The 144,179-nt window shown below is 43.3% G+C and overlaps 3 protein-coding genes and 1 pseudogene across 4 annotated transcripts in view; 3 read left to right on the forward strand and 1 right to left on the reverse strand.

The window, feature by feature from the left end:
• Positions 1 to 12,260: 12,260 nt before the first annotated feature.
• LOC119775004 (complement component C1q receptor-like) lies at positions 12,261 to 14,995 on the forward strand. The gene has a single exon (XM_038272847.1). The coding sequence runs from the start codon at positions 12,390 to 12,392 to the stop codon at positions 14,511 to 14,513; it is 2,124 nt and encodes a 707-aa protein (XP_038128775.1). The 5' UTR covers positions 12,261 to 12,389; the 3' UTR covers positions 14,514 to 14,995.
• A 7,015-nt stretch (positions 14,996 to 22,010) lies between these two features.
• LOC119775006 lies at positions 22,011 to 83,447 on the forward strand (annotated as a pseudogene).
• Positions 83,448 to 123,741: 40,294 nt separating this feature from the next.
• On the forward strand, positions 123,742 to 134,538 carry cd99l2 (CD99 molecule-like 2). Its single transcript, XM_038272849.1, has 12 exons — positions 123,742 to 123,902; positions 126,961 to 127,017; positions 127,253 to 127,276; positions 129,863 to 129,923; positions 130,004 to 130,084; positions 130,140 to 130,321; positions 130,843 to 130,896; positions 132,300 to 132,368; positions 132,441 to 132,488; positions 132,558 to 132,677; positions 132,815 to 132,877; positions 133,252 to 134,538. Exons 1-12 carry the CDS (start codon positions 123,845 to 123,847, stop codon positions 133,311 to 133,313), a joined length of 879 nt encoding a protein of 292 aa, XP_038128777.1. The 5' UTR covers positions 123,742 to 123,844; the 3' UTR covers positions 133,314 to 134,538.
• A 5,731-nt stretch (positions 134,539 to 140,269) lies between these two features.
• mtmr1a (myotubularin related protein 1a) overlaps positions 140,270 to 144,179 on the reverse strand; it is a 20,259-nt gene continuing 16,349 nt past the window's right edge. For both annotated transcript variants that reach the window (XM_038272856.1, XM_038272855.1), the window contains 10 exons: positions 143,305 to 143,454; positions 142,997 to 143,185; positions 142,312 to 142,497; positions 142,085 to 142,243; positions 141,970 to 142,017; positions 141,809 to 141,901; positions 141,383 to 141,496; positions 141,043 to 141,086; positions 140,837 to 140,969; positions 140,270 to 140,739 (listed from right to left, as the gene is read on the reverse strand). In XM_038272856.1, coding sequence (XP_038128784.1) covers positions 140,596 to 140,739; positions 140,837 to 140,969; positions 141,043 to 141,086; positions 141,383 to 141,496; positions 141,809 to 141,901; positions 141,970 to 142,017; positions 142,085 to 142,243; positions 142,312 to 142,497; positions 142,997 to 143,185; positions 143,305 to 143,454 — 1,260 coding nt within the window. In that variant the 3' untranslated portion in view covers positions 140,270 to 140,595. The remainder of the gene's footprint in view (positions 140,740 to 140,836; positions 140,970 to 141,042; positions 141,087 to 141,382; positions 141,497 to 141,808; positions 141,902 to 141,969; positions 142,018 to 142,084; positions 142,244 to 142,311; positions 142,498 to 142,996; positions 143,186 to 143,304; positions 143,455 to 144,179) is intronic.

Consider the following 144,179-nt stretch of genomic DNA (forward strand, 5'->3'; position numbering starts at 1 on the left):
TTTAGAGATTCTAGGAACCACTAGTAAACCTGCAGATTCAGAGCAAACAGAAAATGTTGCTAAATAATAAAATGTCCTAAATAAATCCCAGCATTGACTGAATTCCCAGATTACTTCTGTTTGGAAGTGAATGACTTCCAAACAGACACCAACTTCCTTGGAAATCAGGCCTCCTGTTCTGACAGGAAGTCGCTTCATTTTCCCTCAGACTGTCTGGAAACGTTGATGTATTTTCAAAGAGGACTTTGTTTTGTAATCAGATCTATTTTGCTGATGGAGTTTAGAGACGCGCGGCTTTTATGCTGCCTGAATTGTTTTTGCACAGTTCTAGTTTTGGGACTGCTGACCAGCATTTCGATAGGACAATCTTTTGTGGGACATTTGTAAATAAATCTTTTTATATATCTGGCTGTGGTGCTTTTTCTGTGGTTTTCTCAATATTTGTGTTTCACACCACACAGGTACCGTAATAATATTGATAATAATACATTTCTTTTATAAAGCACCCTTAAAGTGCTTAGAGTTAAAACATGACATACGGTAGCAGTCGATGTTCCAACCAGAAGAGCTTCTGTTTTCAGCTGTTCGGTTGAAGGAAGCTGTCGGCCGTCGATGAGTTTATTTCTCCAAGAAGAGAGAAGAGAAAGATCTCCTGGATGATGAAGCAGATGATGGATTAGACTGAAATGTAAACATAAGACTGAGATATGATTTAATTTGAAACATTCAGCGCTTTTTTTTTTTTTAAACCCCATTTTTACTACATTCATCATTCTGATGGCGGTGGGTAAGAAGCTGTTGCAGAACCTGCTGGTCCTTCATTGGGGCGTTGATTTTTATCGCCCTGCTGCTTATTTACACATTTTCTAGTCAACTTGTTTCTTTATCACGACGCTGAATGACGTTAGTGTGACATTAAAGGGTCGGGGTGCGAGCGACCTGCCAGCGACAGACTGGGAGACCTGATGCGATGCAGGACCTGAGGACCAAACCATTTAGTGCAGTTTGACGGGGGTCAATATATTCCTGCTTTGTTGCACTGCGTCCTGCTGAGAAATGAGGGAAAACATAAAGATTGTTTATTTTACTGATGGATTTTATTATATGATCATTTATAATGTAGCGGGACAAATATTTTCTTTTTCTTTTGCCCCCCCCCCCCCCAACCCTTGAAGTGGAGCCCAAGTACCGACCCGGTTCTCTGAAAACTGGAGCCCTTCAGTGAACTCCCTCTATGGACGGACTTAATGGGTTAACTGGGACTGGACCGGGTCCAGGAGATAGACCTGGTCCAGGTAGACCGAGTCCAGGAGGTAGACCGGGTCCAGGTAGACCGAGTCCAGGAGGTAGACCGGGTCCAGGTAGACAGAGTCCAGGAGGTAGACCGGGTCCAGGAAGACCGGGTCCATGTAGACCCTGTCCAGGAGATAGACCGGGTCCAGGAGATAGACCGGGTCCAGGTAGACCGAGTCCAGGAGGTAGACTAGGTCCAGGTAGACCGGGTCCAGGAGATAGACCGAGTCCAGGAGATAGACCGGGTCCAGGTAGACCGGGTCCAGGTAGACCGAGTCCAGGAGATAGACCAGGTCCAGATAGACCGGGTCCAGGTAGACCGGGTCCAGGAGATAGACCGGGTCCAGGAGATAGACCGGGTCCAGGAGATAGACCGGGTCCAGGTAGACCGAGTCCAGGAGATAGACCGGGTCCAGGTAGACCGAGTCCAGGAGATAGACCGGGTCCAGGTAGACCGAGTCCAGGAGATAGACCAGGTCCAGATAGACCGGGTCCAGGTAGACCGGGTCCAGGAGATAGACCGGGTCCAGGTAGACCGGGTCCAGGAGATAGACCGGGTCCAGGTAGACCGGGTCCAGGAGATAAACCAGGTCCAGGTAGACCGAGTCCAGGAGATAGACCGGGTCCAGGTAGACCGAGTCCAGGAGATAGACCAGGTCCAGATAGACCGGGTCCAGGTAGACCGGGTCCAGGAGATAGACCGGGTCCAGGTAGACCGGGTCCAGGAGATAGACCGGGTCCAGGTAGACCGGGTCCAGGAGATAAACCAGGTCCAGGTAGACCGAGTCCAGGAGATAGACCGGGTCCAGGTAGACCGAGTCCAGGAGATAGACCAGGTCCAGATAGACCGGGTCCAGGTAGACCGGGTCCAGGAGATAGACCGGGTCCAGGTAGACCGGGTCCAGGAGATAGACCGGGTCCAGGAGATAAACCAGGTCCAGGAGATAGACCAGGTCCAGGTCCCTTTAGTCATGTACAAAAAACAATTTAATTACTTCCTCTTTGGTATTTTTTGAAGCGTGTGGCGATCTGACCGTAAATAGTTTTTTTATACATGACTAAAGGGATACTCAGGCGTTGAGGTACTTTAAAATCTATTTTTCTCACAAAAGTAAAGAAATAAATGCAAATCTGACGTCTTGCGTATAGAGTATAGGTATGCTGGTCTGATGGGGTATACTCATCTGACAGAACACCAGCTTGCTTGGACCCGCAATGAATCATGGGATACCGAAGGCTAGTCCTTCAAAACGGGCTAAAAGCTGCATTTGTCGGCCGAACAACGGTAATATAATATTCACTGACCTTTGATGACCTCTACAGACCATTTAAATGATAGCAGGACAAAAATGTTTTATATTTTGAAATATGCATTTTAAAATTAATTTTTTATAGCAAAAATGTTAATTTGTTCTGCTATCATTTTATTGACAATAATAGTTTGTAGAGGTCATCAAAGGTCAGCGAACGTCTGTTCACGCTGAAACTGTGAATTTCATATAAATTATAAGTTGCTAACCTGAAAATATGAATCATTTAATTTCAACCTGGAAAAAAATGATAGCGACACAAAAGCAGCACAGTTGATTGGCAGCATGTAAGTGTGAGCAGGGCGGGACCAGGGGAGTGGTTGACCTCTGATGACCCCTGGAGAACATTTTTCTTTTATCTTTAGAATGAAAGGAGAGCAAATGAAATTTTTTTTTGCTGCACAAACATAGCCGGGTGACTTACTCAGGCGTTAGAACACAGCCTTCGGGTGCAATAGCGCCTCCAGCTGGTAGAATGAGGGGCTGTAACCTCTAACCCTGTTTTCCCACAGATGAACCATCTGACGTGTCTCATGTTTCGAGGTGACGGCAGGAAACCACCTCATGTTGCCTCACAGATATCTGATGTTAATTATGTCCATAAATTTATGATCATCCGGTTTGAACCAGATGTAGTTTTGTTTTGTCTTTGTTTATAAAACATTTTTATTGCTTCCTTTCCTGTTGAACACCCGAGCTGCCGCTCTGTGAGTTTCTCCTGCAGCTCAGAGCTTTTTTCTAGGAGCAAAGCTTTAAAGCAAAGAATTCATTTAGAAGTATTTTTAGTTTTTCAGCTCCAGTCAGAAAATAAAGGCTCCTAAAATAGGCCGGTGCTGAGAAAGCTGCTCCCATGGGCTCCGCTTGCTCCCTGTCCTTTAGCATTCCTCCTGGGTGACGCAGCCCCCCCCCCCCACTTTCTGCCTGACCTCTTCTGATAGGCTAACCCCAAACTTCCTGTTTGATTTGGGAAGAAGGCCACGGTTGGAGCATGAGAAAAGGTTTGGCGCAGCACAGAGCAGCTCGCAACTGATTGTTTACCAGAAGACTTTCCTTCATGTCCTCAGAGTAACAGAGGATCCAATAAGAAGGAAACTAAACCAGAAAGAGGTTTGGAAAAAAAAAAAATCCCCGTGGCTCCAGAGACGCTTCCCATGGAGCCTGGGGGGGGGATCAGGAGAATCAATTTGATTTTTATTTAATCAGCAGATCTTCATTTACCAGGAAAAAAAGCTCAATGAGGGAAACTCTTTAAGAAACATTAAAAAAAATATACATTTTCATTTAATCTTTCTTTAAATTGTTTTATTATTTTCCTGTACAGAAATTTGCGGTTGTTTTATCTGTGAAAGGATCTCCATAAATAAACTTTATTTAGCTGGAAAAACAACAAAATATTTAACGAACCTGCAGCTTTTTTTCCCAATTAGTGCTGGAAAATCGACTCCTTATATCCCATAATGAGAAAACAGGAAAACATTTTTAAGTTGAAGAGAAGATTCTCAGTCATCCTGGTCATAGTCATTCCTAAAAAAGTTTAAAAGAAAAATCCTCTGTACTTTGTTTGAAAGTTTGAAGACGTCGGGACAAGACTCTGCGGGACATCTACACCTGATGGACAAAGGACATTCTTTGGAGGACCAGAATGTTCACATTTTGGAGAAAGAAGACAGGTGGTTAGAGAGGAAGGAAGCATCTATGTTAAGAAAGAAAAAACAACCTTACAGTCGTAGGGAAATCATATTTAAATGTCAAATCATTCTGGCCTAAACATGGATATAAATGTTCTCTTTATCAGATGATATTGTCCCAAAAGTTAGAAAATTTCTATTTTTTAAATAAATCCTGTCTTAAAATCTGTGTTTTTCCGTTATCTTCTGCAGGCCAGTTAGTTCTACGTCAGCCTGAACACCTAAATTCGGCCAATCATATATCAACGGTCATCTGTCAATCAAATGTTTTCGGTCATAGCATCTTGATTCATGTGTCGCAGCTAATATACGCAACGGTTGAAACCGGAATCCTTTCCTTTCACGGGGGGGGGGGGGGTACCATTAGGTAATACTAGGCAGTTCCTGGGGGCCCCATAAAACTCTGCTTCCTTTGGCTAAAATGCCATCAGAACGCTGATAATATTAAGTGTGTCTCAGCCCCCCCCTTCAGTGTCCACCATATTGGATCAGTCCATTTGCTGCACATGTTCAGAAAGGTCCAAACAGACAGCAGCAAACCATTTGAAAACAAACCATGCAAAGAGCAGTGTTGCCAACTTAGCGCTTTAGTCGCTATATTTAGCCACTTTTCAGACCCCTCTAGCACTTTGATTTCTAAAAAGCTCCTAGCGCCCAATCTAGAGACTTTTTTCTGCTACTGGAGACTTTGGAGACAACATCTAAAAGCAGCGAACTCTGCTCTCCAGAGCCAGTAGATTGGTAACCCCGCCTCCTGCTCTCCTCTATCTTGTCTGCTGTCATGATTCATGCAGCTATTAGTTCATCCAAATGAAAAATGGAGAACAGATAAGCAGATCATGGCTTGTCTACAGTGAAAAGAAGGACTGGGTTATTTACTTTGGCCTTTTTGGAAACACAGGAAGGAGCAATCAGCTAAGTGAGCTTAGTGCTTGGAAAAAATCTTTCATTCCTTTAGAGACAGCATGAAAAGTCAGCTGAGTACAAAACATAGAGAGGAAAACAAGAAGAAAAGGGACAAGAAGAGAGGGACACAACCTAGAACAGATAATGGATGTCTATTCTATTAACATTTCTACATCTGGAGAATGGGGCTGGGCCCCCTGCCTGTCTTTGCCTAGGGCCCCACATTTCCTAAATCCGGCCCTGCAGGTGAGATGTTGTCTAACGCCTCTTTTTTTAGTCCTCAGAACAACATGACACGTGGAAACCAAAGACTGTAAACTCTAGAGAGCGCCACCTTCTGTTCAGAATGCGTTTAAACAGAGAAACGTTTCCTTCCATTCGTCTTGATGCCAGTTTGGCTTCATGAAGGCGTTTAGTTTAAACAGCATTTTATTCTAGAAGCAGCAGCTTTATCTCAACACTTTATTCTAAGCTGCTCTGTTTTTATAGTCGAGCCTCCATCTGTAAAAATAGCTGCGGGGGGGGGGGGGGGGGGGGGGTACAGTAAACAACAGTCTGTTTCCTTATAAGGACTGATTGTTCCAGCATTAAGCTGCTAAAGTCAAATCATTGAAAACCAGGCCAGTGGATTCCAGGTCTGGATTCAAGGCCTGTGGATTCCAAGTCAGTGGATTCCAGGCCAGTGGATTCCAGGCCAGTGGATTCCAAGTCAGTGGATTCCAGGCCAGTGGATACCAGGCCAGTGGATTCCAAGTCAGTGGATTCCAGGGCAGTGGATTCCAGGCCAGTGGATTCCAAGTCAGTGGATTCCAGGCCAGTGGATTCCAGGCCAGTGGATTCCAAGTCAGTGGATTCCAGGCCAGTGGATTCCAGGCCAGTGGATACCAGGCCAGTGGATTCCAAGTCAGTGGATTCCAGGCCAGTGGATTCCAGGCCAGTGGATTCCAAGTCAGTGGATTCCAGGCCAGTGGATTCCAGGCCAGTGGATTCCAAGTCAGTGGATTCCAGGCCAGTGGATACCAGGCCAGTGGATTCCAAGTCAGTGGATTCCAGGCCAGTGGATTCCAGGCCAGTGGATTCCAGGCCAGTGGATTCCAGGCCAGTGGATTCCAGGCCAGTGGATACCAGGCCAGTGGATTCCAAGTCAGTGGATTCCAGGCCAGTGGATTCCAGGCCAGTGGATTCCAAGTCAGTGGATTCCAGGCCAGTGGATACCAGGCCAGTGGATTCCAAGTCAGTGGATTCCAGGCCAGTGGATTCCAGGCCAGTGGATTCCAAGTCAGTGGATTCCAGGCCAGTGGATTCCAGGCCAGTGGATTCCAGGCCAGTGGATTCCAGGTCTGGATTCAAGGCCTGTGGATTCCAGGCCAGTGGATTCCAAGTCAGTGGATTCCAGGCCAGTGGATTCCAGGCCAGTGGATTCCAGGTCTGGATTCCAGGCCAGTGGATTCCAGGCCAGTGGATTCCAGGCCAGTGGATTCCAAGTCAGTGGATTCCAGGCCAGTGGATTCCAGGCCAGTGGATTCCAAGTCAGTGGATTCCAGGCCAGTGGATTCCAGGCCAGTGGATTCCAGGCCAGTGGATTCCAGGTCTGGATTCAAGGCCTGTGGATTCCAGGCCAGTGGATTCCAAGTCAGTGGATTCCAGGCCAGTGGATTCCAGGCCAGTGGATTCCAGGCCAGTGGATTCCAGGTCTGGATTCAAGGCCTGTGGATTCCAGGCCAGTGGATTCCAAGTCAGTGGATTCCAGGCCAGTGGATTCCAGGCCAGTGGATTCCAGGCCAGTGGATTCCAGGTCTGGATTCAAGGCCTGTGGATTCCAGGCCAGTGGATTCCAAGTCAGTGGATTCCAGGCCAGTGGATTCCAACTCAGTGGATTCCAGGCCAGTGGATTCCAAGTCAGTGGATTCCAGGCCAGTGGATTCCAGGCCAGTGGATTCCAGGTCTGGATTCAAGGCCTGTGGATTCCAAGTCAGTGGATTCCAGGCCAGTGGATTCCAGGCCAGTGGATTCCAGGTCTGGATACCAGGCCAGTGGATTCCAAGTCAGTGGATTCCAGGCCAGTGGATTCCAACTCAGTGGATTCCAGGCCAGTGGATTCCAGGCCAGTGGATTCCAGGCCAGTGGATTCCAGGTCTGGATTCCAGGCCAGTGGATTCCAGGCCAGTGGATTCCAGGTCTGGATTCCAGGCCAGTGGATTCCAGGCCAGTGGATTCCAGGCCAGTGGATTCCAAGTCAGTGGATTCCAGGCCAGTGGATTCCAGGCCAGTGGATTCCAGGCCAGTGGATTCCAAGTCAGTGGATTCCAGGCCAGTGGATTCCAGGCCAGTGGATTCCAGGCCAGTGGATTCCAAGTCAGTGGATTCCAGGCCAGTGGATTCCAGGCCAGTGGATTCCAGGCCAGTGGATTCCAGGTCTGGATTCCAGGCCAGTGGATTCCAGGCCAGTGGATTCCAGGCCAGTGGATTCCAGGCCAGTGGATTCCAAGTCAGTGGATTCCAGGCCAGTGGATTCCAGGCCAGTGGATTCCAAGTCAGTGGATTCCAGGCCAGTGGATTCCAGGCCAGTGGATTCCAGGCCAGTGGATTCCAGGCCAGTGGATTCCAGGCCAGTGGATTCCAAGTCAGTGGATTCCAGGCCAGTGGATTCCAGGCCAGTGGATTCCAAGTCAGTGGATTCCAGGCCAGTGGATTCCAGGCCAGTGGATTCCAAGTCAGTGGATTCCAGGCCAGTGGATTCCAGGCCAGTGGATTCCAGGTCTGGATTCCAGGCCAGTGGATTCCAGGCCAGTGGATTCCAGGCCAGTGGATTCCAGGCCAGTGGATTCCAAGTCAGTGGATTCCAGGCCAGTGGATTCCAGGCCAGTGGATTCCAAGTCAGTGGATTCCAGGGCAGTGGATTCCAGGCCAGTGGATTCCAGGCCAGTGGATTCCAGGTCTGGATTCAAGGCCTGTGGATTCCAGGCCAGTGGATTCCAGGCCAGTGGATTCCAGGCCAGTGGATTCCAGGTCTGGATTCAAGGCCTGTGGATTCCAGGCCAGTGGATTCCAAGTCAGTGGATTCCAGGCCAGTGGATTCCAGGCCAGTGGATTCCAGGCCAGTGGATTCCAGGTCTGGATTCAAGGCCTGTGGATTCCAGGCCAGTGGATTCCAAGTCAGTGGATTCCAGGCCAGTGGATTCCAACTCAGTGGATTCCAGGCCAGTGGATTCCAAGTCAGTGGATTCCAGGCCAGTGGATTCCAGGCCAGTGGATTCCAGGTCTGGATTCAAGGCCTGTGGATTCCAAGTCAGTGGATTCCAGGCCAGTGGATTCCAGGCCAGTGGATTCCAGGTCTGGATTCCAGGCCAGTGGATTCCAAGTCAGTGGATTCCAGGCCAGTGGATTCCAACTCAGTGGATTCCAGGCCAGTGGATTCCAGGCCAGTGGATTCCAGGCCAGTGGATTCCAGGTCTGGATTCCAGGCCAGTGGATTCCAGGCCAGTGGATTCCAGGTCTGGATTCCAGGCCAGTGGATTCCAGGCCAGTGGATTCCAGGCCAGTGGATTCCAAGTCAGTGGATTCCAGGCCAGTGGATTCCAGGCCAGTGGATTCCAGGCCAGTGGATTCCAAGTCAGTGGATTCCAGGCCAGTGGATTCCAGGCCAGTGGATTCCAGGCCAGTGGATTCCAAGTCAGTGGATTCCAGGCCAGTGGATTCCAGGCCAGTGGATTCCAGGCCAGAGGATTCCAAGTCAGTGGATTCCAGGCCAGTGGATTCCAGGCCAGTGGATTCCAGGCCAGTGGATTCCAAGTCAGTGGATTCCAGGCCAGAACCTTCTTGCTTCAAGGCAGAAGTGTTTCCCGCTGCGCCGCCAAATGAAAATAATACTTTTTCTTTTTTTTTTTACTTTTAGTTATGTTATCATCATACATGAAGATTAACTGCATATTAGCTCTGAACTTCACCAAAGAAATAATTAGATTTATTTTATTTTTAATAACTGAAAAACTTTTGGATTTTGCCTTTTTTTTTTACTCTCTTCTGAATTTCAGAAGGAAAACTTTTGATCAACGATTTAAAAATTATTTACATGATTTTGATAAGAATAATCCACAGTTTCAAATAAAATTATTTGTTGACATAATTAAATAATGAGCTAAATTCTTCGTGTTTGAAACCAAACCATTAAATCAATATTTGTTTGATTTGCTTTAATCTAAAAAATACGGCAAAACAAAAGAGGAATATAAATAATTTAACTTTTTTCCATTTAACAAATCTTTTTTTTTGAAAAATGAAAAATTAGATCTTTTAATTTTGTTTCTACTTTATTTGATATGAATCTTCTAATTTGGTCAAAACTGGCCTTAAAAATATATTCTTTAAACTTGATCAATTTCAAATCAATTTCTCTATGGATTTTATTCTACTCTATTCTTTATTTATTTATTTGTAGCTTTGGCTACCAGATAGAATCATGAGTTTATATTTATTTTCATTTAATAATGTATAACTCCTTTTTTTCCATTAATTACATAATTTTTCTATATTTTCATCCAGTTCAGCTTCTTCTATCTCTCCTTTCTAGCTGTGTCTCTGCTGCAGCTGATGTCCAGGTTTATATTTAAAGGAAAAGTCGCTCATATTCAGAATCCAAACTTCTGAAAGTTCTTTAAATCTGAAATGATTCCATCCTGTTCAATAAATGATCAGTGTTTCTAATTCAGAGTAATTTTCATGTGAATGTGCTTTACTGGAGGCATCCATGTTTGTCAAAGAACACTACTGCCACCTACTGGTTAGTGACGTCACGGTGCGGTATCGGCTGTTGATCAAGTCCCAGTGCTGTATCTGGTGTTTGTCACAACGCGCTATTATCCAAGTCATCTTGAAAACATTCTTCTTCCAAATGTTGGCTACATATTACGGGTTTTTTCTCTGGCCAGAAGTTCGATGGCAAATCCTCCCTCTTCAAGTTGGCGATCCAACGACCAACCCGTCCGTGGAGGATCAGGAATCAGAAAGGTGGAATAACTCTTTTTTTCACTTTTACCCGATGTATTCCAGCATCCAGCTGCCATGCACGTGGGCATTGTCAGTTTCACTATAGCTCTGGTGAATTTCAATGGTGAAGTCCTCTGGAAATCTTCAATAATTGTTGTTGATTGCAGATGTGTCTAGTAGTTCCCATTGATTTAGCTTGGAAAGCGGGGAGAATGGCGCTAGGCTTACCGCACCGTGACGTCACTGCTGGAAGATGGCAGGAGGGAGGGGCTACTAGATTTGGGCAAAAATGGCCGCTCCTGGACTGATTGATCTGAAATTATTTTTTATTTTCTTTACTTATTATTGCTAAATTCATTAAATCATCGCTAACATATTAGTTTTAGGTATAAATAAAGATCCATTGATGAATCCAGCAGCTAATCCACTGCCTTTGTTTAACCCTATTAAACGGTTGACGCCATGATGTCATTCTGCTTCCCTCCACCATCTTTGTTCTCTCTGCAGCCAAAGGCCCTGATCTACTAACAGACACAATACATTATTATCAGAGACTAAAGCTTCTCATTAATGAACTCACCTAATCTGTAACAGACATTTTAGGCATTTGGAAGGAGGAACTCTACAGTTCATTAAGCTCAACTCCTTTTTTCTGTGGATCTGGTGATGATCTTAGATCCTCTGGTGTCAGCGCAGGGACCGTCCTCGTTACCAGAGCAGACCATGTGACTGAGCAAACCTTTGCATCTCGTCACGGTGGATTCAGGAGCCGTCTCCATGGTTACATGATTATAAAGGGAGACAGTTAAGCTCTTCCTGATGGAGAGCCTTGGCAGCCTAACTAAAGCAGAACAGATGCTTTTATCAACTATGGTAACTCCTCCTGAACTACGGCCACCAAGCTTTAAAAATCTCTCTTTATTTTCAAATCTAACCATAAGTTTTGTTAATGATCTTTTTCCAGGACGGGTTCTGTAAATTTGGAGTCTGTTCATGAAGCATGGAGCCGCCGATGCAAAGCTGGCAGCTTTGAACTGTCCAAGGGTTTGAAAGCTGTCTTCGGTAAAATGCTTTGAGCAAATGAACATTGGAGCATCAAACTCTGCAGGGATCTTCTGATGGACAATATGATCCATGCCTGTTGAGTCTCTGGATCCTTGACGGTGAAAATGTTCTGCTTTCTCCGGTCAGCCTGTAACGCTGTGTTTCCGCCCGTGGTTCTGGTTCATTTTAAGGAAACTTCCTGCTTTGTAATCCTTGAAGTAAAGCTAAACTGCTGTCTTCCATCTTCCTTTATTCATGTTCCTGGGCCGTGAACCAGTGGGCTGGTCTGGATCTACATTTCAGGTTGGACAAAAGTCCAGGCCAGAAACAAATAAGGCAACATCCCCAAATTTACGTCAACTCATTGCTTCGTTTGGATTCACCTGTTTTATGGTGGAAGTTTAGAATAGTGAGATTAACAGAGAAAGGAGGCGTTGATGGTTTAAACTTCTCTGTACGTCCGTTTCAGCCACTGAACCATCGTTATTCATCTATGATAATGGAAACTGCATCTATGACCCCTTTAAACATATAATTTTAAAACGGTGCTAAATTTCCAATCCCATAACTCCTCTGATCAACCTTTAGCAGGTAGGAAAGGATCGGTTAGCAGCAGAAACTGTGAAAGTGTTCATCATCGTTACGTCGTCTCCATCAAAGCCCAGATTCAGCTCTGCTGCTCTGAGAAATCCTCCTTTTGGAGGAAACTATAAATATTCTTCCATGGAAATTCCCTCCAAATGTTTATCCACAGAATCCGTGGTTTTAATCCAGAGCAGCATCAATAAAACATCCTGGCAGGACGCTAAAGTTTCACCTTCATATTTATTAAACTATTTATTTATAGTTTTTAAACTTTTCACTGAAGTAGAATGTTATTTTTTCTGTGAAGTTGGTAGCAAAGTGTCTCTGTGAGCATGGTTTATGTAAAGCACACCAAGCTCTCCACTGCTCCTCCCCCCCACTCCAACATACATCATGTTCACCCCCTCCTCACCCCTCCCTCCCTCCAACAACTTGCACGTCTCTGTAAGACAAACCGTGTTTTCCTTCAGTCAGCTCCAGCCCCCGTCCCACCGCCTGCTGCTCCTCATCTCCGTTCTTTTGGGCAGAAAGTGAATCCAGATCCAGGCTGGAAGCAGATCTCCATCAGAAAACGATGATGGACTTCCTGCTCCGCTGCTCCGCTTTTCTCCTCTCAGCTTCTGTGTTTGGCTTTCCTTCGGCCCTGAGCCGGGAGCTGAGGGACGGAGACGCTTTCTGTGACGCAGACGGCTGCTTTGTCGTCTACTTGGAGCGTAAGATCTTCCTGGACTCATGGAGGTCCTGCAAGGAGCGAGGCGGGAACTTGGCTACCATCAAGCGCAGAGCGGAGGCCGCCTCTATAGCCGCGCTCTTCTCCTCTCTGGACCTGCGGGGGTCACGCGCCGAGGTCAAAGTGTGGATCGGGCTGCAGCGTCAGCCTCGTCAGTGCAGCTCCCATCCGCTGAGAGGTTTCTCCTGGACAACCGGCGACCAGGACACGGAGTACACCAACTGGCAGAGGGAGAAGCCCCCCGGCATGTGCGGGGTGCCTCGCTGTGTGGCGCTGGGGTTCAGCACTCAGGACCGCAGGGAGAACTTCATGTGGGGGGACCGGCCGTGCTCCGACCCCGTCGACGGATACCTTTGCCGCTTTGCTTACAGAGGAATGTGTCCTGCCTTGAGGAGCGAGGGCGCAGGAAGCGTCTCCTACTCAACGCCGTTTGATCTTGTCAGCACCCTCCTGACTCACCTGCCGCCCGGATCCAGCGCCAACGTCCCCTGCCCTGCAAACACCGGCGGAAACAAGATGGTTGTTTGTACGCTGAGAAAAAACGGGCAGGTGGAATGGTCTGAAGAACCCCCGCTCTGCCCGGTTCCCCCCGTTTCAAACCGGCGGTGCACACAGGGTAACGGAGGATGCGACCATGTCTGCAGGGAACGGTTCGGCCGGGTGGTCTGCGAATGCATCCAGGGCTTTTATCTCCAGAGCGACGGGTGGAGCTGCGAGCCCGACGTCTGCCGGGGGAACCGCTGTGAGTTCGATTGCCTGCCTCGTTCAGACGGGTACGAGTGCGCCTGCCCCCACGGATACCAGCTGGCATCGGACGGACGTTCCTGTCCAGATGTTGATGAGTGTCTCCGGTCTCCGTGTCCACAGCTCTGCCAGAATCTACCGGGAACCTTTGAATGCCGATGCAGGGAGGGTTACCTTCTCACCCCCGAGGGGGTTTGTTTGGACGTAGACGAGTGCTTGAATGGAGCGTGTGAGCATTACTGTATAAACACTGAGGGCTCCTATTCCTGCAGCTGTGAAGCCGGGTTTTCCGTGGACAGTGAGGAACCCGGCCATTGCGTCGATGTGGACGAGTGCCGGATTGCGGGGCTGTGCGAGCAGCTGTGTGTGAATCATGTGGGCGGTTTTCAGTGCTCCTGTGTGGAAGGCTACCAACTTCTATCTGATCAGAGGAGGTGTCAGAAAATGAGTCTGAGCGGATCCGTCACACCTCCCTCTCTGACGGTTCGCTGGCCTGATTTCGGACGGGATCCCTGGACCCCAGAGCCCAGCAGCGACCGCCGGCTGCTAAATCCGGAGCCGACGGCTCCATCATCAGCCTCTGACCCTGAGGTCACCGAGGTCACCGGCGCCTCTCAGGATCCTCCTTCCCTTCACTCTGTGACACAAAGATCTGAGCTGGAGCAGAAACCTCAGTGGGAGGTAAAAACTGCAGAGACTTTGGTCTTTACCGCCACGTCCCTCAGCTCTCTGTCACACCCGCATGAGGCTGATGAAGACGACGCTACCTCAGCCCTGCCAGTCCTTCCCACCTCCACCATCTCAGAGGGAGCTTGGAACTGGTGGCCGGAGGTTTCCACTTCCTCTCAGCGTTCAGAAACTCCTGCAGAGACACAAACGGATCCAGACAGAGGAGGAGAAGCGGAGCAGCGTCCTGGTGACCACGCCCACTTCCCAGGACAGACGTCTGGAGATGATGCTACCCGCTCCACTGTTCCCACTGAGTTTAGCCCACTCCCCCCGGACGGGGAGCATGAACAGATCAACACGGCGGTGCTGGTGGGCGTCCTGGTGTCCGTCTGCGTCCTCATCGTGTTGATGGTGGCGGCGGCCGTTTGCTGCCGTGCTCGTCATCGGGGCGTGAAACCCAGGAACAAGAACGCCACCGAATGCTACCACTGGATCTCTGATGCTCATGGGAAGCAGGGGGCCCTCGGCCCCTCGGCGGGAGACAGATCCCCTGTTTGAACCGCAGGCAGAAACACAGAAACTGTTTTATTATAGAATAAAAAAACAACAATTGATGAACTTGAAGAGCAGCTGGGATCAAAGCATTCAGAGTTTCTGGAAACTTTTAAGTTTATTTTACATTTAGACTTTTCTATGTTTTCATGTTGATTAATTTCAACAACAGAAAAACAATCGACAGCAAAGACGTTACAGAAACATGAGATCCACACGACCTGTGGGCGTGTCCCCATGCTCTGATAGGGGCCCCATGTCCTCAGCACAGGGGCCAGCAGGGGCCCCACCGCATGTCACAGTCGACCTCGGCTCAAACACCTGATTAATCTCTAATGATGAACTTTAAGGCGTTCATCAGCAGAACTGTCTGGCAGTGGTTCACGGTATGGAGGGAAATCAGCGCCATTATTGCAGGCAAAGAATATTAAAAAAATAACATGAAATACAGAAATTAAATGTTTGAAAAATAAATGTTTTCATTGTTACTTTGCTGTTTTTTTAGATGTTATGTTTTAAATTTTCACTTTTTCCAAAAAATTCTTGTTTTTTTTTTTTTTAAATGAACAGGTTTACATTTAAATTTTACATTTTTATTATTTTTCTGTCAAGATTGAGTTTTATGAATTGCATATTTTCAAATTGTTTTCATCAGATAATTTCTTTTCACCTAAAGACCAATAAAAATGTTGCTAACATCCAGCAGAAACATCTTTTCTCTGGAAAATAACAACATTTTTATTATATGAAAACATTAAAGTTTCTCTCAACTGAAAAATACACTGGTTTACTGTATGGAAGGAAAAATGTTCCTTTATTAGAGGCAAAGAAATGTTTTAAAAATACATGAGGACAGAAATTAAATGTATGAAAAAAATGAATATTTTCAGAGTAACTTTGCTGTTTTCTTAGATTTTATTTTTTAATTTTCACTTTTTCTAAATACTTTTTTAAACAAATACATATTTTACAGTTTTAGCTTTTCTTATTTATTTTTTTAGATTGAGTTTTATGAATTGCACCTTTAAAAATGTTTTTTCTACAGAACACTTTCTTTTTCATTTGAAGACCAATAAAATTGTTGATAACGTTCAGCAGAAACATCTTTACTCCAGAAAAAAGGCAAATGGGATCTGCAAAAAATAATGATTTAGAAAACATGAAATGAAAAAAAAAAACATATATGTAACACATTTTTAATATGTGAAAACATTGAAGTTTCTCTCAAAATCTTTCTTCTTTACGAAGGTTGGCAAGTTTTCATTTTTCTAAGGCGTTTTCTGTTTGCAACAATAATGGCACTAAATTGTCTCCATACTCAGGCCTGTTTGATCCACTGAAAAATACTGTGGTTTACGGTATGGAGGGAATTCAGTGCCATTATTGCAGGCAAAGAATATAAAAAAAATATCAAAAAATAACATGAAATACAGAAATTAAATTTTTGAAAAATAAATGTTTTCAGAGTTACTTTGCTGTTTTGTTTAGATGTTATGTTTAAAATTTTCACTTTTTCAAAAAAATATTTTTTTTTTTAATGAACAGATTTACATTTTTCTCATTTTTTTTAGATTGAGTTTTATAAATTGCAAATTTTCACAGATAATTTCTTTTCACCTAAAGACCAATAAAAATGTTGCTAACATCCAGAAGAAACATCTCTTCTCTGGAAAATAACGACATTTTTATGATATGAAAACATTAAAGTTTCTCTCAACTGAAAAATACACTGGTTTACTGTATGGAGGGAATATGTTCCATTATTAGAGGCAAAGAATAGGTTTTAAAAATATATGAAACACAGAAATAAAATGTTTGAAAAAATGAATATTTTCAGAGTAACTTTGCTGTTTTCTTTCTTTTTAAACAAATGCAGATTTTACAGTTTTAACTTTTCTTATTTATCTTTTTTAGATTGAGTTTATGAATTGCACCTTTAAAAATGTTTTTTTTACAGATCACTTTCTTTTCCCCTGAAGACCAATAAAAATGTTGATAACATCCAGCAGAAACATCTTTGCAAATTGGATCTGGAAAATAATGATTTAGAAAACATGAAATGAAAAAAACATATATATAAGAAAATCCCTACACATTTTTAATATGTGAAAACATTGAAGTTTCTCTCAAAATCTTTCTTCTTTATGAAGGTTTGCAAGTTTTCATTTTTAGGTGTTTTCTGTTTGCAACAATAATGGCACTAAATTCTCTCCATACTCAGGGCTGTTTGATCCACTGAAAAATACTGTGGTTTACGGTATGGAGGGAATTATGTTCCATTATTGGATGCACAGACTATGTTTTAAAAAGGAAAATATATGAAATACAGTAATTAAATGTACGACAAATTAGTATTATCAGGGTAACTTTGCTTTTTTCTTAAATCTAAATTTTTAAATTTAAAAAAAAATTTTTGAACATGAACAGATTTTACATTTTTAACTTTTCTTATTTCTCTTTTTTAGACTGAGTTTTATGAATTGCACCTTTTTAAATTGTTATTTACAGATCACTTTCTTTTCCCCTGAAGACCAATAAAAATGTTGATAACATCCAGCAGAAACATCTTTGCAAATTGGATCTGGAAAATAATGATTTAGAAAACAATGAAATATATAACAAAAACATGCATAAAAACATTTTTAATACGTGAAAACATTAAAGTTTCCCTCAAAAGATTTTTTCATTATGAAGGTTTGCAAGTTTTGATTTTTATAAGGTGTTTTCTGTTTGCAACAATGTTTCAGTTATTTTTCAATTCAGTTTATTTCTATGGAGCTGCCAATCACCAGAGTGGGCTTCTCAGTGGGTGTGTCACTGAGTGGGGAAAACCGGTTAGAAACGTGAACGGGTTGGTGGTGACCAGTGGGCAGAGATCCACGACTACGCTTTCTGCGTACAGTTACCCAATCGCCTGGCTGCTCAGGCACTTTTGGAGGACAGCTACGTGGGGGGCCTACTTTAACTCCTGGATGTTCAACAGCCTGAAGCCTGGATTCTAACTCTGACACCCTCGCCTCCAAAGCTACAAAAATACTACACTTATTACACATCCCATTATCACTAAAGGAGGCAGAGGAATAACTGAACATCTGACACAGAGAGCAGGAGAGAGGAGAGGAAGAAGGAAGAGTTGGAAAAGAGTCAAGGGAGGGAGAGAGAGAAGCCATAGCAATGCTAAGCTAGCGCTAGCCTAGGCTAGCTACTTCTTGCTATCAGAAATAAAACCGTGTGAAACTGACAAGTGCTCAGTAGAAAAGTGCAGCAGAAGGCGCTATGATTTAATTCTGGTCAGTTAGAGTTACTGAGATACAGAGATATCACAGAAAAAATGACTTAATCCAGACGGAGATCGTCTGGACTGCTGCAACACTGCTCAAAGTGAATACGATATGTACACCAACAGCAGCAGTAGCACCCTCTAGTGGCAGGAGCAGCAACCGATCTCCTTTCACTCATAATGGCACTAAACCCTCTATATACTCAGAGCTGTTTGATCCACGGAAATAAAACGTCAGTTTGCAGAATGTTTGCTTCTGGGAATCAGTTAAATATTCACTCTATGTTAAATTTACATCGATTCAAAATATCCTGATATTTAATTAGACGATACTGGTATTCATTCAAAAATATAAAGAAATGGATTTTAAATGTAAAAATAATATTTATAGACATATCCTGTCATATACCATCCAGCCACTAGATGGCAGCAAACCACCAGAGATATAACATACAGATCAGACTATATTCTCCTTGACAATTTATTAGGATCACATGTCTCACCAAGTTCACCTCATTTCTCTACTTTTGCAGAAATGTTTAGACTAGAATTAAAGCAGGTTTTAAATCTGTAGTTTTTATTGAAGATCAAGTCTCTGAGTTCCTGAGACTGTGTGTGTCAGAGTCTAACTAGGGAGTACCAATATGTCGGCCAGTGGCTTCACTTCATCCCCATACTACCAACGGGCAATCAGCCATCAGTGAAGAATAGAGAAAAGGGTGAGGGAGTAGCCAGCGAAAGGTTATAAAGTTCTTCATATCAGCTGACTTCCTGTAAATGAGGATGGAGGGGCGGAGGGAAAAATCAGGAAACACTCACTCTGAAGATTAGGTGGATTAAAACCGCTTTCCGTCAGAAATTAAAGGTAAAATCACATTTTAAACTAACTTTACTCAGATAGTTTTTCTCTCTGTGAGGAGAAAGACATTAACTCTGATCCTCTGATTGGTTCTCTGCTCACACCGAGGGTTACTTTCTCTCTGCTGCTGTCAGCAGCAATAAATCTCTTTATGCTGATTGGTTCTGGTTCTGCAGAGGAACAAAGAACCTCTGCTCTGTGTTCAAACCAAGGTGGCTCTGGTGGTTTCTGTTGTGACTTTTTATTCAAACTTATTAGTGAAGCATTTTAGAACAAGAACAGACCTGTTTGTTCTGGTTCTTCAGCTCTGATATCTGTTCCTGCAAACAGGCTTTCCTCTGACTATGGGGGGGTGGGGGTTGGGGGGGTGAAAGCATACCCAGTTTTTCTTCTTTTTTGTCTTTTTGTGACTGAAATATTTCTGAACATCTCATATCAGGCACAGCCCTGAGGTTTTGTGTTTGGGCCTCACAGGTTGCCACTCAGGGTCCTTGAGCCAGAACCTTAAGCCCAGACTGATCCTCTGGAGCGGCAAAATGTCAGCCTTAAACAATAAAACTATAAAACAAACATAACAGCTTGTTTGAAAGTCCTGGGGGAGTGGCAGCCTAGTGATTACGGCATAGAGCTTGGAATCCTGAGGTTATGAGTTTGAAACCCAGTCTCACAGACTGCCACTGTGGACCCCTGAGCAAAGACCCTTAACCCCCCACTGCTCCACAGGGTACCCCACAATGGCAGCCCACTGCCCCCAAGGGGAGGGGGTAAATGCAGAGAGGGAGTTTCTCTAATGTATTTTGAAGTAAACAATGTTGAGAATGTCTGTTCTTAGCCTCACAGGCTCCAATCATTTCAATTCAGTTTATTTCTATAGCTCCAAATTCACATCATGTCATCTCAAGGCACTTTACAGCCAGATCATCCAGTCAAATTGATACAAAAGTTTTCTATCTAAGGAAAACCAGCTGATTGCATCGACTCATTGACTCTTCAGCAATCCCTCACACTAAGCATGCTTGTAGCGACAGTGGAGAGGAAAAACTCCCTTTGAACAGGAAGAAACCTCCAGCAGAACCAGGCTCAGTGTGAGCGGCCATCTGCTGAGGCCCACTGGGGTTCAAGGAGACAGAAGCAGACATAGAAAAAGAAGCATAGATACAAAAGGCAACTGTCCGATGGAGCTTGGCCATTTAAGGCTTTATATGTGAGAAGGAGGATTTTAAATTCTATTCTGGATTTAACAGGAAGCCAATGAAGAGAAGCCAGGATAGGAGTGATATGATCTCTCTTTTTCATTTTCATCAGAACTCTGGCTGCAGCATTTTGGATCAGCTGAAGGCTTTTAACTACAGTTTGTGGACTTCCTGATAGTAAAGAATTACAATAGTCCAGCCTTGAAGTAACAAATGCATGGACTAGTTTCTCAGCATCACCCCTGGACAGGATATTGCTCATTTCTGCAATATTCCTCAGATGAAAGAAGGAAATTCTAGAAACCTCTTTGATCTGGGATTTAAATGACAGGTCCTGATCAAAAACAACACCAAGATTTTTTACTTTATCGGTCTCCGCCAGTCACGTGACTTTTGTTGCTAAGACGCCATTTTAGGTGGAAAAGGCGTAGTGTACCGCGCCCGAGGTAAACAATTGACGTCACTTGGCGGAGACCGATTATCTGAAATCAGTTTAATCCCATCCAAATGAAGTGACTGGCTAATCAGCTTCTTTTTCAGAGACTCTGGTCCAAAGACTATAACTTCTGTTTTGTCTGCATTCAGAAGCAGAAAGTTAAGAGTCATCCAGGTTTTTCTGTCTTCAGACATGCCTGTAATCTATGTAATGGGTTAGCTTCATCTGGATTTATAGACAGATATAGCTGGGTATCATCAGCATAACAGTGGAAATTAATCCCATGCTGTCTAATAACTCTACCGATTGGGAGCATGTATAAAGTAAAGAGAATTGGTCCTAGCACTGATCCCTGTGGTACTCCACAGGTAACCTTTGAGCGTGTTGAAGATATATCATTAACATGAACAAACTGAATTCGATCAGATAGATAAGATTTAAACCAGTCTAGTGCTGTTCCTTTAATTCCAACAAAATATTCAAGTCTTTCTAAAAGAATATTATGGTCAACTGTATCAAATGCAGCACTGAGATCCAACAGGACGAGCACAGATACAAGTCCATTATCTGAGGCCATGAGAATATCATTAGTGACTTTCACCAGAGCTGTTTCAGTGCTATGATGAGCTCTAAAGCCAGACTGAAACTCTTCAAAAAGTTCATTATGGTGGAAGTGATCGCAAACTTGTTTGGCAACTACTTTCTCAAGAATTTTGGATAAGAAAGGAAGATTGGATATAGGTCTATAATTGACCAAGTCATCTGGGTCAAGAGACGGTTTCTTAAGCAGAGGTTTAATTCCAGCAACCTTAAAAGCTTTAGGTACATATCCCTGTAACAGAGATAGATTAATCACATCTAAAATGGAGGAGGAGATCAAAGGGAATACCTCCTTAAATAACCTGGTTGGAACTGGATCTAACATACAAGTTGAAGGCTTAGATGAAGACAATAATTTTGCTAATTCAGAGAGTTCAACTGGATCAAAGCAGTCTAAACCCGGTTCAGATTCCATGACTACCTCAGGTACAATCGCGGATAGAGGAGAAAAAATAACTTCACTTCAGATGGAGATCGTCTGGGCAGCTACAACGCTCAGTTAATCCAAACAGGAAGTGAACAGGCCCAAACAGCATCAGTGTCTTCTATCTACGTTCAGGCATGCTCCTATAGAATAAACAGAAAAATTAGTAAAATTCTTGACCCAGTGCACTGTCCCTGGAAGAAAAAAATATTAGAGGAAGAGGAACCCATGAGATGATGAACAGGTCCTACATGTAGAACGATTTTATTCTTCATCTTCACCTGCTGACAGATTATTTCACCTAAATAGATACATTGATCCACTACCATTCAAAGAATAAACCCCCAATGTTATCGTGGTCACAACAGCCTATGGCAAGCTGCTTGCATATTTATTAGTTTTACTAAATATGTTTTTCTGATATCTAAAAAAAAAGGTTCCTTCTCAAAATGACTATTTCAAAAAAATTTGACATTCTTTACATCTAGAATAAACATTCGTAATGTTTCATATGTTAATGTTTTCACAGATAATCTTAATATGCATTTATAAATATTATTTCCAGGTGAAATAAAGGCCACCATTGGGTGGAACGACCCACAGAACCAGAACATGAGTTCCAGGCACAGTTTTTGCTCTAATTTCCTTCATAAAGCCAGAACTTCTCCAGAAGGTTCTGAGGAGACGACCCATCAGACATCAGGAGGTGGGTGAAGGAGTGAACAATTCAGACCATGATGGTTCCTGCTGGAATCAGGTTCCTCTGGTCCTTTACACACATGATGGGAATCAGCTTTCCATTTTACAGGACACTAACTGGACCTGCCCACTAGGAACTGACTGGTTCTAGTTTCTCTCTCAGACTGACTGAAGTCCAGAAGATGGAAGATTGGGATCTAAAGGAGGACAGAGCAGAACCTCCAGGATCCAGCTGTCCTTCTATGAGGAGTGACCACTCCAAAGGAATCGATCCAGATTTCAGTGCAGAACCGGGACCCTTTGACATAAAGTAAGGAATCAGTTTCTAACTGAACAATGTGAATCCATAGAGATAGAATCTATAGAATCTAAATTTATTAATCTTCAGCCTCTAAATCTAAAGTCCATTAGGCCTTCTTTCAGCTAGAAGCTAAATTAACATAAAGGATGTCAGTCAGTAAATCAGAATAGTTTAAATGAAGGCCTGATAATCAATGATGGAGGAATACAGGACCGACCATGAATCTGAGGAACAACCAGGTTCAGAGACAGTCTCTGAACCTTCTGGACTAGAGGAGGTTCTGGACTGGGAACACTGGTCCCAGCGTATATACTGGGTCGAGATGATCCAATGGACTAATGACCCGGCCAAAGGTTAACAGGTCAAAGCAAGACATGGGTCGTCCCTCTAGTTCTAAGGTTCTGGTTCAGAGTCCAGTCCTGTGTTCTGTTCTTTAATGACGGCCACATCAGCTCCTCAGAGAAGACCAACAGCTTTGGTTCTGATATCAGGGAGCAGAACCTCTGCTCTCCACCTTCATTCCTAGAAATCTGATCTCATCAGCTCCATTAAACTCTGGCATTAGCCTGATATCCTGCAGGTGTTGGTCTGACCCATGGGATCCAGACCATAGAATCCAGTTCTTCAGATAATGTTTAGTTGGATCCAACAGAACCGTCTGAATGTTTCACTTTGGAACTTTAGACCTTCTGCTTCTCTGCAGAAGTTTGTGTTCAGAGCTTCTTCTTCTCTGGTTTTTATCTCAGAGTTTCTCACAGATTGATGTGATCTGAATAAACATGTTTGTGTTTCAGAGGTCTGAACCACAGACAGAGAGCAGAACCTCCAGGATCCAGCTGTCCTTCTATGAGGAGTGACCACTCCAAAGGAATCGATCCAGATTTCAGTGCAGAACCGGGACCCTCAGACATAAAGTAAGGAATCCCTTTCTAACTGAACAATGAGAATCCATAGAGATAGAATCTATAGAATCTAAACTGGTTAATCTTCAGCTTCCAAATATAAAGTCATTTAGGTCTTCTTTCAGCTAGAAGCTAAATAAACATTAAGGAGGAACAACCAGGTTCAGAGACGGTCTCTGAAGGTTCTGGACTACAGGAGGTTCTGGACTGGGAACACTGGTCTCAGCGTATATATTGGGTCGAGATGATCCAATGGGCTGATGACCCGGCCAAAGGTTAACAGGTCAATGCAAGACTTGGGTCGTCCCTCTAGTTCTAAGGTTCTGGTTCAGAGTCCAGTCCTGTGTTCTGTTCTTTAATGACGGCCACATCAGCTCCTCAGAGAAGACCAACAGCTTTGGTTCTGATATCAAGGAGCAGAACCTCTGCTCTCCACCTTCATTCCTAGAAATCTGATCTCATCAGCTCCATTAAACTCTGGCATTAGCCTGATATCCTGCAGGTGTTGGTTTGACCCATGGGATCCAGACCATAGAATCCAGTTCTTCAGATAATGTTTAGTTGGATCCAACAGAACCGTCTGAATGTTTCACTTCGGAACTTTAGATCTTCTGTTTCTCAGCAGCAGTTGTCGTGGAAACTGTCCTCCCAACGACTTAAAATTGGAGCTAAGTCTTGTAAAAATTCAAAGTTCTTAAAAAGCAGTAGAAAAGTCTTCAAACTATGATCAAAAATCAGGCAGGGGCAACTGGGTCCAGGTCCAGAGATTTTTATTACAGAACACACATGAGTTGTCCACCGGTGAGCAACTGACTTACATGCACAAACAGGCTCTCTTTTATTCACTCCCGGGGCTTGGGGCTCTTTCATCTTGGTGGAAGACCCACCTCCAAACCATATTTTATATTTTTAATTTAAGCCTTTCTTTGATATATCAAAGCTTTTTCTTCACAAGTCATGGTGACATTTCTTGTAGATCATGATGACAATTAGTGCAGTTAAATCAAAAACACATTATAGTCTTAATCATCAATATGTCAAAACAATGTTTTCATCCAGTGTGACTTACGATCATAACATTACATCAAAAAAAGGTCAGCATAATTTTAAAACTCAAAGTCCCAGTAAAACATCTCTTTTTGTGAGACCAGTACCTCACCGCATGCTTTAGAGATGACAACTCAATATATTACAATTAGTTCAGCTGAGCTGTGCAACCCTGAACAACCCATTCTCAATGCGTCTGTCTTACAAACAGCCCTCATTTCTGCACCCTTGGGCTTCAAAGGCCTCAAATGGCCTTGGACTCCTTTCAATGTTCCTGTTTCCCGCTCATTCTCTGTGTTTTCCCACCCTGATCTTATCTCTCAAACTTCAAGGCTGCGCTCAAAGCTGCACCTGCAGAGAGCCTTACACACACACTGCTCTCTATCTCTCCATATTTGGTGGAGCACACTCTTTTGGACTCTTTGACCTGTATAACGTAAATGTATTTAGTGTAAAACATTTATTCAATATGTAAAACATGTATCCAATATATTCTAATCATTGGTGCAGATTAATTTACTACATCACAGTTTCTGTTCAGAGCTTCTTCTTCTCTGGTTTTTATCTCAGAGTTTCTAACTGATTGATGTGATCTGAATAAACATGTTTGTGTTTCAGAGGTCTGAACCACAGACAGAGAGCAGAACCTCCAGGATCCAGCTGTCCTTCTATGAGGAGTGACCACTCCAAAGGAATCGATCCAGATTTCAGTGCAGAACCGGGACCCTCAGACATAAAGTAAGGAATCTGTTTCTAACTGAACAATGAGAATCCATAGAGATAGAATCTATAGAATCTAAACTGGTTAATCTTCAGCTTCCAAATATAAAGTCATTTAGGTCTTCTTTCAGCTAGAAGCTAAATAAACATTAAGGAGGAGCAACCAGGTTCAGAGACGGTCTCTGAAGCTTCTGGACTACAGGAGGTTCTGGACTGGGAACACTGGTCTCAGCGTATATATTGGGTCGAGATGATCCAATGGGCTGATGACCCGGCCAAAGGTTAACAGGTCAAAGCAAGACTTGGGTCGTCGCCCTAGTTCTAAGGTTCTGGTTCAGAGTCCAGTCCTGTGTTCTGTTCTTTAATGACGGCCACATCAGCTCCTCAGAGAAGACCAACAGCTTTGGTTCTGATATCAGGGAGCAGAACCTCTGCTCTCCACCTTCATTCCTAGAAATCTGATCTCATCAGCTCCATTAAACTCTGGCATTAGCCTGATATCCTGCAGGTGTTGGTCTGACCCATGGGATCCAGACCATAGAACCCAGTTCTTCAGATAATGTTCAGTTGGATCCAACAGAACCGTCTGAATGTTTCACTTTGGAACTTTAGACCTTCTGCTTCTCTGCAGAAGTTTCTGTTCAGAGCTTCTTCTTCTCTGGTTTTTATCTCAGAGTTTCTCACAGATTGATGTGATCTGAATAAACATGTTTGTGTTTCAGAGGTCTGAACCACAGACAGAGAGCAGAACCTCCAGGATCCAGCTGTCCTTCTATGAGGAGTGACCACTCCAAAGGAATCGATCCAGATTTCAGTGCAGAACCGGGACCCTCAGACATAAAGTAAGGAATCCGTTTCTAACTGAACATTATGAATCCATAGAGATAGAATCTATAGAATCTAAAATGGTTCATTTTCAGCATACAGTTTGAGATTGCAACAAGCCCCATCACCCCTATTTCTCCTAAAACTCATAATGCTTCTATCAGCAAGCAAAACTCATCTCCCCATTGTTTAATACATCAGGCACTGTTACTTCTGTTGCAGCTTTTATGACTTCTGACCCTTTTTGCATTTCCATTGAGGCTTTTGTTTTTGACTTGACACCTCTGGGCCACCGTAGAGAGACGCTCCCTGTTGCTAGTGAATTATTTCAGTTATTAAGAAATGTCTCCACAGACAGAGTAAGAGGAGCGAAACACATTGTGGAAAAAGTTCCAGAACCAAAGCTGGACCACTGACAGCGAATCAGAGCAGCTCTGCAAAAGGTAAGACTGATCATCTTATCATATTGTTTCTGTTGAACTCTGACAACAGATCACTGATTACAGGATAGATAATTATATTTACCACATGGTTTCATTCTAACAACAGGTTGTTTCAGTCAGACGCTGCTGCCTGCATCCTCACTAGAACAAAAAAAGGAGATCAGGCATTCAAAAGCAGAAAGTTAAGAGTCATCCAGGTTTTTATGTCTTCAGACATGCCTGTAATCTATGTAATGGGTTAGCTTCATCTGGATTTAAAGACAGATATAGCTGGGTATCATCAGCATAACAGTGGAAATTAATCCCATGCTGTCTAATAACTCTACCGATTGGGAGCATGTATAAAGTAAAGAGAATTGGTCCTAGCACTGATCCCTGTGGTACTCCACAGGTAACCTTTGAGCATGAGGAAGATCTGTCATTAACGTGAACAAACTGAAATCTATCAGATAGATCAGATTTAAACCAGTCTAGAGCTGTTCCTTTAATTCCAACAAAATATTCAAGTCTTTCTAAAAGAATATTATGGTCAACTGGATCAAATGCAGCACTGAGATCCAACAGGACGAGCACAGATACAAGTCCATTATCTGAGGCCATGAGAATATCATTAGTGACTTTCACCAGAGCTGTTTCAGTGCTATGATGAGCTCTAAAGCCAGACTGAAACTCTTCAAAAAGTTCATTATGGTGTAAGTGATCGCACACTTGTTTGGCAACTACTGTCTCAAGGATTTTAGATAAGAAAGGAAGATTGAATATAGGTCTATAATTGACCAAGTCATCTGGGTCAAGAGACGTTTTTTTTAACCAAAGGTTTAATTCCAGCAACCTTAAAAGCCTTTGCTGCACATCCCTGTAACAGAGATAGATTAATCACATCTAAAATGGAGGAGGAGATCAAAGGGAATACCTCCTTAAATAACCTGGTTGGAACTGGATCTAACATCCAAGTTGAAGGCTTAGATGAAGACAATAGTTTTACTTACTCTGAAAGTTCAACTGGATCAAAGCAGTCTATACCCGGTTCAGATTCCATGACTAACTCAGATGCTGCGCCACCCTCCAGAGACAAACCAATCGCAGATAGAGGACTGCTAATGATCTTATTTTTAATAAGATCAATCTTATTTATAAAGAATCCCATAAAATCATTGCTGCTAAGAGCAGGTGGAATGGACGGTTCAACAGAGCTATGGCTCTGGGTGAGTTTGGCAACTGGATTAAAAAGATATCTAGGATTATTCTTATTCTTCTCTATTTATGAGGAAAAATATGCTGCTCTTGCTTTACGAAAGGTCGTCCTATACAGCAGAAAACTATTTTTCAATGTAAACTCGTGTATTACATTAAATCTTACCATGGGTCTTTCAATCTTAAGGCAACTCACCAGAAAGGGCACGCGTATAGATAAATCTAGATTATCCTTGCCTTCCAAGTCACCTACCAACTTTACTCCATCTAAGGGTCAAGAATCCACTGTGACTGCTTTTACATCATGTTTATCATCCATTAGTTTGCTTAAAGGTTTAATCTGATGCCCAGGTAGGTAGCCATCTACCCAAGCATGGTCCAACTTACCCCAGCTCCAGTGTCAAGTCCAACTGCTGCCAGGCAACCAGCCATCATGCATCTCAGAAGGGACTGGCTACCTACCAGGGAAGCTACTAAACCCCTAGGAGTTTCTTTGTCAACAGTTTCTCTTAAACCAGCCTCATTAATCAGTCAATGTTGGCTTGGAGCCCTTTCGTTTCAGTGGTACTGCTGAGGTCTGCTGATCAGGGGTGGTCCCTCTGTCCTGACATTCTCCTGTTTCTGGAATGCTTAGACCTCTTTAAGCACCCAACAGCACAATGTCCTTCCTCCCCACAAGCAAAGCAGTGATTAAAGCTTGGGTTGGCGTGGGATGCACATTGCTGGCAGCCCTTAGTTTTTGTTAGGGGCTTTCTTCCTGGATGATCTGTTGGGTTAAGAACGATCATTGCTTTTAGACTCTCCTTAGATTGTGTCAGTACTACTACTTGTGCAGCGAGGTCTTTGTCAAGTTGGTTTGCTTTCATCTTGTCTTTGTTTTTCTCTTTTGACTCTGTGTGTGTTGTATGCAAATTATTTAATTTTGGAGTGGATCTGCCCCCAGGCTTGGAGAGGAGAGACCACAGAGGGGTCTTGGAGGGAAACTCTCACATGGCTGGAGCTCAAGGGTCTCTGGATGTCATAGAGCATGCTCAGCGGTATCTGGAAGGCAAAGGGCTAGTTCAGGGGTCACTGGAGAGGGATCACTAAGGCTACGTTCACACAGCAGCCTGAGGGGACCCAAATACGATTTTTATGTCAATATGCAACATGTATCTGATCTTTTCATGGCTGTCTGAACAACACAGATCCGATTTTTTCCTATGCGACCCAGGCCACTTGGCTATGTGGTACATCTGTGTATGAGATGTACCATGTTCACTTCCTGTTTTGACTGCGGAGCAGCGTGCTGGTCAGGCTATCTCTTTCTGAATTAAGATCTTTTTTTTATCTCCCTGTATCTAAGTAACTCTAACTGAACAAAACTACTTTAAAACATAGCGCCTTCTGCTGAACTTAACTACTGAGTGCTTGTCACTTTCACACGGTTTTATTCCTGTAAGTAAGGAGTAGCTAGCCTAGGCTAACATTAGCTTAGCATCGCTATGGCTTCTCTCTCTTTCCCTTGACTCTCTCTTCTTCCTTTCCTCTCTTTTGCTCTCTGTGTCAGATGTTCAGTTAATTCTCTGCGTCCTAATAAGTGTAGTATTTTTGTAGCTTACAGTAGGAGGCAAGGGTGTCAGAGGTAGAATCCTGGCTCTAGGCTGTTAAAGATCCATGAGTTAGAATATAGCATATTAGTAAGTACCTGGAACCACCAAGACCAGGGACTACCCCATGTAGTTGTCCACAAAAAGTGTCTGAGCAGCCAGGCGAATGTGTAACAGTACACAGAAAGCATAATCGTGTATCTCTGCCCACCGGTCACCACCCCTCCACTTTTCTTACAGATTTTCCCAGCTCAGTGATGCATCCATTGAAAAGCCCACTCTGGTGATTAGCAATGGGTGACATCAAATCCTACCTGAAACTTATGGCTAAGGATAAAGTTAAATACAGTAAGATTGTTATTCACGCTGGTGGTAATGACACCCGGTTACACCGATCGGAGGTCACAAAAATTAGTGTTGCTTCTGTGTGTAAGTTTGCCAAAACAATGAGAGCTGCGAACTATGAAGCAAAATGGTTCTGTTAAAATCCAGGTATCCACACCAATCTAGTGACCCAGGCTCAGTTATCAGCAGAGCTATTAATTATCAATAAAGAACCTTTTATCTCTGGAACCTTTTATCTCTGGTTACAAGTTAAACAATGATGTCTTTATTCTAATAATTCAGGATTACAGAATTCTAACATCTATGCAGAACACTACACACTATTAGAAAATAAACACGAGGTAGATTAAATGACTAGTTTAAAGAAAACTAAAGAAAGAATTAAAAAAAGAATACAACCCTAAGAGTCCCTTTAACTGGCTTCTGAGATTGTCCAAAATATGCCAGATGTTAATACATTCGCTAATGTCCGTTGGAATAGCAGCAGGTATGATGATAACAGTGCAATTAAAACAACATAAAATAGGGGGTTTTCAGTGACGTCACTGGCCAGCTTCCGGTCCGCCATCTTGGGTGGCATATTATCGTATATCATATATATCATGTCGCGAATGGATAAGTACGCCAGCACGCTAGAGCCACCAGATCATGGAACATATCTGAGGAAATGTTCCGTGATCGACCATATGGACCCCTATGCCCTCCACGGTGCCTCGTTTAGCACCAATCCAGATGATTGGCCAAATGTAGAGCACGGCGACATAGTTCATAACCCGGTGTTCAGTGAAAACCCTCTGCACACTCTTGAGGAAATGAGAGCGTACAAGGGTCTAGAGGCTCACAACCAGTTCACATCTGGTTGGGTACGAGATGTCGAAGTGATGTACATGAAGGAAATCGCCATCATACGTGGACGGGTGAGTTTTAATAAGATGGTAAAAATGTAAACAATCCGACGCAGGGCTCGCTATGCTAGGTGGCTAACGACTGGCGGTGCGCGAACAGTTCCAAAGCTACAAGTCCTTGGACTCTCATGTGCAGTTTACGAATGGATGGGTTTGGGAGCTGCAGCTCATAAAGCCAGCAAACAGTGCTAACCGTTAGTGCTAACAACCACTCAGGCATGTAATGTACTTTTAACTAGCTGCTGTGTGTTTCAAAGGTTTGGTTAGTAACGTTAACTGCCAAACCTCCCTAAACCCTCCGGGTTTCTCACATATTTGAGCCTTTTCCCGCTGGTTGAAATCAAGTTAAGGTGAAATTAATCAAATTAAAGCACGACTGAGAGAGGGAGTCCAGTACGCGGTAGTCATAGGCAGTAGTCTGAGTAGCGGCGGCGGAGGCGGTCAACATTGCGGCCACGGAAAGTAATACGTCATGACGCCCAAGCCCTATTATTAATATATTCTTACATGTTTTAAATGCTTGACAGTTAATTACCTGTGACAAAGTGAGCACTGCAGACTCTGGCGTATTCCAGCTTCACACCGTCCAAATCGGACCTGGATATCCGTGTCAGCCATAGGTGACGGCGTTGTTCAGATAGCTGTTTTGTTTTTTCACATTGATTCACGATTACGGCTGGTATGCGATAGAAAGTGCGTTGATCTCCACCTCCACGGGCCGTGCAACCAACAATTACACAGGTTTTCACCATTTTTCACTGTCTACAGGTGCTGGTCATAAAATTAGAATATCATGAAAAAGTAGATTGATTTCAGTAATTCAATTTAAAAAGTGAAACTTGTATATTATATTCATACATTACATACAAACTCATATATTTCAGATGTTTATTTTGTTTAATTTTGATGATTACAAATGACAACAAATGAAAATCTCAAATTCATCATATCAGAAAATTAGAATATTGTGAAAAGGTTCAAAATTGATGGCCCCTGGTGCCACACTCTAATCAGCTAATTAACTCAAACCACCTGCAAAAGCCTTTAAATGGTCTTTCAGTCTAGTTCTATAGGCTACACAATCATGGGGAAGACTGCTGACTTGACAGTTGTCCAAAAGACGACCATCGACACCTTGCACAAGGAGGGCAAGACACAAAAGGTCATCGCTAAAGAGGCTGGCTGTTCACAGAGCTCAGTGTCCAAGCACATTAATAGAGAGGCGAAGGGAAGGAAAAGATGTGGTCGAAAAAAGTGTACAAGCAAGAGAGATAACCGCACCCTGGAGAGGATTGTGAAACAAAACCCATTCAAAAATGTGGGGGAGATTCACAAAGAGTGGACTGCAGCTGGAGTGAGTGCTTCAAGAACCACCACACACAGACGTATGAAAGACATGGGTTTCTGCTGTCGCATTCCTTGTGTCAAGCCACTCTTGAACCACAGACAGCGTCAGAAGCGTCTTGCCTGGGCTAAAGAGAAACAGGACTGGACTGCTGGTGAGTGGTCCAAAGTCATGTTCTCTGATGAAAGTAAATTTTGCATTTCCTTTGGAAATCAAGGTCCCAGAGTCTGGAGGAAAAGAAGAGAGGCACTTCATCCACGTTGCTTGAAGTCCAGTGTAAAGTTTCCACAGTCAGTGATGGTTTGGGGTGCCATGTCATCTGCTGGTGTTGGTCCATTGGGTTTTTTGAGGTCCAGGGTCAACGCAGCCACATACCAGGAAGTTTTAGAGCACTTCATGCTTCCTGCAGCTGACCAACTTTTTGGAGATGCAGATTTCATTTTCCAACAGGACTTGGCACCTGCACACAGTGCCAAAGCTACCAGTACCTGGTTGAAGGACCATGGTATCCCTGTTCTTAATTGGCCAGCAAACTCTCCTGACCTTAACCCCATAGAAAATCTATGGGGTATTGTGAAGAAGAAGATGCAATACACCAGACCCAACAATTCAGAAGAGCTAAAAGCCACTATTAGAGCAACCTGGGCTATCATAACACCTGAGCAGTGCCACAGACTGATCGACTCCATGCCACGCCGCATTGCTGCAGTAATACAGGCCAAAGGAGGCCCAACTAAATACTGAGTGCTGTACATGCTCATACTTTTCATGTTCATACTTTTCAGTTGGCCAACATTTCTATAAATCCTTTGTTTTTATTGGTCTTCAGTAATATTCTAATTTTCTGATATGATGAATTTGAGATTTTCATTTGTTGTCATTTGTAATCATCAAAATTAAACAAAATAAACATCTGAAATATATGAGTTTGTATGTAATGTATGAATATAATATACAAGTTTCACTTTTTAAATGGAATTACTGAAATCAATCTACTTTTTCATGATATTCTAATTTTATGACCAGCACCTGTATACTGCCTAAGGCTGCCACCCAATATGGCGGACGCGCTGAGTAGTCACGTGAGCATGACGTCACCTGAAAACCCCCTATTAATACATTCAGCTTAAAAATGGTAGATGGTTAAAATGCATTAAACAACCGCAGCAGAAGTCGTTTTAGCAAAACGGCATCAACAGGGCGGGGTTTGTGTATGTGGTGAAGCCATGTAAATGTATGAGAGACCTCCCTCTTCATGTGATGAAAGGGTGGGGGGGAGGGGGGGGCGGTAACACTGGTCCTCAACCATGTGACCACACACGGTTGAATGTGGCAAACTCTATAACTACTCTAAAGCATGAAAAAACAAAACAAAACCAGGATAGGACAGAGCAGGAGAAAGAAATATCACTTGCAGCTTTCACAGCACACTTATTTCAACCAATGAACCAGAACTCTAATAACCAACACAGATTAAAATCAGCATTAATTTAAATCCCTGAATCTACCTTTCTCTCTTGCTAAGCACAGAACCTCATTAATGCACCAAAAGAAATGGGGAGTGATATTACTTTGAGTTGCCTTTGGTCTAGAAAGGAGTGGAGGGCCAAGCTAACTCCCGAGTTAGCTTGGCCGCTATGCACGATGGCATATATCCCATTGTGGCAATATATCCCAACATATTCCTCCCCTTTTAGCTTTGAAGATTGGGTATCCGTCTCAGTCTTTAAAGCTAACCAAGTCCATTAATCCGCATTGCCACACGATTCCATCTAGGCCTCCAATGGGTAACTTGATAGTTCGTTAGAGGTGGGTGCCGGACTTGGATGAGAGCAGGTTGGAGCTCGGCGAGGTTATTTCTAGCTAGCTAACTAATGTCATTACAATGTAACCAAACATTGAGAAGTGGGCATTTGTTGTACATTCACCACTGTTCTAGCATTCGTGGTTCAGTGTTCGTCTTTAAGAAAGCATGCAAAGAAAGAGGAAAGAGATAGATAAAGAATACTAATGGATATTCATAGCTCATTCTTTCAGGGGTTCTGAATATGTGACGCTATGAATCTGGGGCAACAAGGGTGGAGGGCAGTCGCTGTGGTGATGATCCTGGGAATATGAAGAACCATGGAATGGACATTGCATAGCATCAGTGTGGTCATTTCTATGACTAGTGTTATGGGTAAATCCGTTAGGCATCTTATCTTTGGTGCCAGATTTGGATGAAGTTATGGATCAGATTGAGCTTGAGATCGATGTCAGTATAGGCTAATATTGAGGCCAATATGCTAATAACTCGCATTTAAGACGGAATTAAGCCTAATGACGTTACAAAGATTTAGCATGAATCCAATTTCTAAGCTATCAGAGTTTTGGAAGATTGGAATGGCTAAGTTATGAGCCCAGTGAGTTTGCAGGTGTTGCAAGCATTAGAGACCGTTCAAAACTTTAAATCTTTACCAGATCTAGAAAGGGGATCAGATGTGTTTGATCACTCTTTTTAGCAAGCTGGTTCAGGATGGGTCATCTAACCTGCGTATATTTCTGACAACTTATAGGATATCATGTCAAGTTTTGCCACTTCTGTTGGATCCATCCAATGCATTATTATCACAAATGGTTTATGGATATTATGACCTTATGGTCCTTCCCTTAAGAAGAGACTAGCTTAAAGCTGTGAAATTTTGAAATATGGAAATGAAACCTTATGAGATCAGTGCATGTTTTCCTGTGTGTTAACATACACTCAATCTGCCTGGTACTATGCACATGTGTTTTTAAGAATGGAGGCGCACTCCATTCCACGGGCAGAAGTGGATTCTGGGTTGCATTTGATTCTGTCTACCTGTTCTATGGAGAAAAATGTTACAAATGCAAGATGTCCATTACCTTCTATCGGGATGAGAACTGGTCCGATCCAGTTTATCTGTAAATTGAGCCAAATGGATGTAACCCCCCTTTGCTTAGGAGGAGTTTTTTTCCAAAAGGGCTGATATCCCTGGTATCAGGTGGAATGTTCTAGGGAACACACCTGTTTGCTGTCAGATAATGGAGACGATTGATGTGTCCCCTGCTGGGAAGTGTGTCGGGTTGCTTTGCCGCCTCCCTGGACCTCTGCAGGTGAGCTATGGGCAGCAGCTGACCTGAACAGGCCAGAACCGGTTCTACAGTCTAAGTAAGACCCATTTGTGATCTTACATCCTGAGAAATGTTGCTGACTTCCTGGTACGGATGTTTTTCTGAGCGAGGATTGGTCTTCTCTGAAAAGAGGTGGACCAAAATAAAGGTTTTTCCTGATGAGATCTGAGGGGATTCTGGGGGCTTACCACCTGGACCTTTTTCCACTTAGTGTAATAAGGAAGCTGTGGAAGGTAAGTCTCCACCTAGTCATGCTAATGAAGGCTTCAGGTCAGGTTTTCCTGGAGGATTTTCATGTTCAGCTGGGGTCTGAGAGGGGTTTGTTGATCTGACGAACTATTTCTGTTAACAACCAACGGAGGTTAGCTTCCATCTCCTTGATCGCTGACTGCTCTAGCTTCCCACCCTGATCTCTCCCTTCACACTCCTTAAGCTTCCTCTGGTCAGGCTGTCTGTCATATCGGCTCATCTCTGATCTGTACCTCGTTTGGAACTCACTGTCCTCTCTATTCTGTGAACTCCTCCAATCCTGGAAACCTCTCTTTTCTTGTAGGCCGGTATCACGATTGCGTGATCTGTTTATAAATCTAGCTTTGGAAGGAGGAACCTCTTGTCCCTCCAACTCTTACTTTCTCCCTGATTCTGCCTGAACCTGTAGGACCCTGTGTTCGCTATCTGTACCCTTGCTGGTGCGGACGCGCGTTTCCCATGCTATCTGTGCATATTTCCTTATTTCTTGCATGGTGAGGATTTTGGTTCGGCAATACATGGTAACATCATATCTTATGCTTTCGTGAAGATTGTGGAGGAAAATATATTTTAGTGAGTGGTCTTCCTCCAGCCCAGGGGCACTGCGCCCCTGAAAATATGCAGCTCGCAACCGACAGTAATAATCTCTCGGTAATTCTTTAATCGGTAATTCGGTAATTTCTTTTCTGTTGGATGCCGAGGGCACTGAACATCGCGGAGCCCGGATCAGCGTGCACTGAATATTCCTCTCTCAGTGCTTGACAAAGAGAGGAATAGCGGTCTCGAACAGAGAGCTGGAGGCTCTCTATGAACACATGCACGCTTCTTGAAGTAGTTTTCCAGATTACCTTTAACTTCTTCCGGGCGGAGGGATGGGGTGAATCTAAAAGACAGCGTTCTACCTCTCTAAGGTAGTCCTTAAAAAATTGATTCAGTGTTGCTGGGTACAAAATGCTCTATGTCGTGGGTGAGGGATTCAAGTTTTCACATTTGTAATCCCCGTTCTGGAATTGGAGCTGGACCGTCTGAATCCTCGTATGAGAGCTCTAGCCAGCTACTGTCACGGTAGGGTGGAAAGCTCTGCTCTGACCTCCATGAAGGCATGTGAGGCCGCTCATGGTACACTGGTGGGCCTGTTGCTCCGTAACTCTTAGGCCATGGCCGCGGCTCAGGGCTGTAATGCTCACCAGTGTCCCATGATTGGCTGTACAGCTGCCTTTGTGGCAAGAGTGTGTCATAGCAGATTGTGCTTCGTGTTTGGTTGGACCTGCTTGTTGTTCTATAACTAGGACCTGGCATGCCACTCAGGTCCGGCATCCTGTGCGGTCTGAAGCTGCTCTGCTGGGTGGAACTACTCACTACACTACCGAACCTTCCCTTCTCCCTCACGTTAGCTCTCTGCTCTGTGGTTGCCAGAGGAGGATCTCCCCTGGTACTCTTTCTATCAACCCTATCTAAAGCAGGGGTGAGTTTGCTTTCTTCTCTCTTTTGGGAACCTTCTGCTCTTTCTGGTTCTTCTCCTGACCCTTCATCTGATCCTTTGTCCTGCGAGCAGGGCACTACCCCCGTTTGCCGTTTGTTCTGGACGTTGGAGGTCATCCCATTCTCCTCTGCCTTCCTTGCCCTTTCTTCGGCTTCTAAACGCAGTTCTTCAGCTTCTACACGCAGTTCTTCTGCCTTTAGGCACAGTTCTGTTTTTAATTGTGTCTTTCTCTGGTACAGTAATGCAAGTTGACCAAACACGTTTGCAATAAGCATTCTTTCCCTGGCTTCCTAGTTGACTCCATGAGTCTCTGAATCTCTCTGTCACAAGCCTCTAGATCGCGACTATTAAAGGCTCTGTGTTCGTCTTGTGACAATGAAATCACTGAGCTTATTAGGTTCTGGGCTTCCATTTCTATGGAGGCCGCTGAAGCTCCCACTGCTATCTGATCCTGATCCCTATCCATTCGATTCAAGGGGGGAACGAAGCAGGAAATGCAGCACACCAGCTACAAATCACTAACCCTGTTAGCACTACATGCATTAAACAAACACACTCCATTTACTGTAGGTTTGTTTCCTATACGGCAGGTGTATAAACATGCGGATAAAACGATACGCAGGTTGCTTTCAACGTGCGACTTCCTCTTTAATTTGACAGGTTGCCAACTGCGTTTAAATCTGTGGGTTTCTAATGGTTTAAATCACTCTCCTTTCAGTAAGTAAGATTGGCTGGGTTTGATAATGTGCATATATATAGATGTGCGCACGTGTATGTAAATATGTGTGTATGTGTAGAAAACTGTTAAACAAACAACACTTGCACACAAAATGGATAATGCAGTGTTGGAAAACCATGCAGAAGTGGTAAAAGTTGGCAGCAGCTGCACAGTTAAACATTTTAGGTTTAATTGTGCAGCTGCTGTTTTTTTTTTTTTTTTTTGTATATATACCTGCAGTTTTAAGTTTACCACTCTCCAATTTTTAAAACACTGTTTGTTCACGGCACAGAAAGCAACAGTGAAACAGCATAAAAGAAAGGGGAAAAAAATAAGTAACCCCCTCCTTACACCATTCAGCTGCAATTTCAGAATCCACCACCAGGGGGAGACAAGGTGCCTTCACCTAGAAATTTTCAAACTATGGTTGCAATTACACGCCTATGCCACCAGATGGCGCCAAAGAGAGCACAACACAATTTGGATCTCAAAACACAGGAATCAGCTGAGTAGTTGTAATTACACAAGCTACCACTAGAGGGAGACAATAATCTCTGTCAATGTGTTCTACACTGACCCAGTTGATGTGACTTTAAGAACCTATTTTCATGATGTATTTAAGAGATCTGACCCACATACAGAAAACCACGCAGAGAAACCAGAGAAAAGTTTAACAGGTTTATTGAGGAGATCAAAGGGTTGGATTCGGGGAAACTCAGAGATCTGGTGAACCGGAACTGGAAGTTTTAAGGGAAGTTCACAGAGGTTAGTTCACGGTCCGTGGGAACTTTGAACGACATCTTGCCATCACAGAGATAAACGGGACTCACGATAAAGGTTTCTTCCCTGAATCCAGTCAGTGTGGGTTTTTCCAGAGATTGAGGGGCTCGTTGGAGGGAGGACAGGTCTTTGGTTTGATTGGTTCCTGAGGAGCAATGGAACGGACTGCCACTTAGATTTCCTGGAGAGCTTGAACGGGTCGTGTGGTGATGAATCCTCTGCTCAGTGTGAAGCACAAACGATCCTTCCGGGGGAAGAAGGCCAAACATCCAGAATTCAGGATGACTTCCTGCCGAAAGGCAAAGAATCATGTTAGGCTCAGAGAAACAAAAACTCAGTTAGACTCAGCTAAACTCAGCTTGGCTAGAGTACCCAAAACTGGCAAACACTCTGGCGTCGAAGTAGTGGCAGTCCAACGCTTAAGAAGTCCTCAATAATGAGCCAACCAGCCGCAGGTGTGTGGGAGGACCAACGAGAACAGGGCGCCGCCTGGTGGTGGAGGGGAAAAAGCACAACCCACACAGACTGGATTCCTAACACCTATGTGATGCACCGTACCACAATCTGATCTCACAGCTTCAGAATAGCAGCAACCAAGAAACAACGCAGCTGAAGTCCCAAATCACCAATTCTCTATTGGATTATAGGTCTGAGATTTAATTAACTGGCAATATGGCAATATATCCCAACAGTATGTAGTGCTTTTCCTTGGGTGAAATAAATGATACTCCAATACTGTAATCAGACTGTTTGTCATTCTCTAAGCTGAAATGTTGAATGACATGAAAAGGCGAGAACAGACAAAATACAATTATTCTCTAAGTTTCTTTCACATAGTGAGCGTTGCAATTTAAATGAGTCTGTTGGTGAATGAATAATATAAATAGGCTCTGCCTTGCGTTGTTGGAAAAGCATACAAACTTACCAGCTACTATTTAACCAAATATAGTCTAAATATGTCTGTTATATGTGGATTTATCCTGTTTTCTTTTGAAGATATAGAATTGTGCAGAGGTAAACAGAGTTAAACCCCACTCTTATTTTTTTATCTAATATGCTCTCTCTGTATCATGCAAAAGAATACATTAAAAGGACGGCAAAAAAATGTAAAGTACTTACATGAGTACTGGAACTATAAGAGGAACCGACACTGAGCGTTTAAAATATTAACTTCACTATACAAGTTGTACATCTTGGCTGTAGTTACTCTGTCGCCCATTTCATGTATTTTATCTATGGATTAAACAATCATATTAATCGATTATTTAAATAATCGTCAACTAATTTAGTAATTGATTATTCATTAACTGGAGTATAGGGCCACTAAAATGCGCCTTTAGCTGACAGAGCAACCCACTTAGAGCAGGAATTATACCAAGATTGTGAAAAAATATGTAAACATTTTGCATTTAAGATTTAAAAAAGTTTTTGTCTGTCAATATTCTCCATCCAGAACTCCTCAAGAGGAAACATTTCTGTTTCACCTGATTTCATTTAGTAAAAAAATCTTCTTTAAGGAACCTTTGGGTGATCTGATTATTAATAGATTCATCAGAAAAATAATCGATAGAATAATCATTAGTTGCAGCCCTAATTTTATGGTAACATTTCAAACACATTTCTTCCATCATGCAGCAGTGAAAGGCAGCTGCTTCACCCTGAGGCTGCCCTGCATCATTATATCTGTTTCATACAATTAGTTGTTTGTTTGTTTCTATTATACAAGTGTTTTTAATAGTAAAGGATTAAATTTAACAACCTTTTATCATCATCCTATATTTCTTACTATCTGACTGTTTAAATAGCTCCTTATGTCTATTTTCTTTTTTAGTGGCATCATCTTCAAACACAACACTAACAATGAACCTAAGTTTATTCCTATTGTTAAAATCACTTTTAGCAGTATAAAAGACAATATAACACAATCGTATCTGTAATGTAATAGTATCCAAAATAAACAGCCAGATTCAGGCATTATTTACCAAAAATTAATGTTTGTACTAATTTACTTATGGACCGTGTGGAAATCTAGAAAAATAGAATCAATGTAAATAGGGTTCCTCTGTTTGTCTTTATCCTATTTCTAGAAGTACAATCAATTAAACAGAACTATTTTTATGTGGAAAACAAAAATAGCAGATCTTTAGCATCCTTCTCGTGTTATGTTCTATAAAAGAAATAATTGGTGAAAGGGAATCAGAAATGTTGACAGTTTACAGTCTTTGCTCATTTTAACAGCATTTGCAGAACTCTTGTCTGACTCAGATTATTTCGTATTATAAAAGAAATCCTAACGTTGGTTACTTAAATTTCTCAAGTTCCACAAATCAAATCTCTCTCCTACTTCTTTACAGAACTGCAATCTGAAGCTTTTGCCTGTTTTAGCCTAGATAATATTTAGTTTTTTAATTGGGACTAGTTTCAAAGCCTAATGTTAATTTTGGTAATCGCCGTATTCTGGCATCATTTTTTTTTCATGCTCCAAGCATGCACAAACGCTCACATACAGATTCGAAAACAAGCAATCAGAAAGAGAGAAGGCGGAACTTAAGACAGAAAAATCAGAGGAGTTAAACAGCACAGTTGATGCGCTGCTACAGAAAAGATACAGGAAAGACCAGCTGCAGCTACCAGGCAGAGGAGCTGCCAGAGGAAAAGAAGCCACTGCTGCCACAAAGCTGGATTGTAAATTATAAACATGTTCACATCCAATTATTGGTAGGGACAAGTAGGTCGGTCCAAAATTTTTGTAGAGACATGTCCCTATGGTCCCTATGCAAACCTACGCCCATGCAATCTTCCTTCCTAAACTAGACTCCTTTAGAAAGTAGTTCCAAAACAAGTGTGGGACTGAGTACCCCATTGTAAACTTTTTTAAGAGTTTCCGTCTGTCTTAACACCTCATAGCACTGAAACAGCTCTGGTGAAACAGAAGTTATAGTCTTTGGACCAGAGTCTCTGAAAAAGAAGCTGATTAGTCAGTCACTTCATTTGGATGGGATTAAACTGATTTCAGATAATAAAGTAAAAAATCTTGGTGTTATTTTTGATCAGGACCTGTCATTTAGGTCCTGATCAAAGAGGTTTCTAGAATTTCCTTCTTTCATCTGAGGAACATTGCAAAAATTAGAAATATCCTGTCCAGGGGTGATGCTGAGAAACTAGTCCATGCATTTGTTACTTCAAGGCTGGACTATTGTAATTCTTTACTATCAGGAAGTCCACAAACTGTAGTTAAAAGCCTTCAGCTGATCCAAAATGCTGCAGCCAGAGTTCTGATGAAAATGAAAAAGAGAGATCATATCTCTCCTATCCTGGCTTCTCTTCATTGGCTTCCTGTTAAATCAAGAATAGAATTTAAAATCCTCCTTCTCACATATAAAGCCTTAAATGGCCAAGCTCCATCTGATATCAGAGATCTGATTGTTCCTGATGTTCCTAACAGAGCACTTCGCTCTCAATCTGCAGGTTTACTAGTGGTTCCTAGAATTTCTAAAAGTAGAATGGGAGGCAGATCTTTTAGTTCTCAGGCTCCTCTCCTGTGGAACCAACTACCAGTTTTAGTCCGTGAGGCAGACACCCTGTCTACTTTTAAGGCTAGGCTTAAAACTTTCCTTTTTGATAAAGCTTCTAGTTAGAGTGGCTCAGGTTATCCTGAGCTATCTCCATACAGTAGTAGCCATTCAAAATGACCCTTCCACGTCAAAATCCAGCCGCTGGAGTGACCCCCTCCTTCTCCTGTGTGTGCATATTTTTTTTATTCTGACTCCACCATTTAACTGATTTACAGGGTCTAACCAGGAGATGGCGCTTCTCTTTAGAACTTAATGTCCACAATTAATGACAGAAAGAATATTTAAGGAAAAATGTATGTTTAAAAAGGAAGTGTAGGGGACCAGCCAAGGAGTGGCCAGGAGCCCATCAAATAAAGTGGGGGAATTAAATGGCAGCTACTGTAATTATGCTTCTTTAGGTTTATACTGCTGGAGGACATAGGGACCCCTTTTTCACCATTCTGCTTCATTCTATCTCTATTCTCCCACTCTGCAGAATCTGTTAGTTCAATCTCTAACATTCTGCTCTCTCTGCTTTTTCTCATGTTAGCTTTGCACACCTTTGTTTCTAGATGTTGGAGCTTGGCCTGTTTTCCAGTGTAGTCCTGTTTCTCTGACTGTGACTAACTGGATGTGCTCTCTTCATCCTCTGACATGGGAGCTGGCTCGGAGCTCGTCTGCCTGGCTGTGTGTTTCCTGGACGGGGCCGCCTGTGGAGCTGGTTGACAGTTGCCTTTTGTATCTATGCTTCTTTTTCTATGTCTGCTTCTGTCTCCTTGAACCCCAGTGGGCCTCAGCAGATGGCCGCTCACACTGAGCCTGGTTCTGCTGGAGGTTTCTTCCTGTTCAAAGTCTTTTTCCATGGCCCCTCCGAACTCCTCCCAGGCCCGAGATTTTGCATCTGCAACCGCCCGGGCCATGACATGCTTAGCCTCATGGTACCTGCTTGCTGCTTCAGGAGTCCCACAAGCCAGCCAAGCTTGATAGGACTCCTTCTTCAGCTTGACAGCATCCCTTACTATCGGTGTCCACCACCGGGTTCGGGGATTGCCACCACGACAGGCACTGCAAATCTTACGGCGAAAGCTACGGGCAGCCGCATCAACAATAGAGGCAGAGAACACAGCCCATTCGGACTCCATGTCTCCAACCTCCCTCGGAACCTGAGAGAAGCTCTCTCGGAGGTGGGAGTTGAACACGTCCCTGACCGAGGGTTCCACCAGACGTTCCCAGCAGACCCTCACTACTCGTTTGGGCCTGCCGAGTCTTTCAGGTTTCCTCCTCTTCCAGCGTATCCAGCTCACCCCCAGGTGGTGGTTGGTGGACAGTTCCGCCCCTCTCTTAACCTGAGTGTCCAAGACATGTGGCCGAAGATCAGAAGATACGACTACAAAATCGATCATCAACCTTCGGCCTAGGGTGTCCTGGTGCCAAGTGCACCGATGGACATCCTTATGCCTGAACATGGTGTTCATTATGGGCAATCCGTGACTTGCAAGTCCAATAATGAGACAGCACGTTCAGAGCCGGGGGACCGTTCCTCCCGATCACGCCCCTCCAGGTGTCACTGTCGTGTTGTGAATTGGCACTATATAAATACACTGAATTGATTTGAATTGAAGGTTCAAGAATTATTAAAAACAACAATGAAGCAATATTAAAAATCCCTTAAATCAGTAGAATTCATTGAATGCTCCCTAGGTGTTGTTGGGTGAGTAAAAAAATCCCATTTGTGTAGTTTTCATATTTAAACCACTACAGTTTTTACATTTATAATGGAAATTATGTTGGGGGGTCATCATTGCTCTGTACAGCACCCATTCTTAGCATACAGCTGGATGTCATCCATGTAGACAAGGTGACTGATGATGGCCCCATTCCTAATTCGGTATCCATAGCCAGTCTTGTTGATTATTTGACTGAGGGGGTTCAGACCTATGCAGAACAGCGCTGGGGACAGCGCATCTTCTTGGTATATCATACATTTGATGGAGACTTGTGCAAGTGGCTTGGCATTGACCTCAAGGTTGGTTTTCCACAACCTCATTAAGTTTGCAAAGAAAGCTCTTAGAATTCTTTTGATGTTGTATAACTCCAAACATCAATTATCCAAGTGTGTGGCATTAAGTCATAGGCTTTCTTGTAATCAATCCAGGCAGTGCTCAGGTTAGTGTTTCGGGTTCTGCAGTCTCAAAGGACTGTTCTGTCTACCAGGATCTGATGTTTGGCATCTCTGGTATTTAGATTCCCTTCTCAGCTGTGCTCATATATTGATCCATATTCCTGCATATATATACAGACAGACAGAGAGACATAGAAGCCCACCATATGGAGGAAAGTACATTACAGCCCAGGCCCACCCCCTCCATCAGCGCCGGCCATTGCCACTTCATATCGTACCTGCCGTACAGCCCCCCCTCAACTCCCCCCATGAACACACACACACCCAAGGGCGGGGCCAAACCCTCTAATGTCCCAGACCCCCATCCAATGTGGATGGGGACCCACCCTGTTGATGATCTCCTCCCCAAGACTCTGTGTGGTAGTGTGATGGAGCAGGTGAGGGGAAGGATTCACCATAGGGAGCAAGGAACTGGGGAATGATCTGCTCCCAGGGAACTAGCTCCCCTACAGACCCCAATAGGAACCCTGTTCTCCATCCTCTGGTGAGGGAACAAGGCAATCAGTCCAATCAATCCCTAGAAAAATGATTTTGATATTTGGGCATATTGTTTGCTGCTTCAGGATGTTGTTTCAGGAATTCTTCCTGGTGCGAACTTCTAATTGAAAGTTCTCCACTCTTTGTACATGAGGCCCCTGATTGGAACAATGACCCTCTTAATTAAATACCTTGGTATAAAAAACAGTTACTTTTGTGTAAATAATGAATGTTTCCTCCATTGAAATGTACCAATAGAGCCCTCCCTAATAATATCAGAAATAGTTTTTATTCTTTGTTTGGCTGAAATGGTTCCTCCTGTTTCTTTGTTTCTTCATACAGATGTTAATGGTCGATGTCAGCGTTACCTTAAAGGGTCTCTGAAGAAGAAGTTTGAATGTGTCTCTGAAGGCGTAGCTAAAGCTGGAAAGAAAACCTTTCTCAATGAGATCTACACAGAGCTCTTCATCACAGAGGGGAAGACTAGAGAGGTGAATGATGAACATGAGGTCAGAAGGATTGAAGCAGCGTCCTGGAAACAAAACAGATCAGGAACAACAATCAGACCAGAAGACATCTTCAAACCACCTAGAAGAAGGGATCAGATCAGAACCGTGATGACGATGGGCGTGGCTGGCATCGGAAAAACAGTCCTAACACAGAAGTTCACTCTAGATTGGGCTGAAGGCAGAACCAACCAGAACATCCAGTTCATATTTCCATTCACCTTCAGAGAGCTGAATGTTCTGAAAACAGAGTTCAGCTTGGTGGCACTGATTCATAAACACTTTAAGCCAATCAGAGATGCAGGGACCACAACTTTGAAGACTTCCAGGTTATTTTCATCCTTGATGGTCTGGATGAGAGTCGACTTTCTCTCAACAACACCAAGATCCTGACTGATGTTACAGAGTCCACCTCAGTGGATGTTCTGCTGACGAACCTTATCAGCGGGAAACTGCTTCCTAAGGCTCTCTTCTGGATAACCACACGACCTGCAGCAGCTCATCAGATCAAAAATGAGTTCATTGACATGGTGACTGAGGTCAGAGGGTTCACCGATCCACAGAAGGAGGAGTACTTCAGGAAGAGGTTCAGAGATGAAGAGAAGGCCAGCAGGATCACATCTCACATTAAAAGATTAAAAAGTCTCTTCATCATGTGTCACATTCCCGTCTTCTGCTGGATTACCGCTGATGTTCTGGATAGTTTGTTGAGATAGAGCAGAGCTGCCAAAGACCCTGACTGGGATGTACATCCACTTCCTGATACTTCAGATCAAACGGAAAATGATCAAGTATGGTCGAAGACAGAAGACAAACTCCCTATGGACTCCAGAGAACATCAAGATGGTTCATTCCCTGGGAAAACTGGCCTTTGAGCAGCTGCTGGAAGGAAACCTGATCTTCTATAAACCAGACCTGGAAAAGTGTGGCATCAGCTTCCAAGATGCTTCATGGTTCTCAGGAGTGTTCACTGAGATCTTTAAAGAGGAGAGAGGAATGGATGACATCTCAGTCTACTGCTTTGTTCATCTGAGCTTCCAGGAGTTTCTGGCTGCAGTCTACATGCTCCACTGCTTCACCAGCAGGAACACGGAGGTGGTGGAGAACTTCCTGGGAGAAGAATGCAGAGAAACATCCCTGGAGGACTTCATGAAGAAAGTCATGGAGAAATCTCTCAGCAGTAAAAATGGCCACCTGGACATGTTTCTTCGCTTCCTTCATGGCCTCTTGGTGGAGTCCAACCAGAGCCTCTTAGGAGGCCTGCTGGGTCAGATGGAGACCAGTCCAGGAACCATCCAGAGAGTCATAAATAATCTGAAGGAGGTGAAAACTGATGAAGATATTTCTCCTGATAGAAGCATCAACATCTTCCACTGTCGTCAGGAGATGAAGGACCCCTCAGTTTATCAGGAGATCCAACAGCTCCTGAAATCAGAGAAGTACCTCTCAGAGACCCAGTGCTCAGCTCTGGCCTACATGCTGCAGATGTCAGAGGAGGTTCTGGATGAGTTCGACCTGATGAAGTTCAACACATCAGAGAATGGAAGACTTAGGCTGGTTCCAGCTGTGAGGGACTGCAAAAAGGCTCGGTGAGTCCAGATGTTTTCATTGGGTGATGCTGATTCAGCTATATTTTCCCCCTGGTTCTTCTTCATTGTTCTAGTAGCTTCTGGATGTTTTTGCTCTTTTACTACTTCAACCATTCAAACATCTAAACATTTAGCATCTTCAGGACAACTCTTGCACTGAAATGAAGAGAAAATCTGTGTTTCCAATTAGGATCCAATCAGCCAGAGACCCTTTTCACTCATTTGGGTGTTTGCCCAGAATCCAAATTTTTTCTCTGACTGTTTTTATAATATCACTGTTTAGCTTTAATAGGAACTTGGAACAATCAGTTCAATCCCCACATTGCTGCTTTCTCCATGGAGATGAGATTTTTGAATTTAGCAAAAGGTGAAAAACTACGCACATCCTGAGAAGTTTGAGAGTGGGTGCTGGACTGCAAAGTCATTGCAGATAACAAAATGAACAAGATGGATCTGTGCACTATTTATAGCTCCCAGATAAGCATATTCGCAAAAATGTGATATTACCAGCCACAAGCCCTTTTTTAAACTTTTGAGCCATTATTAAGGTGCACCTGCCTTATTAGGATTGACTTGATCACTTGGCAGTAATGTGACACGCGTAAAAAATGCATACATAGAAAAAGATTTAAGTAATTAGGCACAAAGTTTTTTATTCATTGCATGGCTGTCAAGCTCAGAAAAAGCATACTCAAGGCAGAGATTAACAAAATGTTTATTTAAGGCATAGCAGTAGAAAACAGCAATAATTCAATTCAATTTCAATTTAGTTTATTTATATAGCGCCAAATTCACAACACATGTCATCTCAAGGCACTTTACAGTTCAACCAGATCATACAGTCAAATTGATACAAAGTTTTCTATCTGAGGAAAACCAGCTGATTGCATCGACTCATTGACTCTTCAGCAATCCCTCACACTAAGCATGCTTGTAGCGACAGTGGAGAGGAAAAACTCCCTTTTAACAGGAAGAAACCTCCAGCAGAACCAGGCTCAGTGTGAGCGGCCATCTGCTGAGGCCCACTGGGGTTCAAGGAGACAGAAGCAGAGATACAAAAAGCAGCTGTAAAAGGCGGCCCCGTCCAGGAAACACACAGCCAGGCAGACGAGCTCCGAGCCAGCTCCCATGTCAGAGGATGAAGAGAGCACATCCAGTTAGTCACAGTCAGAGAAACAGGACTACACTGGAAAACAGGCCAAGCTCCAACATCTAGAAACAAAGGTGTTGATGGCAGCAGCACAGCTGATATTTCTCTCCAGGATGGAGTCACAGCCAAACAGGAACAGACCAGATGAAGCTACTATGAGAAAAAGCAGAGAGAGCAGAACGTTAGAGATTGAACTAACAGATTCTGCAGAGTGGGAGAATAGAGATAGAATGAAGCAGAATGATGAAAAAGGGGTCCCTATGTCCTCCAGCAGTCTACGCCTATAGCAGCAGAACTATAGAGATAGCTCAGGATAACCTGAGCCACCCTAACTATAAGCTTTATCAAAAAGGAAAGTTTTAAGCCTAGCCAAGATTTTTTACTTTATTATCTGAAATCAGTTTAATCCCATCCAAATGAAGTGACTGGCTAATCAGCTTCTTTTTCAGAGACTCTGGTCCAAAGACTATAAGTTCTGTTCTGTCTGCATTCAGAAGCAGAAAGTTAAGAGTCATCCAGGTTTTTATGTCTTCAGACATGCCTGTAATCTATGTAATGGGTTAGCTTCATCTGGATTATAGACAGATATAGCTGGGTATCATCAGCATAACAGTGGAAATTAATCCCATGCTGTCTAATAACTCTACCAATTGGGAGCATGTATAAAGTAAAGAGAATTGGTCCTAGCACTGATCCCTGTGGTACTCCACAGGTAACCTTTGAGCGTGTTGAAGATCTATCATTAACATGAACAAACTGAAATCTATCAGATAGATAAGATTTAAACCAGTCTAGTGCTGTTCCTTTAATTCCAAAAAATATTCAAGTCTTTCTAAAAGAATATTATGGTCAACTGTATCAAATGCAGCACTGAGATCCAACAGGACGAGCACAGATACAAGTCCATTATCTGAGGCCATGAGAATATCATTAGTGACTTTCACCAGAGCTGTTTCAGTGCTATGATGAGCTCTAAAGCCAGACTGAAACTCTTCAAAAAGTTCATTATGGTGGAAGTGATCGCACACTTGTTTGGCAACTACTTTCTCAAGAATTTTGGATAAGAAAGGAAGATTGGATATAGGTCTATAATTGACCAAGTCATCTGGGTCAAGAGACGGTTTCTTAAGCAGAGGTTTAATTCCAGCAACATTAAAAGCTTTAGGTACATATCCCTGTAACAGAGATAGATTAATCACATCTAAAATGGAGGAGGAGATCAAAGGGAATACCTCCTTAAATAACCTGGTTGGAACTGGATCTAACATCCAAGTTGAAGGCTTAGATGAAGACAATAATTTTGCTAATTCAGAGAGTTCAACCGGATCAAAGCAGTCTAAACCCGGTTCAGATTCCATGACTACCTCAGGTACAATCGCAGATAGAGGAGTGCTTATGATCTTATTTTTAATAAGATCAATCTTATTTATAAAGAATCCCATAAAATCATTGCTGCTAAGAGCAGGTGGAATGGACGGTTCAACAGAGCTATGGCTCTGGGTGAGTTTGGCAACTGTACTAAAAAGAAATCTAGGATTATTCTTATTCTCCTCTATTAATGAGGAGAAGTATGCTGCTCTTGCTTTACAAAGGGTCCTCTTATACAACAGTAAACCATTTTTCCAGACTAGGAAGGACTCCCGCAGGCCTGTGGAGCGATATTTTCTCTCCAGTTTCCTAGCATTTTGCTTTAAAGTATGCAGCTCTGCATTAAACCAAGGAGCAAGCTTTCTATTTTTAACGGTTTTCATTTTCAAAGGAGCTGCGTTGTCTAAGGCAGTACGCAGAGAACTAGCAACCCCATCAACAAAATCTACAACCTGTGAAGGGGAATAAGCTATGCTTTTGCACTCTGCAGCACTGCTCAGCGACACAGAGGAGAGAGAAAGTGAAGCAGATTCTTTAAAATTTATAACTGCACTATCTGATAAAGATCTACTAAAATTGAACCTTCTTTTGGGGGAGGAGAACTCTGTTAAAGTAATCCTGAAGGTTATTAGAAAGTGGTCAGAGAGGACAGGGTTGTGAGGAAATACTGTTATTTCTTCACATTCTATGCCGTATGTCAGCACAAGATCCAAAGTATGAAGATGAGAATGCGTGGGACTATTCACATTTTGAACAAAGCCAATAGTGTCTAAGATAGCATTAAAGGCTGCTCTTAAGCTATCGCCTTCAATGTCAGCATGGATGTTAAAATCTCCCACTATAATGACCCTGTCAGTATTTAATACCAAATCAGAAAGGAACTCTGAAAACTCATCTAAAAATTCAGAGTAAGGACCTGGTGGACGATACAAAGTTACAAAAAGAAGAGGTTTTCTTGCCTTGAAATTTGGATCAGGGAAATTAAGGGTTAAATGTTCAAAAGAGTTGTAGGTATTAACTGTTTTGGGAGTAATCAGTAAGTCAGACTTGAAGATTGTTGCTACTCCTCCTCCTCGCCCAGAACTTCTGGGTATGTGAAAATTTAAATAGCTTGAAGGAGTTGCCTCATTTATGCTCACATAATCCTCTTGCTGCAGCCAGGTTTCTGTAAGGCAAAACAAGTCAATGTGATTATCACAAATCAAGTCATTAACTAGTAGACTTTTAGAGGAAAGAGATCTGATGTCAAACAGACCGCATTTAATTGTTTTAACTTTTTCCCTAATTGGAGTTATTTTGATTTTAATTGGATTATCATGATTTACTCCTTTGGGAATATTTGCTAATTTATTAGATTTTGGTCGTGGGCAAGACACTGTCTGGATGGAGTAAAGAGTGGGTAACAGTAGAGAAGCTGCAGAGATGTGTGTTAAACTACAACTCTGCTTCCTGGTCTGCACCCTGGGTGGTCAGGGTTTTGGAGGACTAATAAATGTGGCCAGATTCCTAGAAAGAAGAGCTGCACCATACAAAGTGGGATGGATGCCGTCTCTCCCAATCAGACCAGGCTTTCCCCAAAAGGATTGCCAATTATTAATGTAGCCCACGTTGCTTTCAGGACACCACCTAGACAACCAGCGGTTGAATGACGACATGCGGCTTTTAGTGACCTCCGATCGGCGTAACCGGGTGTCATTACCACCAGCGTGAATAACAATCTTACTGTATTTAACCTTATCCTTAGCCAGTAGTTTCAGGTAGGATTTGATGTCGCCCGTTCTGGCCCCCGGCAAACATTTGACTATGGTCCCTGGTGTCTCTAATGCCACGTTTCTGACTATGGAGCTGCCAATCACCAGAGTGGGCTTCTCAGTGGGTGTGTCACTGAGTGGGGAAAACCGGTTAGAAACGTGAACGGGTTGGTGGTGACCAGTGGGCAGAGATCCACGACTACGCTTTCTACGTACAGTTACCCAATCGCCTGGCTGCTCAGGCACTTTTGGAGGACAGCTACGTGGGGGGCCTACTTCAACAGCCTGAAGCCTGGATTCTAACTCTGACACCCTCGCCTCCAAAGCTACAAAAATACTACACTTATTACACATCCCATTATCACTAAAGGAGGCAGAGGAATAACTGAACATCTGACACAGAGAGCAGGAGAGAGGAGAGGAAGAAGGAAGAGTTGGAAAAGAGTCAAGGGAGGGAGAGAGAGAAGCCATAGCAATGCTAAGCTAGCGCTAGCCTAGGCTAGCTACTCCTTGCTATCAGAAATAAAACCGTGTGAAACTGACAAGTGCTCAGTAGAAAAGTGCAGCAGAAGGTGCTATGTTTTAAAGTAGTCAGTTAGAGTTACTTAGATACAGAGATATCACAGAGAAAATAACTTAACTTCAGATGGAGTTCCTCTGGTATAATAATGTCTAAGGCAGGAACCTCTACAGGAACAGAACACAGGTATGACCATGTCTGTCTGGCGGAGGATGATAATGAACATGTGAGTCACTAACCTGGTCTTAGAGTTCAGTCTGTGCCCAGAGGAAGGCAGAATAATCCAGAGGGTGAAGTCAAAGCCGATGAGGATGTGCTCAGGAGTCCGGGCCAGAAGATCAGAAGTCCAAAGAGGTACCCAATGGAAATCCAGGACAGTATCAAAAATCAGTTCCAGGTTCGGTATTCCCTGGAAGGATGCAGGTATTCCCTGCATCCACCCCCTCCACTCCTTCATCCCTCCCCTTTCAGCCCTACAGCTTCTGCTGAAAAGGGGAGTGGAAGGATGAAGAACATCTAAACCGCTATTATGAAGATGTGTGAGGAGGAAAGATGAGTAGAGTTAAGGTGAGGATGAATGGATTGCATACGGTGCAAGGGGGCGTGTTCAGCTCAAACAGCAAGCTGTCAACACTACACACGAGAAGGAAGTTGAAAACACAGCTGTTTACAACTTTATCAAAGCCTTTTCCTGTAGCTCAAAGTAAGGGCATGGTCCTGCCGAGCACTTTCATATCCATTTGTGCAGTTTAACGTAACCATAGTATTTTAGAGTGTTATTTTGATTTTTGATCTATTTAGATCTTGCGTTCTTTGTATAATGGACACTGTTCAGTAACGTTTAAAAAGTTTAATAATATAATTATTTCCTTTTGGTTTGCATAAAAGGATTTTGGTGCTAATAGTCACGTGTGATGTAAACATATTGTTTTAGGTATAATAATAATTTTCGTAGCACCCCCCTGTTCAAAATGACTTCCATCGGCCCTGCCAGCAGGAGATGCTGCTTGGTAGCAATGTTTTTCACACCGATCTGTCCGTGTAGTTACAACGTTTCCCACATTTGCATTGCGGGAATTCTGTCCCCACGGACGCTATCCGGAGAGCTGTGGAAGCCCAAAATGACGTAATTTGGCCAAGCATAAACCAAGCCAGGCTTCAGTAAAGTGATGATCATTAGTGTTATCTGACTTGTTGAATATCTGACAACAGGTCATTAGAACGGATTTTTTTACTCTAATCACAGACTTGGTGGCTGTGAACTCACTAAGGCTGAATGTGAAGCTGTGGCCTTAGCTCTGAAGTCCAACCATCACCTGACTGAAGTTGAAATAGAGAAGATATGTGGAGATAACCTCTTTAAAGACTCTGGAATGAAGCATCTGTGTGAGATATTGGAGAGTTCAATCTGCAAAGTGAAGAAACTGAGGTGAGTTTTCTCTGTTTATTCAAACCAAATCATTAACTGATATTTTAGTACCTATTTCATCATTTTACTTTAATATATTTTCTTTACAAACAGCTGCTGTCCAAATGTCAAAATACAATTTACCAGACTTTTTTTGTAAATGAATTATTTTCCTGTTCCAGATGTTTTATTTTCCTGTGGTTAGAATGGAAACCTATTTTCAATTCAATTAAATTCAGTTTATTTCTATAGCGCAAATTCAAACCATGTCATCTCAAGGCGCTTTCCAGTTCACCAGATCATCCAGTCAGATTGATTCAAAGTTTTCTATCTAAGGAAAACCAGCTGATTGCATCGACTCATTGACAATCCCTCACACTAAGCATGCTTGTAGCGACAGTGGAGAGGAAAAACTCCCTTTGAACAGGAAGAAACCTCCAGCAGAACCAGGCTCAGTGTGAGCGGCCATCTGCTGAGGCCCACTGGGGTTCAAGGAGACAGAAGCAGACATAGAAAAAGAAGCATAGATACAAAAGGCAACTGTCAACCAGCTCCACAGGCGGCCCCGTCCAGGAAACACACAGCCAGGCAGACGAGCTCCGAGCCAGCTCCCATGTCAGAGGATGAAGAGAGCACATCCAGTTAGTCACAGTCAGAGAAACAGGACTACACTGGAAAACAGGCCAAGCTCCAGCATCTAGAAACAAAGGTGTTGATGGCAGCAGCACAGCTGATATTTCTCTCCAGGATGGAGTCACAGCCAAACAGGAACAGACCAGATGAAGCTACTATGAGAAAAAGCAGAGAGAGCAGAACGTTAGAGATTGAACTAACAGATTCTGCAGAGTGGGAGAATAGAGATAGAATGAAGCAGAATGAGGAAAAAGGGGTCCCTATGTCCTCCAGCAGTCTAAGCCTATAGCAGCAGAACTATAGAGATAGCTCAGGATAACCTGAGCCACTCTAACTAGAAGCTTTATCAAAAAAACACTAGAAAACCCAGAGATACGAGAATTTACGTCAGCCTTCAATCCCCCCTCAGTACTTCACAACTCATGAATCTCTTTTCAGCTGCATCTGCCCCATTAGCGCTGTGGCTGGAGAACCATTCCACCCCCTTCAGTTTCGGTTTTAGCTCAAGTCTCTCTCTTGGAGAGTGTTTTACCTGAGAGCAGGGGGGAAGAAAATCATATTTGTAATTAAATATAACTAGGTCTACGTCATCAGTGTCGCCAACACCACAATGATTTCAGTGCAGCCACCAGCGCAGCGATCAGACGATAACTGATCTGTATAAAGAAAACAGCTGCATGAGCTGGAACGCTGTAGAAAGCAACAATATTTATACAATAATGACCATTATTTATTTGGGGGGAATTATAACTCAAGCGATCTCTCCTCTCTCTCTCTCCTCCACTGCAGCAGTGCAGACAGCATTGTGAAATTGCAGTAACCTTGGCAATATATTCACAGATTCTGCTTTTCCGGATTAAAATCTCATCTGCAGATTATTTATTCTACAAAACTGTCATGATTTTACTAAAGTTCAGACCCAAATGCAGAAGACTAAACAGGGAGACCAGGGGAAAAGGTTTAACAGATTTTATTTAAGAGATAATGTAGAGAGAAGTGTTGCTCTGAACACTGCTCAACCGGAACTGAAAATTGAGGGGAAGGCACAGCGATTAGTTCAGACTCAGTGGGAAAATAGATTTGTGAACTTGGAGAAGAGGATTTGTTTGCTGACTCATGTTTCCAGAGAAGTTTTGAGTTTTGAATCTTTGACTCCAGTCTGTATGCTGTAGTTCCAATGTTTGTCTGATTCGGTGTAGGGCGGAACAGGGTTTACCCAGAATGCGCTTGTTTGTAGGTGAATGGAGAAACTGACTGCCACTCAGATTTCCTGCGGTACTTGAACGGGTCATAGTGGAGATGAATACCTTTCTCAGTGTGAGGCTCAAACGATCTGTTGGGGAAAGTGGATCCAAACCTCCTGTTTGAACCCCAGCTCAGTTGGAAGCTCAGCTCCAGGGAGAAAAGGTCCGAAAAAATCCAGTTTGCAGGATGAATTCCTGCCGAGGGGCAAAAAACAAAGAATGTTAAAACTCAGGTTGACAAGAACTCAGTTTGACTCAGCAAAACTCTGCTTGGCTAGAGTACCCAAAACTGGCAAACACTCTGGCATCGAGGTAGTGGCAGTCAGCAGCTTAAGAACACTCCGTTAACGAGGAAACCATCAGCAGGTGTGTGAGGAGGAGGACCAGAACCAGGCGCCTCCTGGTGGAGGAAGGGAGACTAACACAGAACACAAACACACAGACTGGAGTCGTGACAAAAACAGACACCTCTCTGCAACCACAGCAAGGCAGACAGTGAGCTACAACTGTAGTTTCCTCAAAACGAGTCTCCTATGAGGCTGGGAGAATTACAATGGACTCTATGGGGAGCTCACTGCTCCAAAAATACTCCGTCTGCAAGTTGCAAAAATAATCAGAGAGAAATATTCAAAAGAGAGGTGGATTATTATCACATTTATTGGATTCGAAAATAATACTTTTCTGAGGAATTTCCAAAGCTTAAATGACAAATGGCACCTCTATTCTGTTATTAGAATAAGAATAAAATGAGCAATGACTACACTATAGATCACTGTACTGCCTCCAAACTTGTAGGATACACAGATAAACTCATCTGGATCAGACTACAACTCTTACTTTGGGAAGATAGGCCAAAATGTATTTTTGGAGATTCTTTCTTTGTTATTATAAGCATATAATAGCCAATAATTACACTATAGATCATTGTAGTGCCTCAAAACACAGATAACCTTATCTAATTCACACTACAACTCTTACTTTGGGAAAATGTGCTAAACTCTATTTATCTAGTTTTCATTGTTATAAGCATATAAAAGCCAATAATTACTTATGACTTAGACAGATTTATTTTGTCATTTTTTTATACACAAGTGTAAACAAAAAGAAATTTTGTCAAGAATCGCTCTAGACAATTTCATATTTTAAAGTGCAGCCTTGAAAACAGTAATAAATACATTAAAAAGATATTTATATAAACATATGACGGTATATTTACAGTTCTAACATTCTTTTTTTTCTCACGTTAGGAAGATAGGCCAAACTATTTTTGGAGATTTATTCATTGTTATTATAAGCATATAATAGCCAATAATTACACTATAGATCATTGTAGTGCCACAAAACTTGTAGCACAAATAGATAACCTCATCTAGTTCATACTACAACAATATGTGCTAAACCCTATATTTTTTAGAGTTTTTCATTGCTATTTTAAGCAGGCCAGGTGTGCAATCTCTGCAACAGGAACCACAGCACTGATTGTTGTGTGCACTGCACAAAGTATACCTGTCACAAATGCAGGAAGGACTCACCTTGGGTTTGTGAAAACTGCTAAATGGGACAATTGTAGCTTCATATGTAGAGCTTTTCCTTGGGTGAAATAAATGTTACTCCAATACTAAAATCATACTGTTTGTCATTCTCTAAGCTGAAATGTTAAATGACACGAAAAGGCAAGAACAGACAAAATACAATTATTCTCTAAGTTGTTCTTTCACATAGTGAGCTTTGCAATATAAATGAGTCTGTTGGTGAATGAACAATATAAATAGGCTCTGCCTTGCCTTGTTGGAAAAGCATGGTTATCACCTGTTCTCAGCTTAGGAACTAGGACCCATTTGATATCTGGTTGTTCAATAGGTTTGCCTGAATAAAAGATTTAGATATGACTTATCAAGTTATTCCTGCAAAAAGGTCTGATGTTGCAGAGGCAGGTAATGAAAAGTGTTTGGAGCATGCTCTGGTTCTGATGCCAGTTTGTTTCTACCTTTATCCAGTCTCATGTAGAAGGGCTGGTCAGATCACAGGTTATTTTCATTACAACAAGGACAGTTAGCAAAGTAGAGTGAATACACAAACTTGAAGAGGGGAGGGGGGCTTGCAGGAAAACCAAAATTCTCCGGGACATCTAGTGTTAAGCCTAGCCTTAAAAGTAGACAGGGTGTCTGCCTCACGGACTAAAACTGGTAGTTGGTTCCACAGGAGAGGAGCCTGAGAACTAAAAGATCTGCCTCCCATTCTACTTTTAGAAATTCTAGGAACCACTAGTAAACCTGCAGATTGAGAGCGAAGTGCTCTGTTAGGAACATAAGGAACAATCAGATCTCTGAGCTTGGCCATTTAAGGCTTTATATGTGAGAAGTGTCATGATGGGGTTTAAAGATCTCACCCACATGCAGGAATTCACTCAGGGGAAAAGTTAACAGGTTTATTGAGAGGTTGACAAAAAACAGAGAGAGAGATTATATGCAGGGTTATCGCAGTGGGACTTCAGCGGTCTGGTGAACCGGAACCAGAAACTGTTAGGGGAGATCACAAAGATCAGTTCAAGCTCCGTAGGGAAAATGACTGAGAATGGTGAATAGCTGGAGAAGACTCGGGTTAGGGAGATTCTTGGTTTCCCTTAGGTCCAGTCCACGGGGGGTTTAATCCAGAGATGAATGAGCTTGTTGGAGGGCAGACAGGCAGACTTGCACTTGGTCCAGGGGAGGAGTGGAATGGACTGTCACCGGGTTTTCCTGAAGTGGGCTTGAACAAATCTGGTGACGGTTTCCCCTTGCTCAGTGTGACTCAAATTATTCCTTCCAAGGGGGCTAGAAGGACCAGGCTAATCCAGTGGATCAGGAGGGCATCCTACTGGAGAACATAGACAAAGGCAGGCTTAGACTCAGAGAGACAAGGCAAAGGTTAAACTCAGCTAATCTCAGTAAGGCTAGAGTACCCAATACTGGCAAACACTCTGGCGTCGAGGTGGTGACGGTCCGCAGCTCAACTACTCCTCTGGTAATGACTCAACGAGCCGCAGGTGTGCAGAGAGGCCCACAAGAACAGGGCAGGCACCGCCTGGTGGTGGGGAGAGTTAAAACACAGAAAAACAACCCACACAAACTGGAACCCTAACAAGAAGGAGGATTTTAAATTCTATTCTGGATTTAACAGGAAGCCAATGAAGAGAAGCCAGGATAGGCGAGATATGATCTCTCTTTTTCATTTTCATCAGAACTCTGGCTGCAGCATTTTGGATCAGCTGAAGGCTTTTAACTACAGTTTGTGGACTTCCTGATAGTAAAGAATTGCAATAGTCCAGCCTTGAAGTAACAAATGCATGGACTAGTTTCTCAGCATCACCCCTGGACAGGATATTTATCATTTAAGCAATATTCCGCAGATGAAAGAAGGAAATTCTAGAAACCTCTTTGATATGAGATTTAAATGACAGGTCCTGATCTAAAACAACACCAAGATTAAAAAAAAACACCATGATTTGCTGATGATAGCTGGGTATCATCAGCATAACAGTGAAAATGAATCCCATGCTGTCTAATAACTCTACCGATTGGGAGCATATATAGTAAAGAGAATTGGTCCTAGCACTGATCCCTGTGTTACTCCACAGGTAACCTTTGAGCAAGAGGAAAATTTGTCATTAACGTGAAAAAACTGGTTTAAATCTTATCTATCTGATCGATTTCAGTCTATTGCTGTTCCTTTAATTCCAACAAAAATATTCAAGTCTTTCTAAAAGAATATTATGATCAAATGTCAAATGCAGCCCTGAGATCCAACAGGACGAGCACAGATACAAGTCCATTATCTGAGGCCATGAGAATATCATTAGTGACTTTCACCAGAGCTGTTTCAGTGCTATGATGAGCTCTAAAGCCAGACTGAAACTCTGCTCGGCGACACAGAAGAGAGAGAAAGTGAAGCAGATTCTTTAAAATTTTTGTCGATTTTGGTCGTGGGCAAGACACTGTCTGGATGACAGAACCCTAACCCAATAAAGCAGGGAGCCTGCATCTTGCTGTCGACCTTTAGGGTAGATCTTTGGTGGAAAGCCAAACTCTTTCACCCACCCTGTAAGTGGGCGCCTGAACCCTACAGTTGCTTGCAGCCTTAGCTTGACCAACCAGGGCTTTAGAGGTTGCTCTTCTCCAAGCCCACTGGCACCTAAGAGCAGAAAGGTGGGCAGAGGGATCCCTGGACTCCTCTGACCATCTGTTTGAGGGTAAAAACCAGCTGAGAGACTAATGGGGACAGACAGACTAACAGAGAGCAAAACTCCCTCCCTCTCCTGTGAGAGACAACGTCAGAGGGGAGACCAAGGAGCCGAAAAAACACACGGATGAGGACCTCCCCCATTTCCTTAGCAGATGGGGAGTTTGGTCAGAGGGACTAAATGCACCCTCTTTGAGAACCTGTCAATGACAGTGAAAATGACAGTGTTACCATCAGAGAGAGCAAACGCGGTTATAAAGTCCATATCAACGTGGGACCAAGGCTGTTACGGAATAGACAAAGGCAGAAGAAAACCAGAAGGAGATCTTTTGGATGACTTGGACTGGTTACACAGAGGGCAGGCTGCCATGAACTCCCGCATTTCTTCAGAGAGAGAAGGCCACCAAAACTGAGAATGGACAATGTGAATAGTCTTATTAGCACGAGGAAGACAGAACAGATGAGAAAAATGGCAGAACTCAAGGACCTTCCCTCTCAGAGCATTAGGAACAAGCACAATGATCAAACGGACAATAACTGAGACAAGGTTGGTTGAGAAGGGCCCGTCTAACCTCCTTCTCAACGTTAAAGATTAAGTCTCTTGGATGACTTGAGGTACTCCAGATTCTTATGTTCTGTCCAGAACAGAAACAGAAAAACTGGAGCCCTCCAGCCAGTGTCTCCACTCCTCCAAAGCCAGTTGGACTGCCAGCAACTCTGTATCCCCTACATCATAGTTCTGCTCAGCTGCTAACAGCTTCTTGGAGAAGAAGATACAAGGTTGAATCCTCCTATCCTTAGCCTCATGACTAAGCACCGCCCCGACCCCGGTATTGGAAGCATCCACCTTGACAATAAGCTGCCTCTTGGGGTCAGGGGACACCAGAACTGGAGTCAAGTTAAAAGCAGCCTTGAGCCTGTGAAATGCTCGATCCCCCAGATTGGACCAGAAAAACTTGACCTATGATGTTGTGAGGGTGTGCAGGGGTGCTGCCAACTGACTGTAGTTCCTAATGAACCGGTTAAAGATGGCATATCCCAAGAACCTCTCGAGATGCTTCCTATCCTTAGGACCCGGCCAGTTGGTGAAAGTGTGCATCTTCAAGGGGTCAATGGAGATCAGTCGGGAGACACAACAAAACCCAGAATAGGGACAATGTTGAAGTGACCCTTCTCTGCCTTGGCATTTTGCTTACCATCCAGAAAACATTTTCAAAAGGCTGGATGGAAAGTGAAACGTCTTCAAACTTAGAAACAAAGTCCAAGTTTTTTGGAATTAAATCCAAAAATTAGACCTGGATGGCTCAGAATGTTCACCAGTATCTTCCACTTATCACCCTCCCAGAGGCGCACTAGGTGATATGCATTGTGGAGATCCAGATTGGTAAAATCCTTGGCTCCCTGAGTCTGATCAAATGCGATGATAATCAGGGGAATAGGGTACCGATTCTTAACTGTAATATCATTGAGGCCCCTGGAATCAACGCAAGGCCTGAGTGATCCATCCGTCTTGCCCACAAAAAAGAAGCCTGATCCAGCAGGGGAGGAGGAGGGATGGATAATTTCCTCTGGAGCTCACCAGAGGAAGCAGATTCAAGATGGCGCTACGCAGGCAGCAGCCAGTCACATCGGCTCTTACTTTTCTTTTCCTTCTTTCTATTTTTATAGTGTTATTTGGTGTGTTTTTATAATATTGAACACCGTAGCTGGTAGTCCGAAGCTATGCACACCAAGGAAACCAACTTTCGGGACTCTTGTGCTTAGCTTTCTGCTACTTTCGGCACTTTTTGATGCTGCAAGGAGAGACGCCTTGGTCTGCGACTCCAAACGGCCCATTGTTTACACGCGGGACCAGCTCCCTGGACTACGGGACCCTACACACCGCTTCCCTTCTCCCCACCACACGGAGAAACCAGACATCCCTGCAGAAATACGGAGGAGACGGAGAGGCTGTAGAGGTGGAAGGATGAAGTGGAGGAAGAGTTATCTACCATCGGTTGTCATGGGAAACATAAGATCTCTCCACAACAAGACCGAGGAGCTCGCAGCGCTAGCGCGTTTCCAGAGGAGGTACAGAGACGCTAGTTTTTTTTTTTTTTTTTTAACAGTGTCCTGTCTGGCAATGTGGCAATAAGAATAATTGTCTTGATGTCAAAAAGAGCCCAACAGATTTTACTTTCACAAGTGGAGCAGTACGGCTATCACCATAGTGTTCCACTTGTTTCATGCATATAAATTGCTTTATTATAATTAATGCAGAGACGCTAGTTTAATGTGCTTCACGGAGACGTGGCTAGATGGGTCTGTCCCGGACTCAGTGGTTTCCCTGGATGGCTTTAAAGTTATCCGCGTAGACAGAACTTTGGCGAAGAGCAGAAAAAAGAGAGGAGGGGGGCTGGCGGTGTTTGTGAATGAGAGACGGTGCAGCGTGGCCCATGTTCACGTGAAGCAGCAGATATGCAGCTCAGATATGGAATTACTCGCAGTGAGTCTAAGACCATATTATCTGCCGCGTGAGTTTGGTCATGTGATCGTGCTGTGCGTTTACATCCCTCCCTCTGCTGATGCCGCCGCTGCTTGTGAGCGGATCCACAGCGTGGTAAACAAACTACAGACAGAACACCCCGCGCTCTCCTGCTCATCACAGGAGATTTCAACCATGCCCCCCTCCGCGCCACTCTCCCCACGCTCACACAATACATGACATGCGCAACCAGGAACAATAAAACGCTGGACCTTTTTTATGCAAACGTTAAGGATGCATACATGTCTGTCCCCCTCCCCCCACTGGGACGTTCAGATCACAACCTTGTCTACCTGCCCCCCCATTACATTCCACTGGTGAGAAGGACAATAGCACAGAAGAAGTCAGTGAAAGTTTGGTCGGATGACGCCACTGAGGAGCTGAGGGATTGTTTCAGCACCACAGACTGGAGCATGTTCCAAAGCTCTCATGATGAGGACATCAACAGCCTGACTGAATGCATCACTGACTACATGACCTTCTCACAGTAACACCAATGCAGGTGAGAGGGCAGCTGATGAGGCTGAAACAGAGGAAAGCCTCAGGACCAGCCCAACATCGGAGTAGATGACGCCATCATCTGCCAGCTGCAGCGGGCGCTCACCCACCTGGAGACCACTGGGAGCGCTGTGAGAGTCATGTTCTTTGACTTCTCCAGCGCTTTCAACTCCATCAGACCGGTGCTGCTGAGGGGGAAGCTGGATGACGCTGGGGTGCACAAGCACCTAGCTGACTGGACCACCAACCCCCTCACTGACCGTCCTCAGTACGTGCGGCTGCACTGCTGCCAGTCAGAGGTGGCACTCTGCAGCACCGGGGCCCCCCCAGGGCACCGTCCTGTCTCCTTTTCTTTTCACCCTCTACACCTCGGATTTCACCTACAACACGGAGAGCTGCCACCTCTAGAAGTTCTCTGATGACTTGGCCATTGTGGGCTGTGTGTCTGAAGGGAACGAGCTGGAATACCGGTCAGTCATCATGGACTTTGTGAGAGAAACCATATGTCTCTAAACACCAGTAAGACCAAGGAGATGGTGATCGACTTCAGGAGAAGACCACCACCCCACCCCCCCGTGAACATCCAGGGACAGGACATAGAAACTGTGGAGAGTTTCAAATACCTGGGTGTTCACGTCAATTATAAACTGGACTGGACTCACAACACTGACGCTCTGTATAAAAAGGGCCAAGCCGCCTCCACCTCCTGAGGAGGCTGAGGGCCTGTGGAGTGAGCAGGCCCCTCCTTAAAACCTTTTATGACTCTGTGGTGGCCTCAGCCCGCCTCAGCTGAGCAGCTCCTTTAGTCAAAGACTTAGACACCCTGTCTGTAAGAAAGGGTCGCTACCGCAGGTCATTCATTCCTGCTGCCAACAGACTCTATAATAATGCACTATAAACACAATAACTCCTGTAAAAACCACTGTGCAGCTATATTATAGTTTTTTTTAAGTATTGACTGCGCAATATTCTGTGCAATATGCTGAATGTGCAATATATGTGAATAGAATAGTCATACCACTACCTCATCGTTGCTCCTCACCTACTACACTTCAATGTAAAAGTCAATCCACCTGTATATAAGCCATCCGGATTGTACATATGTCACCTTAAGCCTCTGTGCTACTCCCTTGTATTTTTATTTTTTTATTTCTTATTTCTATTTTGTTTTTCATTGTGTGTGATACATGTACACTTGCAACTTAATCCTTATTTATCATGATATACTGGATATATATTGTTTATTCTTAATGCACCTTTTTCCTCCTTGTTTGCACCTTCTTTAATTACTATGCCAATATGTGACCAGTGAATTTCTCCGCTGTGAGATCAATAAAGCTCATCTAATCTAAGCTAATACCAGCCCTAAGTTACTTGGAGATGTATTTCTCCATAGTGTGGGATTCAGGGGCCAACAAGGAGTATAACCCACCCCTAGGGGGTGTGGTACTGGGCAGTAGATCAATATCGCAGTCAAAAGATCTATGAGGAGTTAGGGCTGTGGCCTTGCCCTTATTGAACACCTCACAGTGGTCATGGTACTCCTGAGGGACCTTAAAAAAAATCTGGATAAAACTTTGGATCAACAGAATTAATCAGCATCTCGGACTTAGCCAATCATAAAAAGAAAAATGAACAAGCAATGGATCAACCTAAAAGTTCCACCCTTTGCCAGTCAGTATGTGGGTTGTACTTAGTTAGCCAGGTAGAACCTAATATGACAGTAATCTTAGATGAATCTATGATAAGACAAAATAACTGTTCAACATTGTTACCCCCCACCACCAGCTCAACAGGTTCTGTCATAAGGATGACTGGTTTAGCTGATGTCCATCTGAGGCTAGTACCTGGTGTGGAGTCTGGTGTGGGAAGTAGCTTGGTGCCTAGATGTCTGGCCAGGTCCCCATCCATGAACTCGGTATCTGCCAGTGGTGGCTGGTGCTAAAAAAACTAAGGGGGGCGCACACAAAACAAACAACTGAAAAACAAACAAAACAAATCTTAAAAAATAGCACTATTTGAACATGAATTTTGCCCTCCTTTCCTTCTGCCCTGCAAATTTCTCAATTACATTCTTGTTAAAGTCAGTCATCTCTGTGACTAGTCTTTTCTCCATGGACAACATGGCCAATGCATTCAGCCTGTCCTGAGTCATTGAGTTTCTCAGAAAAGTCTTGATTCTTTTCAGAGTTGAAAAGCACCTTTCAGCTTCTGCTGTGGTCATGGGTGTGGTGATGAGGATCTTCAAGAGCGTGACAGTTTCTGAAAAGACTTCTTCTAGATTGTTTTCCATAAACAGCTGCAATAGGCCCACAGCACCACAACAGGCTTTGAACTCTTCCTTGCTGTAGATGAGAGTAAGCTCTGTCTTCAGCTTACCTCGATTGAGCACTGGATAGGCTTTTAAGGTGTTGCTCAGTGCATCTTCAGGAAATGCTGTGTTGTATTGTTAAAATCTGTCCCCCTGCAGGAGTGTGGCACTAACAAGGTGGTTTGTGAAAGAAAAGCGCTCCCTGGTGTGTCCCAGTATGATATCACAGACCTTAAGAGAGAAGGACAAACATGAAGATTATGATTTTATTATCACATTTTTCATTCTAAATATGAAATGTTATTTTGTCCTTTCTATTAAGTCATAGAAAGAAGGAACACATTTTATTTATAAACTTACTGATTTTAATCATGTTTGCTGCCATTTTTTAAGGCTGTGTTATGAAATGTGTTACAGCATTTTTGTGGGACAAGATTATACAAAATTCAGTAACCAAATGTTTTATTCCCCATTACCCATAAACTTCAGTACAACTTAAATAATAAAATATCTTGCTGACAAACATTACATCAACATACCTACAAAGCATAGACACAACTAAAGGTATTTCTAACTACAACGCACATCTTCCTAATATATTAAATAACCAGGGGCGTGCATACATAGACACTAGGTGGTGCTAAAGCACTAAGAAGTTTGCCCTTTATCAAAGAAAATGCCCTTTTGAAACTCGTTTTTTTTTTTTTTTGACTGAATTCTGACAATAAAAAAGTCAGAATTCTGAGATTAAAGTCAGAAACGTTTTCTGTTGTATATGTAAGCGCCTGAACTTACATGAGAATTTCTATCCTGTATCACTTAATACTACTAGTAGTAGGTTAAGAAGCGTAGAAGTTATTTGAAGTATGCGCCTGTGAGAGTGTGATATGTTGATGTCTTTCCCCCCCACAACTTAGAATAAACCACCAGTTTGGATAAACAATTATATTTTATTAGAGCTTCAAGCTCAGAAACTAGTAAATGGAAATGGAATAGTAAATTGCTTTTTTTTAACGAAACAATCGGACCATAAAATAAAAGTTGGCCTGGATTAATCAACAGAAAATTATGTCACCAAATAGCCTTCAGAGGCACTTAAATGCAATCAGTTCCTTTTGAACCCCAAACTCTTATTTTGAATCGAAATTTAAAAAAAAAAACCTCAAAACTATCAAATATGTCCCGGGACCGTACTAACTGAAATGCTGGATCATTTAACAGTAACCTCATTTGAAAATGCAAACCGTGGTGAGACAACCCCAATTTACCCACATAAAGTAAACATCATCAGTGTTACCGCCAGTCTAGGCATACAAATACATCACAAACATACAGCAAAACAATATAGGCAATAACGTCACGGCGTCCCGAATGTCCACCAACACAACTGTAAGCACAGTTCCTTGGAATCGAACACCGGTTATCCGCTCGGTGAGACCCCGCCCCGCAGCTGCACAAAAGTTCTGTCCCCAAAGTGCAAAAGGCTCCTTAAAGCAATGCTGTCTTCGGTGAAGTCAGGTGGCAGGGTATACTCACAGGTAGAGAAAGGAATGTTCGACCTGTTCGGATCGGAGCGAACCAACGTTCATGGACCCCAGCGCCGTCTTCTCGCTGCGGCTCGCCAGCTGTCACCACTCGCACGGTTCCAACACCCAGACTTTTCTCAAGACAAGTTTACTTGCAGGCATATATCTTCACTGCACCAAACTCCTCTGGCTGTCGGCGTCCGCAGCACGGTCGGAATTCCCCCTCCTTCCTTCTTCTGCTCCGCATCTCCACTCTCTCTCTACACCTGACGCTCTCCCTCCTTGGCCGAGCGTCACGTCACGTTACTCCCCACATATAGGTTTTGTTAGGCAACATAAATTAACACATTTTGGTCTCTTTATTGTCTTAATTGTATATTGATTTAATAATTGCAGCACAATGCCAAGAAAGGAGGGTTAATCGTATTGAAAAATCTTAAAAGCTGTTCACATTTTATTTTTAAGTGGTTTGTGCAGCAGGTATTAAAATAGCTATTATTTTGTAGGCTACCATAAGTCATATCCACGTGACAAGACTTCCAGTCATGTTGCCCTAATAGCCCATTATTTAAACTAATGTGGCATATTTGTTAAAGCTATTATTATTATTATTATTATTATTATTATTATTATTATCATTATTATATTGTAGCCAGTCACAGCAGGGAAGCTCTATACCATCAACATCTACCAGGACAGGAGATGAGGAAGAGTTCAGGGAAGACACAGAGACAGAAAAAGACCAGGATGAGGGAGAGCAGATGGGTGAGGGAGAGCAGATGGGTGAGGGAGAGCAGATGGATGAGGGAGAGCAGATGGGTGAGGGAGAGCAGATGGGTGAGGGAGAGCAGATGGGTGAGGGAGAGCAGATGGGTGAGGGAGAGCAGATGGGTGAGGGAGAGCAGATGGGTGAGGGAGAACAGATGGATGAGGGAGAACAGATGGATGAGGGAGAGCAGATGGATGAGGGAGAGCAGATGGATGAGGGAGAACAGATGGATGAGGGAGAACAGATGGATGAGGGAGAACAGATGGGTGAGGGAGAACAGATGGGTGAGGGAGAGCAGATGGATGAGGGAGAGCAGATGGGTGAGGGAGAGCAGATGGGTGAGGGAGAGCAGATGGGTGAGGGAGAGCAGATGGGTGAGGGAGAGCAGATGGGTGAGGGAGAGCAGATGGGTGAGGGAGAGCAGATGGATGAGGGAGAGCAGATGGGTGAGGGAGAGCAGATGGGTGAGGGAGAGCAGATGGGTGAGGGAGAGCAGATGGGTGAGGGAGAGCAGATGGGTGAGGGAGAGCAGATGGGTGAGGGAGAGCAGATGGGTGAGGGAGAGCAGATGGGTGAGGGAGAGCAGATGGGTGAGGGAGAGCAGATGGGTGAGGGAGAGCAGATGGGTGAGGGAGAACAGGGAGATGAGCCAGATGAAAGAAATACGCTTTAGTCTGTTCTGTTGGTGATGTGACTTTTTTCCATTGAAAACTCATGTATAGAGAACGTTACAAATAAAAGTCAAATTTCATTCAACATGCATGTATTTTTTTTATAATTAAGTGTTCCACGTGCGCTAAAAAGTGCCCCGCCCCCCCTCCTGAGCACCTGCCCCCCAAAATAACAGTGATTTTCCACAACAACTCACCTCTGCAGCGATCCTTTCATGGTCTTCTACACTGAGTGTCCGACGCTTCTTCACTGGCTGACTACTACCAACACTGCTTTGTCCAACCATGGAGTGGAGAGAATTTCTGCCAAAGAGAAATACTTACAATATTATAATAACGAAGAAGAAAAAAATCTGCTATTTAAACAATTACCTGATCTTTTGAATGTCCTGCTGGAACTGTTGGATGCTTTCCTGGATACAGACTGAATCTATGACCTTCTTCTGGAGTTTGGCATAGAGAAGGTCCACATGAGGCATGATATGGTGGAAAAGTTGCAGAAAGAACTTAAAATCCTGATCCTCCAGTAGCATGGCAAATGCTCCAGCCTCTCTGACGGTAATGGGGTCAAAGTCACCCGAGTCTTGTATGCTTTCAAAACAGCGGATGAGGTCCTCTCTGTGCTCAAACACAGTATTGATGGCACGGCTGTGAAAGTTCCATCTGAAAGTTCCATCTGATCACTTGCCTGCTGCTGAATTTGTAAATTGGGACGATCCGGTCCAAGCTCCTTTATCCTGTTTTTTTCTTCAAGTGAACGCTTTGTAAAAGCATTTTTTTGTAAAGACAAAACAGAATTTTCTCTCATTTTGAAACTACTCCACTTTGCAAACGTAAACGTGAATCGACCTAACGAACTGCAGCTGCTGCTGCACTAATGAGTCAAATCGGGGATTGTCCAATCCCACAATGTTTTAAAAAAAAATTAGCCAGTACTGACACTCTACCAGTAATGACACAACAGAATGGGTGTGTCCGGGACGCAGAGCGCTGCGCCCTGCGGAAAACCTTAAATAACCAATTAAAAGTCAGCCTCAGATCACCTGCTTGCCACAAGTTGATGCGCCTACATACACTCTCATTAGAACGGCGCCCTGCAGGATAGGAAGTGTGTACAATGTGAGCAATTAAATAGAATTATGTATTTACTATTTTAATACATTTAACATTTCTATTCGACACACAGTAGGAATAAATATATTTCTAAGTATTTTGCAGTTCAGAAATCATTTATTATCTAAACAATTTAAAGGGGGCGGCGCCCAAGCGCCCCCTACTGGCCAGCCGCCACTGGTATCTGCACCTGAATCCCAAAAGGCTGAAAAACTATGGCTATGTGAGACAACAGACAGAATCACAGGGAGCAGAAATTCTGGGGAGGCAGATAGTCTGGTTCAGCTCAGCAGTATACTCCCCCCTCCCACTGAGCCTGCTCTTTTTACCGTGCAGCGGGTTGAACAATGTCCCCCTCAACCGCAGTAGAAACACAGGTGAAGCGATGATCCTTCTCCTTGGAGAGTGAGCTGAACCCAGGTGCGTGTGTTCCAGATCGTAGGAGCGAAGGGGTTCCAACGTCGTTCTGTAGACCTCCAAAGCCGTAGAGCAGGACCCCGCTCCCTACGTCACTTCTGAAGCAGGGGGTCAAATCGGGTTGCTCATCCAGGTCCTTCAGAGAACGAGGGTAATCATGGCTGGAAATCTCATCCTTAATCCTCTTGCCAAGTCCTGTTATGAAGACGTCCATCAGTGTCTCCTCGTTTTATGTATTCTCTGCAGCTAACGTATGGAAGTCTATAATTCAATTCAGTTTATTTATTTAGTGCCAAGTCACAATACAAGTCATCTCAAGCAATTTACAGTGGAAATTGTTTCAAAGTTTTCTATCTAAGCTCCATCTGATATCAGAGATCTGATTGTTCCTTATGTTCCTAACAGAGCACTTCGCTCTCAGTCTGCAGGTTTACTAGTGGTTCCTAGAATTTCTAAAAGTAGAACGGGAGGCAGATCTTTTAGTTCTCAGGCTCCTCTCCTGTGGAACCAACTACCAGTTTTAGTCCGTGAGGCAGACACCCTGTCTACTTTTAAGGCTAGGCTTAAAACTTTCCTTTTTGATAAAGCTTCTAGTTAGAGTGGCTCAGGTTATCCTGATCTATCTCTATAGTTATGCTGCTATAGGCTTAGACTGCTGGAGGACATAGGGACCCCCATTTCATCATTCTGCTTCATTCTATCTCTATTCTCCCACTCTGCAGAATCTGTTAGTTCAATCTCTAACGTTCTGCTCTCTCTGCTTTTTCTCAGAGTAGCTTCATCTGGTCTGTTCCTGTTTGGCTGTGACTCCATCCTGGAGAGAAATATCAGCTGTGCTGCTGCCATCAACACCTTTGTTTCTAGATGCTGGAGCTTGGCCTGTTTTCCAGTGTAGTCCTGTTTCTCTGACTGTGACTAACTGGATGTGCTCTCTTCATCCTCTGACATGGGAGCTGGCTCAGAGCTCGTCTGCCTGGCTGTGTGTTTCCTGGACAGTTGCCTTTTGTATCTATGCTTCTTTTTCTATGTCTGCTTCTGTCTCCTTGAACCCTAGTCGACCTCAGCAGATGGCCAATCTCCTGGGAGGGATTGCTAAAGAGTCAATGAGTCGATGCAATCAGCTGGTTTTCCTTAGATAGAAAACTTCAGTTAGAAATCAATCTAACTGTATGATCGGGTTCAATTGTAAAGTGCCTTGAGTAGACATGTATTGTGGATTGGCGCTATAGAAATAAAGTGAATTGAATTTAACTAAATAGACTTACATTGATCATCGATAGGTCACAGGTGACTTTGTGATTAATAATCTTGGCAAGCGTAAGAGTGATTATTCAGTTCTTTAAGCACCACTTCTGGCAGTCAGTAGGAGTGAAATAGACTTCTGAAAACTCTCCTCATGGGTGGGGAGGGGGCAAGTGATGCATTCAGGACCATTCAGTAAAACTGAGCTTCTATTTATTCTAGCAGTTGATGTTGCTGGTGTTGTTCTGGTTATGGATTGTTTTCCAGCTCTGCCCTTTTTCCATCACAGAATTCTCCCAGAGGAGACTTAGAAACACACTTTGATATGAACCTCCACACATCTTTAGAACATGTTCTGGTTCTGTCTGGTTTCAGTTTTTCAATCAGTTTTACTGCATAAAATATTAGACATCAGTACATAATGTTTCTTAGACTTTAATATTCAGTCAGGCTCATTTTCTACGTTCTGATGATTTATATGTTCATATATCAGTTTATCAGTTTAATCTGCATCCTGTTGAATTTGTCTAAAATCTTTTTTTTTCATCTTTGTTCAGATTGAAAAACGTCAAATTGTCAGATATCAGCTGTGCTTCTCTGGGTTCAGCTCTGAAGTCAAATCCATCCCATCTGACAGAACTGGATCTGAGCGGAATTGACCTGGACCCTGAAATGAAGGATCTCTGTTGGTTTCTCCAGTCTCCCCTCTGCAAACTACAGACACTGAGGTCAGATATAGTATATTGTTTATTCTAATAACATTAGACTGATAATCTCAATGTGAAGGTAAATCAACGAGCTAGTAAAGGATCAATAGGCTGGTTGATCAGAAGAACAGGTTACGACTATCAGAAGGAGACTGTTTGACATTTTGGAATTGGTATATATTCATAGAGCAAACAGAAAAATTCAACCACAGTGAAAACATTGTTCCAAACAGCTATATAGAAATATAGCAAACAAGCTCAAAAAGAGTTTACCAGTAAGAGTTTAGAGTTTAGTGTCACACATTTCTTTCCAGAAACAATCTTTTGCAACAGCTTCCAGATGATTAAACCAGACCTCCCAAGTTACAAAAACTGATTTTTGGTAGATGCTTATTTAACCCCCCCTAACACAGATCAGCCCTTTTTCCTGTGAATGTTTTCACATCTATTTATTTTAGCAGTTGATGCTGCCTGTGTTCTTCTGGTTCTGGATTGTGTTGCAGCTCTGCTCTTTGTTCAACACAGATTTCTCCCAGAGGAGACTAATAAACAAACCTTGATCTGGACCTTCAAATGTCACTAGAACATGTTTTGGTTCTGCTCGGTTAAACTCTTTCAATCAGTTTTAGATCAAGTATTAGACATCAGAATATCAAGTTTTTGGAAATTTTACATTCAGTCAAATTCTTTTTAATGATTTATTTGTTCATATTTGAGTTTTAATTGTGTGTCCTGTTAAACTAAGTTAAAGTCTTTTATCTTTATTCAGATTGGATTACTGCAGGTTGTCAGAGATCAGCTGTATTTCTCTGGGCTCAGCTCTGAAGTCAAATCCATCCCATCTGACAGAACTCGACCTGAGCCAAAACAAACTGGACCCTGAAATAAAGGATCTCTGTGGGTTTCTCCAGTCTCCCCTCTGCAAGCTACAGAAATTGAGGTCAGATTTAGTATATTTGTTTATTCTAATAACATAGCACTCCAAATTCTGTGATTTCTAAGTCAACAGTTTCATTTCCATTTAGTTTCATTTTAGTTCTTTTTTAGTTATATTTGCTCCCTAGTGCACTCCGCTCCCCGTCAATTGATTACTCCAATCATTGTTCTGTTTTTGCATTTATACTTCTCTGCATTTGCTTTTTCCTACATTCTCTTCATTCCCCCCTGAAGTGATGTGTTCCCCTTTAGTTCTGTTTCTTGTGTTGCCTGGTCTTTTATTTTTGACTTTATGCATCTGCTGCTGTCACTGTTATTATTGGATCTGCAAGAAACCATTTCAGCATTTGTCTCTGAATCTGAGTCCACTAAAAACCTCCACTCCCCTTATTACATGTGATAGTTTTTGTTCAGTTTTAGTTGACTAAATCTCAAAAAGGTTTAAGTCAAGTTTTTGTCTTTTTTTGCAGTTAACAGTTAACCTTTACAATAGGAATAACAACCAGATTCTTTCCCAGACTGACAGCTCTACCGTAGATGCTACAATAGCTGGGTATAGAAGGCTGCTGTGCATTTCATCATTGCTTTTCGGCAGAAAACCTTGATTTATAGAATTCAAATAAACTTTTTTAGAATTAATGCCCTAACTTATAAAAAAAATGTCTCACAAAAGATGTGAATATAGCAGATCTAGCTCAACACATCATATTGGTTAATATAGCAGACAGACAACAAAATGTCCAGCAAAGAAACTGTTTTAGACACCCAAGGTGTCCATCCCAAAGCAAGCACTTCCTGATCTACTATGAATTATGCATTACACACAGATCAATAAAATCTGCATTAATCCAAAAAAGCATCTGGCTCTTTATCCAAAAAATAAACGGTAAGCAATACAATTTTGCTTTGGATATAATTTAAGGATTCCTTTTGGTAGAAAATAAAAAATATACAGGAAGAAAAAAAAAAAAATCCTGATAGACAAAATAAATGTTTACTCTTGGCAGAGGATGATCAGCCATATATATAGTCATTAAGTAGCAAGGGCAGGAAGAGCCATACTGCTCAGAGCGAACCATCAGTGTGGAACGTAAAGCACAGACTGAGCTACACGCAGGCAAAGACGCATTACTGCATAAGCACAGCTGGAAGAGCAGAGTTTGTTAGAGTTTAGCCCGCAGTTTTGGACCATTTTAGCCTACTGTCACCCCCCGTAGCTGCTAGCACGCTCCATCTGTGGTCATGCAGACTGTGCACCACTGCACGCCAGGTGAGCGTCATGACCTAACAAGACACTGCAGCATGGCTGATACTGCTTAGCTGATAACAGCACAGTGATGCATTTTAAACGTCTGACAGACCAACCAAATACTTTTTTATTTATTCTTGTCTCGTCAACAAAAACTCATACCCATGTCTCGTCATGTTTTCGTCATCAAAGATCTACATTCTCATCAGTTTTAGTTATCGTCATGAAAAAAAGGAGCGTCAAAGAAATTATTTCGTCAGCGTTGACGAAAATAACACTGATGGGAACATCTTCATCCCTCACAGCGTGACCACATTGGTGAAATTCACTTATCACATCGGCTCAATAGTCAAAAAGAGAAGGTGCCAAAAGGAGGAAAAGGTGCATGGGGATATATACAGGATATACAGTACGTCCACATATGTGGGGGAGTTTTGGCATAGTGGTTAAAGCAGTGCAGCACTTTGTGATCCTGGTCTGTGAAAAGTGCTATAGATATAAAGTTTACTTACTTACTTACTTGTGCTCTGAGAAGGTTGCAAGTTCCCGGTTCGATCCCCACAGCCTCCACTCTGGGTCCCTGAGCAAGACCCTTAACCCCACACTGCTCGCCAGGAGCCGCACAATGGCAGCCCACTGCTCCCCAAGGTGATGGGTTTAATACAGAGAGGGAAATTCCCCATTGTGGGACAAAAAGGGATTTAAATATCTATGACAGCTGAATTCTCTTATTTAACAGAATTATTACTTAGAGTTATTGCACAGGGTATTAAATGGGTATTTACATAAATAGGTATTTATATATATATATATAGTTATTGCACTGTGTATTAAATATAATAAAAACAGATTATTGCACATGGCATTAAAAATAGTGACTGCACATTAGTTATTGCACAAGTTATTGCAGTTATAGTGCAGTGGCATTGTAAAATCTGATGGCAGCAGGGATGAATGACCTGCAGTAGCGCTCCTTTTTCCAAACAGGCTGTTAAAGTCTTTGACTAAAGGAGCTGCTCAGCTCCTCTCCAGTCTGCTGCAGAGGGTGGAAGCTTGGACAGCACCCTCCTTTCAGCCACTTCCTCCACTGAGTCCAGAGTGCAGCCTAGGACAGAAACGGCCTTTCTCACCAGTTTTTTCAGTCTCTTTCTGTCCCGCTCTGCGCTGCCAGGGGCCGAGCAGACGACAGCGTAGAGGAGGGCTGATGCCCCCACAGAGTCAGAGAAGGTTTGAAGCAGGGACCCGTTCACTGCAAAGGACCCTGAATCCCAGGCTATGGAGAAATACACTCACTGGCCACTTTATTAGGTACACCTGTCCAACTGCTCGTTAACACTTAATTTCTAAGCAGCCAATCACATGGCGGCAACTCAGTCCATTTAGGCATGTAGACATGGTCAACACAATCTCCTGCAGTTCAAAGCGAGCATCAGTATGGGGAAGAAAGGTGATTTGAGTGACTTTGAACGTGGCATGATTGTTGGTGCCAGAAGGGCTGGTCTGAGTATTTCAGAAACTGCTGATCTACTGGGATTTTCACGCACAACCATCTCTAGGGTTTACAGAGAATGGTCCGAAAAAGAAAAAACATCCAGTGAGCGGCAGTTCTGTGGGCGGAAATACCTTGTTGATGCCAGAGGTCAGAGGAGAATGGCCAGACTGGTTGGAGCTGATAGAAGGGCAACAGTGACTCAAATAACCACCCGTTACAACCAAGGTGGGCAGAAGAGCATCTCTGAACGCACAGTACGTGGAACTTTGAGGCAGATGGGCTACAGCAGCAGAAGACCACACCGGGTGCCACTCCTTTCAGCTAAGAACAGGAAACTGAGGCTACAATTTGAACAAGCTCATGGAAATTGGACAATAGAAGATTGGAAAAACGTTGCCTGGTCTGATGAGTCTCGATTTCTGCTGCGACATTCGGATTGTAGGGGCAGAATTTGGCGTCTACAACATGAAAGCATGGATCCATCCTGCCTTGTATCAACGGTTCAGGCTGGTGGTGGTGGTGTCATGGTGTGGGGAATATTTTCTTGGCACTCTTTGGGCCCCTTGGTACCAATTGAGCATCGTTGCAACGCCACAGCCTACCTGAGTATTGTTGCTGACCATGTCCATCCCTTTCAATTCAATTCAATTCAATTCAATTCAGTTTATTTATATAGCGCCAAATTCACAACACATGTCATCTCAAGGCACTTTACAGTTCAACCAGATCATCCAGTCAAATTGATACAAAGTTTTCTATCTAAGGAAAACCAGCTGATTGCATCGACTCATTGACTCTTCAGCAATCCCTCACACTAAGCATGCTTGTAGCGACAGTGGAGAGGAAAAACTCCCTTTTAACAGGAAGAAACCTCCAGCAGAACCAGGCTCAGTGTGAGCGGCCATCTGCCGAGGCCGACTGGGGTTCAAGGAGACAGAAGCAGAGATACAAAAAGCAGCTGTAAAAGGCGGCCCCGTCCAGGAAACACACAGCCAGGCAGACGAGCTCCAAGGCAGCTCCCATGTCAGAGGACGAAGAGAGCACATCCACTCAGTCACGGTCAGAGAAACAGGACCACGCTGGAAAACAGGCCGATCTCCAACATCTATAAACAAGGGTGTTGATAGAAGCAGCACAGCTGATGTTTCTTTCCAGGATGACGTCACAGCCAAACAGGAACAGACGAGGCAAAGCTACTCTGAGGAAAAGCAGAGAGAGCAGAACGTTAGAGATTGAACTAACAGATTCTGCAGAATAGGAGAACAGAGATAGAATGAAGCAGAATGATGAAATGGGGGTCCCTATGTCCTCCAGCAGTCTAAGCCTATAGCAGCAGAACTATAGAGATAGATCAGGATAACCTGAGCCACTCTAACTATAAGCTTTATCAAAAAGGAAAGTTTTAAGCCTAGCCTTAAAAGTAGACAGGGTGTCTGCCTCACGGACTAAAACTGGTAGTTGGTTCCACAGGAGAGGAGCCTGAGAACTAAAAGATCTGCCTCCCATTCTACTTTTAGAAATTCTAGGAACCACTAGTAAACCTGCAGATTGAGAGCGAAGTGCTCTGTTAGGAACATAAGGAACCTTTATGACCACAATGTACCCAACTTCTGATGGCTACTTTCAGCAGGATAATGCGCCATGTCATAAAGCTGGAATCATCTCAGACTGGTTTCTTGAACATGACAATGAGTTCACTGTACTCAAATGGCCTCCACAGTCACCAGATCTCAATCCAATAGAGCATCTTTGGGATGTGGTGGAACGGGAGATTCGCATCATGGATGTGCAGCCGACAAATCTGCGGCAACTGTGTGATGCCATCATGTCAATATGGACCAAACTCCCTGAGGAATGCTTCCAGCACCTTGTTGAATCTATGCCACCAAGAATTGAGGCAGTTCTGAAGGTAAAAGGGGGTCCAACCCGTTACTAGCATGGGGTACCTAATAAAGTGGCCGGTGAGTGTACATCTCCAAGTAACTTAGGGCTGGTATCAGCTTAGATTAGATGAGCTTTATTGATCTCACAGCGGAGAAATTCACTGGTCACATATTGGGATAGTAATTAAAGAAGGTGCAAACAAGGAGGAAAAAGGTGCATTAAGAATAAACAATATATATCCAGTATATCATGATAAATAAGGATTAAGGTGCAAGTGTACATGTATCACACACAATGAAAAACAAAATAGAAATAAGAAATAAAAATAAAAACAAATAAAAATACAAGGGAGTAGCACAGAGGCGTGAGGTGACATACACTATATTGCCAAAAGTATTTGCTCACCCATCCAAATTATTGGAATCAGGTGTTCCAATCACTTCCATGGCCACAGGTGTATAAATTCAAGCACCTAGGCATGCAGACTGTTTTTACAAACATTTGTGAAAGAATGGGTCGCTCTCAGGAGCTCAGTGAATTCCAGCGTGGAACTGTGATAGGATGCCACCTGTGCAACAAATCCAGTCGTGAAATTTCCTCGCTCCTAAATATTCCACAGTCAACTGTCAGCTGTATTATAAGAAAATGGAAGTGTTTGGGAACGACAGCAACTCAGCCACGAAGTGGTAGGCCACGTAAACTGACGGAGCGGGGTCAGCGGATGCTGACGCGCATAGTGCGAAGAGGTCGCCAACTTTCTGCAGAGTCAATCACTACAGACCTCCAAACTTCATGTGGCCTTCAGATTAGCTCAAGAACAGTGCGCAGAGAGCTTCATGGAATGGGTTTCCATGGTCGAGCAGCTGCATCCAAGCCATACATCACCAAGTGCAATGCAAAGCGTCGGATGCGGTGGTGTAAAGCACGCCGCCACTGGACTCTAGAGCAGTGGAGACGCGTTCTCTGGAGTGACGAATCGCGCTTCTCCATCTGGCAATCTGATGGACGGGTCTGGGTTTGGCGGTTGCCAGGAGAACGGTACTTGTCTGACTGCATTGTGCCAAGTGTAAAGTTTGTTGGAGGGGGGATTATGGTGTGAGGTTGTTTTTCAGGAGCTGGGCTTGGCCCCTTAGTTCCAGTGAAAGGAACTCTGAATGCTTCAGCATACCAAGACATTTTGGACAATTCCATGCTCCCAACTTTGTGGGAACAGTTTGGAGCTGGCCCCTTCCTCTTCCAACATGACTGTGCACCAGTGCACAAAGCAAGGTCCATAAAGACATGGATGACAGAGTCTGGTGTGGATGAACTTGACTGGCCTGCACAGAGTCCTGACCTCAACCCGATAGAACACCTTTGGGATGAATTAGAGCGGAGACTGAGAGCCAGGCCTTCTCGTCCAACATCAGTGTGCGACCTCACAAATGCGCTTCTGGAAGAATGGTCAAAAATTCCCATAAACACACTCCTAAACCTTGTGGACAGCCTTCCCAGAAGAGTTGAAGCTGTTCTAGCTGCAAAGGGTGGACCGACGTCATATTGAACCCTATGGATTAGGAACGGGATGTCACTTAAGCTCATATGTGAGTCAAGGCAGGTGAGCAAATACTTTTGGCAATATAGTGTATGTACAATCCGGATGGCTTATATACAGGTGGATTGACTTTTACATTGAAGTGTAGTAGGTGAGGAGCAACGGTGAGGTAGTGGTATGACTATTCTATTCACATATATTGCACATTCAGCATATTGCACAGAATATTGCACAGTCAATAATTAAAAAAAAAACTATAATATAGCTGCACAGTGGTTTTTACAGGAGTTATTGTGGTTATAGTGCATTATTATAGAGTCTGTTGGCAGCAGGAATGAATGACCTGCGGTAGCGCTCCTTCTAACAGACAGGGTGTCTAAGTCTTTGACTAAAGGAGCTGCTCAGCTCCTCTACAGTCTGGTGCAGGGGGTGAGAGGTGTTGTCCATGATGGATTTGAGTTTGGACAGCATCCTCCTCTCAGCCACTTCCTCCACCGAGTCCAGAGGGCAGCCCAGGACAGAAGTGGCCTTCCTCACCAGCTTATTCAGTCTCTTTCGACAGCGTAGAGGAGGGCTGAGGTCCCCACAGAGCCATAAAAGGTTTTAAGGAGGGGCCTGTTCACTCCAAAGGCCCTCAGCCTCCTAAGGAGGTGGAGGGAGGCTCTGGCCCTTCTTATACAGGGCGTCGGTGTTATGAGTCCAGTTAATTATTGACGTAAACACCCAGGGATTGGAAACTCTCCACAGTTTCTATGTCCTGCTCTTGGATGTTCTCAGGGGAGTGAGGTGGCGGTCTTCTCCTGAAGATGGTTCTCTTTTGTGCTGGCTTATCACTTCGGCCAGTGGCTGCTTTGGTTTCCCAGTGTAAAACTGGTCCCAGCTATCCTGGAGCCTAACAGAATAACCAATCTTCCTCCTTTGGTACCGGGGTACCCAGTCTTTGCTGCAATGTGTTTTGGGCTTTGAAGCTACTGAGATGTCATGTTTAGAATATAAAGGCATCAGTTTTTCTGAAACTCACCAACAGATGGAGTGAAAACTGGTCTGGTTCTGGGATTTGGTTCTGTTGGTGTCCATCCATTATCTGACACGCTTGTCCCGAGTGGGGTCTTGAGGGGTGCTGGTGCCTGTCTCCAGCTGTCTACAGGCGAGATGCAGGGTCCACCCTGGAGGTCACCAGTCCATCGCGATGGACTGGAAAAGAACAAACAACCATTCACACACACTATCAAACCTAAGGAGAATTGCTCAGGGAGAACATGCAAACTCCATGCAGAAAGACTCCAGGCTGGGAATTGAACCCAGAATCTTCTTGATGCAAGGCAGCAGTGCTACCCACTGCACCACTGAGCAGCCTACCTGTTGGTGTCCTGTTTGGGTTTCTGTCTGCTTTGAGGAAAGCCCAGTTAGGAGAACACATTGCTCTAGGCTGCCTCTTGTGTGTGATTTCTACTTCTTGCTGTTAAACTCAGCAGGTCTTCATTGATGCAGCAGCTTGCTGACATTGATATTGAGAAATATTTAACAGGTTCTGTTGGACTGTTCTAACCTGCATCCTTATTGATCAGCTCACATCCTTCTGTTCTGTGTCCAGATTAAGGAGCTGTGGTTTGTCAGAGATCAGCTGTGCTTCTCTGGTCTCAGCTCTGAAGTCAAACCCCTCACATCTGGAACACCTGGACTTAATAAACAACAACCTGAAGCAGTCTGATGTTCAGCAGCTGCAGGATCTTGTAGAGAGTCCAGACTACAAACTGAAGACACTGTAAGTAGATAGTTGGAGTGAATCCAGCTGCTCTGAACGGGACTAAAGTCCCTGCTGCTCTTCATCCTGGATGTGCTGCAAGCTGAAGGAGAGAAGCAGGAAAAACTCACTGATCTCCTCTGTTCATTCTTCTTCTCTCTGCAGGGATTGGGGGGAAACGGTGGAGTACCCTGAAGATGAGGATTACACTGACTATGAGGATTATAATGACCATGAGGATTACACTGACCCGACCGGCTTTGAGGATTACAGTGACCATGAGGATTACCCTGACCAGACCGACTTTGAGGATTACAGTGACCTCACCGTCGGTGAGGATTACACTGACCAGACCGACTTTGAGGATTACAGTGACCTCACCGTCGGTGAGGATTACACTGACCAGGCTGACTTTGAGGATTACAGAGACCTCACCGTCGGTGAGGATTACCCTGACCCGACCGGCTTTGAGGATTACAGTGACCTCACCGTCGGTGAGGATTACACTGACCACACCGACTTTGAGGATTACAGTGACCTCACCGTCGGTGAGGATTACACTGACCACACCGACTTTGAGGATTACACTGTCAATGATGACTACTGATGAAGAATACTGGAGCTGATCTGTGTCCTGATAATCAACAGAGGTTGAAGCTGCAGTATTTTGAGTTTAAAGAGACTCTGCCTTAAACCAGATAATAAACTCTTGGAGAATTAATGATATTTGAGTCTTATTTGTCGCTAAGTAAAAAGGCCTCTCTTTTCTATAATTATTATTTCTATAATTATTAACTATCATTAATCAGTAATGATCACGTACGCAGGAAGTAAAGATTCATGCAGGCATGGACTGGTAATCAGGCGTACCGGGCATTTGCCTGGTGGGCCGACGTGCTGTTTGGACCGGCAGACCCGACATGTATATTAATAATATGTATTATGATTATTATTATTGTTATTATCATAGGCGGATCTACTGGGGTGGCATAGGGTGGCAACTGCCACCCTAAATGACAGCCTTGCCACCCCAGCTGCCACCCCAGTTGGCGGTAGGGGCGGCGAGGCTTATAAATTATGGATCATTTGAGAATTACGCCCGCTAATTTCCAATGCCGGACTGCAGTGAATGCAGCACGAGATGACGCGAGAGCGACTGACTGATTGTTTTGAAAACCGAATGGGGCAAAGCGAGGGAGCCAGGGGTGATGGGGAGAGGAGACACGGGATGAAACAGGTAGAAACTGATTAACTATCTATCGAGAAATGAAATCATAATGAAAGCACAATGTTGCTAGCATAGCTGCAATGCTGATTTTGAGATGATAAAAATCAGGTTGCAGAACGTTATTTCTCTATCTATGATGTTAGTTAGGCCTGACGTCTCAGGCTCATAAAGACATATTTGCTGTCAACTATGACAGAAAAGAGACGATCAAGTTTGGTTGAACTCAAATCAAAACGCACAAAGGGATTGGATCTAAATAAAGTTGTGAAGCGTTTTGCTGAGCAACATGGAAATCACTGCATTCAGCTGTTATAGTCATGTTAACTTTATGTTCTGCTCTCTGCTGAGCCTTTACAGAGCCGTTACATTTTGTTTTGGCACCTGAGAAAATCTGATATTTCCTTTAATAAAACCAAAAGTGTTAAAAGTAAAAAATGTGATACTGGTGTAAATCCTGCTTAATATGAAGCAGTGTTGTTGTTTCTTTTTTTGTATATATAATATGAAACTATCCAGATATGACCTGTATGAACCTACTCACAAGCAAAATGTATTTTTATGTTGCTTCTTTTCAGATTTGTGGAGATTTTGATGTAACATACAGAACCCTCTTTTTGTTGATTTGTTGATACAGCAGTATGGAGGACCAACTCTGCCATATTTAAAAATAAATACAGAAATAAATAAATGCTCAATAAATAAATAAGCATACAATTGATTGCCACCAAAAATACAAACAACAAATAAATGTAAGTAGAAATTAAATTATACAGCTAGTCATACAGGTATATAACTCTTTTAATTGGTTTCTTTATTTCTTTGCCTTTTTAATATTTACCTTATTTATTTTTTTTGTCATTTATTATCTTCAACTTAATTTTTTCATTACTTATATTTTTAAGTATTTATTTATGTGCATGTTATCATATTTTTGTCTGTTTTATTCTTCCTTTGTATTTTTTTACCCTAGTTATTTCTTCGCCGCTATTTCTTTCTGCCTGTCCTGTTTACATTTCTGCCTGCCATTATCATATAATTTCTAATTACATTTATTTGTTGATTGTATTTTTGGTGGCAATTAATTGTATGCTCATTTATTTATTGAGCATTTATTTATTTCTGTATTTATTTTTAAATATGGCAGAGTTGGTCCTCCATATCCAGCTCTATTTACAGCATATTTACATGCATGAAATGTCCCTTTCATGTTGCCGTAACTGCTGTATGTCAAGTTACTGAGGAACAAATGGGGTAAATGTGTGTTCAGAGTAAACATTACATAGATGTCTGGTACCTTGTTCGGGTGCCTTGACCCATTTATTTCTACTGTGTAGTTCTGCTCACTTTGTTCCAGCTCAGTCCATAGATCTCTGATGGGAAACTTTTTCTTTCTATAGTTTCTTCTTGTGCAAATGCTGCAAAGCTGCCTCTCTGACAGTCAATCTCACACATCTGCGACTCAGCACCTGTGTCTTACCTTAATACCTTTCCTGTCTTAAGGCCCCTCTAGAAGTAGTGTTATCATTCTTCTATCTCCTATTAAGTGAGATCTCATTGTACGATGTATTACCAATATGAACTGTTTCACATGAAACACTTACTCTACATACTATTCTCACCAAACTGTGATAACTGTGATTAAATTCAGTGTAAACAAATGCCATATGTTGCCACCCCTAAAAAATTCCTGCCCCCCTCTTGCCACCCCATAAATATTTTTCTAGATCCGCCCCTGATTGCAGGTGAGAGTGAAATTACTAAACCAACATACCCGAACTGGATTTCTTCTGGCCGGTATATCCGTCTACATTTTAAAGTGCTTTTAACATAGAGAAGAACACCTCCACCCCTCCCATGTGCCCTGTCATTCCTATAAACATTATTCTCTGGCATAGTTACCACTGAATCTGGAGAGTTGACTGAAAACCAGGTTTCAAAGAGCCCCAGAAAGTCGATGTTAGAGTTGCAGAGTAGATGTTGAAGCTCTTCATTTTTAGATGCCATACTCCGTATATTCAAGTGTCCGCCTAACAAGCCTTTTGGTTTGGCCTGCAGATTCCAGATTGTTTTTGCCTGGTTAAGTGTATGGAAAATCTTAGATGTCCGATGTTTTTTAAAAACACGATTTCTCTCCTTTTTTTGTAGTGGAGGCCCGGTTAGCTGTGGCCCAGGTGGTGGAGGCCCGGCTAGCTGTGGCCCAGGTGGTGGAGGCCCGGCTAGCTGTGGCCCAGGTGGTGGAGGCCCGGCTAGCTGTGGCCCAGGTGGTGGAGGCCCGGCTAGCTGTGGCCCAGGTGGTGGAGGCCCGGCTAGCTGTGGCCCAGGTGGTGGAGGCCCGGCTAGCTGTGGCCCAGGTGGTGGAGGCCCGGCTAGGTTTAGAACTGGTGATGGAGGCCCGGTTAGCTGTGGCCCAGGTGGTAGAGGTCTGGTTAGCTGTGGCCCAGGTGGTAGAGGCCCGGTTAGCTGTGGCCCAGGTGGTAGAGGCTCGGTTAGCTGTGGTCAAGGTGGTGGAGGCCCGGCTAGCTGTGGCCCAGGTGGTGGAGGCCCGGCTAGCTGTGGCCCAGGTGGTGGAGGCCCGGTTAGCTGTGGCCCAGGTGGTAGAGGTCTGGTTAGCTGTGGCCCAGGTGGTGGAGGCCCTGTTAGCTGTAGCCCAGGTAGTGGAGGCCCGGTTAGCTGTAGCCCAGGTGGTGGAGGCCCGGTTAATTGTAGTGCAGGTGGTAGAGGCCCGGCTAGCTGTGGCTCAGGTGATAGAGGCCCGGTTAGCTGTAGCCCAGGCAGTGGAGGCCCGATTAGCTGTAGTCCAGGTGGTGGAAGCCCGGCTAGCTGTGGCCCAGGTGGTGGAGGCCCGGCTAGCTGTGGCCCAGGTGGTGGAGGCCCGGCTAGCTGTGGCCCAGGTGGTGGAGGCCTGGTTAGCTGCAGCCCAGGTGGTGGATGCCACATTAGCTGAAGTTGTAACCCAGGCAGCTGAGCTAGGAACCAGGGTGGTGGAGGCCCAGTTAGCTGCAGCCCAGGTGGTGGAGGCCTAATTAGCTGAAGTTGTAACCCGGGCAGCTGAGATAGGAACCAGGGTAGCTGTAATTGTACCCTGGTTAGCTCAGGGGTTGGGCCTGCTAACTGTAGTCCAACATGGCATGTGCTCAGAGCCAGTCCAGGATTTATTTCAATATCACCAGCTAAAAGTAATATTAGCACAAGTTCCAAAGCCCCCAGGGATGATATAGTTGTAAGTGAACGATCAAGTTTATCTGGGGGTAGCCTGGCATATCTAGAATTGAGAAATCTTGTGAACAAGAGGTATTGATTCCTCTTTACTGCGTATGGAGTTGAGTTTTCCATTTTCTGAGGGCCTGTTAAACTCCAGAAAAGGTAACAACATATAGCAATGAAAAATACACATGTTGATGGCACAATCCAAGGAAATTTGATGGTTTTGGAGTCTTTTTTTGGCAAAAACACAGGACCTGCCTTACTGTGTGTCTGCACCCTGGCAGCCATCTTGAAAATCAAGATGGTAAAGGATCAATATGCTGGCAGAAGAGCAGGTTACAACTCTCAGGAGAACAGAGACCAAAGGTTTGGCATTGGGTCAGGTGTCACGCGGTGGGATTGAGCTTAAAAAACAGATCACCATCAATCGTTTATAAAATAATATCATACTAACACAAGATGGCTGCGCGTGAACATATTGAGGCTCAGCGTCTCTCCAGGACCTGCTATTTAGTGGGTTTTTTTTTTCTATTTCTCACCGGACATTTTTTTCAAGAACTGTACCGTGTTGCTGTGCTATAGCAGACATGAGCTTCTGGACCTTTGGAGCTACAATGTTGACACTTTTACTGCTGATCTCCGACTCATCCCAGAGATCTCCAGAACACCGGAGGCTGCTCACTTCTCCCAGCTGGGATAACGTAAACAAAGGAGGGGTAAGCGCAGAGGGGTGCGAGCTAGGCTAAAGCTAACATGGACCAGATTATCCATCACGAATGACAAATGGATAATGGACTCACCGAAACATGGCTAAACAACAGCTGGACAAAGCTATCCAGCTAAGTGGACGCCACACACACCGGGCCAACAGGACAGCAAATGACTCTGGCAAGACCAGAGGTGGAGGTTTGTGCATTTATATTAATGAAGCTTGGTGCACAGACTCTGACACAAATATCAAACCAAACACCCCGAGGCTGCTTTTATTGTTGCTGTTGACTTCAACCACTCCAACTTGAAGACAGTCCTCCCCAGATTCCACCAACATGTCTCCTGCCACACTAGAGGAGATAAGACCCTGGACAATATCTATCTCCAATCTGGCTTGAGCTTACAAGGCAACACCTCTTCCCCACATCGGACATTGACCATCTCTCTCTGCTCCACACACATCGTGGTCACCACTCATCCAACGTGTGAAACCTACTGTAAGGACAGTAAAGGTGTGGGCAGACGGCTCTGACACTGAGCTCGAGGACTGGTTTAGGAAAACAGATTGGAATACTGTCCACCACACAGCTTTGGATCAGTACGCATCATCTGTACTGGACCACATCTCCACCACCATTGACTGTGTCATCAACCATAAACGCATCACCATGTTCCCCAGTCTGAAACCCTGGATGCACAGAGATGTTCTCCTGCTGAAGGCCCGCAACATCGCGTTCAGGTGCAATTTTATTGTGATACACAGACCTACAATGCAGCCAGGGCTGAGCTGAAGAGGGGAATCAAAACGGCCAAACACCACTACAAAACTAAGGCCAACTCCGACCCCCGACGTATGTGGCAAGGCCTTCAGATTCTCACAGACTACAGGAACTCCAATACCTCCCCCGCCTCCTCTGATGTCTCCTTCCTCAACAAGCTTGACAACATCTATGCTCATTTTGAGAGATGGAATACCACAACTGCAACCAAGGCAGCCACTACCCCAGACCAACAGCCACTGACTATCCTCTGCACTGATGTAGGAGTGGCTCTGAGCAGGATTACATCCAACAATGCTGTGGGTCCTGATGGCACACCTGGACGTGTCCTCAGAGCGTGCTCTGGGGAGCTGGCAGGAGTGCTGACGGACATCTTCAACCTGTCCCTGGCCCGCGCTGTGGTACCGACCTGCTTCAAGTCTACGTCCATCGTCCCAATCCCCAAGAATTCCAACCCAACCAGACTCAATGACTACCGCCCGGTAGCCCTCATCTCCATCATCACCAAGTGCTTGGAGCAACTGGTCTTAGCACACCCCAGATCCTGTCTCCCTCCCAGACTGGACCCCCACCTATTTGCATACAGGCAGAATAGAAGCACAGAGGATGCAGTCTCCATAGCACTGCACTCTGTCCTTTCTCACCTGGACAGAAAGAACACTTACGCCAGAATGCTATTCTTAGACTTAAGTTCAGCATTTAATACTGTCATCCCATCACAACTGATTACCAAACTCACAGACCTCGGCATCAGTTCACTCATGTGCAATTGGTTGCTCAACTTCCTGACCGGTCAACCCCAACATGTTCGGCTGGACAACCATTGCATTCATCCACCACCATTATAAACACCAGAGTGCCACAAGGTTGTGTGACGATTCCCTTCCTCTACTCTCTCCTCACCAACGACTGCAGACCTGTCCATGGCTCTAACACCATCATCAAGTTTGCAGACAACACCATGGTGATCGGCCTCATCAGAGACAATGATGAGGCTGTCTACAGGGAGGAGGTTGACCGTCTGGCTGAGTGGTGCGACAAAAACAACCTGCAGCTGAACACCCAGAAGACCAAGGAGCTCATCGTGGACTTCAGGAGGAGCGCTGACCTACACCCAACCATCCCCATCAAGTGGATAGGGGTGGAGCGTGTGGACAGCTTTAAGTTCCTGGGAGTTCACATCTCCGAGGCCCTGACCTGGATGACCAGCTACTCCAAACTCATCAAGAAGGTGCACCAGAACCTCTTCTTCATGAGGACCCTAAGGAAGAAGCACCTGTCCTCAGAGATCCTCATGAACCTCTACCACTGCACCATTGAGAGCATCCTCACCAACTGTATTACAGTTTGGTACGGGAACTGCTCTGTTGCCGACCGGAAGGTGGTGGAGAGGGTGGTGAAAACTGCCCAGCACATCGCCGGGGCACCGCTCCCTACCATCAAGGACATCTATACAAAGCGATGTCTGAAAAGGGCCAGGAAAATCAACAAGGACTTCACTCACCATGCGCACACACTCTTCTCCCTCCTGCCCTCTGGAAGGCGTTACTGAAGTCCATGGACCAGAACCAACAGGCACTGGAACAGCTTCTTACCCACAGCTGTCACGCTCCTGAACGCCTCCTGACACTACTATAAGGACTGTATCCCATCCATCCATTTTCTAGGACGCCTATCCTGAGTGGGGTCGCAAGGGATGCTGGTGCCTATTTCCAGCAGTCAATGGACGAGAGGCGGGGTACACCCTGGACAGGTCGCCAGTCCATCGCAGAGGACTGTATCCCCTTATACATTAATAACATATGGACTGTCCTCACTCACATCACACACATACCTTGGACTGTTCCCCTAACACACATACACAATCTGTATACAATCTGTATATATTCTGTAAATCTGTAAATATTATCTGCCATTATTTCCTTGTACTATAAACCTGCATATACATACATATATAATCCTTTTCCTAACATTCCTGTATATTCTGTATAATCAGTGCATGTAGCTCCCATATACATATTTATATTTATACACAAGTTTTTACAGTCCCTAACTATTACTTTTTGCTTGTACATACACCTGTAATAATATGTATATCCTGTATAGCACTTCTGGATAGATGCAAACCACATTTCGTTGCTTTGTACTCGTGACAGTGCAATGACAATAAAGTTGTCATTCTAATTATTCTATTCTATTCTAATTATTAATTGGATATGAGTTTGATCTGTTTGAAATGAGGACCATGAAACAGGCTTTTAAAGCTCATGAAAAAATATGAATATCTTTTGTGGCGGCCTTTCCGGCTCCAAAATCCAAAACCTCACCACGTGTGGCAACAGGTGGTTGTTTCTCATTTGTTGTTATAGCCTCCAGAAATGGTCAAAAGTTATGAAAATGTCTTTTTAATACCCACAGTGTCACACCAGATATTGTACCAACAAAACCATCTCCACAGTGTCGTTCCATCTTTTCCTGATGTCATTGGGTCTACAATTTACCAAAGTAGAACTGCAAGTAATTCTGAATGGTTTCCAAGCACAGCCCACTGTTATGCCAGCTTAGCAGAAGATTATGAATATGTTAAATAACCAGAACTGGAAGTTAGTTAATTAATAAGTTATTCAAATCAAGGGTAGAACTAGTTATTTATTATCAGTTGAATGATTATAACTGCAATTTGCTTACTGACCAGGATTTTAACCCTTTCCTAAAAGGGTTAGACTCCTGAATCCGCCTGTTAGAAATCCGGTATTCTATTACCAGTTTAGTAATTTAGGCTATGGCTATCAGCAACGTTATTAACAGAGACATATTTCTTTTGTTGGTGACAACAAAAGAAATATGTCTCTGTTCATTCAGATGCTACCGAAAGAAGAGTAAATCCAACCTGAGTGATAAATCATTCACTGTGTAAAATGAACAAAAAAGACCACGGGTTAAAAATACAATGGTACCCTTTATTAGATACAATCACACATTATTATACCTTATAACTAAGCAAAAGACTAAACACCTCTGAAAATTAGCAAAATTAAAGAAATAAAAGGAAAGAGTGGTTTCAGAGTCCATTCCAATTCTGAGTGATGTTCAAAGTTTAAAGCTTAATGCACTTTAAAGTGTCCTTTATAATAGCAGCAGGTGAAATGTAAATAAACCCTGACACACAGATGTTAACTGCAGTCAAAACAGTTAAGTTTCTAGAATAATGACTCAGGAATGCATTAAACCACAGGTGTCAAACTGGTTCTAAAAAGGGCCGTGTGGCTGCAGGTTTTCTTTCCAACCAAGCAATAGCACACCAGACTCCATTCATCTCATCAAGTCATCATGTTCAGATTGGACTCCCTTGATGAGATGACTGGAGTCTGGTGTGCTATTGCTTGGTTAGAAAGAAAACCTGCATCCACACGGCCCTTTCTGGAACCAGTTTGGCACCCCTGCATTAAACTATGATGAGGCTGAAAGACTCATTAGCTTAGCTGGCCCCAGGGGTTCTGGTTCTGGTCGGGTCCAACTGAAACATAGAGGGTTACGATTTAGCAGTTGCTTACAATTTAGCAGTTAGCTTCAGCAACACGTGACTCATTAGGTCTGTAGTGAGCATTAGCATTCAGTGAAACCTTTAACCATCAGCTGTTGAATCTGAAAGCTTATCTCAAATAAAAACACCAATACGTCTATCTATACTACCTATAGTTTACCCAAGCAGAGCACTTATTAAGCATTGGATGTAAAGGAGGGGGAAGAGTGAAGTTACTGTTTGGTATGGTGGTCCGAAGGGCCTTCAGCTTGGTCCTGTTTTCTGCAGTCCCGTCTTCAGTGCAGTCCGTTCATCCAACAACAGCTCAAAGACATTTCGATCAATCAGAGGTGACTCGCAAAGGGGTTAATTTTATAACTCATGGTAGCAAGGGATTTCAGGGGATCAGGATACACTGCGTTCATTCCATTTGAATCGCAGAAAGAATAAAAACACTTTGTTCAGCTCCTGAATCGCAGGAAAAGGCAGTTTAACTCGGTCCAGCAAGCACAGACTTTTCCGGAGTGATTTGGTTACTACTTAGCATATCCTTTAGCTGAAAGAGCATTGCCTAGCATTTTAGCGGTTAGGTTATGTTATGTTATGTTATAGTTATGCTACGTTCACGCAGCAAAAGCAGTAAAATCGCGTCTGCTGCTTCATTTTTGCTGCTTGTACCAGTTAGTTCTGACGCGCGGCTGAAGCAGCTTTGCTGCTCTGGCTGCGCGGTGCAAAAGTGTGTCTGACGCGCGTTGGGCGGAGCTACTCTATCCTTTCTCTGCCTTGCAGCTATATTTGCTGTGATCAGTGGGAATAAAGTAGTTTTAATATGTGTTTAAATGAGAAAATACACCTGAAATGTAATCAGTGCCGTCAGTTCATTCAGATTATTATCCTGCCTTCAATATTTTTTCTGTCGGAGCCGCTCAGACCCCCACATACCAGCGGTGCGCCGACAGAAGGAATCCCTTCATCAGCAGCCTCTGGCCAGGTCACCTCCTCGCGGTTCACCGCGGCGGCTGGTAGGTGTTTTTCATCTAAATAATCCAAACTGCATATTCTGCCGGCAGATTTCTGCATTTTAAGTTAATTTAGGCGTCAATAAACTGTTTAAGAGGAGAGATCATAGCCTCTGATCATCAGCGCTGTGTCTCTCTCCCTGCTTCAGCTGCTCAGACGCGCTGCGCCTGCTGCTCAAAATGCGCCGCGGGACCTTTTGCTGCGCCTTGACGCGCGTCAACCATTGACTTTGCATGTAAACTCGCTGCTTCTGTCGCGCCAGCTACGTCCAGTGTGAACGCAGCGTTAGTCATTCGCTGCTCAGCTCAAAACAACCGCGCCTGGCTTGACGGAGAAACCAGGAGAACAGCTGTGCATATTTACGACAGTGCACTTTTAGTGCCCTCTGGGGGGAGCCTCGCTGGAAAATCAACACCGGTTGCATAGTGTACCTTTAAGACTGGATGAGCAGCAGCTTGAAAGCGAAATGAATGTTTCCATTCCATAAAATGCAGCAGTGATAAAAAAAAAAACATGCTGCAAAAACGCATTTATATGGAAGGTCAGAGCATTTCAAAGCAAATATACACTATATTGCCAAAAGTATTTGCTCACCCATCCAAATTATTGGAATCAGGTGTTCCAATCACTTCCATGGCCACAGGTGTATAAATTCAAGCACCTAGGCATGCAGACTGTTTTTACAAACATTTGTGAAAGAATGGGTCGCTCTCAGGAGCTCAGTGAATTCCAGCGTGGAACTGTGATAGGATGCCACCTGTGCAACAAATCCAGTCGTGAAATTTCCTCGCTCCTAAATATTCCACAGTCAACTGTCAGCTGTATTATAAGAAAATGGAAGTGTTTGGGAACGACAGCAACTCAGCCACGAAGTGGTAGGCCACGTAAACTGACGGAGCGGGGTCAGCGGATGCTGACGCGCATAGTGCGAAGAGGTCGCCAACTTTCTGCAGAGTCAATCACTACAGACCTCCAAACTTCATGTGGCCTTCAGATTAGCTCAAGAACAGTGCGCAGAGAGCTTCATGGAATGGGTTTCCATGGTCGAGCAGCTGCATCCAAGCCATACATCACCAAGTGCAATGCAAAGCGTCGGATGCGGTGGTGTAAAGCACGCCGCCACTGGACTCTAGAGCAGTGGAGACGCGTTCTCTGGAGTGACGAATCGCGCTTCTCCATCTGGCAATCTGATGGACGGGTCTGGGTTTGGCGGTTGCCAGGAGAACGGTACTTGTCTGACTGCATTGTGCCAAGTGTAAAGTTTGGTGGAGGGGGGATTACTTAGTTCCAGTGAAAGGAACTCTGAATGCTTCAGCATACCAAGACATTTTGGACAATTCCATGCTCCCAACTTTGTGGGAACAGTTTGGAGCTGGCCCCTTCCTCTTCCAACATGACTGTGCACCAGTGCACAAAGCAAGGTCCATAAAGACATGGATGACAGAGTCTGGTGTGGATGAACTTGACTGGCCTGCACAGAGTCCTGACCTCAACCCGATAGAACACCTTTGGGATGAATTAGAGCGGAGACTGAGAGCCAGGCCTTCTCGTCCAACATCAGTGTGCGACCTCACAAATGCGCTTCTGGAAGAATGGTCAAAAATTCCCATAAACACACTCCTAAACCTTGTGGACAGCCTTCCCAGAAGAGTTGAAGCTGTTCTAGCTGCAAAGGGTGGACCGACGTCATATTGAACCCTATGGATTAGGAACGGGATGTCACTTAAGCTCATATGTGAGTCAAGGCAGGTGAGCAAATACTTTTGGCAATATAGTGTATATCATGCAAATATGCAGTATTTTGGTTTGGTGTTATCAGTTATTAGTCTAATGTTATTTTAATAACATCAGACTACTTTTTTTTTTTTTTTTAACAGTGTCCTGTCTGGCAATGTGGCAATAAGAATAATTGTCTTGATGCCAAAAAGAGCCCAACAGATTTTACTTTCACAAGTGTAGCAGTATGGCAATTGCCATACTGCTCCACTTGTTTCATGCATATAAATTGCTTTATTATAATTATGCAGGGAGTTTTACAGTTTTATATGGACACTGCAATGTAAATAGAGCAGAAAAACAGAAGAAGAATAGGAAAAAAGAAAAAAAAAGAGAAAAGATGAAAGAAAGAAGAGATAGAAAGGAGACAATGACAAAACATTTTCAGTCTGCTTCATCACCTGTAACGAGATGAAAAAAGAACAGCACAACCAAAAGACACGGTACGAGATATACAATAAAGCAACACCTTGAAACTATCGCTAAAGTAATATTATTTAGTCTGACATGTACTCTGTGTTACCTGAAGATATGAATGTGGGGTTTCTGTATGGAAGCCTCTCCACAGACGCATGGCCCAACACAGAAGAGCGCCCTCCTCTGGACAAGACTCTGCGCTACATCTACACCTGATGGACAAAGGACAATCTTTTGAGGACCAGAATGTTCACATTCTGGATAAAGAAAATATGTGGTTTGAGAGGGGCGTGAAGGAAGCCATCTATGTTAAGAGAGAAAAACAACTTTAAACAGAGGTGGTAGCTTCTAAAAAACTTACATTTCAGTTATAAAGATGATCCCTTCCAGGTATCACCACACCCCCCACCCCATCACAGAGGAACAAAGTACCTCCTCTGTTCAGCCGGTGAACAATACCTTCTTAACGACCGATCCTTAACAATCATAGACAGGTTTCAGATAATACAGGCTAACAATGGAACCAAAGGACCCGCTCGTCGGTTTCAATTCAATTCAATTCAGTTTATTTCTACAGGGCCAATTCACAACACATGTCATCTCAAGGCACTTTATAGTTCAACCAGACCATACAGTCAAATTGATTGAAAGATTTCTGTCTAAGGAAAACCAGTTGATTGCATTGACTCATTAACTCAAATGCAACCCCTCACACTAAGCATGCTTGTAGCGACAGTAGAAAGGAAAAACACCCTTTTAACAGGAAGAAACCTCCAGCAGAACCAGGCTCAGTGTGAGCGGCCATCTGCTGAGGCCGACTGGGGCTCAAGGAGACAGAAGCAGAGATACAAAAAGGAGCTCTAAAAGGCGGCCCCGTTCAGGAAACGCACAGCCAGGTAGACAAGCTCCGAGCCAGCTCCCATGTCAGAGGACGAAGAGAGCACATCTTCGTCACACAGCTGATATCTCTCTCCAGGATGGAGTCACAGCCAAACAGGAACAGACCAGATGAAGCTACTATGAGAAAAAGCAGGTGTTCTAGGTGTTGTCCTGAAAACAACGTGGGCTACATTAATAATTGGCAATCCTTTTGGGGAAAGCCTGGTCTGATTGGGAGAGACGGCATCCATCCCACTTTGTATGGTGCAGCTCTTCTTTCTAGGAATCTGGCCACATTTATTAGTCCTCCAAAACCCTGACCACCCAGGGTGCAGACCAGGAAGCAGAGTTGTAGTTTAACACACATCTCTGCAGCTTCTCTACTGTTACCCACTCTTTACTCCATCCAGACAGTGTCTTGCCCACGACCAAAATCTAATAAATTAGCAAAGATTCCCAAAGGAGTAAATCATGATAATCTAATTAAAATCAAAATAACTCCAATTGGGGAAAAAGTTAAAACAATTAAATGCGGTCTGTTTAACATCAGATCTCTTTCCTCTAAAAGTCTGCTAGTTAATGACTTGATTTGTGATAATCACATTGACTTGTGTTGCCTTACAGAAACCTGGCTGCAGCAAGAGGATTATGTGAGCATAAATGAGGCAACTCCTTCAAGCTATTTAAATTTTCACATCCCCAGAAGTTCTGGGCGAGGAGGAGGAGTAGCAACAATCTTCAAGTCTGACTTACTGATTACTCCCAAAACAATTAATACCTACAACTCTTTTGAACATTTAACCCTTAATTTCCCTGATCCAAATTTCAAGGCAAGAAAACCTCTTCTTTTTGTAACTTTGTATCGTCCACCAGGTCCTTACTCTGAATTTTTAGATGAGTTTTCAGAGTTCCTTTCTGATTTGGTATTAAATACTGACAGGGTCATTATAGTGGGAGATTTTAACATCCATGCTGACATTGAAGGCGATAGCTTAAGAGCAGCCTTTAATGCTATCTTAGACACTATTGGCTTTGTTCAAAATGTGAATAGTCCCACGCATTCTCATCTTCATACTTTGGATCTTGTGCTGACATACGGCATAGAATGTGAAGAAATAACAGGATTTCCTCACAACCCTGTCCTCTCTGACCACTTTCTAATAACCTTCAGGATTACTTTAACAGAGTTCTCCTCCCCCAAAAGAAGGTTACATTTTAGTAGATCTTTATCAGATAGTGCAGTTATAAATTTTAAAGAATCTGCTTCACTTTCTCTCTCCTCTGTGTCACTGAGCAGTGCTGCAGAGTGCAAAAGTATAGCTTATTCCCCTTCACAGGTTGTAGATTTTGTTGATGGGGTTGCTAGTTCTCTGCGTACTGCCTTAGACAACGCAGCTCCTTTGAAAATGAAAACCGTTAGAAATAGAAAGCTTGCTCCTTGGTTTAATGCAGAGCTGCGTACTTTGAAGCAAAATGCTAGGAAACTGGAGAGAAAATATCGCTCCACAGGCCTGCGAGAGTCCTTCCTAGTCTGGAAAAATGGTTTACTGCTGTATAAGAGGACCCTTTGTGAAGCAAGAGCAGCATACTTCTCCTCATTAATAGAGCCGAATAAGAATAATCCTAAATTTCTTTTTAATACAGTTGCAAAACTCACCCAGAGCCATAGCTCTGTTGAACCGTCCATTCCACCTGCTCTTAACAGCAATGATTTTATGGGATTCTTTATAAATAAGATTGATCTTATTAAAAATAAGATCATAAGCACTCCTCTATCCGCGATTGTACCTGAGGTAGTCATGGAATCTGAACCGGGTTTAGACTGCTTTGATCCAGTTGAACTTTCTGAATTAGCAAAATTATTGTCTTCATCTAAGCCTTCAACTTGGATGTTAGATCCAGTTCCAACCAGGTTATTTAAGGAGGTATTCCCTTTGATTTTGTTGGAATTAAAGGAACAGAACTAGACTGGTTTAAATCTGATCTATCTGATAGATTTCAGTTTGTTCATGTTAATGATAGATCTTCAACACGCTCAAAGGTTACCTGTGGAGTACCACAGGGATCAGTGCTAGGACCAATTCTCTTTACTTTATACATGCTCCCAATTGGTAGAATTATTAGACAGCATGGGATTAATTTCCACTGTTATGCTGATGATACCCAGCTATATCTGTCTATAAATCCAGATGAAGCTAACCCATTACATAGATTACAGGCATGTCTGAAGAAATAAAAACCTGGATGACTCTTAACTTTCTGCTTCTGAATGCAGACAAAACAGAAGTTATAGTCTTTGGACCAGAGTCTCTGAAAAAGAAACTGATTAGTCAGTCACTTCATTTGGATGGGATTAAACTGATTTCAGATAATAAAGTAAAAAATCTTGGTGTTATTTTTGATCAGGACCTGTCATTTAAATCCCAGATCAAAGAGGTTTCTAGAATTTCCTTCTTTCATCTGAGGAATATTGCAAAAATTAGAAATCTCCTGTCCAGGGGTGATGCTGAGAAACTAGTCCATGCATTTGTTACTTCAAGGCTGGACTATTGTAATTCTTTACTATCAGGAAGTCCACAAACTGTAGTTAAAAGCCTTCAGCTGATCCAAAATGCTGCAGCCAAAGTTCTAATGAAAATGAAAAAGAGAGATCATATCTCTCCTATCCTGGCTTCTCTTCATTGGCTTCCTGTTAAATCCAGAATAGAATTTAAAATCCTCCTTCTCACATATAAAGCCTTAAATGGCCAAGCTCCATCTTATATCAGAGATCTGATTGTTCCTGATGTTCCTAACAGAGCACTTCGCTCTCAATCTGCAGGTTTACTAGTGGTTCCTAGAATTTCTAAAAGTAGAATGGGAGGCAGATCTTTTAGTTCTTAGGCTCCTCTCCTGTGGAACCAACTACCAGTTTTAGTCCGTGAGGCAGACACCCTGTCTACTTTTAAGGCTAGGCTTAAAACTTTCCTTTTTGATAAAGCTTCTAGTTAGGGTGGCTCAGGTTATCCTGAGCTATCTCTATAGTTCTGCTGCTATAGGCTTAGACTGCTGGAGGACATAGGGACCCCTTTTTCATCATTCTGCTTCATTCTATCTCTATTCTCCCACTCTGCAGAATCTGTTAGTTCAATCTCTAACGTTCTGCTCTCTCTGCTTTTTCTCAGAGTAGCTTTGGAAAGAAATATCAGCTGTGCTGCTTCCATCAACACCCTTGTTTATAGATGTTGGAGATTGGCCTGTTTTCCAGTGTGGTCCTGTGACTAACTGGATGTGCTCTCTTCGTCCTCTGACATGGGAGCTGCCTTGGAGCTCGTCTGCCTGGCTGTGTGTTTCCTGGACGGGGCCGCCTTTTACAGTTGCCTTTTGTATCTATGCTTCTTTTTCTATGTCTGCTTCTGTCTCCTTGAACCCCAATGGGCCTCAGCAGATGGCCGCTCACACTGAGCCTGGTTCTGCTGGAGGTTTCTTCCCGTTAAAAGGGAGTTTTTCCTCTCCACTGTCGCTACAAGCATGCTTAGTGTGAGGGATTGCTGAAGAGTCAATGAGTCGATGCAATCAGCTGGTTTTCCTTAGATAGAAAACTTTGTATCATTTTGACTGTATGATCTGGTTGAACTGTAAAGTGCCTTGAGATGACATGTGTTGTGAATTTGGCGCTATAGAAATAAACTGAATTGAATTGAATTGAATTGAAGATCCTGCAGATTAGGAGAATAGAGACAGAATGAAGCAGAATGATGAAATTCTCAATTTGCATGTGTCCAAGCAATACAAGGCCTTGTCTATATAAAGACTCAAACTCACTGCAAATCCTGACATTTGAATTGAGAAAGCTTCCCGGAAGGGAAGCAAAACATCTTCAAACCTTGAAAACCAAGTCCAAGTGTTAGAAAAATACAGTGAAGTTTTCAACGAAGAATTTGGAACATTAAAGGAATTTAAACCCACAATTCCTGTTCCACAAAAGCTGCCACTTGCCATTCACAATGAAGGAACAAGTGAAAGACAAGCTACAGCTTCTGGAAAATGAAAACATCATCAATCCTGTGAAACACAGTGAATGGGTTGCTCCTGTCCTTCCTGAGCTCAAGAGAGACAGCAAGATTTGCTTGTGCGGCGATTACAAGGTAACAGTGAACAAGGCAAAAAAACACAGACATAAACCCACTGCCACACATTGAAGAAGTGTTGGTAACGCTGAGTGGTGGCAACTCGTTTTCAAAATTGAATTAGCATTAGCTTACCAACAAGTGCTCCTTGATAAAGATTCAAAAAAGTATACAACAATCAACACTCACAAAGGCTTGTTTGTGGATAATCAACTCTGCTTTGGCATTAACTCCACTGTTAGCATCTTCTAGAGAAGGCGTCCCCAAAGTCGGTCCTCAAGGGCTGCTGTCCTGCAGGTCCTAGAGGTTTTCCCTGCTTCAGCACAGCCGATTTAAATTGTGATCATCAGAATCAGCTGTGCTAAAGCAGAGAAACCTCTAAAACCTCCTGGACAGTGACCCCCCCCAGGACCGACTTTGGGTATGCCTGTTCTACAGAGTGATGAAAAGTCTGATGAAGGACCTCATCGTGGTTGTTTACCTTCATGATCTGCTCAAACCGGGAAGGGATGAAGCAGAACATGGGAAGAACCTTAACAGAGTCCTGCAATGCTTGCAAGAGAACAGCCTGCAAATGAAAAAGTCAAAGTGCGAGTTCGGGGAGACCCAGTTCGAGTACCTGGGCCATGTCCTAGACGAAAAGGGGTTGTACCTATCTGAAGACAAGGTCAGAGCAATACATGTTCCACCAACATCTTCAAATGTGAAGAGCTGTGAGCTCTCTTTAGTCTAGTTAACTACATTGGAAATGGAAGAAAGCTGAACAAGATGCATGAAACCAGTGTAAAGAAATCCTGACAAGTGACAAAGTGTTAGTGCATGTCAAGCTTCAGCTTATGGGATTGCAGCAACACCAGATGGAAAAAAGATAGCTTATGCTTTGCATACCCTCTCTCCAACAGTGAAGAAGTATTCATAAATTCAGAAAGAGGCCCTAAGCCTTGTGTATGGTGTTAAGAAGTTTCACCAATACCTCTGGGGACATCAGTTCAACCTGGTAACAGACCATAGGCCATTACTGACTTTGTTCGGAGAACATAAAGGGCTTCCCACAATGGCAGCAGCCCGGATCCAGAGGTGGGCTATCGTACTGTCGGCATAAAACTACGACATTGTTTAACATCACTCAGAGAAGCATGGCAATGCTGACAGGTTATCTCGTGTGCCACTATCATAGACAAAAGATGCTGGAACCAAGATAATATCAGCCTACATTGATGAACTGATATATGAACACCTTGAGGGCGTGTCACTGACTGCAAAGCCGATTGCCAAGGTTACAAAAACTGACACAGAGCTCTCAAACTGCACAGATTCATCATGGAAGGGTGGCCAAAAGACATCCCAAAGAACTGAATGGATACCACAACAGCCATGATGAACTCTGTGGAGCAAGGGTGTGTCCTGTGGGGCACGAGAGTGATTGCTCCAGTGAAGCCCAGAGCTGCCATATGTGGAGTTTGGAAGCTGAGGCACAGGCAATTCTGGAAAAAAAACATATTTATTTCACGTCCGCAGATGGAGAGTGGGGCAAGCTCAGTAAACACATTTGTACAACAACTCCCAATACACACACACCCTCTCAGGGGAACAAACCCACTCCTGCATACAAAAAACTTCCTCACACACGAACATTTGGAGCCACTTAAGTTCATCAAGGACATTCCCTGTTAGGTTAATATATCTTTCACTGGCCAGATAAACATTTCACAACAGCTGTCTTCTGTTCACGGCATTAGGGAGGCAGTGTGAACTCAATCTTTATCTCTCATGATCCTCACTTCACCCCCATCTGGAGTGAGGAGGCAACTGCTTTCTGTCACCCCTACCTTAAACATCCCAGCACCCTGGGATTGTTAAAATGAAGGCAATTGCACAAAAATACTTTTTGCATCATATGGAGTCCCTGGACAGATTGTCACAGACAATGCAACAACCTTTATGTCTGAAGAGTTCCAACAGTTCACGAGGAAATATGGAATCCTCGACACGACTGGTGCCCCGAGGCACCTAGCCAAAAACAGCTTAGCCGAGATATACTTCTCAACGTTCAAGGCTGGCATGAAAAAGTTATAGAAACAAGATTTGAGCATTGAAGATATTGTCTCTCACTTCCTGCAACGATTTAGCAGAACTCCCAACAGCACAACAGGCACCTGTCGCCTGTTGATGTGTTTTTGAAAAGACATGTTAGAACCAGACTGGACTTTCTGAAATGAAACATTCAAGAAACAGTGAGGAGGAAGCAGTATCTGCAGAAGGAAGGAAATTACAGAAAAGTGTTGGACAGACAGTGCGATGTTAACGAGCATGTCTACCTTCGAAACACTGCTGGTGACACACCAAGATGGATCCCGGGAGTCATTAACCAGCAGTCTGGGCCTGTGTCCTACAAACTATGTGGGGATCAAGACTACCAATCCCACAGAAACCAGCTGAGACAGCTGAGGAAGTAGCTGAGGAAACCGGGCAGATGGAGAGCGGTTTTAGAGCAGCCCCAGCACCTGAACTGTCAAAGCCAGCTGAGCCGACTGATCCTGTTGCGGTGATCCTAAGGTGCTCCCAGCGTACCCAAAATGTGCCTCAATGTTACCAGGACGGAGTGTGGTGATAAGAGACTGAGTGCTTATGTTTAGTTTAAGTTACTGTTTATGTCATAAACGGGACAGATGGACCCAGTATTCAAGGTGAGACAGCCAGTAGGAAAGTTCAAAAAGTTTATCAACAGAACATAAACAGACAGAACAGAAGCGTGCAGCTGTGAATCTGTGGCTAGCAGCGGCTGCAGGAGGCGAACGGGGCACCACCCAATCACTGACACTCTGGGGAAAGAAACACAGTTAAGAGCACATGATCATCTGACAGAAGATGATAATCTCAGTGAGTCACTTACCTGGTTTCACAGTTCTGTCCATTTCCTTAGAAAGGGGTGTTATCTAGCCGATGGGCTGACAACCAGACACGGCGTGCGTCAAACAGGGAGTCCCTTTGGCTGAAGCCCCGGACAAGATGCAGGACGTAGATCCAGCTCAGGGGAAGACAGAGTAGGCAGGAACAGACCAGGAATCAAAGACTCCAGAGCTGATCATTAGTTCTGACCCAAACAGGAACAGAAGGATCCAGACTTCCAGGAATCCACAGAGCATTCAGACAGGTTCATAGTCCAGAGTCAGACTGGTCCAGAAGAGTGCCTACACAGACATGCACAGAAGCAGACAGGAAGGCTCAGTGGTTGAGGGAAGCAGAGACGAGACGTGGTACCAGGATTTCAGCAGGACTGTAAACTGGTCTTCTCCTAGGATCCAGGCTTATGGGAATAAAACTGACCCTCTCCTTCTTCCGAGCCAAAACCCTGAAGGGCTCCGCAGAGAAAGATCAGGAAACGATCAAAAGACAGGAACAAAAAACGAAATCCTCTCACTTCACTGGCTGTTGGGAACCAGGATATGTACCATAGAATAAATTAAACAGACAAACTAACAGGCAGAAACAAACAGACAGCAAACAATGATCTGGCCCCGATAGCTCGGGCTGAACCGAATGCTAATTAGACAACAGGGCAGAGTTAGGCAGGTGAGTGCAATGAACAATCAAGGTGAGTTTTCAGGACAGATCATGAGAATTTATGCATTCAGTTTATTCAGTTAAGAATTCAGTGAACTTTATTATGCAGTATGGGTAATGTTGAAATTTATTATCTTAATGTAAAGTAATGATAGATTTTATGTTAAGGTAATTGGCTTGTGAAGTAATGCACCAAGTTTACATTAATGTAAATGAGTGCATCTTTTTGATATGGGATGTCTAAACCTTTCTAAGTTACCTTCAAAGTAAAAAGGGAGGTGATGTGGTATATTGAGCTTATGGGCTCTCCGTAGTTTTCCTATGTTCCATGTAAAATGCGCAGGCCTAGATGGATGTGCCAGAACACGAGTGATAGTTGGCATGTTGTAATAATGTGTTTCCATTACTTTAGTAAATGTGGTTAAATGCATGCAGAGCATCTCATCATTAATACATCCCACATATCTATTTATTCTAGCAGTTGATGCTATCTGTGTTGTTCTGGTTCTGGATTGTGTTCCATTGTGTTCCAGCTCTGCTCTTTGTCCATCAGATTTCTCCTGAAGGAGACTAATAAATACACCTTGATCTGGACCTTCACATGTCATCAGAACATGTTCTGGTTCTTGGTTTAACTCTTTCAATCTTTTTTTTTCTAGATCAAATATAAGACATCAGTTCATCATGTTATGGGACTTTAACATGTTGCCAAATTCATTTTATATATTTTCATGATTTGTTTTTTCATATTTTAGTTTTATCTGCATCCTGTTGAATTCTGCTAAAATCTTTTCTTCTTTATCCAGATTGAGGAGCTGCAGTTTGTCAGAGATCTGCTCAGGTTCGTTTCGCGGATTTTCAACAGGTTATGGACCCTATTCGCCACAAATGGATGCGGACGAAAACGAGCTGGACCCTGGAATGAATGAGCTCTGTGGGTTTCTCGAGTCTCCCCTCTGCAAACTACAGACATTGAGGTCAGATATAGTATATTGTTTATTCTAATAACATTAGACTGCTAATCTCTATGTGAAGGTAAATCAGTGAGCTAGTAAAGGATAAATAGGCTGGTTGATCAGAAGAGCGTGTTATGACTCTCAGAAGGAGGACAGACACTGAAGGTTTGACATTTTGGAACTGTTATATACGTATTTATGAAATAAACTGAAAAAAAGATCACCAATATTTCCATTGAACCACAGTGGAAAAGCTTAGAAGAGCCATTCAGAAATATGGCGCATGGACTTCCGGTTTGGAACATGTAGGAGCGGGTCGTGACAACGAGAAGCTCCTGAGTTTTTGACGATAACCACCTGAATACACCTATAAATCCGACTTAACACCAAAGTGATAGCTTTGTAAGTTTATTATTAATATTTTCAGCTCGTTTTAGGTTACTAAGCATGTCTAAAAAAGAGTCTGAGAAGAAGTCCACCCGAACCCTAAGCAGTAAAGTAGCTAACATGGCGGCTGCCAATGCTGAAGATTTTGGTGTGATATTAGCTGCAGAAATGGAAAAACAACACGAACATTTGAAAATGGACATGACGTCTCTCATCAGTACATCGCTAGCACCTATCCAGGCATCTATAGAGAATTTCCAAGAGATGGTGGATACTCTGGAAAAGAGGGTCGCTGTGGTGGAGACCACAGCAGGTGACAACTTTGATGCACTGTTCAAGGCCGAGAAAGATATCGTGGAACTGAAAAAGCTAAACGCTACTCTGACGGATCGCATTGATGACCTTGAGAACCAGTCTAGAAGGATGAATGTGCACATCATTAACGTGCCTGAAGGTAGCGAAAAGAAAGCAGTCAACATGATCATGTTCGTCTCAACCCTCCTGAAGGATTTCATGGGAGATACTTTTTCTTCACCACCCAGATTGGAACGAGCTCACCGGGTCTCGCTGTGGAGACCTAAAAAAGGCAAGCCGAGCCTGAGACCCATAGTCGTTGCCTTCCACAGCTTCCAAGACTGAGAGCAAGTTCTGAATTGGGCAAGGCAGAACGAAATGAAATACGAGGAACACACCCTGAGATTTTATCCCGACCTCAGCGCTCTTCTCTCAAAGAAACACGCAGCTTTCAGGAACGTCAAAGCGGCCCTCTATAAGAAAGGAATTAAATTCAACCTTCTCTACCTTGCCTGTCTCCGCGTCTACGGAGAGGAAACACTTCTGTTTGAGACGCCTGCGGAGGCTGAGACATTCTACTCTCAGAAAATTGAGAAAAACCCAGGCACTCTCCTGACGGAGATGGATGCTCCAGCTGAGTCGGAAGATCAGGAGTAGTAACGCAGGATATTCAGCAATGGGTAAAGTAACCTACGTGCATGGGGAAAGGAAAAAAAAACTGAACTGTCATGTTTCGTTGGACACTTTATATATTATCTTTGTGTTAAGTCTTTACTCTCACTCAATTGTGAACAAGCACTTCAGGTTATAGGTAATTTAAAAAAAAAAAATTTCTTTAAGTCATTTTTTTTCAGGAGTTCTCTCGAGAGCGAAGTTACAGAATGAAAGTGAGTTGTTGGAAGTGTTTAGATGAGGGACAAATCCTGCGTGCTGCTATTTTAGCAGAGTTAGGAGGGGTTGGGTGATTTGGGGATGAATTGGTAGACTGGACAATTTATTTTATTTGTATGTTTGCTGTTTGTAAGATTATTGTTTTTTTTGTGTACCATTAATTCAATGGTGTTAGGTAGGCTTACAACTTACGTTTGGTGTGCCAAGGAATACAGGCTAATATTATTTGCATTATTGTGTCTAATAAGTGGATATGGCTAATAATAGTACAAATTATGCAGGCTCAGGCGTAAGATTTATATCTTGGAATGTTAAAGGCCTCAATGGTCCTGCAAAAAGAGGTAGAATATTCTCTCATATTAAAAACCTAAAAACAGATATTGCTTTTCTCCAGGAAATGCATTTAAATAACTCGGACCAATTGTGCTTAAAGAAACACTGGGTGGGCCAAATATTTAATTCTAGTTTTAACAGCAAAGCAAGAGGTACAGCAATAATAATGCACAAAAAATTATGTTTATTGCTTCCAGTGTCATCTCTGACCCACAGGGCCGGTATATTATAGTAGCAGGGACACTCTATCAGACTCCCGTCTAAATGGTACATATTTATGCTCCCAACTGGGATGATGCAGGATTTGCGCAAAGAGTTGTGTATCAGCTGGCAGACCTTGACACTAACCTGCTGATTTTGGGGGGAGATTTTGACTGCGTAATGGATCCTAACTTAGACCGGTCTATTCCTAAAACACAGACCATTTCTGAAATGGCTGGCAGGTTCTCAGAATTTTTCAACCATGTTGCATGTGTGGATCCATGGCGGCATTTCACTCCACATATAAAGACATTGTCTTTTTTTTCAAATGTGCATCACACTTATTCTAAGATTGGTTATTTTTCATTGACAGAAGACTCTTGAATTCAGTACAGGCAGTTGAATATTCAACCATTGTAGAATCAGACCATGCTCCCATAATAATGAATCTCACTTTTTGCCAAAACTTCAGTTGTCGGTCTCAGTGGCGTTTTAACACCACCATACGGTCAGATAACACATTCTGCACCTCAATTTAGGTAGCCATCAACAGATTCCTTGAAACTTATGACTGATGATGTGTCCCCATCACTTTTATGGGAAACCCTTAAGGCTAATTTTAAAGTAGAGATAATTGCATTTTCTTCTTATATTAATAAGGAAAGAAAGAAACAAAAACAAAAGTTGATTGAAGCTATATTTGAATTAGATAAGAAGAACTCCATTTCCCAAAACGCATCACTTCTTAAGCAAAGAATATCATTGCAAACACAGTATAACTTAATATCTACATCTGAAACAGAACGACTTATTATAAGATCCCGAAGGTTATATTATGAGCAGGGAGAAAAATCATGACGTCTTTTGCCACATCAACTTAAGTCTAAGTCAGCGGCACAGATTTTATCTGAAATTGAAGATGGATCAGGAGGGACCACCACAGACTCCTTAAGAATCAACAACATTTTTAAAGAGTTTTATTCTGATTTGTATACTTTAGAATCTTTAAAGGACACAACATTGTTCCATAATTTTTTCTTAAATCTGGAAGTCCCTACCTTGTCTTCTAATCAGAGAGAATGTCTGGAGGAACCAATTGAACTGAGGGAAGTCAGCTTGGCCATCTCTGTGATGCAAAATGGAAAGTCTCCAGGGCCGGACGGCTTTCCGATCAATTTTTATAAAAGATTCTCAAAACAACTAGCCCCGCTGTTATTAGATATGTTTGATGATGCTATGTCAAAGAGTAAATTACCAGATTCTCTTAATGAAGCAACTATAACTCTTTTTTTTAAAGCCAGGTAAGGATGCATCTAGGTGTGGATCATACCAACCAATATCACAGATCTTAAAATCCTCTCCAAATTACTAGCTACACATTTGAAAAAATCACTACAACATATCGTATCACCTGACCAAACAGGTTTTATTTAAAACAGACATTTATTCTCAAACATAAGGTGTATTTTAAATGTAGTATACAGCCCCTCATCAACCAATGTTCCAGAAATTGTGGTTTCTTTGGATGCTTTTAAAGCATTTGACCGAGTAGAAATTGACTTTTTCTTTTATGTTTTGAAGAAATTTGGTTTTGGCAGAGCATTCATCAAGTGGATCCAACTTCTTTGCTCTTCCCCCAAAGCCTCAGTTATCACAAACCGCACTTTATCCAGGGGTACCAGGCAGGGCTGCCCACTGAGCCCTCTACTTTTCACACTTGTCATAGAACCACTAGCCCTGACTCTCAAATCAACACAGTCAATAAGAGGTATTAGAAGATGGGGATTAGAATCAAAACTGTCATTGTATGCCGATGATTTATTGCTTTATATATCAGATCCATTGAATTCAATTGATACAGTCATTTCAGTCTTGCGCAACTTTGGTGAGATCTCAGGATATAAACTTAATCTAGCAAAAAGTGAGTGTCTACCCATAAACAGTCTAGCCATGCAAATCTCCGACCAAGCACTACCATTTCATATTTCTAGGTCAGGTTTTAAGTATTTAGGTATCAATATAACACCTTGATTCAATAACCTCTTTGATGAAAATTTAGCACCACTTATGTCTAAATTAAACTCAGATTTGCAAAGATGGGATGTTCTACATGTAACCATGGCAGGCAGAGGGAACTGCAATAAAATGAATGTTTTGCCAAAATTTTTATTTTTATTTCAATGTGTTCCTATTTTTTTTGCCAAAATCTTTCTTCACTAAACTTGACAAACTTATATATAGATTTATATGGAAGGGTCAGAACCCTCGAATTAAGAAGGAGTTCTTACAACTGTTGGGAGCTGGAGAAATTCCACCTTTCTCCAGCAGAGTCCGCCGTGGATCCTCTGAGGGAACCTCCTGCACAGGTGCAGCTCATCAAGATCATCAGAGGATCCACTACTTAAGCTGCCTTCAGACCTTACCTCAACGCCGCAGTGTTGATCCAGTTGGTCAGCGCTTAAGCCTAGATCCTCAGAGTAACTTTGTGACTTTGAATCCAGCCTGGATTCTAACTACTGTCTCTGTCTTCCAGGAAACCTGTGCCTCCTCTGTGAAGCTCAGGAAGAGCTAACCTGCCGAGCCGACCCTCAGAGCCAAACCTGAAGAATCTCAGAGCACCTCCAAGCAGCTCTGGACTAGAGCTGGAAAACCCAAAACCAAGGTCTGTTCATTCTAGACGTGAGATGCTGAAGCAGCAAACGGACTCTGCTGATGAACTCTTCTCCAGAACCAACAGAGACTCTCCCAAAGCTAACCTCAAGAACCCTCAAGGTACAATCAGTATTCTTCTGGAAATCAAGTCTCTGTTGGCAACGCTAACTGAACTGTCTCTCACGCAGACTCCGGTGAACCAGTGTCCAGGCCCCGAACCTGAACCAGTACATTCCGTGTGCTTTGCAAAATAAACTTGTTAAAATTTCATCCCTGTGTCCGTCAGTGGTGTTCTGCATACTTGGGTCGCTTTTAGTGAACCCATCATGACAGAACACTGCGGCCAAACTCAAGGCCCAGCAGATCACCTCACCCGTCGACTGGAGGAGCAGGATGCCCAAATTCAAGGACAAACCCAAACGCTCCGTGAGGTATACCGCCTGGTTGACACTCATAACCACATGCTACAGAGCTATGCTAATTATCTGAACAGCGCTAATGCTGCACAACAACCTTTTCCGGGTCCAGTTCCGCCTCCGAGGTCACCAGCAGTGACGTCATCAGAGTTCCGTCCTAGTCTTCCAGAAAGATTTTCTGGTAACATGAAAGATTGTAAAGGATTTTTATTTCAATGTCGATTGATTTTTCAGAACTCCCCTGGCAGCTTTTCTACGGATTACAAAAAGATAACCTTCATCCTCTCTCAGTTAACAGGAAGAGCCTTGGAATGGGCTCAGGCAAGATTTGCCGCCGACGATAGCTTAAATTGCTATTACTCTGACTTCATCTCTGAATTTACTCAGGTATTCAACCAAGAAACTGACCAAACTATTGATTCTAGAGCTCTTTTCAACCTTAAACAGGGAAACTCTTCAGTGGCTGAATTCTCCATCAACTTCCGGGTTAAAGCGGCAGCTTCCGGATGGAACCAAAGCGCTTTAAAGGGAGCCTTTTTCATGGCATTAAATGAGCACATTAAAGATGAGCTTGCAACCCTCGACGAACCTGCTACCCTCGAAGATTTAATTCGTCTCTCCATTAGATTGGACAATAGAATTCGTGCCAGAAACAGTTCAAGGAAGCAGGGTACACCTTATTCTGCCTCACATAACGTAACTGTTTGTTCTTCTTCTACAGAGCAGCCTTCCATTCCGAGACCTAAGTCCCAGTCTCTTCCGTTGCCTGTTCAGGCCTCTCATTCTGGCGACAGAGATGTCGAACCCATGCAGGTGGGACATACTAGGCTCACCCCAGAAGAAAGGCAAAGGCGTTTTCTAAGCAAATTATGCATTTACTGTGGTGAGAGTGGACACTTCATCGCTTCTTGCCCGGCTAAATCAAAAGCCTGGGCCCGCCAGAGGATCTGAGGAGTCTGGCGGGCCAAATTAACACTAAGAAATCTCCTCGACTGTTACTTCCCGCTACGTTGTTCTGTGCTAACCAAAGCCTCTCTTTTTCTGCATTCATCGACTCAGGCTGTGAACGTAACCTAATCGATTCTAACCTCGTCCAACAACTCCAAATTGAAACCATTCCTCTGACTCAGCCTCTCAGTGTATCCGCTATTGATGGAAAGAGACTCCATCAAGTTACCCATCAAACTCAGCCCCTCGAGCTACTTCTTTCAGGTAACCACCGAGAGACAATAACATTTTTTGTTTTTCCCTCTGCACATCGAATGGTTGGAGAAGCATAATCCTCACATAAATTGGACCGAACGTCACCTGGAATCGTGGTCCATCTCATGCCATGAATCATGCCTTCGTTCAGCTGCCCCCTTGGTGGGGTCTCCTAGAGGTGGGGGGGAGATGGACTCTCCTGACCTTTCTTCAGTTCCTCCTGAGTACCATGACCTAGCCCCTGTCTTCAGTAAGGTCAGTGCGACGTCCCTACCTCCACACAGACCATACGATTGCGCCATTGAACTTTTACCTGGTGCACCACTACCTAGCAGCAGGTTGTATAATATTTCCAAGCCTGAAAGAGAAACCATGGAAAAATACATCAACGAATCTCTAGCTGCAGGAATAATCCGCCCATCTTCCTCTCCTTTGGGCGCCGGGTTCTTCTTCGTGGGGAAGAAGGATGGTTCCCTGAGACCATGTATTGTTTACCGAGGTTTGAACCAGATCACAGTTAAGAACAAATACCCACTTCCTCTCCTCGCCTCTGCATTCGAACCCGTACAGGGAACCACGGTGTTTTCGAAACTGGATTTAAGAAACGCTTATCATCTCCTTAGGATCCGAGAAGGGGATGAATGGAAAACCGCCTTCAAGACACCCTTGGGCCAATTTGAATATTTGGTAATGCCCTTTGGTCTAACTAACACTCCAGCCTGCTTCCAGGCCCTCGTGAATGATGTTCTCAGAGACTTTCTAAATTTATTTGTTTTTGTGTACATTGACGACATACTCATTTACTCCAAGAACCTCGATGAACATAAGAATCATGTCCGCCTTGTTTTGCAGAGACTGCTGGAGAACAAGTTGTTCGTGAAAGCCGAGAAGTGCGAATTTCATCAGTCTTCAGTCACCTTTTTGGGGTTTGTGCTCGAGGGCGGCCAGGTAAAACCTTCTGAGGACAAGATAAAGGCAGTTTTAGACTGGCCAGTTCCAGAGAACCGCAAACAGCTACAAAGATTTCTAGGTTTTGCAAACTTTTATCGTCGGTTCATCAGAAACTACAGCCAGACCGCCCTTCCATTAACTTCTCTGACCTCTGTCAAACGCATCTTTCAGTGGACTCCTGAGGCTCAGGCTGCTTTTGACAAATTAAAGTCTTTGTTTTCCAGAGCACCAGTGCTTATGCAACCTGACCCAGCGAAACAGTTTATTCTCGAGGTGGATGCTTCAGATTCTGGAGTTGGAGCAGTTCTTTCCCAGAGATTAGATTCAGATCAAAATATCCACCCTTGTGCATTCTTCTCCCGTAGACTTTCTTCCGCAGAGCAAAATTACGATGTGGGTGACCGAGAGCTTCTGGCCATTAAACTGGCGTTGGAGGAATGGAGACATTGGCTGGAGGCAGCTGAGCATCCGGTTCTAGTATGGACTGACCACAAGAACCTGGCTTACATCCAGTCAACCAAGCAAGCAAATCCCCGCCAATCCAGGTGGTCAATTTTCTTCTCTCGGTTTAATCTCATCATCTCCTACAGACCCGGATCCAAGAATGTCAAACCCGATTCTCTCTCTCGTCTCTACTCTGTCGATCATCCCGGGACTCCTGGACCTGTTCTTCCGGCTTCCTGCACAGTGGGGGTGGTCAACTGGGAAATTACTGACCTCATCAACTTCGCCCTGGCCACTGAACCCGACCCAGGTAACGGTCCCACTAATCGAACCTATGTTCCATCTTCCGTCAGGTCCCGTCTCATCCAATGGATGCATGCCGCCAAGTTCTCTGCTCATCCAGGAGTCAGCAGAACAATAGCCCTGATCTCCAGACGCTTCTGGTGGCCCTCTCTCCACAGGGACGTAAAGGAGTATGTGTTGGCTTGCTCCACATGTGCCCGTAATAAAGCCTCACACCAACCACCTTCTGGCCTGCTTCAGCCGCTTCCTGTTCCCTCGCGTCCTTGGTCCCATATCGCCATTGATTTCGTCACCGGTCTCCCCGTCTCTCGAGGTATGTCCACCATTTTCACCATTGTTGACCGTTTCTCGAAGGCCTGCCATCTCATTCCCCTTAGGAAACTCCCCACAGCCTTCCAGACAGCCCAGCTCCTCATCAAACACGTCTTCCGTTTACACGGCATTCCCCAGGAGATCCTCTCGGACCGGGGTCCTCAGTTCATTTCCCAGGTTTGGAAGGCTTTCTGTTCAGCTCTCGGCTGCAAACCCTCTCTCACCTCTGGTTACCACCCCCAATCCAATGGTCAGACTGAGAGGATGAACCAGCAGTTGGAATCAACCCTTCGTTGCCTCACATCTAACAACCCCGTGGACTGGAGCCAATTTCTCCCTTGGATAGAATACGCGCACAACTCCCTCAGATCTGCTTCCACTGGTCAATCCCCGTTTCAGGTTAGTCTCGGCTATCAACCTCCACTTTTCCCCGCAGACGAGAGAGAGATTTCGGTCCAGTCCATAAACCAGCACATCCGCCGTTGCCAGAGAATCTGGAGGGAAACCATCGCCACCCTCGACCAGTCATCTGAGTCCATTAAACGCTTCGCCGACTCCAGGAGACGTCCCGCCCCCGAGTACACTGAGGGCCAGGAGGTATGGCTGTCCACTCGAGACATTCCCCTCAAGGGGATGTCTCGAAAGCTCTCTCCTAGGTTCATCGGCCCCTACAAGATCACCCGAGTCATCAACCCCTCAGCCGTCCGTCTCCAACTACCTCAGTCCCTCCGAATCCACCCTACCTTCCACGTGTCTCAAATCAAGCCTGTCTCCTCGAGCCCTCTGTGCCCACCGTCCGACTCCCCACCACCCGCCCTGGAGGTCGATGGTCATCCGGCCTTCATTGTTCGTCGCATCGTGGACTCCCGTCGACGAGGTCGCGGATGGCAGTACCTCGTCGACTGGGAGGGCTACGGACCGGAGGATCGCCAGTGGGTTCCAGGCTCGTACATCCTCGATCCTGCCCTTATCGAGGAGTACGAGCGTTCCTGCCCTTCGACCTCTTCCGGACCGCCAAGGGGCGGTCGTTGAGGGGGGGGGTACTGTTGGGAGCTGGAGAAGTTCCACCTTTCTCCAGCAGAGTCCGCCGTGGATCCTCTGAGGGAACCTCCTGCACAGGTGCAGCTCATCAAGATCATCAGAGGATCCACTACATAAGGTGTCTTCAGACCTTGCCTCAACGCCGCAGTGTTGATCCAGTTGGTCAGCGCTTAAGCCTAGATCCTCAGAGTAACTTTGTGACTTTGAATCCAGCCTGGATTCTAACTACTGTCTCTGTCTTCCAGGAAACCAGTGTCTCATCTGTGAAGCTCAGGAAGAGCTAACCTGCCGAGCCGACCCTCAGAGCCAAACCTGAAGAATCTCAGAGCACCTCCAAGCAGCTCTGGACTAGAGCTGGAAAACCCAAAACCAAGGTCTGTTCATTATAGACGTGAGATGCTGAAGCAGCAAACGGACTCTGCTGATGAACTCCTCTCCAGATCCAACAGTGACTCTCCCAAAGCTAACCTCAAGAACCCTCAAGGTACAATCAGTATTCTTCTGGAAATCAAGTCTCTGTTGGCAACGCTAACTGAAATGTCTCTCACGCAGACTCCAGTGAACCAGTGTCCAGGCCCCGAACCTGAACCAGTACATTCCGTGTGCTTTGCAAAATAAACTTGTTAAACTTTCATCCCTGTGTCCGTCAGTGGTGTTCTGCATACTTGGGTCGCTTTTAGTGAACCCATCATGACAACAACCATCAAAGGTGGAAGGGGGGGTTACCTCTGCCAAACTTTAGAGCTAACTATTGGGCAACAAATTTCCATAAAATAGCATATTGGATTCAGTCTGCTGATACAGATTGGTGTGAAATGGAGTACAAGTCATGCGTATCATCATCTCCTCTTGCTTTGGTTTCCTCTAAGCTTTCAATTAAGATTTCCAGGTTCACTTCCAACCCTGTAGTGATATCTACATTAAAAATATGGGCTAAATTCAGTAAGAAACATAATTTGATGGATAATGTTTTAAGTTACACTCCACTATGTAATAATCATAATTTGATACTAGCAAACCTTGATCACACTTTTGTCTCGTGGCATAGGAAAGGAATTAAGATGTTTAGTGATCTGTATATTAATGGATCCTTTTCTTGCTTTGAGGATCTGTGTTCCAAATATGAACTTCAGCAAAACGACATGTTTCGCTATTTTCAAGCTCGCCAATTTTCTAGAAACCACAGCCCACAATTTCCTACCCTTCCAAGTGAATCACTTTTGAACTTAATTTTGAAGACTCCTTTTTTTCTGAAAGGTTTCACCACATACTGTTACGCAATCATCATGAAAACGGACATTGTCAACTTGGACAAGATTAGAAATCATTGGGAGAACGAACTTGGAACTGAAATTTCAGAACACTTGGACTGAAACTTTAAAAAGAGTAAACAGTGGCACGACTTGTGCAAAACTAAATCTCATTCAGTTTAAGGTTGTCAATTGCTTGCGCTGGAGCAGAGCAAGGATTTCTTCCATATACCCAAATATTGACAGCAACTGTATCAGATGTCATATTAATATTGCAGATTTGACTCATATGTTCTGGTCTTGCCATCTGTGGTTAGGCCATTGGTCTGATATATTTGATGTACTGTCAAAAGTCTTTGGAGTCACTCTACAGCCCTGTGTAATGATAGCGTTATTTGGGGTACCAAAAAATGAAGCAAATTTAACTAAGAACCAACAGAACATTGTAGCATTTGTTTCTCTGCTTGCACGAAGGCGAATTCTACTCCACTGGAAGTCAAGTGTGCCACCTACTGTTGCTCAGTGGTTGAAGGATGTGATGTTATTTTTGCACTTGGAAAAAATCTAATTTGCTATAAGGCCTTCGGACAAATTTCAATCTGTTTGGGAACCCTTTCTCTCATACTTTAGTGACCTCCAAGAACTTCCTAAAACATTGCATTAGACTGAAAGATTCTGTGGTTTCATTTAAAAAGCTGAGCAAACACAAAGGCATACTTTGTTGGCCAAGAGGACCTTGGAATGCATATCGAGCTATTCACTCACAGTCGGCTTAGTGTTTTTTGGTCTTTTTTTGTGATTCATTACAATCACAATTATTGTAATTATTTTTCGGTCCAGTCTGGTAGGTGGGGGGGGGGGGGGGGGGGGGGGGGTTGGGGGTTCTAAACGTGTATAAAGTTTGAAAAACGGAAAGTCTTTTGTAACCATGAAGACGATCTATTGTTTCTACCTCTGACTTTTCAATAAAAAGATTAAAAAAAAAAAAAGAAATATGGTGCACAACAAGTTCAAACAGAGTTTATCTGTAAGAATGCATGGTCTGTGATATTTTAGTGGGACCAACCAGGCTCAGCATAGCCAGTATAGACCAGACTGAAGATTCTGATCCCATAAGTCCAATGTGACAACCAGGCTCAGCTACTTTAGGGTGAGGAGCTGTAAGATTAGAAAGAGTATTTTTTTTTTTCATTGCACTATTTTCCTTTGAAAGTTAAGCAAAAAAAAAAATGTAAGAAAATAGACTACGGTTCTAAAAAAATTAAAATGAAATAGAAGGCCCCAAGGCCACGATACCTGGTAGGTATTGCTGCAAACAGCAGCTTCGTATTCCTTCCCGAGGACCACATGTGTAGCTTGTCAAAGTCAGCTTTCTTAGCAAATGTGCACTGAACAATAACAGGATGTTTAGCATATATATGCCAGCCTGCTCCCACCTACGGAAGCCCATATATAATATAATATATAATATTTATTTTTTATATGAGGGCTCGATGTTAACCATCGCCCGATCGCCCGGGGCAAGTCGTTTTTATTGTTGGGAGAGTACAAATTTCATTGCATTTGCCCGCCGGGCAAGTGCGACGATCGCAAAAAAAAAAAAAAATTATCACTCAAAATTACTTTAAAATCACCGACATTCGCTGAAAACGACCCACAAGCGTTGCCTGCGCCATCTTTGTTGTTTTGTTCACATTCTCGCGTGATTTTCTGCTAGATGCCGTGATTCAGCTCTTGGGGAGAGAATTCTGCAGAGCAGCAGCTGGATGATGAATTTATACGTATGCTAGATTAAAAATTATCAGTCAGGGATTAGGAAAATAAGGCAGTCTTCTATACAGTGGTCATACATTAAAAAATGTTCATTAAAGTTTTTTCTCTTAGACATTGGAGTGGTGCATTTAAATGTTATAGAGCTAAACATGTTAAATTGGTGAGTTGTATTAGTGCAAGTTTTTAAACCTGTCAAGTTTTTTTTAGATTTTTAACCTTATAATTTATATTTTTCCAAGCACACAACAGTTTAAAGCAAAGTTTAGTTTGAAAAGAATGTGCAGGAAGGATTGAAAGCATGTTAACACAGTAATGTAGGCTGGAGTTCATTATCTGATGCATGCAGATACACACCAGGAACCTGGAAACTTAAAAAATACTGAATTACAAAAACATTTATATATATACAAAAATGAATATTAGGAACTATATCAAACATTATACTGGGCAAGTAAAAATTGTTTCTGGGCAAATGAAATGTGAAAGTCACTTGCCCTTTGGGCAACTGGTAAAAATCCTTAATGTCAACCCCTGTATATATAAAAAATATAATAAATATATATAAAATATATATATTTATAAATAAGTCAGCCCAACAACTGACCTGAGAAAGTGGCTCCATGTTAAAGTTGAAAAAGATAATGGAAATAGATAGATAATGGAAATATTTTAATGACTTTAATTCGTTCTAATCCCCATGGTATCAAAAATGGTATTGAATAAGTTCCTGGGGACTGAAATGGACTTTGAAATTTTAGCAGCATGGTCTGTCCAATCAAGAAGGAGCAATGCTTCAATATTAAGTCCAAATAGCCAAAAGAATTCAAAAGTTGAGTCAGTCCTCTTTGTTGAAATGTTTCATCTTTTCTTCTACAAACTTCTTCTGTCAGGGTTCTGCCCTCTGCTTGGGTTTATTTTTAGTTTCGTGTTATGTGTCTTTGTAGTTCATTTCTACTAGCGTTTAGTTCTTTAGTTACCCTCTGTTGCCCCTTGTGCTTGTTCTTCTTCTTCTTGTAAGGTTTTATGGTAGTTGGCAAACTAGTTAAAGTGCATTACCTCCACCAACTGATAAGGAGTAAAGCAAGGAAACAGGAAACAAGACTTACCCCCAGAAAGAAAAAAAAATTATTGTAATTTCCGAACTGTTTAACTTAACCCAATATAATAAATACTTAGTCACATTTGTCCTCATTATTTCTAATTTATCTTTAGGTTATTGTCACTGCCAGATTCTAAAGGTCCTATCGGTTTTCCCATCATGCTTTCAACCATTTCCCAGTTTAAATCTTTATCTTCAAGATACTTTTCTGCAGCTTTCACTATTATTTTGATTTTTTCATTTTTTCTCGTCGTCTGTGCAGTACAATTGATCACTTCAACAATGACAAGAACAAAGTCTTTCTATTTTACAATCAATTAATCTTCTGACATTTTGGGTCACTGCTCCAGAGGTTTTGAGTTTGCCGTGTGTTGAACTGTTGGTTTGGGTTTTTCTGACTGAGATGGGATCCTTTTTGCAGCTTCAGCATAGGTTATTCCAAGCTCAAATTTCACTTTTCTAATGTCCTCAGAGCTTTTGCTTGCTTCACAGCCGCGATCTGCAGCAGAATGTTCTCCATCACAGTTACAGTATTTGATCTGAGCTTCTTTCCCACATTTTCTGTATTCATGTTCTCCTGCACACCTTCCACATCACTGTTTTACTTTGCATACTGCTGCTATGTGTCAGATTTTTTGGCATTTGAAGAGTCTCAGAGGCAGCGAATTGTAAATTTTGACACTGTAGCTCATGTAACCAATGAAAAACTTACTGTTCTTCAAATTTAATTAACACAGATAAACTGTCAGATCTTTCTCTGTTTCTTGTTATTTTTAACCTTTTAACGTCTTTCACTTTTGCACCACTTATGTTTTCTAGAATCCATTTTTCAGAAACTTTTAGAGGAACTCCTCCAATGACTCCCCTGCTGATCTTTTTGTTCTCCACTGAACTTAGAAAACTCTTATCCCCTTAATTTTGATCATCCCTATTCCTTTGCCTTGCTGAGGCTGTCTCTGCAGTTAATTAACAGATCTCCACTATACCGTATTCTGGCACTTCAGACTTCTCCTACAAGTTTATTTATGTATTTTGTTAAATGAACCGGATTTCAATCTGCAAAAGAGTCTCCCTGATTAACTAGTTTGAATATGACTTTGTTCTCATTTTGTTTTCCTGTGGAATGTATAGATTGATAATCACTTGATAGTTCTGAACAGGACTCCCCTTCAGTTGGTTTTTGCTTTTTCCACTGTTTCTCATTACTTGACGCTACTCTCTTACAATCTTCTTCATTTTCACAATTTCCCTCTTCCATTCCACAAGAATCGCTTCTTGTTTCCTTGCTACTCATGGCCCAGGACATTTCTCCATAAGCGGCTTTGAAAACTGCGTCATTCCACCCGTGTACCCCTTGTGCTTGTTTTACTTTCCCATTGGCTTCCCTTCCCTGACGTCATTGTTATCTGTATTTGGGTTCTGAGTATTTTTGTAATGTGCCCCTTTTGCGTTGGTCTACCTGATTAAATGTACAAAACTCACCTCTGCCTCCTGATCTCTGCATTCTGGTCCTTAAAAGCCTCCACTCAACCTTGACATCTTAAGTCTGAGGAGTTCTATGTGAAATCAGCCTTAAGCCTCTTTCCCTCTGAAAATATCGCGTTAAAATGTGTTTTTCAAAGATGGGTCAATCTGCTAACAATCGGCATCGCTGGCCGCTGTGTGGCCTCTGTCAACCTGCTACTGCATGTCTGGTGACACCATCTCGCTGCGTTGGCATTGATGATGTCAACAGTGTGAAAAAAATCTGCTGTTTTGGGCTTTAAAGCCACTGGGATGTCCTGTTTAGAAAATGAAATCCTCAATTTGTCTGAAACTAACTAACAGATGGAGTGACTATTAGTCTGGTTCTTGTTCTGGGTTCTGTTGGTGTCCTGTTTGGGTTTCTGTCTGCTTTGAGGAAAGCCCAGTTAGGAGAACACATTGCTCTAGGCTGCCTCTTGTGTGTGATTTCTCCTTCTTCCTGTTAAACTCAGCAGGTCTTCATTGATGCAGCAGCTTGCTGACATTGATATTGAGAAATATTTAACAGGTTCTGTTGGACTGTTCTAACCTGCATCCTTATGGATCAGCTCACATCCTTCTGTTCTGTGTCCAGATTGATTGACTGCCAAGTGTCAGAGATCAGCTGCGCTGCTCTGGTCTCGGCTCTGGAGTCAAACCCCTCACATCTTGAACTCCTGGACCTGAGGTTCAACGACCTAAAGCAGTATGATGTTCAGCAGCTGCAGGATCTTGTAGAGAGTCCAGACTTCAAACTGAAGACACTGTAAGTAGATGGTTGGAGTGAATCCAGCTGCTCTGAACGGGACTAAAGTCCCTGCTGCTCTTCATCCTGGATGTGCTGCAAGCTGAAGGAGAGAAGCAGGAAAAACTCACTGATCTCCTCTGTTCATTCTTCTTCTCTCTGCAGGGAGTGGGAATCATGGTGAAGAGACGAGCTGATCTGTGTCCTGATGATCAACAGAGGTTGAAGCTGCAGCAGTTTAAATAGACTCTGACTGGATCCTGATGATGAACTCTGAGTTTAGAGGTCTTTCCCCCCTCTTTATTTGATCCTGTCTGTCATTTAGTGCCTGATATTATTTCTCTCTTTGAAACAAGAAAAATGAAACTGATCAAAATGTAAAGTTGATATTTTTTCTCTTGACAGAAGCAGACGTAGAAAAAGAAGCATAGATACAAAAGGCAACTGTCAACCAGCTCCACAGGCGGCCCCGGCCAGGAAACACACAGCCAGGCAGACGAGCTCCGAGCCAGCTCCCATGTCAGAGGATGAAGAGAGCACATCCAGTTAGTCACAGTCAGAGAAACAGGACTACACTGGAAAACAGGCCAAGCTCCAACATCTAGAAACAAAGGTGTTGATGGCAGCAGCACAGCTGATATTTCTCTCCAGGATGGAGTCACAGCCAAACAGGAACAGACCAGATGAAGCTACTATGAGAAAAAGCAGAGAGAGCAGAACGTTAGAGATTGAACTAACAGATTCTGCAGAGTGGGAGAATAGAGATAGAATGAAGCAGAATGATGAAAAAGGGGTCCCTATGTCCTCCAGCAGTCTAAGCCTATAGCAGCAGAACTATAGAGATAGCTCAGGATAACCTGAGCCACTCTAACTAGAAGCTTTATCAAAAAGGAAAGTTTTAAGCCTAGCCTTAAAAGTAGACAGGGTGTCTGCCTCACGGACTAAAACTGGTAGTTGGTTCCACAGGAGAGGAGCCTGAGAACTAAAAGATCTGCCTCCCATTCTACTTTTAGAAATTCTAGGAACCACTAGTAAACCTGCAGACTGAGAGCGAAGTGCTCTGTTAGGAACATCAGGAACAATCAGATCTCTGATATAAGATGGAGCTTGGCCATTTAAGGCTTTATATGTGAGAAGGAGGTGATATATATGGGTTTTATATTTTATGTTCTTTGACAATCGTGCAAGTTTTGTATCACAAATGAAGCACTCTTATTATCTAAGTTTCTGTTTCCTTGAGAGCATGATATAATTTGTTGTTGTACTCACGAGCTCTCGGTGCCAGACTCTGACCATGATGTAATAATGTTTTTGGTTTCGGCTGTCCACGAGCCCTGGGTGGGTTCGGGGGGGTGCCCGTTCCATATTTTGGTTTCTGTAATCATGCGCTCCAGGCGTGAGAGGGAGCGATCACTTTTCCTGATTGGGTGAAAGATTTTCCTTTGAAGTTTGGCATAAATGACGGATGGCCGTTGGCACTAGAGGCGTCTGCTAGGGTTGCGTACGGACGCCTAGCTGCGCAGGTTGCTGCCCTGCCGGGGCCTCTCCGATCCTTTGTGTCACAGTAAAGGGACAATATAATTTGTATTCAGCACAGTGCCTTGGTTGATGTGCTTGCTTTGCTGTGTTCTGTGGCGGAATAAAACGACACATTTTACTCTAGCAGAAACAGTGTGTGTGTTCCGTGTGTCATCTTTATTATCGACTTATCCCGATCCTGCCTAAATTTCATAATACAGGAAGATTTTAAATTCTATTCTGGATTTAACAGGAAGCCAATGAAGAGAAGCCAGGATAGGAGAGATATGATCTCTCTTTTTCATTTTCATTAGAACTCTGGCTGCAGCATTTTGGATCAGCTGAAGGCTTTTAACTACAGTTTGTGGACTTCCTGATAGTAAAGAATTACAATAGTCCAGCCTTGAAGTAACAAATGCATGGACTAGTTTCTCAGCATCACCCCTGGACAGGAGATTTCTCATTTTTGCAATGTCCCTCAGATGAAAGAAGGAAATTCTAGAAACCTCTTTGATCTGGGATTTAAATGACAGGTCCTGATCAAAAACAACACCAAGATTTTTTACTTTATTATCTGAAATCAGTTTAATCCCATCCAAATGAAGTGACTGGCTAATCAGCTTCTTTTTCAGAGACTCTGGTCCAAAGACTATAACTTCTGTTTTGTCTGCATTCAAAAGCAGAAAGTTAAGAGTCATCCAGGTTTTTATGTCTTCAAGACATGCCTGTAATCTATGTAATGGGTTAGCTTCATCTGGATTATAGACAGATATAGCTGGGTATCATCAGCATAACAGTGGAAATTAATCCCATGCTGTCTAATAACTCTACCAATTGGGAGCATGTATAAAGTAAAGAGAATTGGTCCTAGCACTGATCCCTGTGGTACTCCACAGGTAACCTTTGAGCGTGTTGAAGATCTATCATTAACATGAACAAACTGAAATCGATCAGATAGATCAGATTTAAACCAGTCTAGAGCTGTTCCTTTAATTCCAACAAAATATTCAAGTCTTTCTAAAAGAATATTCTGATCAACTGGATCAAATGCAGCACTGAGATCCAACAGGACGAGCACAGATACAAGTCCATTATCTGAGGCCACGAGAATATCATTAGTGACTTTCACCAGAGCTGTTTCAGTGCTATGATGAGCTCTAAAGCCAGACTGAAACTCTTCAAAAAGTTCATTATGGTGGAAGTGATCGCACACTTGTGCTTGCTGCCCCCCCCTCCAGAGATAAACCAATCGCGGATAGAGGAGTGCTAATGATCTTATTTTTAATAAGATCAATCTTATTTATAAAGAATCCCATAAAATCAGCAGGTGGTTCAACAGAGCTATGGTTATGGGTGAGTTTGGCAACTGAATTAAAAAGATATCAAGGATTATTCTTATTCTCCTATATATATATATATATATATATATATATATATATATATATATATATATATATATATATATATATATATATATACATATATATATATATATATATATATATATACATATATATATATATATATAAATATATATATATATATATATATATATATATATATATATATATATATATAGAGAGAGAGAGAGAGAGAGAGAGAGAGAGAGATGTGCTTATATATTTGTGGATACCTGTCTAAATATATTTGCATACAGTAAAAAAATATATATATACAAATGTCTGAGCGGCTGTTCTTTGCAACATCCATCCTATCAGAATATTCTGTTACTCTTAACTTCACTAAAAGTATTATTTCAATAAACTGAACAATTACTTTTTTTTTTCAGCATAAAAACAAAACCGTGAAAATTAGTTCAATATTCAGAAAGTTAAAGTTGATTAAAATAGATTCTGTTCCTGCTCAACTCATCACACTGAACTGAGTTGTCGAACTTCCCAAGATGGCGCCACCAGCTCATGTCAGCGCCAGTAGGAGCAAGCAATCAATGCGGGTCTATTCTTCTATTATCTCTGATTTTCACCTTTTCCATAAAAATATTTTCCTCAGGATAAAACAAACTAACAGGAGGAAGTTCACTCAGTGAGAAGCAGCCAATCAGAGGCCAGCTGCCCTGGCCCCGCCCACTCAGTTTGATGACTGATAAAGAAATGTCCTGATGGCATTTTATTATTTATGTGATAATTTAGACTCTAATTCTGCTCATTTAAATGATTTGATGTAATTTTATATTCCTGATCTAATGATGCATTTAGCTGTTTAGTAATTTAATGGATAAATAAATAAATTCATTTATTTCATAGGACACTCACTTGATTTATTATTTATTATGTTTTCATTTAATTGCAGATTTAATTTCATATTTATGTCCCTCCATACCTGCAGGTCATTTAGGCCCCGTCCACACGAAACGCTAATATTTTCCAGAACGTTTGTCATAAAGACGGAGACGTAAAATAAATGTGATCGTCCACACGAATGCATGAAAATGCTGCAAAATGTATGCCAGGCCTGTAAGTGGCGCTGTGGTGCCAAAGCAAAAATAGGCGAAAACAGGCGACGAAATGTTGGGCATGCGCACTAATATTTATACATGGTTGCCCTGCGGGTCCATTTTCGTGGTTCAGTCAAATTCACATCAAAGACAGCCATATTGGAAATGCTGACGTAACAGGGCAGGGAAGCACATAGACATATAAGAAGATATATATAAAGATATATGTAAAGATATGTTTTCATCTTAATTGTGAAAAGTTATCCCTCGAGCCCTGACGTAAATAGTCTGTAAATTTAAACAAAAATACGCCGCACAGTGCTGAGGCATCATTAGTGTGTTCAGCTTGAATCAGTAGGTTTGAGTAGCAGGTCGACCGCCCCAATATGGCGGCCGTAATTCCTGTGCCGCGACAGCCAATGTGGGGTCTACTCATATTATAATATTATTTGAACTTCAGCACCAGCAAGTATTTGGTTATATTGCTTTTCTTAATCAACGCTGGAGATAGGCACGAGCAACCCCCGCGACCCCATGAGGGATTAAGCTGGTCAGAAATTTGATGGATAGATTTTTTCTTAATCTGCGATGGACTGGGAATCTGTCCAGAATCCACTGCACCAGCCCTAACGACACCACTATAGGGATAAGTGTGCGTGTATGAGAATTATTGGATAGATAAATGTGTCCTCAATGTAATGTACATTTGTCTCTAAACTACCAATTTAATTTACTTTTTATGACATATGTTTTTCATAGGGTTTGAGGATAGATAATTACATCTTCATAATAATTCCTTATTGTTGTTTATTTTAGACTGTTTGTTACTAGTTTTATTTTAACATCAGAAAATTTAATAAAGATTTAAAAATAAAAAGGACATACCACGTAACAGGCCTTCCCTTTTTTTTTTTTTTTTTTTTTTTATTGAAAACTTCAAAATTTACAGACAAACATGGCTGCATAGATTTCGTTTCTTCAAGTTAGGTTACATAGAAAATATAGCCAGGGGGAACAACTCTTCACACAGATTGAAATATATCTATAACATAGACTTGCTATAGAGGGCTGTTAACATAAACATCAAAGACATAAAACCAAATAAATAAATAAAATAGAAATTTATAAGGATAATTTTAAAATAAAAACAATAATATAGGTAAAGGAAAATAAGAAAGTATAACATGAGGGGAGAATTCAGTCTTTGTTTTAGCTGTTTACTTCTGTAGGGAAGCGTTTTAGGGTATCATATATTTTTTGTGCTTTAGAACCTTTCAGAAACTTTAATGATTTTATATATAGCTTAAACTCGTTTAAAAAAACAACAAGTTCGGGAGATGATTTGACAATTCTACATTTATGAATGAAAAATTTAGCTAGACATACAATCGTATTAATACAGAGCTCATCAGTTTTACTTTGCAATATTAGACCAAAAGTGATATCGTCCCTGGAAATAACGGTTGGGAATGAAAATTGTTGTTGTTTAATCCACCTATGCAAATCACTCCAAAATGTTTGCACCACTGAACATGAGAAGAAAACATGGTCCGTAGTTTCAATGTCATTTTCACAGAACGTACATGTGTTATCATCTATTCCAAAGCGAAGTCTCAATAATTCTTTAGAGGGGTAAATGTTGTTCATTATTTTGAAGTGTGTTTCTTTCACCTTTGGGGGTATAGGAAGTGCTAGATACATTGTTCTTAGTTTAGTTATTGAGCTTTTATCAAATTTTTGTAGGATGTTATTTTTATTTTGTCTTTCAGGGTAAAGGTATTCATTAAAACAGTTTCTGATAAAATGGTTAGTGCATTTCCTATCCATAATGTTAATCCCTTGAATTGACAGAGTAGCTAATTGTGGGTGAATTGGATGATATGCCAAAGTATTTTTGATTAAAAAAACAAATTCCTGGGGTAGTGCTCTATGTAATTTGTTAAAGTCTGACTCTAAAGGTTTGAAATGATGTTTAATGCAAAATTGTTTATAATTATAAAAGGCTCCGTTGGCATCCATTAAATCTACTATGGACCATATATTTCTCCCATACCAGTCTTCAAAGAACAAAGATTTGCTGCGGTGCAGAATATATCTGTTGTTCCAGAGAACAGTTGTGTGGGGTGAGAAGTTATGCACATATAACATTTTCCAGTACAAGAGGATTTGTTTGTGAAACTCTGATAGTGTTATTGGCAATTTGTCAACATTAAAGTCCGCTCTAAGAAGAAAATCCAATCCTCCAATTTTCTTGAACAAGGACCTTGGAATACAAAACCAAAGGAGTTGCTGTGTTTGATCCAAGATTTTAACCAATTTATTTTTATGGTCCCATTTAGACAGTCAAAATCAATAACTTTGAGACCCCCATCTTTTGCGTCTTTAACCATACTGCTTTTCTTCATATAATGTGGTCTATTTCTCCAAATGAAATTTTGGTTGATAGATCTAATTAATCTTTTTGGAATGGCATTGGAATAAGCCGGGTGACAGACATACCATGTGACATAACACATTTTTTTGGCCATTTCTCTTGATGTCAAGCCCCGCTTTCCCGCAGGCTGCAGCGGGATGTACTTGGGTTATTTCCGTGTTTTATGCTGAAAAGCAGCAGGAAGTGTTCCGCTGTGGGCGGGTCCCTGAACGCAGCACTTGATGCTCCGCTGTGATCATCTGCAGGGAAACCAGGAGCAGAAGATCAGGCTGCAGTCATGCTGAAGTCCCGGCCTGTTTGGACTCTGCTGCTGCTGCTGCTGCTGCCGCTGCAAGGTAGGAGGAACACAGGGAAGCTCTGCAGCAGGTCTGCTGCAGGTCTGCTGCACCTGCTGCAGACCTGCAGCCTCATGATCAGTCGCTCTGCTGCACCAACAGCTTAATGTTTGATGCCTCCATCATTGAGTCTGTCTGGTTCCAGAAATGAATCTGGTTCCTAATAATCCGCTGATGCTCATAGAAGATGCCTGCAGCCCAGTGGAGGAGCTCTGGGTGTTTCCCACAGACACAAAGGCCGGAAGTCATCAGCAGCCATCCCATCCAGCCCTTACCTCAGCAGAACTTCGGTCGCCTAGCAACCGTGATGGCGCGAGGCAGAGGAGCCAATAGATGCTAAACCTTTTTTTAATTTTCCTTTGAAAGAAATATTTCTACTTTGTTCAAAGAAAATTTGCAGGTTTATCATGTCGTTATTTTTAATGATCGAACTTTACAGAAATAAAATGCAATGACAGAAGAAGATGCAGATATTTAATACATAGATGCAGCAATAAAACAGGAAGAGCTTCCATGTTTGGATGAACTTTAATCAGCTGAAGAAAAGAAGGAAAAATCTGGAAACTCAAGAGTTTTATTTTATTTAAACATTGCCTTTAAATTTCATTTTTTAACCGAGTTCTTTATTTTTCTTTTTAAACTGTAATAATTTTTCTCCACAAAGAGAAGAAACTCTGAGTTTATTCACAGATTTCTGCGACTTTAACAATAAAAGGTTTGAACTATTAGTGATTATTGGGATTTTTATTTTAGACACACAAACATAAAAAAATAATTTATTAACAATGAGCTGCTGATGGACTAGAAACAGGAAAAAGATGGCCGCCTTTTATATAGTTATTCTACAGTAAGAAGATTTAGGGCAAAGGTCAGAGCCAGTTTACCTGTCCAGGTGAACCCGCCTCTCGCCCAATGACAGACAGGCAGCAGCACCTGGTGACCCCAGCAGAGATAAACTGACGTTTAACAGCTAATATATTACATCACGTGATTCATAATAACACTATCATGTTTTTAAACCTCGTTAATGTTGTACAGTCTATTCGTTCCTGATCTACATTCTTCCATAAATCTCGTTTCTTCTTGTTTCTGATTTTCTGAACCTTTTTTTCCCTCTAAGATCAAAAACAGACCCTGAATTTGGCAGCAAATTATTATTTAAATTTAAAAGCAGATATTTATATTTTACAGTTTTTAATCTAAAGTTGGTTTGTTTGCTCTCTATAATCTGCTTTATCCACATTTTAATGAACTCTCATTTGAATTATGAATATTATAAATGTATTTTTCTTTAGATTTAAGGTTAATTTGTTTGAATCAAACAAACACTTTTATGTATTTCATTCTTTTTCAATTGTCTCCATATTATAATAATATAAAATATAATATTTTTTTAGGCTAAACTTAAATAATTCATAGAAAGAAAATGATAAAGGATGCAACACTGACCCCTACAGGAGACCAGTGGTCATTGTCAGTAACTGAATCAGTATTTTTAATGTTTTTTCATCTATTCTCTAAATAACTATTAATCTAAGAAAGAGCCTGATTCCATATCTAAACATTTATAAAGTAATAATTTATTATTAACAGGATTAAAATCCCTCTGCAGAGTTTATTGTTTATCATCAGACGTCGTTTGCAGAGCAGTGATCCTATCAGACCTGAACCGTTATCGCTGTTCGCAGATATCATCTTATTTTACGGTAAAATTATATCATCTTTTATTATTTCCTCCGATATTTTTTAAAGTCCGGCTTGTTTCCATCTTTATAAATCTGGTTAAACTCTTTTAGGAAACCTGCTGAACTCTGATTCCAGATGTGGTTTAATTTTTAATAACGTTTTTTATCCTTCTGAGTTTTTACTTTTAAATCTTTTAACAATCATTTCCTTTTCAGTTAAACTTGATATAGTTTTATGTAAATTAGTTATTATTTAGTCATTTTTCCTACGATATCTTGGTGATCATGATCAGAATTGATCCATTTTGTTCAACTCAGTAAATTATTTATTAAATTTATTGAAATCTCATTAGACAGGCTGGTCTTTCGCTTCTAGTAAAACTAGAACTTTTATGATCTTATTTATAAAATACCAATTAATTCTGATATTTGATTGATTTTCCTTAAATTCTCTAATTAATTTCTCATAATTCTTTTGGTTTTATATGAATCCAGAAGTTTCTGTATCTCCTCCAGATCTTGGGCCCATTTCTTCACCAGACGTCGTCCTTAGATGGTTATAAACTATTTTAACGGTGTCTGCTACCAACCAGCTGCTGAGAAATTTCAACCATTAATTTTCATTGGTTGGAGCTCGGTGGTGCCTCCTCCCACACAGCAGCCATCTTGACTCTAGTCCTGTGTAACGTAAACAGATAAAACTCTTAAATTCAGATCTGCTGAAGCTCTCAGTCTGCAGCACTTTAGCTGCTGGTGCAGATTCTCAGTCATCCAGGTCAGAGTCATTCTAAGGGGCTGCTGGATAAAACCTGGAACTAAACGCTATTTCTGACATTTTGAATTGAAAAATCTTCCTGGATGGAAGAGAAACGTCTTCAAACTTGGAAACAAAGTCCAGAGGATTGATTTTAGACCACTGAGCAAAGAAAAGTCTGGATTTTCCTCCAAAATTGATTGTTTGTGGAATCGATCAGAATCAAACCCTGAAACGATCACTGAACCCTGGAGGAATCTGCTCCGTCTGAACGCTTCACAGTCAGAAAATCTGCTGTCCAACCAGAGGGGGCGCCATCCCTGCATCCAGGTTCCTGCTCTCTGATTGGTCCTCCTGAGATCTTCCTCAGCTGAAGGTTTCTCTGACCACGAGGTGAACCTGAACCCATCCAAGCAGGTTGAAAATGTTTGGGGTCAGAGGTCGTCATGTTTTCACGGCGCTCTCCATGGTTCACCAGGATCCGGTCATGGAGGACGCTGCATCCCAGCAGAGTCACATCATGACGTTTGGGCTGATTGTGATGGAAGGATGAGGAATCTGAGCGTTAGCTTGGATCCCAAACTTTAACCGTCTTCTTCTTCTGCTCTTTGTCCTGCAGTCGTGTCTCAGGGGGACTTTGACCTGACGGATGCTCTGGATGACGGGAACAAACCAGGTAAGGTTTCATCCATGTTCACACCAGAACTGATGGATTCCTTTGAGTTTCTGTAAAAACCATAAATCCGTTTTATGTCTGAGTTAGCTTAGCGGTGAAGTTCTTCCTGTTTCAGGAGCTCACAGAAACAGGAAGTTAGTTTGTGGTTGATCTGCAGTAACGTCATCTAGTTTAGATGTTTCCTTCATGGTTGGAGCAGCGTTCATGTTTCTCCATCGTCTGTTTTTCACTGCAGCTCCGACATCGAGGCCCGGAAAAGGTGAGATGTGCAGCATGACCTCTGCATCACTGACTGACCTCTGCAGTTTGAAATCACATTTTATTTGTTTAAGAGAATTACATTAATTAGAGTCATTCTGATCCTTTTATGTGAGACAAGTATAATAATTTACTGTCTTTATGCACATTCACAGGGACGTAGCATTAGCAACAGTAGCTGGTCGCTATGGTTGGTTTACCGTCGTTTCCTGATCTCTGACACAATCAGGAAAAACAAGAAGAAACACTGACTCGCTGATGTTAGCATAGCGATAGCAAGGAGAGCTAATGTTAGCAAAGCGATAGCAAGGAGAGCTAATGTTAGCATGAAGATAGCAAGGGGGGCTAATGTTAGCAAGGTGATAGCAAGGAGGGCTAATGTTAGCATGAAGATAGCAAGGGGGGCTAATGTTAGCAAGGTGATAGCAAGGAGGGCTAATGTTAGCATGAAGATAGCAAGGGGGGCTAATGTTAGCAAGGTGATAGCAAGGAGGGCTAATGTTAGCAAGGTGATAGCAAGGAGGGCTAATGTTAGCAAGGTGATAGCTAGGAGGGCTAATGTTAGCATGGAGATAGTAAGGAGGGTTAATGTTAGCATGGAGATAGCAAGGAGGGCTAATGTTAGCATGGAGATAGCAAGGAGGGCTAATGTTAGCATGGAGATAGCAAGGAGGGCTAATGTTAGCATGGAAATAGCAAGGAGGGCTAATGTTAGCATGGAGATAGCAAGGAGAGCTAATGTTAGCATGGAGATAGCAAGGAGGGCTAATGTTAGCATGGAAATAGCAAGGAGGGCTAATGTTAGCATGGAGATAGCAAGGAGGGCTAATGTTAGCATGGAGATAGCAAGGAGGGCTAATGTTAGAAAGGTGATAGGAAGGAGGGCTAATGTTAGCAAGGTGATACCTAGGAGGGCTAATGTTAGCATGGTGATAGGTAGAAGGGCTAATATTAGCATGGAGATATCAAGGAGGGCTAATATTAGCATGGAGATAGCAAGGAGGGTTAATGTTAGCATGGAGATAGCAAGGAGGGCTAATGTTAGCATGGTGATAGGTAGGAGGGCTAATATTAGCATGGAGATATCAAGGAGAGCTAATGTTAGCATGGAGATAGCAAGGAGGGCTAATGTTAGCATGGAGATAGCAAGGAGGGCTAATGTTAGCATGGAAATAGCAAGGAGGGCTAATGTTAGCATGGAGATAGCTAGGAGGGCTAATGTTAGCATGGAGATAGCTAGGAGGGCTAATGTTAGCATGGAGATAGCAAGGAGGGCTAATGTTAGCATGGTGATAGGTAGGAGGGCTAATATTAGCATGGAGATATCAAGGAGAGCTAATGTTAGCATGGAGATAGCAAGGAGGGCTAATGTTAGCATGGAGATAGCAAGGAGGGCTAATGTTAGCATGGAAATAGCAAGGAGGGCTAATGTTAGCATGGAGATAGCTAGGAGGGCTAATGTTAGCATGGAGATAGCTAGGAGGGCTAATGTTAGCATGGAGATAGCTAGGAGGGCTAATGTTAGCATGGAGATAGCTAGGAGGGTTAATGTTAGCATGGAGATAGCTAGGAGGGCTAATATTAGCATGGAGATAGCAAGGAGGGTTAATGTTAGCATGGAGATAGCAAGGAGGGCTAATGTTAGCATGGAGATAGCTAGGAGGGCTAATGTTAGCATGGAGATAGCAAGGAGGGCTAATATTAGCATGGAGATAGCAAGGAGGGTTAATGTTAGCATGGAGATAGCAAGGAGGGCTAATGTTAGCATGGAGATAGCTAGGAGGGCTAATGTTAGCATGGAGATAGCTAGGAGGGCTAATGTTAGCATGGAGATAGCAAGGAGGGCTAATGTTAGCATGGAGATAGCTAGGAGGGCTAATGTTAGCATGGAGATAGCAAGGAGGGCTAATATTAGCATGGAGATAGCAAGGAGGGTTAATGTTAGCATGGAGATAGCTAGGAGGGCTAATGTTAGCATGGAGATAGCTAGGAGGGCTAATGTTAGCATGGAGATAGCAAGGAGGGCTAATGTTAGCATGGAGATAGCTAGGAGGGCTAATGTTAGCATGGAGATAGCTAGGAGGGCTAATGTTAGCATGGAGATAGCAAGGAGGGTTAATGTTAGCATGGAGATAGGTAGGAGGGCTAATGTTAGCATGGAGATAGCTAGGAGGGCTAATGTTAGCATGGAGATAGCAAGGAGGGTTAATGTTAGCATGGAGATAGCAAGGAGGGCTAATGTTAGCATGGAGATAGCTAGGAGGGCTAATGTTAGCATGGAGATAGCTAGGAGGGCTAATGTTAGCATGGAGATAGCAAGGAGGGCTAATGTTAGCATGGAGATAGCAAGGAGGGCTAATATTAGCATGGAGATAGCAAGGAGGGTTAATGTTAGCATGGAGATAGCAAGGAGGGCTAATGTTAGAGATAGCTAGGAGGGCTAATGTTAGCATGGAGATAGCTAGGAGGGCTAATGTTAGCATGGAGATAGCTAGGAGGGCTAATGTTAGCATGGAGTTTTGACCATCTCACTCACTAAAGGTGAGTTGGTTGACCACCCAGTGGAACTACAGCTGTTGGTTCTCAGAGCAGCACCGTGAGATGGAAGCCAACGAAAAGAAACTGGGTGAACTGGTGATGGTGAACTGGTGATGGTGAACTAGTGATGTAAACAATGATGGTGAACTGGTGATGGTGAACTAGTGATGTAAACAATGATGGTGAACAGTTATGATGAACTGATGATGGTGAACAATGATGGTAAACTGGTGACGGTAAACAATGACGGTGAACTGGTGATGGTGAACTGGTGACGGTAAACAATGACGGTGAACTGGTGATGGTGAACAATAATGGTGAATTAGTGAACTGGTGACAGTGAAATGTGACGGTGAACTGGTGAGGGTGAACTGGTGTTTAGGTTGTGCTGTTCTCTGGTTTTCTGCAGGGATTTCTCTGGAGGATTTGTTGAACGTCGGCTCCACATCGAGAACCACCACCAAAGCTCCCGCTAAGGTCCGGCCTAAGAAGCCTCAGTCCAGTCCAGGTGAGCGAGGCCATCGCAGCGCTAGCTAACAGACGGTAGATCTTAGCTGAACATTTTTTATTTTCTAGTTTCTGATCGCGGTTCTTAGAAACCCTGCCAGACCTGAAGAACATGGAGGACGGACAGACCGGCGCTGGTTCACAGCTAGCCAAACCGTTAGCGCCATCAGTGGAAACAAACCCTTTAACTTTGGGTTATCTGATGTTCAGGTTTCCATAGCAACACCATTAAAAGCGCCATTTTTTTAATATTAGAGGTTAAGACGCTGCGATCATCAGTCAGTAAGGAGCAGAAAAAAAATTGAATGAAATGTTTAAAGATTCATTTCCAAAAGTGAAACGAAGGTACGGTGAGGATAGGGTTAAAGACGACAGATCAAAGCCTGCGGTTCAGAAACGGATCTGGGCTCTAATGGGTTAACGGCTCATCTGATGCAGGAAATAGATCCGATTAATAATCATTCGGTTGGAGTTAAAGTTATAAAGTTGCTCAGTCGATGGTTAATCCTCTGATCTCTGCAGGCGGAAACGACTTTAATCTGGCTGATGCTTTGGATGAAAACCAGAAACCAGGAGGTGAGTTTTTTTATTCAGGAGCGAAATGAGGAATCTATAAATAATGAATTTTATGAAATCATGTGAAAATAAAAAAGAATAAAAAACAAACTAATGGAAACATCAGGACAGTTCAGATTGTTTCCTGCCATCAGTCTTTACTGTAATCTCTCTGGATGCAGAAACAGAAACAGGAAGTGGCTGATTATTGAATTTATAGACATTTTATTCAGAGACGCTGGTTTTTATTAAGCAATAAAAGATCAAATGATCGACCACAAAAAATCAGAGTAAAAAAGAGAGGAGTTTATTTTTATTTGGGATTCGTTTCGCTTACCATGTGCTTCATGGTTCTCACTGGTTTCATTCTATTCAGTTTATTTCTATAGCTCCAATTCACATCATGTCATCTTAGGTCACTTTCCAGTTCACCAGATCATCCAGTCAGATTGATTCTTGGTTTTCTATCTAAGGAAAACCAGCTGATTGCATCGACTCATTGACTCTTCAGCAATCCCTCACACTAAGCATGCTTGTAACGACAGTGGAGAGGAAAAACTCCCTTTGAACAGGAAGAAACCTCCAGCAGAACCAGGCTCAGTGTGAGCGGCCATCTGCTGAGGCCCACTGGGGTTCAAGGAGACAGAAGCAGACATAGAAAAAGGAACATGGAGGCACTGATCTATAAATACTTTCTATGCTAGAAAAGCTAACGGTAAGCTAGCTCCATAGGTGGTTCTGTCTGGGAAAGAAACTGTTAATCAGACAAAATCTGAGACAGTTTTAATGTCAAAAAGGATAAAAGAGAGACATCCAGTCAGTCACACAGAAAGCTGAGCTCATAGCTATGTCTAGGAGAGAAACAGGACTAAACACTGAGCAACAGGCCCAACTGACTCATCTTTAAAGAAAAAATTTGGTCATATTCAGAATTTAAACTGCTAAAAGTAGAAAAAGAAGCATAGATACAAAAGGCAGCTGTCAACCAGCTCCACAGGCGGCCCCGTCCAGGAAACACACAGCCAGGCAGACGAGCTCCGAGCCAGCTCCCATGTCAGAGGATGAAGAGAGCACATCCAGTTAGTCACAGTCAGAGAAACAGGACTACACTGGAAAACAGGCCAAGCTCCAACATCTAGAAACAAAGGTGTTGATGGCAGCAGCACAGCTGATATTAGATTTTTTTTATATTTTTAAGATTTAGTTCAAATAAAAACCTTCAGTTAAATTTTGGTCTTAAAAGCAGAAAACAAAGTCGGTTCCAGAAAATCTGATTTTTCCAACTTAGAAAGAAAGTTACTGGAAACATCATCACCTGTGGAAGCTGATTGGTCAAAAGGAAAATCCTCCAGTTTCCATGACGATACGCTTCTCTTCTTAAACTCGTGCTGCTGTTCATCTTCCTGGTTGGTTTTTCTCCTCAGGTGGTTTTTCCGACACTGACCTGGAGGATGTGAGCAAAGATAAAGGCTACAAACCGGACAAAGGGAAAGGTTGGATTTTATCCCAGACTGTTGATCAGGGTTAAGGTTTCCCCTCAGATTCAAAGCCATCTGTTTCCTCAGGTTACGGCCAGAAAGACGACAGCAGCCAGAGCTACGATGGAAACAGCGGTGAGTCTCAGTCTGTGCTCCGCTCGCTCCGCCGTGCTGCTGGAACCAGCTGATCCTTTCTGTCTGCAGAGATGACGGCGGAGGTGGGCACCATCGCAGGGATCATCAGCGCCGTCAGCGTGGCTCTGGTTGGAGCCATCAGCAGCTACATCTCCTACCAGAAGAAGAAGTTGTGCTTCAGCCTCCAGCGTAAGGTTCCTCCTCCTCCATGATGGGGATAATTCAGCTTAATGAACTCATTAATAATTGAACAATGACCCGCAGACCGACTGACGTTTGATCGTTGCTGTCACCACGGTAACGTGTGAATGTTGATGTCATGGCAGAGAGTCTGGACCTGGACCTGAACAAGGCGGAGATCCCTGGACAGGTGGCAGCAGAACCTCACGGTAAATAGAAACAGCCATGTTCAGGCCGTTCGGCTTTTCAGAATAAAAGCACCGCTACCTTTCAAATAATTCTTTTATTTTGACTTTTAATCGCTCTGATGTCATTTCCTGTTTCATTTCTCCTGCTTGAATCACAAAACTTTGCTGCTTGTTTCTTGGTTTTCTGCAAGTTTACATCTGTTTGTTTTCCCGCCTGTTTGTCCACCCTGCCTCCTGCTCTGTGCAGCTCTGCTCTGACCGCCTGCATCTGTCTGACTTCCTGTCAGGATCAAACGAAGCGGTCGTGGTTTAGCAGAGCTGCGTTTAGCATGTAGCTCAGCATGCTAACCATGCTAACCCTGCTCTCTGTGATTTGTCCTTTTTTCTCTCTGCAGCTCAGCAGTCGCTGTTGGACCAACCGAAGGCTGAAGCCTCCAGTGACCAGAATGTAGTCTAAGACCCAGACAGCGACCATAAAGGACGACTCACCCCAAAATCAGCCTTCTCTTTGTCTTTCGAGTCTAAAACCGTCTCCCTGGCGCCCTCCTCAGGTTTAACCAGAGGCCTGCATCTGATTCTGAGCCAGTAATGATGCTAGCTCTGCTGTTATTGTGACATCACCCAGAATAAGTGATGTAACCGTCTAATCTGGATAAAACCATCATCTAAAAACTGTTCCTGCTCAGTGGACGGGCGTCTCAGCTGGTCCGCCGCTTCCATTAGGAGCGTTTTTTCAAATATTAGCTGTAGGTGGAGTTAAAGCTGCAGAATGGGGTGAGTTGCCCTTTAAACGCTAACTTCATCCTTTGATTCAACACGGTTTAGTTAGATCATAAATAAATAGATCTCTACTTAGAACCAAGTTGTTGGTCTTAAGTAGAGATAATGATTGATTCTGATGAACAGTAAAATAATCAGTTGAAATTAAAACACTTTAGAAAAGTAGTTTATTTACGTTCACTTAATAATAACGAGCATTTCTGCCTCGTTTACCTGAATTATTCACCGAATGTTAGAAATGTGAAAGTAGAACCACTGGAAATAATTCACTATCAGTCAGAAATATTCCTGCATGTTTTACTGAGCATGTGAGCAGAAGCTAAACCAGGAAGTAGCCTCGTGCTAACAGCGGAGTAGTTGCTATGGTTACCAACAACTGACATCAGTAAAAATAAAACACATATAGCAATAAAGGTAACATTATGACAAAATAACATGAAATGGAAAAATAACCCCCCCCCCCATGCAATGAAATGTTTCCATACATCTGTCAACAACATCTTGATTTGCAGTTCTATAGAAATTAAGAATATGAAATTTGATATGTTAAAAGACAGAAATGTTATCTTTGACGCGACATGTATGAAAATCTGCAGAAGAACTGATGTAAAAATAAAATGTTGCCAAACTGACATTTATTAAACATACTTCTGGAATTATTTTAATTTATGGGATTTATTATAAAACAAAGGCTCATGTTTATCTAATCAGAAAGGAGGATTGCTGCAATGCATTATGGGACGGAACGAAGCAGACCTTTGCTCCACTTTAGTGAATAGAAATTTCATATAAAAGATCTGAGTATTTAATCAATATGAGAATATATGGATCGTTATGCTAATTAATTTATTTGATTGACCAGCATAGTGGGGGGGGGGGGGGGTCTGTGCTGATACGTAAAATGGTAAAAAATAAAATAAAATAGAAAACATATAAAAGGATAAAAAAAAGGTTAAAGTAGGTTTTAGTGATCAAACACGTTAAGGTAGGAAACATGAACAAATAACCTGAACTTTACAGGAATGAAAGAGAAACAAGTTTCCCTAAAACAGGCGAACTGAAGCTGGGAGCTCCTTGTGTCCTCGTATCCTCCTCATATCTTTGTTGTTTTCCTCTCGTTTCCTCCTTGTTTCTTTGTTGATGTTTCCTCTGTTTCCTCCTTGTTTCCCCCTTGTTTCCTCCTCATTTCCTCCTTGTTTCCCCCTTGTTTCCTCCTTGTTTCCCCCTTGTTTCCTCCTCATTTCCTCCTTGTTTCCCCCTTGTTTCCTCCTTGTTTCCCCCTTGTTTCCTCCTCACTTCCCCCTTGTTTCCTCCTCGTTTCCTCCTTGTTTCCCCCTTGTTTCCTCCTCACTTCCCCCTTGTTTCCTCCTCGTTTCCTCCTTGTTTCCCCCTTGTTTCCTCCTCATTTCCTCCTTGTTTCCCCCTTGTTTCCTCCTTGTTTCCCCCTTGTTTCCTCCTCACTTCCCCCTTGTTTCCTCCTCGTTTCCTCCTTGTTTCCCCCTTGTTTCCTCCTCACTTCGCCCTTGTTTCCTCCTTGTTTCCCTCTTGTTTCCTCCTCGTCTCCCCCTTGTTTCCCCCTCATTTCCTCCTTGTTTCCTCCTCTATCATCTCTACTCCTCAGGAAGGAAGCTTCTCTGGATTCTGTGTCGAGGTGAAAAATGTTCGATGTTTTGAAGGAAAGCGTTTCTTTTTTCCTCTGACATGAGAATGAAAGTAAAACTGTTTTAATCTAAAGAAGGTTTTTCTCCTGTGAGCTTCAGAAATTGTACCAGGATAGAAAATAGAACATAGATGCTGCTGACTGTGAGCTTGACTGTAAACCCAGAAAATCAGCTTTTATTGTGAAACTGGAGCAGAAGAAATAAAGAAGATTTCAAAGAGAATCGTTTGTTTTTCTTCATGTTGAATTTAAATCATCAGCAGCTGCTTCAGATCTAGAGCTTCTAGACCATGAGGAGATTCATCATGTTTTTTCGTTCAGTCGCTGTTTTTATTGGTTTTTATCAATGATTCTAATGAAGCAAACCAGTTTGTTTTCCTCTCATTTGTTTCTCTGTGATGGAAACTCCAGTTCTTTCCAGTCAAACCAGTAAAATAGAGAACAAACCAACAGGCTCAGCTTCCAGTCGAACGTCTCCCATAGAGCAGCTCATCCTAGCATTTTAATCTAGAATGTGTCCGCTCCACGAGGCTGCAGGTCAAATCACCGCCATCCTATGAAAATATAAATCTTGATAAAAGATGAAAAATGTGAATCAACTTGATTCACAACTTGAATTCCACCATCATCATCACCATCATCATCATCACCATCATCTTTTTTTTCCCCTTTCCCCCTTCCTCCTTTTCCCCCTGACCCTCTCATCCCCTTTTCCCCTCCCCCCTTTTCCCCCTACTTCCCCCCTCCCCTTTTCCCCTTCCCCTTCCCCCCTTGCCCCCCCATTCCCCCTTTCCTTCCTCTTCCCTTTTCCCCCCAAAACCCCCCTTCCCCCCCTCATCCATATCACTAACCCAAACTCTTCCCCTCAAATAAAACTTCAATTAAAAATCTCCAATATAAATAAAATAATTAAATAACAGTTTCCTCTAAAACCAATAAAAATAAACCCCCAAAAGCAAAAATCCCCAAAATCAAACATATTTTTTACTCAATTTAAAAAAATTTGACCCTCTCATAAATAACACTTTTCCCCTTTATTAAATTTTAAAAAAAATTAAAAAAATTTCCACTTTTCCCTCTATTATCTTCTAATACACCCTTTCTCTTCACCTTCCATAAACACCCTTCCCACCAACTTAAATTAACACAACAAAATTCCCATCCACACCCAACATCCAACCCCCCCAAAACCATTACCCAAAAAACATAAATCACCAATCCAACTAACATTATAACCCAACAATCACCAAATCATAAACCATCATCAACACTCACAACATCACCATCCCATAAACACCATCCCCATCACCTCACCACACCATCCCCATCATCACCACCAACAATCATCATCCCACATCCATCACACAACACCATCACCCAACACCCCTCCCCACCCACATCACCCCCAAATCATCCAACAATCACACCCACACACATCCACCCATCATCATAAACAATCATCATCATAAAAACCCATAAATCACATCATCACAATCACATTAACCATCACCATCACCATACACACCAAAAATCATCCATCACATCACCACCAATCATCATCATCCTTCACCACACCATCATCCACATACACCACCACAATCATCCCATCATCATCTACCCCCAAACATCACACCATCATCCACTCACCACCCCACCACCACCACCACACCCACACCCCATCACCACCACCACACACCACCACCCACCACATCACCAACCTCCACCCCCACCAAACTTTCACACAACCACCATCCCCCACCACCCCACATCACCACACCCCCATCATCACAACACCACCATAAACATCCCCCACACCCACTCCCCCCAACACCTCACACACCCACCCCACCCCCCCAACACCACCCCACCTCACCACCACACACCCCCTACACACCCCCCTCACCATCAACCACCCCACCACCCCCCACCCCCTCACCATCCCCCCCATCATCATCACCCCCCCCCCCACCCCCCCCACCCCTCTCACCACCATCCACATCACCCCACCCCCACCCCACCCCACCACCACCACCACTCACCACCCCACCCCCATCACCCCCCCCCCACCATCATCAACCCACCCCAAACACCACCACTCACCCCACACCACCCACACACTCACCATCACCACCCCCACCTCACCTCATCACACCCCCCTCCCACCCCCTCCACCCCCCCACCCCCACCACCTCATCCCCCCCCACCCTCCCACCCACACCATCACCACACCCCCACCACCACAACCACATCCACCACCACCACCCCAACCACCCATAACCCCCACACCTCCCACTCCCATCCTCACCTCCTCACCATCACCCCCACCCCCCACCACACCCCCCCACTCCCCATCATCACTCCACCACCCCACATCCCCCCATCCATCCCCACATCACTTCACACCCCTAAAACCCACCCCCCCTTCCTCCCCCCCACCACATCATCCCCACCACCATCCCAATCATCACCACATCTCACCCATCACCCCCCCAAACATCCCATCATCACACATCACACCACATCATAAACCCCCACCCCACACATCACTCCACCCCAATACACCCTCATCACCCCCAAACTACATCACCACCACCAAAACACCCCCACCATCCATCCCCACCCCCCCCCCACCTCCCCATCCCCCACCCCTCACCATACCCAACACCCCCCAAAAACCCACCCCAAAACCAACCCCCCCACCACCCCAAAACAACTCCCCCCAAAAAACACACCCCCCACAATTCCACATCCCACCCCCACTTCCCACACCCCCCCCCCCCCCCCCCCCCTCCCCCCCCCCACCCCACCACCCCCCACCCCCCCCCAACCCCCACCCCCCCCCACCCCACCACCCCAACCCCATCCCCACCCCCCAACCCCCACCCCACTCACCCCCAAACCCAAATTCCCCCACCCACCTTTCCTCACCCCCCACACCACCCCACCCCATCCACCCCCCACCTCCAACAACCACCCACATCCACCTCCCATCCCCCACCCCCCCCCCAAAATTTCACCCCCCCACCCCCTCACAACACCCCCCCTCTCACCCCCCAACACCTTCACAAAACCCCACCACCCCACCCCCTCCCACCACACCCCCCCCCACCTTCCCTTCCTCCCCCCCCCCACCCCACCACACCCCAATCCCCACACCCCCCCACCCCCCCCCAACCATCACCCCCCCCACCCACCACACCTCCCTCCCACCACCCCCTTTAAACTTAAAAACCACCTGCACCCCATCCCACCCCCACCATTACAAGCCCACAAACACCTTATCCCCCGACAACACCACCCCCCTCCCCTCACACCACACCCCCCACAACCCCCCACCACCACCCCCCCCCCCCAAACAACACAACCCACCAACCCACCCACCCACCCCCCCACCCCCAACCTACCACACACCTACCCAACCCCCACCAAACCCCTCCACCCCCCTTCCCCATTCCACCCCCCCTACCCCCCTCCCCACCCCCCCAACCACCCCATCTCCACACCAACCCACCCCCACCGCTTCATCACCACCATCACCCTAACCCTAAACCCCACACACCTCCCACACCCCTTTACCACCCCCCCTCCCACCCTAAAGTGGTTCAAGTTAAAAAACCCAATCAAAACCAACCCCTCCACATAAAATCCAAGACCAAAAATCATCATATTCAAAAACACAACATCCTCAACACATCTTACATACAAACAATCAAAACACACCATCTAAACATCTCAACAAAAACACACCACAAAACAACAACAAAACCAAAAAAATTACATTCAACAATATCACACACAACCACCCAAACAAAAAACTTACACCAAAACAACCAAACACATAAACCCCCCTTTTCACAAACCCCAAACACACCAACAAATACCCCACCCAATTAAAACAAAATCAACCCACACAACAACATCATCCCATATTTACCAAAACATCCCCCACCACACAACCTCATCACCAATCCTCATCAAAACCTAAAAACACACAATTCTTTCAAACCAACCTCATCACACAACTAATCCAAAACCCAAACCCATAATCACACATCAAAACCATCATCATCACAAATCATCCCCACCTCCCCTTTAACAAAAACCCTCATCATAATATCAACCACATCATCAAAAACCCAACACATCAATCATCAATCTCATCACCATAAATTCCCACAAAATTTTCTCAAACAATATCACATCTCATCCTCATCTTCAACCATCATCACTCACCATTAATTCACTAATCAACCCCGTATATTCAATTTAAACCTATCAACATAAATTCAAACATCAATGTACCATCACATCGTCAATTTCATCAAAATAAAAAAATACAGTTAAATTTGGAAAATTTTTTTTTAATCAACATTTAAAAATTGTCTTATGTAGAAAAATTATTAGAATAAAAAAAATTTTAATAAAAAACTTAAAGAAATCTTTAGTTACTCGTTTTTAGCATAAATTATATTTCTATTAATTTGATGCATGTATCACAGCTAACATTGAAATTTACACATAGAAATATCATCACTTTTTAATTTTTTGAATTTGTGGCCTTTCCAGATTCCCATACCTGCTGATTATTATAGATATCTGTTGTTTGACATTTTTAGATTTGATCCAAAACAAATATTTCTTTACTAGTTTAGTTTCTACAGCAGCACCTGCCTGATCCTGATGGTGGATTCACCTGTCGGTGCGATGATCAGCCGCTGCCTCCGATCTAGCAGAGTAGATCTACAGACCCCAGATAGAAGCTGCTGAAGGATGGGAGCCAATGAGCTGCAGACATCCAGCTGAGAGGAATTCATAGATCAGCTGTTCCTGCAGCCTGTTCCTCTGGTTCAGGTGCTGCTTCTAGATCTGACTTTCTACGCTGAACACGGTTCTCCTCCTGATATAAAGAGGCAGAAATCAAAGAGTTCTGCTGCTGTTTGCAGTTAAATGTGACTAAAAAGAAGCAAAACGTCTGAGATCATCAATAGTTTTTAATATTATAAATATTTCTCAGGCCGAAAACAAACAACCAGAAACCTGAAGAAAGCCTGATTTATACTTGATGGGTCAGATTACATCCTTGTAGAGCCCCACCCCTCCACATGGGGGCGTCATGGGTCAGTATGCAGGAAAACATGGCCGACGGCCGACTTGCAGCATGTGGTCTATACTGCCCCCTAGAGTTGGCCAGAGTTATTTATAAGAGGAAAAATTGCAGGAAGAATAAAAGCTGCGAACACTTTGATCCAGGAATCTGCTTCCCACGCAGGAAGTAGGCGTCGATTGTTACCCAACCTCACTAAGAGTAAAGATGGACGGGGCTCTGAGGGTCGGCCGAGGCTGATGGGTAAAAGGAGGACATGTGGGTGTCCAGCTCCGTCACCCTCCTCTGCAGCTCTGCTCTGCGGAACAGAAGGTCCTTCAGAGTTTGATGAACTGGAACCTGGAAAACATGAACAAGTTCAGAGAAACTCAGATCCTGTTCCCGGGAATAACGGGTTTCCTGTGAGCGTTTGTCCTAAAGCCGCCGGCGGCTGCACCTGTGGCCTCATGCGAGGGTTCCAGCGGGCGTAGTAGCTGGTCCACAGCTCCAGGTGTCTGGAGGAGATCAGTGGCTGCAGGACGTGGTTCTCATAGTTCACAAAGAAGGGGTTGGTGAAATCACTGGGCTGGCTGCAGGACACAGAGCAGATGTGAGGTCATACGCAGCTGGAGCCACAGCAGAGGTCAGAGGTCAGCGCCTCACCTGTTGATGTAGGACCACAGGGACACCGTCTTGGTTTGAACCTCCTGGGAACGACAGAAGCACATTCCCAGTGAACTTTGACCCCTTCATACCTGAACTTCACCCAGACCCGTTTCCATCAGTCAGAAATGCAGGTTCAGAATTTCGGTATGAAGCTAATTAGCGACATCAGGCATCGAAGGAGAAACCAAACGTTTGGTCTCAGCTTGGTGACTAGTCGCCCAAATGGACCAAACTCCAGCTCCAATGAGCTGCAAGGTCATTTGATGCAATAAAACATTTTGACGGGAACTGCTACCAAGCTAGTTAGCTTCTAAACGGAGAAGATCTAGACAATTACCTTGTCCTGCCGCTCCTGCTCACTGTTGCAGAGGAAGGTGCCGAAGAGGCAGCTGTAGAGATGATCCAGGACGGTGATCAGGAACAGCTCATTAAACTCAAAGGCAGCAGGAAACTACGGAGATCAAAGGAGAGGAGAAGCTTGATGGAGATAGAAGGTCTCTGCCTCTGGGGGACATAGAAGGTCTCTGCCTCTGAGGGAGATAGAAGGTCTCTGCCTCTGAGGGAGATAGAAGGTCTCTGCCTCTGGGGGACATAGAAGGTCTCTGCCTCTGGGGGACATAGAAGGTCTCTGCCTCTGAGGGAGATAGAAGGTCTCTGCCTCTGAGGGAGATAGAAGGTCTCTGCCTCTGGGGGGCATAGAAGGTCTCTGCCTCTGAGGGAGATAGAAGGTCTCTGCCTCTGGGGGGCATAGAAGGTCTCTTACCTGCCGGGTCATCTGCCAAACACAGTCCATGAACTGGACGAACAGAGGGGACCGCTCCGAGTCAGCATGGCTCTCTTCGCCGTGTCCAACACGCTGCAGGAAGACATGGTAGTGAAGATCTACAGCGCATAGATCTATAGCAGGTATGTTTTTGCTCTTACAGATGCAAATTTGTGTCCAAAGCTGATCCACTCCTTTTCCAGCAGAACCTGAACAGAGCAACATGGTTAGCTTTGGTTTGACAGCAGCAGCAACGGTTGGGAGCTGAAGCTTCACCTGGAATCCCTTCAGAGTGCGGTAGTAGCTGTCCAGCATCAGCATGGAGAGCGCCGTCAGCTGGGCGGTCCGGTCCCAGCCGTCGCCGCAGTGAACCACCACCGAGCTTTTTCCAGACTCCACCTTATCAGCTATCTTTGCTGCTCCAGATAACAGCAGCTGCAGCAGGACAGACATGTTAGCACCTCCCTTCAGGCCCATCCCAGACCCCCGTTAGACACACTCACCCGTAGATGGTCCAACCAGTGGGTCTGGTCCACAGCAGAGAGCCAGCGGGCCTCATCGATGGTGGGATAGATCACATGCCGGACCTTCCGCAGAGACTCCCGGATCACGTGGATGTTAGGGATCTCCAGGAAGATGAGCTCCATGTTGGGATAGAAACTTTCACTCTCAAATCCTCCTTCTTTTGCCTTCAGGTCGTTTTGGTCAAAAATGAGAGAAAAAAGGAAGGAAGCTGAATAATCACAGATAACCCAGGAAAATCAGGTCATTTCTAGAAGTTAACTGATGACAATGAAGCTTTGTGCTCTGTGAACCTTCTTTAGCTCCTCCCACTAGCTTCACCTGGATGCTAATGGCTTTGAATGAACAGCTAGCCACAGCGCTAACCAGTGCGCCCCCGTGATACCGTGGTCTAACGGTCACTTTGTTCACTATAGACATATTTTTTCAGTTGAATTATCAATCAGGTAAAAATTTATCGGTCATTGCAAATGCTAACGCTACAGATGCTCCCGACTCGGCGCACGGACGCTGCGATATCTTATTATTGTTGTCCGGGCAACCACATCATTGTGGCGACATTCAGTCAATCATATAGCGTGACGTCACTGATATTAACAGGACCTGAGCAGATCTGATACCTACAGCATCTATAAATGGCCACTAGGGGGCGCAGTTCATTGGTACCTTGTTAGAAAGAGCCACGCTGATCTGCCGAGCATCAAAGATGGTTAGCTTGTGGGACTGAGCGTTAGCATCGATGAGGATCTGGAGGAAGCGTTCGTCCTCCTTACAGCGGCGGTCCACAGGTCCTACTAACGGCTGGCTGCAGCGAACGATTGCTGCCTGAGACTCTGGGTGGATCCAGGACAGGACCTGCAGAGGGACAGCAGGAAGGTCCACGTCCTCAGTGTCATTAACCAGGAGGAGACGGGAGGAGCTGAGCTGGTTTGGAACCGCTCTGAGGGATCAGGTCTACGGTGAAGTTAACTGACCGGAAGGCGCCGCTTGGCTCTGAACGCCGCCACCTGTCTGATGCTCTCCTCCGTCAGGTTCTTGGGCAGCACCAGGATGGAGGGGTAGGTGTCACACAGCTCATAGTGAAGGTTCATCCTGCTGATGCTCCAGCTCTCGTTTGGAAGCCCCTGATGGAAGACAGAGGAGGAGTTCAACCAGCAGAGGGAGCCGTTCACCAGCTTTAACCAGTCGCTCAAACTAACTTAGTTCCTTAATCAGTTAAAACAACCAGAGCTGATCCACAGATAAACTCAGAAACAGGAAGTTAGGATTAGTTAAAGTTAGTCAGGATTATTCAGGATTACTAAGGATTAGTTAGGGTTAGTAAGGATTAGCAGAGTTAGTCAGGATTTGTTGGAATTAGTAAGGTTTAGAGTTAGTCAGGGTTAGATCGAGTTAGTCAGAGTTAGTCAGGGTTAGTCAGGGTCAGTCAGAGTAAGACATGGTTAGTTAGGGTCAGTCAGGGTTAGTTAGTTAGTCAGAGTTAGTCAGGGTTAGTTAGAGTTATTCAGGCTTAGTTAGAGTTAGTCAGGATTATTCAGGATTAGTAAGGATTAGCTGGGTTAATCAGGATTAGTCAGGATGTTGGAATTAGTCAGAGTTAGTTAGAGTTATTCAGAGTTAGTCAGAGTTAGTCAGGGTTAGTTAGGGTTAGTCAGGATTATTCAGGATTAGTAAGGATTAGCTGGGTTAGTCAGGATGTTGGAATTAGTCAGAGTTAGTTAGAGTTATTCAGAGTTAGTTAGAGTTAGTCAGGGTTAGTTAGTTAGTCAGAGTTCGTCAGGGTTAGTTAGGGTTAGTCAGGATTATTCAGGATTAGCTGGGTTAATCAGGATTGGTCAGGATGTTGGAA

Source organism: Cyprinodon tularosa, unplaced genomic scaffold, assembly GCF_016077235.1.
Source record: "Cyprinodon tularosa strain WSP-4 unplaced genomic scaffold, ASM1607723v1 ctg843, whole genome shotgun sequence".
In the NCBI taxonomy this organism is placed as follows: domain Eukaryota; kingdom Metazoa; phylum Chordata; class Actinopteri; order Cyprinodontiformes; family Cyprinodontidae; genus Cyprinodon; species Cyprinodon tularosa.

Coding starts and splice junctions, on each gene's coding strand:
- LOC119775004 (XM_038272847.1), top strand. CDS start 12,390: ATGGACTTCCTGCTCCGCTGCTCCGCTTTTCTCCTCTCAGCTTCTGTG.
- cd99l2 (XM_038272849.1), top strand. CDS start 123,845: ATGCTGAAGTCCCGGCCTGTTTGGACTCTGCTGCTGCTGCTGCTGCTG. Junction 129,924..130,003: donor GAACTGGTGATGGTGAACTG/GTGATGGTGAAC, acceptor GATGGTGAACAG/TTATGATGAACTGATGATGG. Junction 132,878..133,251: donor GGTGGCAGCAGAACCTCACG/GTAAATAGAAAC, acceptor TTCTCTCTGCAG/CTCAGCAGTCGCTGTTGGAC.